This window comes from Sphaeramia orbicularis, chromosome 11 (assembly GCF_902148855.1).
Source record: "Sphaeramia orbicularis chromosome 11, fSphaOr1.1, whole genome shotgun sequence".
Classification (NCBI taxonomy): Eukaryota; Metazoa; Chordata; class Actinopteri; order Kurtiformes; family Apogonidae; genus Sphaeramia; species Sphaeramia orbicularis.
The window spans coordinates 14,502,966-14,647,144 of NC_043967.1; the positions used below are offsets into that span (position 1 = coordinate 14,502,966).

Below are 144,179 nucleotides of genomic sequence, written 5' to 3' on the forward strand. Positions count from 1 at the left end.
CCAAGGACAGAAGATAATAACATGTAGAAGAAGGATAATAACACATATGTCCTCCCTTTCTTCCATATTTCATCAAATCTATCATTCTGGAGTCTGTTGTGAAATCTGATCCGCTCCATCACAAAAACTGAGTCAACAATATGAATTCCAAGGTTGGGGTATTTACTCTTAACCATTTTTTAGTAATTAGTTTCCGAGCAGTCTGAAACATGTCCAAGTAGAAAAGCACTCAGAGAGCACAGACCTCCACCATGGCAGATCAGCCCTCCCCCCACCACCACCACCCAACACCACCAAAATTTAATCATTTCTTCCTTGTGCCAGTATCAACGTTTCCTGAAAATTTCATGAAAATTCGTCCATAAGTTTTTGAGTTTTTTTGCTAACAGACAGACAGACAGACAGACAGACAGATGAAAACATAACTGTAGTCTGTGCCTGTCAAAGGTTCATATCAAACTCTGTGAACCATGAACTCCGTAACATCAAACATGTCGTTTCATGCGTTGGACATAAAGGCTGCAGCTGTGCTCCACATATTGCTACACTTAACTGAAATCGCATCCCATAATCAGAACAGCTTTGTCCATAGTTTCAGCTAAGTCAACTTGAATGTCTCTAGCTACTCTGTAAATGTCTGTATCAGTGAGGCTCCAGATGTGCAGTCTGTCTGGGGTCGCATCGAATGAAGGCGTATAAAGTCCCACCTCCACCTCTGACAACACACTTCTGTTTGTTTAGAGACGGAAAAGGTGAACCCACACCTGGATCTGTCTGAACTGATGTATAGTTTGGACTCACTGGAACTCTGAACGTTCATGTGTGACATTTCAGAGTTCTGCGGTTTCTTACAACATTTAGTCTGGCTTCTTCTTCCCAGTTAGTGCTACTGCCAATGTAAGTAGTTAATAGTGTGACAGAAAAATTGGACCCATCACATAACGGGCTTAAAACAGCAAGAGTGTGTGTGATGAACTGTAGTGGGACAGAAGAGTGGATGGTAGGATGGGAATGAGTATTTTATATAGATGGAGTTATAGAAATGCTTTTTTTACTGTTTTTACCTCCGCCAGGAAGTATTGTGATCACTTTGCTTTGTGTGTTTGCGTGTTTGTTTGTTTGTGTGTTTGTTTGTTAGCAGGATAACTCAAAAAGTTATGGATGGATTTTCAGGAAATTCTCAGGAAATGTTGATACTGGCACAAAGAAGAAATGATTAAATTTTAGTGGTGATCGTGGGGGCGGGGGGGGGGGGGGGGGGGGCACAGATCTGTCTTGGCAGAGGTCTGTGCTGTCTGAGTGCTTTTCTTGTTTAATATTTTAGTTTTTATAAACCCTTAGGGGTCTGAGCCTATTTTGCCTGTTTTTCAGTACTTTTGATTTTGCATTTATATACTATGTATAGAAATGTTTATTATACCCATGTTTGGTATCTTTTTTTTTTTCAGCACAACTTCATCTATCTCATCTGTCTATTTTTTTTTACGCTTTAGCCTATTATATCAACACAAAAGGCCAAAAAACACACACAAAAAAATAAAACCCGATTTGAAAAATGTTTATACACTCAACAAAAATATAAACGCACCACTTTTGTTTTTGCTCCTATTTGTCATGAGCTGAACTCAAAGATCTAAAACTTTTTCTGTGTACACACAAGGTTTATTTCTCTCAAATATTGTTCACAAATCTGTCTAAATTTGTGTTAGTGAACACTTCTTCTTTGCTGAGATAATCCATCCACCTCACAGGTGTGGCATATCCAGATGCTGATTAGACAGCATGATTTTTGCACAGGTGTGCCTTAGGCTGGCCACAATAAAAAGCCACTCCAAAATGTGCAGTTTTATCACACAGCACAATACCACAGATGTCACAAGTTTTGAGGGAATATGCAACTGGCATGCTGACTTCAGGAATCTCCACCAGAGCTTTTGCCTGTGAATTGAATGTTCATTTCTCTACCATAAGCCATCTCCAAAGCTGTTTCAGAGAATTCATGAAGAAGACTGTGTGAGGAAAATGGTGGTCACACCAAATACTGACTGGTTTTTTGACCCCCCTGGACCACCCAATACAGTAAAAGTGCACATTTTAGAGTGGCCTTTTATTGTGGCCAGCCTAAGTCACGCCTGTGCAATAATCCTGCTGTCTAATCAGCATCTTGATATGCCACACCTGTGAGGTGGATGGATTATCTCAGCAAAGGACAAAGGAGAAGTGCTCACTAACACAGATTTAGACAAATTTATGAACAATATTTGAGAGAAATAGGCCTTTTGTGTACATAGAAAAAGTTTTAGATCTTTGAGTTCAGCTCATGACAAATGGGAGCAAAAACAAAAGTGGTGCGTTTATATTTTTGTTGAGTGTAATTTATTGCATAAATAACACAAAGATGCTAAACGAACCTTTTCAAAGACTTTAAAAGTGAATATTGGTTCCAAATATTAGGTATATACAATCAAAATTGTAATAAATTAAAACTATACTCAGATATTTGACATAAAAGCATATTTTAACATAGGGTTTTTTTCTGGTTTTCTCATGTCCCCCCCACCTGTAATGCTAATGCAGTCTGTGGATTAGAATCCGCAGATTCAGCCAGTCATTTTTTCAGTTTTTTTAAAGGCCAAAAAATTATGAAAATATGGTCAGAAATATAATGCCCCCCCACCTCATTTTCATACTTTTATTCACGTTTGTTTGCTCCGGTTTCAAAATGTCGTATCTCTGGTTGTATTTGCTTTATCAACATCAAATAAAAAGTAGGAGAGTGTTTCAAGTCCACACTTTCCAATTCAATTATCCCCAGTGGTCTATGTGACCGACTTCCATGACCGTGGACCCCTAAGGGTTAATGTCTATTTTTTTTATGATAACACCAGCCTGCCCAGGGGCTACAGGTGGAAATTAGCACTAGTGCTAGAACTTGGCACAATACATCTCTCCTTTTTAAGGTGAATGTATGCTGTACATTGTCCCTGTCTAAATAAATAAATAAAATGAGAAAAAACAAAAAAACAAAAAAACAAAATTGGACCCATCACTTAACAGGCTTAAAACAGCACAGGGCAAAAAGGAAACTGGTTTCACCACAGTAGTCGCTTTTCCAAACTGTGCAAATATAACTTGCGCATAAAAATTTGCCTAATGGAAAAACAACAATTTCGCCACAAGTCTGTGTCTGTGTTTGTGCTGGCAAGAAGTGGTTTTTCAGGCGTAGCGCAAATGGTATATCATGCAAAACTGCAATGGAAAGACCTTTTTTCGCAGCTAAAGTCACGTGAATTAAAAAACCGGATGTTGACGTACGTTACAACAAGCGAAGAAGAAGAAGAAACATGTCGCAGTATGTGTGGACACACCAGGAAACCCAATCATTTTTTAATTTAGTACGAGATAGAGGGGTAATATATAATAATAATGAATATATCTGTAAATCAACACCATATTTACATTCATTGCCATGTTTATGGAATGACTTCTCATGTCATCTCACGATAATAAATAAACAAATCATTGCATTTGTGATTTAATGGAAAAACTGACATTACGCACTTCTGTTTTTTCGACATTTAGTAAATATCGGTAAAGTTTTGTGCAGATGTCCAATGGAAAAGCAGCTACAGACACCTTTGGATCAGAATCATGTTTGGAGTCATGTCTTGATTTTCTTTGCCAAAAAAGTGCTATGCAGAAAAAAAGGAATCAATGAATGAGCTCTGAAGAGTCAATTATGATGACCAGATGAAGAGGGAAAGTGACATTTGGGGCAATTGCATGTACTTATGAATAAAAGATGGGGCATTGGCCTGATTAATATTGAAGAATAACAGACAGCGAGTAGTCAGCTGACCCTCTGTGACTGATGGTTCTCAGTTACATGACTGTGTGTGTGTGTGTGTGTGTGTGTGTGTGTGTGTGTGTGTGTGTGTGTGTGTGTAGGTGTGTGTACATTTATGTGAGGACTACGCTGATTTCCATTTGTACAGTGTAAATTGTAATCAGTTAAAGACATGATCCAGGTTTCAATATAATTTAAGGAGACCGTTCTTAAATTATACTGAAACCTTGACACCTCTGCCTGATTGTGATGACTGAGCCCCCCCACCCCCCTTTTTTTTGTCTCTTGGTTCTGTGTTGTTGGTTTTTCTGTCTGTTTGTTCGTTTTGTTTTATTCTATCTACTTTTTTTGTTTGTTTTGTTTTTTTCCTCTTTTTTTGCTAATCAGACAATTGTTGGATCTATTCTGTACTGATTACTTGTTAATATTGGATTTACATTAAGGAGTGTCTTCTTTTTGGGTAGGGTGGGACTGTGGGAGGGACAAAAAGAAAAATGAAAGAATGGAAGTCCTTTTTGTCACATTGCACTGTCATACCTGTGAAATGACTTCCAATAAAAAAAAGTTAATAAAAAAAAAGGCATGTTCCAGTTCAAGAACATGAAAATAACTTTATATAATTTTGCCACTTCTATTCATGAACCTCTTCCATTTAAGCATAACAGTTTCAAAGCCGTACCTCTTGCAGACCACTGAAATGTGCACGTTTTTTGACTGTTCACGAAGCCTCTGTAATCGTATTTTCCTTTTTTTTTTTTATCTTTTCACAAGGTCCTGTCTTTCTCTCTCAGACCTTTCAATCCTGTCCCTTCAAACGAGAAGCAAATTTGCTGCTTGCTCGCTCGCCCACTCGACCGTATCTGTCCAGACAAACTGACCGACAGACAGACCGACAGACAGACCGACAGACAAAGAATGGAATGGAATGGTGAATGACGAACTTACGTAAGTGTAGGACTCACAAAAAACAGAAAGACACGTTGCCAACTGCAGGATGCTGTGAACATCACCTCCACCTGTCTGTCTGCCTGCCTCTCTCTCTCTCTCCGACAGCCTGTCTGTGCGTCTGTTGCTATTCTCGTCTTCATCTGCACCGCACGTGTATTATCAGTGTCCTGTATGAGTGTGAAAGTGTCGCTCCTCGCAGTGGTATCAGTTCCCCCAGACCACTCCACTCACCGCGCCTCTAATAAAAAAACCCACATGACACAAGCCATTACTCTCAGCCAGGTTACATAAACACAAAGGAATCCCCAAAAGAAAAACCCCAATTTAGCCACAGACATCTTCAAGGCAGGCGTTTCAGCTTCTGCTGTGTTCCTGCCACTGCTGGAGACTGAAGCGAATCAGACTGCATTCAGCCAGGGGGTTCTGCTTTATTTTGTGGGTCCGTGTCTCCATGAAGGAATGCTTATTTTTCCCTTTTCGTGAATTGGCTAATATAATCAATATGAGAACAAAAACCTCCAAGTGAGAAGTCCAAACTTTGTAAAACAGAGAAGTTTGGCTGGTTTTAGCTCATAAAAACATAAAAATTCAACAGTTCTCCTGAAGAGCAAAGCAAACAGTACTTTATTATCCCCTTCAACATCAATGTGACTGTGACACTGTGACATTATGACTAATACAGCAAGTGCAGGTTGCATGCATTGACCTTTAATCAGTGTATACGTGTCTACTTTTGCACACTGTGCCGCTACATGAATGTTAATTTACAGGCATATGAGTGCGAGTGTGTGTTCCTGTGCAGGTTTATTAGCTTGTAAAATGATTTTTGTTGCTGGGAACAAAACAGATGTCTCTCCATTTTCGCCTATGTTAATTTCTCTGAAGAGAAACAGCAGCCCTTATGAATACAACGCAAGAATGTGTGTGCACTGTATGTGTATGTGTTAGGCTTAGGAGTGTATACAGTATCTAGTGCATGATTGGAAAGCATAGGAGTTCAGCTCTACACACTTATTCACATCTTCAGCTGCAAAGAGGATATGTTTAGAAGAGCTGGGATTCACTATTGGAAACCAGTTTTTTCATTCAAATGAATTCCCTGAGGATTATTCAATCTGCTGAATGGCATTTTTTCTTTCTTTCTTTTCTTTTTTTTTTTTTTTTTTTTTTAGAATTAATCTATATTAAATAGCCTTCCTGGTGGATTATTGCATTTCCCAGGATTATTTCAGCAGAAGCCTAAATCTCCAGATAAGATTTCATGCATATATGTATAATGCATACTTCATTACAGTTTTTTTTTTAAATGAGCATGTACTGTTTTGACCCTTTACTACAGTTTTCCAGGCATATAAATATCCCATCCCAGACAAATGTACAGCACAACATGAGACAGTATGAGTCACATCCTGCATTCCTTTTCCCCTTTACCTAAAACAGTCTTTGAGATTAAAGCTGGCGATGGTATTTTAAAAAATCCCCTCTGAACGTTGTGTATAATAAATAATCTATTTATTGTATAAATACAACAAAGTGTGTGTGTGGGGGGGGAATCCAGTTCATATTGCGTCAACAGTCACGGTCACATACCATGCAGAGAAAAGCGGATTCCGTGCGTAAAAGGAGCGCAAAAGCAGAATAACTGGAAATAGAATCGGCTTGTTTTGTCCATCTTTACACAGCGTTTTCTACTGACTTTAATAAACAGATGTAAACTTACCTTACTTGAGGAGATTTAAAGAAACTGCAGTCCCGAAAACCAGACGCAGAGGTTTAATGAAGCCCGGTGTTGTCCGTCCTCTGAGACTCTGTGCGACTGCGCTCTTATTTAATTCAGTGTCACAAAAAAATAAATAAATAACTGTAAAGAAAGAAACAACTTTTCTTTCATCCAGGGAGATTAAAAAAAAACAATAAAATCAATCAAATTCGCCTAGTGCTGCAGCTTTGCCCATGTTTGAGTGTCTTTTATGAGATGAATTAACGACCGGCGGGGCGCGCGCAGTGTCGGTGAGCGCCGGTGTGTGGAGCCGTTATGAGCGGTGACAGTTGACTGCCCGGTAATCCAAGTGCGTCTAACAGCCTCCCGTTTACGCGGAGGAGCGTGTGGCGGAGCTCCTCCTCTGACTTATCTCTGTGTGTCTGTGCGTTAAAGACACGCGCACACACGCACGCACACACGCACGCACACACAGCATCCGCCTCTGACGCTGATCCACGCAAAACACCACTGAAGGAAACTTACTGTCACAAAAAAATGTTATGTCATGAATTCTTTTGCCTTATACTATTACATGACTGTTGTTTTTTTTTTTCTTTTCTTACATAAATCCATATACATGCGATAAATTTCCGATTAATTGGTCTCTCTCTCTCTCTCTCTCTCTCTCTCTCTCTCTCTCTCTCTCTCTCTCTCTCTCTCTGTTCCATCTTTATCTTGTCATCACTGATTAAACTGGAAAAAGACATGTGATTCATGACAAAATAGATATCTGATAATTAGATTTATTATCACATTATCGACCCTATATTTGTGCCAATCTTTTTAAATCACTTCTTCACGCTTTAAAAGTCATGGTATCTGGTGATAAACGTTGGGCTGTGTTGCCTAAATGCAGTTAACATCCGAGCATGACCTAAAAAATGCAAAAAAAAAAAAAAAAAAAAAAAAAAAAGTGTGAAGATCTACAATCTAGCACACTCAATAGAGATATAAATAGGGGAGACCAGGGTTGTTGGTAACACCGCCTCTCACAGCTCATTTCAACACGGAAAATTATTTTTGTTAGAGTTCTCCTGTTTTCACACTCTTATTTGTTGGCTGATGAGCAAGGCACTCAACCCCACATCTGGCTTGACCACATTTGTCATTATATTGTCATTGTACGCATAACAAAATTTAGACCGGTAGTTTGGCGAAGAAGGTGCAAACTTCACCCTTTAACCCCTGACACATTATTTCTGCTGTGAATTTGTGGTTGTGGAAGTGTCATAAAAGCTGCTGTGAGTATGTGCTTGTGTTCCTTTTCTTCAGTGGTTTTGTTTTACTATGTGTTTTAAGGTCAAAACAGGTGGAATAATAGAAAAAGACAAAGAGAGGAATTGAAGTTTGACAGGTTTTGACTACATAAGGCACTAAGAGTGTACATAAATAAAAGATTTAGGATGTTGAACATGAACTGTGAACTGGAACACACTGAAGTATTTGAATTGTAGCCAGTAGTTTTTGTTTTGGGGCTTGTTTTTACTAAATAAATATCAACTATAAAAAAAATATCAAATAAGTCCAGCAGCTTTTTGAACTCTAAAAAGGACTTACATAGTCAAAATTCAGTAAAAACACAATTTAAAAAAGGAAAGAAAGAAAGAAAGAAAGAAAGAAAGAAAGAAAGAAAGAAAGAAAGAAAGAAAGAAAGAAAGAAAGAAAGAAAATCACCACAATACTGCAAACAACAGTAAGAACAACAGCAACATAGAAAACAGTGTGGAAAAAAAAGCCCAAACTCTATTTTTATAGAAAGTCGGTCTCACTCATTGCTCTTTGTTTTACCCCCCTTTACAGAGGCAGCAGGGGGTGCACTGAGCATGCTCAGACGTCTATGGAAAAAACAAGGTCTATTTTATCAGCACATTTTAAAATTTTTCCTATTGAGCAAACAAAATTTTTAGGAATATTTAAAATAAATCAGACATTGAGAAAACTCACCACAGACACGTCAGGGGTTAAATACTCAGATTAAGGCAAGGCAGGTTTATTTCTACAGCACATTTCATGTACAAGACAATTCAAAGTACTTTACATAAAACATGAAAAGCATCACAGCAGGGAAGCAATAAAAAGTATAGGAATAGGAAAAAAGCTAACAAAACAAAACAGATAAGCAAATAAAACATAAAAACTTTAAGCTTAAAAGAAACAGTGCTGATCTGAACTGATGAATAAAAACTCTGTTCAAATGCAGCTGAGAACAGGTGGGTCTGTAACCTGGATTTAAATAAACTGAGTATTTCAGCTGATCTGAGGCTTTCTGGGAGTTTGTTTCATAAAATATAAAACACATATATGTACAACATACAGTATGTGTAAAAATAAATATAAAAACAATATGTACAGGAAATGAATAGCAGCAGAGAAGTATGAAAGTGTACAATACATGACACACACATATATATATATATATATATATATATATATATATATATATATATATATATATATATGTGTGTGTGTGTATATATATATATATATACACACACACACACACACATATATATATATATATATATATATATATATATATATATATATATACACATAAAACCGTGGAAAAAAATATTACACCATCAAATTAATCCAAAACAAGAAAAGCACTCGGAGAGTGCAGACCTCCACCAAGACAGATCTGTGCCCCCCCCCCTCAATGGATCACCCCCAAAATTTGATCATTTCTTCCTTGTGCCAGTATCAACATTTCCTGAAACTTTCATGAAAATCCACCCTTAACTTTTGGAGTTATCTTGCTAACAAACAAACATGCAAACAAACACACAAACACATAAACAAACACACAAAGCAAAGCAATCACAATGCCTCCTGGCGGAGGTAACAGTGGTTATGCAATCAAGTACTAACTCCTGTGTGTATCATGTGTCTAAAACAGACAGAAAAGAAAACACTGTTTTTGTCAGTACAATGCCATAGCTGTTGATGTAAGAACTGAAGTGATTTGGGTTATTATCAAGAAAACATGGAAAATGGATAGATATCAGCTCTGACATTAAACTCTTATGAGCTATTTTGGTTGTTATCATTATATTTGTCCACACAAATGTACCTTTAGTTGTACCAGGCATTAAAATGAACAAGAAATTGAAGAAAACAAGGGAAAGTTTTTTCCGTGACTGTATACGGTAAAGTGTTATTGGTTACATTTATATGATAGATTTATAATTCTTCCACTAGAAAGAACCTGAAAAGTGAATGTGTTGTAATGTGTAGGGGATGTTTGGAACTATATCTGGTTTCTCTGAGATAAACAGTCCATTTGAGAAAAAACATTTTCTTATTAATTCTCAGAATTTCAGAAATCCAAACTTGTCAACCTGGTGAATGTTGCCATGAAAGTAACAGTCAAATAAACTTCTCCTTACAGTCCATTTATGAAAGGTTATTATCATTCACGAAAACTAATGAAATGATGAAAACTATTACTCTCACACAACTATCGGCTCTGAAATTAACCCTTTCATATATACTGGTCACTCCAGTGGACAGTTATTCCACAGCTGTTCTCTTGTATATTCATGGGTTTTGTTGTTTTAGTTCCATATCAGCCAACACAGTGGACGCTCATGCACCATCCCATAATACACTGACATTCATACCTTACTGTAACTTTATGTTCTTGATAAACCTGATCTGCACTAACACGATTGAGGGTAAATCAAATGCTTGCTGTTCTTAGACTGTAATTAAAATTTTTCTAAAAACAAAAAGTTTTTTTTAAAAATATTATTTCTATAAAGTAAGAACTAGTATTAGAATATAATAAAAGGTGAGAAAACATCAGATTACCTGCATCAGAAATGCTTTTGTTTCATAGTTTTCACACTTTCTGATATTGCATTTTAAATACATGTTTCTTTGCTTCAGAAATTAAACACATGGTGCCCAAATGAGTGGACGTTTTTGTAACTCCATGAAAAATAGGTTAATTTAAAAAAAATAAATAAATAAATAAATCAATGTCATTGTTTTTGTCTTACCTAAAGAGGAATAAAAACACTCAAGAAAATAATGTTGACAAGGGTTCTCATAATTCATGCATCAAAGGGTTAAACTCTTATGAGCTATTTTTGTTGTTATCATTATATTTGTCCAAACAAATGTACCTTTAGTTGTACCAGGCATTAAAATGAACAAGAAACTGAAGAAAACAAGGGGTGGTCTAATAATCTTTTCCGGGACCGTACATGTACAATATATTGGCAAATAAATATTTTTCTTCTTCTTGTACATGACAAAAGTTGTGCACTATAACTTCTATACTTTGCTGCAGCTCCGACTTGTGTGTGAAATGATTTGCAAAAGGTTTATTAGTCATTATGCAACTATAGTTTATGTCATAAGTGTAGGAACAGAGTATGTACTGGTCAGTTGAAAATGCTGGCTCATCACCGTCTGCACAAACATCAGGAGAACATCAAGTTATTTTAGCACAGTAGTAGCTCTTTAGATATCTTAGAAAACGCACTACGTCATTGATTCTGTGATGCTGGGTTTTTAATGGGCCGCAATTGGCAGAAGAAAATACACAGCAATAATATGATACATGAATTCATTTTCCAAAGTGAAACAGAACAAGAGTGTTCTCTGGAAGAGTTTAGAAATGCTGACCTCATCCAAGTCCAGTGAAGTACAGAAGAAAAAGCCTGAGCTGCGAAAGAAGGAACAAGATGGAAATGACATATAAGAAAACAAAACAACCTAAAAAAGGTGAAAATTATGTAAATGAATAAACTGAACAGTACAGGTCAGCAGATGCACAGGAAATGAAAGGCGATTTAAAATAACATAAGAGGCAAAAATGTCAGTTCATGACGTTTAATTGTATGTTCAGGGCCCGAGGACTTTGTTTTGGAATCACTGTGTTACTGGAACATTTTAACACTTAAAAAGCAACTGAACCCTTAAAGACCCAAACATCCACTGGTGACCAAAACCATCTACTGATCTAAAATGTTTAATACCTGCTGAGCCACTAATCCTGTCAATACATGTAAATAATTGGTGTAAAATACAGTTTGTCATCTTGTCATGGTCATCAGATATGACCCATTTGGACGTTCAGAAGCTCTGTAGTTACCATGGAAACACCATCATCTTCTATAACATTGATTCACCAGTAAAACCCACGGCGTTTAATAAATGACAATGGATGGAAACACATGGTTTATGTTCAGTTAGTGATAGATTTTGTCGAAAATTCACGTTTTCTTCATTTTTTTCTGTTTCTGATATATACTTTAATCTGAGCTTTTATGAACACCTATATGATCAGTATATTAGATATGGGAAAGTACCTGATTTTCGTTGACAAAAATGCAAAATACAGAGGATAATATTGTAATAAAAGGTGATAAATCACTTAAGACAGGTTAAATACAGAGACAAATGCATTTGGGAACTGACACAAACTGGGTCTTTATGGGTTGAATCTACTAACTATGTTCGTTATTGACATCAGTGATCTACACACACATCTCCTATCGGCCTGCCTGCGGGCCGAAAAAATTATATTAATATTCATCTACTACAAAAATATAATAAATCAGGACAATGGATGTTTTTCTCAACTTTTGTTCAAAGTTTAGACCCTAATGTTAATAAAAGTAGATCACAAGTGTATTTTAGTGCAAACTTTAATGTTCAAACATGATTTTTAATCTTTGTGGGGTGAAATATATGCTATTAAAAATCTCCGACATGAACAATTAATTTATGCATATCATCATCAATCCAGCCAAAAAAAACAGGCAAGGATAAAAAATTCTAATTTCTCTTTTAGTTATTACAGTTTACTCAGGCATAGTAATAGATACAATATTTTAGACAATGGGAATAGATTCTGTGAGGTCTAAATGTCCATAGACACCAAGAACATCCATATGAACCTTATTATTGTGAAGTAATTCTTCATTTACTTTGGGCATGTCTTTTTAGGCGTTTTTCCCCTGAAAATATGGTCAGGGTTAAACAGGTTAAGGCCTTTACACAACAATCTGGTAGAATCCAGTTGTTTGCCGATGCAGTTCCACACATTGTCCATCACTTCATTATATTTATCACTTTTGTGTTGCATAAAAGCAGCATGATTATAAATCACAGATCTGATTGTTACAGTGTTGTGATCAGAGGTGTAGTAGACCCTGGAGAAGTGGGTATACTCTCAAGTTTTGCCTTTTTTTTTTTTTTTTTTTTAATTTTTCAAAACATTTTTTTAAAGTAGTCCAGGTTTGATTCCAGCGTCACTGGGGCTTTTCTGTGTGGGCTTTGTCCCCACATGTCTGCATGGGTTCTCTTCAAGTCCACTTTCCACCATGAATTAATAAATTCAAGTCAGTGTTCATGCGTCAACAGTCAACATTCAGCCTGTGTCATTCGCTCCTGACTTTTTTTTTCTCACCATTTTTGTCTGTTTAATACTTTTAGCTGTAGCAGTGTTGTAAGAATCTGTCCTTTCAAACATGTGGGTTGACAGAGTTTTTATTCTTTTTATTGTCGCAGAATCAACAGGGCTCTCAAGTTTAGAACAGAGTTCAGAGTGAGATTTTGGTGGTGGAGGTGGAGGTGGGGACGGGGTTCTGATCTGAAATGACACACAAAAAACATACAAATAAAAATATGTAATTCAGCATTTCTTAGTGCAGGTGTGTGTGTGTGTGTGTGAGAGAGAGAGAGAGAGAGAGAGAGAGCAAGAGAGAGTGTGTATTTTATTGTATTTCGGTGAGATCAATGTAACAGCTGTCCTCCCCTGTAATGTTGTGGTAGAGGGAATATCTAAATCTTACTCAGATACAGCAATGCTGTTTTCTGATTGGCTGTTCCGTAACTGTATTCTTTTTATTTAATTCACTGGTGCGTGGCAGGCGCCTTCTGAACTCTACGGGGAACCCACTTCATTCCTGTCTGTTCCACTGTAAATAGCGGCGCAACTTGGTGGGCGTTATTCTGGTAATTACTCTGGGTGAGAAATACCAGGTGTGAGTGTGTGAAGGGGTTGAAATGCATGTGTCTCACACCCAGTGTGTGAGACTTTAGAGCCCTAGAATCAATGTATAACCACAGAACTCTAATTACACACAACAATGCTTTTGCACAGTTATTTCTTTTACTAATACTGATAATAATTGTGTAGAAAATATTGTACAATTTGTTGTTGTAATTGTGTTTTAATATGTATATTTGGGATAGATAGATAGATAGATAGATAGATAGATAGATAGATAGATAGATAGATAGATAGATAGATAGATAGATAGATAGATAGATAGATAGATAGATAGATAGATAGATAGATAGATAGATAGATAGATAGATAGATAGATAGATATTTGTGTATTTACCTTTACATACACTACTGGTCAAAAGTTTTAGAACACCCCAATTTTTTCAGTTTTGTATTGAAATTCAAGCAGTTCAAGTCCAGTGAACAGCTTGAAATGGTACAAAGGTAAGCAGTGAACTGCCAGAGGTAAAAAAAAAAAAAAAAAAAAAAGGGCAAGGTTAAACAAAACTGAAAAATAATGTACATTTCAGAATTACACAAAAAGGTGAACAAGAAATGGGTTAACAACTTAAAGCAGTTCTGCAGCAATGGAGGTTGATCAAGTCTGGAAAGTTGGTGCTACCAGTTCCTACAGGTGTCCCAACATTTGTGAATTCCCTCCAACCCCCTGTGTCTGCAGAAAAGTAGTGTTGGAACACACTTTGGTACCATACCCTTGTGAGCATTATTTGAACAGTATTGTACTGCAGAAAGTAGTGTGTTACTATAAAAATGGAAAAGAGGAAAAGGCAATTAATGATAGAAGAGAGACAGAGCATCAGAACACTGAAAAAATGTAGGTCTGTCCTACAGAGAAATGTCCAAGAAAGTCCAGGTGTCAGTAGGTCCAGTTTCCTTCACTATCAAAAGGCACTCAGAAACTGGACTGGGAAATGCTGACAGGAAGAGGTCTGGCAGAGCCAAAGACACAACAGAACCAGAAGACAAGTTTATGACAGTCAACAGCTGGAGTGAGAGGAGACTCACAGGACAACAGCTTCAAGCACAGTGAAGATAGTGGTCGTAGTGAGACAGTCTGAGTTTCACTGTGAACGGAAGACTGAACAGTTGCAGGTTTGATGGGTCCAGTTGCAGCAGAAAGCCATTGCTGAGACTTCAGAATAAGAAAAAGAGGCTTATGTAGGCCATGACACACCGCCAGTGGACTACTGAAGACTGGAAGACGGTGTTATGGACTGAGCAAACCTGCAACGAATTTCATCCTCAGGAGGAAATGGAAATAATTGAAATAATAAAATAAGATGTGAATAACAGGCAGGTTGTGACAGTTTTCTTCCACCTATATCCTACATTGCTGGCACTAACGTTCACCTGAACCGAACTGTGGGCAGTCTCAGAATACGCAAACGGCTCTATGCACTGGAGCGCCGTAAAGGGAGGGGGTAAACGTAACAAATTCATAGGGCCCAGCGTTTGTGTGTCCAGTGGATACAGGTCAGAGGTTGTGAAAATTTCATCTAAGATCTGCTGTATAATAGAGGAAGAGAGCTGGGAGATGGATGTTGAAAGTATGAAAAGTTTCACTTTCGTTACACCAGCATTAGTTATGTCAGTTATGGACTGCACCCCCGCGTATTAGGGCTGAAACATATATCGTTATCCTATCTATATCTAGATATGAACATTCAAGATATTAATATCGAAAAAGCAACAATATAAACAATACAGATTTCCCCCACGCTCGCCCTGCATGTACAGCTCTGGAAGTCACAACAAATTTCATTTTTATGATTGCCCTTGAATGCACCGCTAAGGCCACAAACCTTATTTCATGCTTGCTGTGGATTTTGTATTATGATTTTGTATCATGATGTCTGTATTTTTCTGGAAAATGCTTGGTTTTCACCAAACCCGTAGTCATATCGTATTGTATTGTATTGATATCAAGATATCTGGCATGAATATTGAGATATGAAATTTTGTCCATATCGTTCAGCCCTACCACATATATAACTGCTCCCCGAACCAAAAAAAAAAAAAAAAACTCTGTTTTTTTGACAAATCGCACCCTGTATATGTGTGTATATATTTTGTAGTATTGATCACTTCTTTCCTGCTATTTTTTCTTATACTTGCATGGAGCAACTGTAACGCACACCAATATCCCCTGGGATTAAGAAAGTATTCTGATTCTGATAGATTCTGATCAATCTAAATTGCCTGGAGGTGGGTGGTTATTGTGTATTTCAGCCCTGTGAGGAACTGCTGACACATCCAGGGTGTACCCCGCCTTCATCCATGGTACCTGGGATGAGCTCCAGCACCCGCCACCACCCTTAAAAAATAAATAATAATAAATAAATAAAGGAAAGTTCAGGAAGGAAGTGACTCCACTACATGTTTCTTAGACTTTGCCTTATTGCTGAAGGTAAAACGTTTATAGCTGTTCTTTTGTTATAAGTGACCCCAGCCTCCCCTATGTTTCTGTATTAATCAGCAGACTCAGACCTGTCCAAAAGTATCGCTTCAAATGACAAACAAGTGGAACTCCAACCCATCATGTTTTCAGCCCACTGCTCCTCTCTCCTATCTCCATCACCGACGCTGCCACATTCATTAAAATGTACTTCAACGTGGGACCAACATTGCATTTCCATCATGGCTGTCATATGTTTGACAGAGCTGTAGACCACGTTGTCTGCACAGATAAGCTGTCCCAGTTCAATATCCAGTTAGCATTCTCACAGGTTTTTCCTGACAATAGGAAACCGTCTTGTCACTTCAGATTTGAAGTGAGGATATTATTATTGATTTGTTTTCACAGAAGAAGTGATGTGTGAAGTATGATGACGGCACATGGCATATCATAATAGATGTTTTCCATTTGCAAGGTGAGGTAAACTGATGTGTGCTTTGTCCAACTCGACATTTAGAAAGTTGGCCAAGTGGAAAACCGAAAACATCTGTGGAACCGAACCTACAGGGAACAGGAAATGCTTCTTTATTGTCATCTTTTCACTTAATTACAGCATAACCAGGTGTTTGTTTGTGATACCAATCATCCCATGTTTAACACTTATTTCTCTTCATCTCATGTACATGCATATATAAACACACACACACACCTACACCTACACACACACCTACACACACACACACACACACACACACACACATAAGCAAAGGCAGTGGTGGGCATGGAGCTGCATACTTATAGCACATTATAACATTGAACATTGTGATGAGCCTGTCATCTGTAAAGAACTGCACATAAGTTAAGCTGCCTTCAAACTGGCAGAACAGACAGGACATCCATCCGGCAGAGGCAGAGGAGTGGACAAACACAATCTACCTGGGAATGTTAGTCTTCATCCAACGGTGAAGACAGCTTTGCCGCTGTCAGCTATGTTTGATGTTCATTTCTGCACAAATCAGGTAATTACATTAACCGTGGCTCACTCTACACATCTCAAAGAATGGGGCTATGGTGTCATGTCATTTAACGTCTTAAGATTAAGGAAAGGAACCCAGTGGTGATTCACAAAGTAGGTATTTGTCACATTTGTCAGATTTTTTTTTTTTTTTTTTTGGTGGAATTAAGCAGAGAAAATCCTTTTTTTTTTTGCTTGAATTAAGCCAAAAAAATGTTGAATTAAGAAAAAAAAAAAACTGCAAACGGAACAAGTGAAAATTATCTTGGTACGATTTCGTAAAATAAGATTTTCAAGATCTATTGTCTAAAAATAAGTTCTTATATCTCACCGAAAAGTTACTCTTTAGGTCAGGGGTGTCAAACTCATTTTAGTTCAGGGGCCACATTCAGCCCAATATGATCTCAAGTGGGCCGGACCAGTAAAATAATAACAGTAAAAAAAGTAAAATTAAATCATGATAATGTTAACACCTACAAAAATCAGAATAACATGAAGAACTGGAAATGACTTACAAAAAACAACTGGAATTTTAACAATATTCTGCCTCAGATTATCAATTTATCATTTACACATGTGCATTACAACTTACATTACAATTACAAATACACAAAACATTTAATGACAGGCAGAATATTGGAAAAGATTGCATTTACTTATCTTAAGACATTTCAGGTTATTCCCATTTTTTGTAAAATAGCAGTTTTTTAATATAAACAATTCCATGTAATTTTACTTTTTTTACACTAAAACAGAGAGAAAATTTGTTGTTTTCATGATTTATAGGTTTAATATGATAGTATTTTACTGGTCAGACCTACTCGATATCTAATTGGTTTGTACGTGGAATCTGAATTAAAATGATTTTGACATCCGCGGTTGTTAATATCTTCAGTGTAATTTTTGTATTTCACAAATCTATCCCACGGGCCAGATTGGATCCTTTGGCGGGCCGGATTTGGCCCCCGGGCCGCATGTTTGACACCTGTGGTTTAGGTGATTATGTCTTATTTTAAGTGTTATGAGATACTTTAACAAGAAATGAAAAAAATACACTTAGTAAGATTTAGATTTTTCCAGCGTGGTTAGCTTCAGCTAATAAAGAAATATAAAGAATAATAAGAATAAAGACAGTGGTTTGAATACACAGAATATATTAATGTGCAAAAAGTGTACACTGTAAGAACAGCTAAGGTGAGTTTACTTAAAAAAAATTGAGGGAACCGGTTGCCTTAAAAAAATTTAAGTAATGAGTAATGAAAACTTGAGTGTATTAAACATAAATGCTTGATTTGAATGGAATTGCTATTTTAAGTCCAACACACTAAATGCCAAGTTAATTTAACTTCAAATTTGTTGCAATGTCAGTTGCTTTGTATAATCATAAGCCTTAATATCATCAGTTCATTGTACTCAATTCCAAGTTGATTTAAATTAAAATCTTTTGCTATATAAGTTGCTTTGTATAATTATTAAACTTAATATGTTTATGACACTTAATTTCTTCCAAGTCCATTTAATTTAAAATCACAAGCAGTATTAATTTCAATAAACAAAAAAACAACTACCAAAATGACATTATTTTTCTTTTTAATTTTTCTATAGAAGTTTCAACTTCAAACTACAACATGAAAGTCATGGAACGTAATGTCTTTCCTATATAACCAGATGTTTCCAACCTTTCTCTCTATGAGATAGCATTTTACTGTCTAGTGAATGAATGCTTAGCCCACTGAAAACTCAGCTTTAACAAACAACCTTAAATCACTAACTCCTGAGAACATAGTTCACATAAAACATGAAAAGGTCTTGCAAATAAGTTCTTATATCTCACTGAAAAGTTACTCTTTAGGTGATTATGTCTTACTTTAAGTGTGATGAGATATTTTGGCCAGAAATTAGAAATATACACTTGGTAAGATTTAGATTTTTTCAGTGTAAAAAAGCTCAAACTGTCGGTCTCAATCACTGCTCTGTGTTTTGCCCCTTATTCCACAGGAGGCGGGGGATGCACTGAGCATGCTCAGATATCTATGGAAAGGACAAGCTCTATTCTATCAGCATGCTTTGAAATTTTTCCTGTTGAGCAAACGGTTGAATTTTTAGGAATATTTAAAATAAGTCATACATTCAGAATGCTCACCACAGACACGTCAGGGATTAAAGGGTTAAAGACACTGTGAACATCAACACGATGATGCCACTTTGATTGCTTGCATTTTCAGTTCTCCTGCAGATGGTTTTACATTTAGAGGACACTTCCATGAATGTGAAAGCCCTCTTCTCAGAATCCCCTCATTATGGTTGGTTGTGGTGATGATGGAGGTGGATGAAGGAGAAAAATGGAGCTGGAGCCATGCCCGTTTTTACAGGACATGCTGTGTTGTGAAACTAGAGGATAATGACGACCGAGGAAAAGCCACGGAAGTTTAGGAACAGCACTGACTGTGTGTGTGTGTGTGTGTGTGTGTGTGTGTGTGTGTGTGTGTGTGTGTGTGTGTGTGTGTGTGTGTGTGTGTGTGTGTGTGTGTGCAGTTTGATTTTAATGGGATATCGCTGCATCATATAGTAGCACAAAGGAATGTGATTATTTTTGTCCTATTGGTTATTGGTACAGAAGGTTAAGGAAAGTATAGAAAAAAAGGAAAGAAAAGAAAAGAAAAGAAAAGAAGAAAGGATAAGAAAAGAACGGAAAAGAAAAGAAACAAAAGTAAAAGAAAAGAAACAATCAAAAAAGAAGAAAAGAAAGAAAGAAGAAGGGAAAAGAAATGGAAAGGAAAGGAAAAGAAGACAGAAAGAAAGAAAGAAAGAAAGAAAGAAAAACAAAAAAGAAGAAAAGAAAGGAAAGGAAAAGAAAGAAAGAAAGAAAGAAAGAAGATGATAGGAAAGAAAAAGAAAAGAAAGAAAGAAAAAAGAAGAAAGGAAAGGAGAAGAAAAGCAAAAAGAAAGAAAGAAAAAGAAAAAAGATGAAAGGAAAGAAAAAGAAAGAAAGAAAGAAAGAAAGAAAGAAGATGATAGGAAAGAAAAAGAAAAGAAAGAAAGAAAAAAGAAGAAAGGAAAGGAGAAGAAAAAGAAAAAAGATTAAAGGAAAGAAAGAAAGAAAGAAAGAAAAGGAAAAGAGCGATTAAATGCAGTATTTAATCATCTATAATTGCATTGTTATTTCACTTATTGCTTCTAAAAGTCCGTTTCAGAGGTTAAAAGTGAGTTGGTAAAACAGTTTGGTGCTTTTTCTAAGACTTTCTGTCATAAATGCTTGTCTGTGTCTGTGCTCAGTGAGTGTTTGTCTGTGTTTCTTTTCTTCATAAATGTCAGACTTTACTGTGGGCCTCCAGCTGTGAACCTGGATGTGCACCCAGAACCACTGAAGTGACTGCGTCTGCTTGAAACAGTAAATATGGACCACCACCACCACCTGGTACCACAGACTGTGTCAGTTTGTGTGCAGTTGCATTTTTCTGTGGATAACTTAATCACTTTAGCCTCTTGTTGATGCTCAGTTTAACGTTTTTCATCTTCCTTCGTTGTAATCTTTAAACTTTGTTGTGCAGAGTGCTGTTTGTGCAGACTGTTTTCATATTTATCTGCTGCTCACTTCAAGTCACCTAAAGCCTCTATTTGTGAACATGGATTTGTGGATTCACAGTCATTTTGGGGCTTGTCTTGAGCAAATGGACAACTTTTAGATACAAAATGTGAAAACTTCACACCATAACTGCATTTACACTGAAAAGGAACTTTCAGAAGATGAAAAAAAAAAAAAAAAAAAACTATGACAATTGCACTTTTTGCACATTAAGATATTCGGTGTATTTAAACCACTGTCTTTATTCTCACTGTTTTTTTAGATTTTCTTTATATTTTCAAATGATTTAACCTTTCTTAAGTGATTTATCTCCGTGTATCATAATACTATCCTCTCCATTTTGCATTTTTTTCAGTGAAAATCAGGTATTTTCCATATTTAATTCACTGATTTTGTACTTTAATCATCATGCTGAGATTACATTTGAGGGTTATTATACCAAAAAACTGAGAAAACTGAAGAAAAAGTGACATTTTCAGTAAAATCTATCATTAACTGAACATAAACCAAGTGTCTCCATCCACTGTCACTGATCCAACTCTATGGGTTTTTCTGGTGAATCAATGTTGTAGAAGATGACAGTGTTTCCACGGTAACTACGGCGCCTCTGAATGTCCACATGGGTCATATCCAATGACCATGAAAAGATGACCAACTGTATTTTATACCAGTTATTTACATGTATTGATAGAATTAGTGAATCAACAGTGATTTACCTTTTCATATCAGTAGATGATTTTGACCACTAGTGGATATTTGGTTCTTTATGGGTTAAATACACAGTAAATATCAGATGTCATAGTAGTGCTCATAGTAGCATGGGATCATGGGAATTATTGTTTTCACCACTGTATCAGAGGCAGAAATCATTATTTGCAGAGTAGTTCATGAATTAAAATTGAATTGTCATCATCTTTAATGATGTATATTCACACTGTGTCATTTTAATGGAATGAAATAGTTTTAATTAATGTTAAATATTAACATTGATATTAGAGAAGATAATGTGGCTGAAATGAAGCTGAACACAATGATATGAGTGAACAGGAGATATTAATGCTGCATATTATAGCATTTAACACAATCCATAGTTCATGCACTGCAAAAATCTAAATCTTACCTTTTTCTCATATCTGGTCAAAATATCTCATCACACTTAAAATAAGACATAATCACCTAGAGTGGCTTTTCAGTGAGATAGAAGAACTTATTTTTAGACAATAGATCTTGAAAATCTTACTTCAAAAAATCTTACCAAGATAATTTTCACTTGTTCCATTGGCAGATTTTTTTGCTTAATTCAAGATTTTTTGACCTAATTCAAGCAAAACAATGATAATCTTGTAGTGTCACTGGAAAGGCCTCTGGTGAATGAATTCCTCCCCCTGGTGGGTTATCCATGTATTGCATGTATCTAATTGTTTACATCAGGTGTTTCAAGAAAAAAATATCACACTGGTTGCTTGTCCATTGGACATCTGCACAAAACTTTACCGATATTTACTATATGTTGAAAATGTTCCATTAAATCACAAAAGTGATGATTTGTTTATTTATTATCATCAGATGGCATGAGAAGTCATTCCATACATGGCGACGAATGTAAACACAGTGTTGATTTACAGATATATTCATTATCATTATATATTACCCCTGTATCTTGTACTAAATTAAAAAATGATTGGGTTTCCTGCTGTGTCCATCATGTTTGTTCTTCTTCTTCGCTTGTTGTAACGTACGTCAACCTCCTTTTTTTTTTACTCACCTGACTCTGTTTCGAAAAAAGGTCTTTCCATTGCAGTTTTGCGTGATATACTATTTGCGCTATGCCCGAAAAACCACCTCTTGCCAGCGCAAAAAATTTTAATCGAAAAAATGAGACTTTTGGCAAAATTTTTCCATCAGGTAAATTTTTATGCACAAGTTACAGGGTGGGGAAGCAAAATTTACAATGAACATTTAGTTGTTTTTTCTCAGCAGGCACTACGTCAATTGTTTTGAAACCCAACATATATTGATGTCATAATCATACCTAACACTATTATCCATACCTTTTCAGAAACTTTTGCCCATATGAGTAATCAGGAAAGCAAACGTCAAAGAGTGCGTGATTTGCTGAATGCGCTCGTCAAACCAAAGGAGATTTTGCGATAAATCTGTCATTTCTGCGGTTCAGAACAGCATCGACAGTGAAGATCTTTTCATCTGAAAAGATCGTTACAATGGAGGACTTTTTCTTGAACCATGTAATAATTTTCTTGCACCTTTCCAATCTCTTTTCCTTCATAGCTGTTGTCAACAAGTGTTTTGGTGTTCTTGTGTAAGATTTTAACTTCAAATCATATTTTACTGCATTTCCAATGGTCTTGTTGTCTACCTCAAGTTCAATTGCCATTTTTCTCATGGATTTGGTTGGATCCTTTAGGATTTTGGATTTGAGAGCTTTAATAAAAGCTTTGGTACGTTTTTTGTTGCTTCCTCCACTTCCAGACTTTCTTGTAATAGTTTTGCTCATAGTCATTCTCTTCTTTCCATTATAAACAGTCTTTATGGACACTCCAACTATTTTTGAAATCTCCTTTGGTGTGACGAGTGCATTCAGCAAATCACACACTCTTTGACGTTTGCTTTCCTGATTACTCATATGGGCAAAAGTTTCTGAAAAGGTATGGATAATAGTGTTAGGTATGATTATGACATCAATATATGTTTGGTTTCAAAACAACTGACGTAGTGCCTGCTGAGAAACAACTAAATGTTCATTGTAAATTTTGCTTCCCCACCCTGTATATTTGCGCAATTTGAGAGGCAGTGGAAAAGCAACTACGGATCATGTAGAGGGCTTCAAAACTCGTGTATCAAATATGATACGTTTGGTGTTATAGGGTTAAATAGACTCTTTGCTGTGATTGGTGCATATCTGTATAAACATTAGCATGATTAGTCGGTCATGGTAATTTACTGTGTGAGTGATTCTATAACAGTCAGGTACAAAACACATGCCAGGTTCAACATGTCAGAGTGGAAAATGCACATACACAAGGATTAAAATGAATGTCTGCTGAATCCAATTTGTATGCAATGTATGGTTTATCTTCTAAACATGAGGCTGGCTGTCAAACTGCACTGAGAGGGAAAAAGCTTTAAAACCCAACTATGATCATTATCCATCTGTATCAGCACCATGAATCTGTGCATTACTGATTACTGCTGCTGCAGCGACACACACACACCTTCATTATAATCATTAAATTTGTTTTATAAGCAGAACCGTCTTGTCATACACACACACACACACACACACACACACACACATACATTTTCAGCACAATCACAAAAGACAGATTGTTCGTCATCCCCCAGGTTACACACAATCTGCCTATTCAGGAAAAATTGCAGTTTGCCCGTTCAACTCTCTCGTGGTGAGTATGTGATGGGTCAGCTTTCTTAAATGTAATATATATTAAAAACCCAGTATTAGGCAGCAAATCCAATTGTGCCAATGAGCCTGGCTGCAGACTGCACAGATCCACTGAGCAGAGGCTGGAGGTAAAGTCTTTAACCTCAGGGAAGCTGGTAATTGAAGCATAGATGTGGAGTCGAAGAAACCCAGGCTCTGATTGAAATCTTTATTTTTTTTATTTATTGTTGTTTGTTTTGTTTTGTTTTCATTTTCAGTTGTGCTGGAAGGGGAAAAAAGTATTTGGCTCGAGGGGGAGGTAGGCATCTGTATTTGTTCGTTCTGCTCAAATCATGCTTAATCCTCCTAACCTTGATGAAAAAACACTCTGGCACATTGGCGGAGGGTGAAAGCGATAGATTTATTTGCAGCTATGAGTCATCTGCTTCAAACGGATCCTTTTCTGTACAACAAAAGCACAGTGTAATTGTTACCATGAAGACAAAGGTCTGCGCTGAGAGCATGAGATACTGTTCAAATAATCAATATTTAACACACATATATATAAAAATTAGTATTCTCTTTAAAAATCAATTATTGCACCATGACTGGAGTCAAGGTGGGATGGAATGACATTAGCAGGATGTGTGTGAAGAAGAAAAATGATCAGTAAACCTCTGGTACATATATAGATGCTTCTATGAAACAGGACATGGGGGCTAAAAATTCAAACCAGATGTAGACTGATGTTTTGATGCAAGTTTGGAAGCACTTTGGGTCTATTTTAAAAATAAATACTTACCAAGATAAAAGAGAAACTATTTTTCAGATAAAACCCATTTTTTATTATTATTTTACATTATATTAAATACAAAAACATGGTAACACGGTAAAAGGACACAAAAATTACATGCTACTATGTTTTCAAATATCTCTTTATTCTCTCACAGGTAAATTTGGGGAATTGAACTAATTATTTAAGGCAGAGTGTTTCACAAAAATGACTGCTATTGCAAAATCGTTTATGATTTATTTGTGTTTAACCCTTTCATGCATACTGGTCACTACAGTGGACAGTTATTCTACAGCTGTTCTCTTGTATATTCATAGGTTTTGTTGTTTTAGTTCCATATCTTGTAGCACTTTGAGATTCTGCTGAATGAAAAGTACTTTATAAATGCAACTTATTATTATTATTATTATTATTATTATTATTATTATTATTATTATTATTATTATTATTATTATTATTATTATTATTATTATTATATCAGCTGACACTGTGGACACTTATGCATCATCCCATCCACTGCAGTTCATACCATTACTGTAATTTTGCTGTTCTTGGTAAACCTGATCTGCAGTAACATGCTTTAAATCAATTGCTAATTGTTATTAGACTGTAATTAACAGTTTTCTTAATCAAAAAGATGTTTTATATTTGCATATTATCTCCATGAAGTGAGTAATAACTAGTGTTAGAGTATGTTAAAATGTGAGAAGACATCAGATTAGCTGCATGAAAAATGTTTTTGTTTCATAGTTTTTCTTCTTCCCACTCCTTTTCAAGTGTAGATGAATGATTTTGGAATTTGAATTTCCATGTATTCTGTAAATGCTCGAAATAAACAAAAAATGAATGAATGAATGAATAGTTTTCACACAGTATATGACTTTCTGATGATGGGTTTTAAATACATGTTTCTTTGCTTCAAAAATTAAATACATGGTGTCCAGTTGAGTGGATGTTTTTCTAACTAAATGAAAAACAGGTTCATAAAAAAAAAAAAAAAAAAAAAAATCAGTCGCATTGTTTTTTTCATGCCTAAAGAGGAATAAAAACACTCATGAAAAAAATCTCGACTCAGGTTCTCATAATTCATGCATGAAAGGGTTAAATAGGCAGGTTCTGGATGTAACACAAGTGGACACAATGGGTTACATATTCATAGTTTGAGTTATTGTTTGTTCAGTATTAATTGTCAGCCTTGTAAATCCAAGCTGGATTGACTGTACATATCCTGACCAAGGAAAATAAAATTCTCACTTTGTGCAGTAATCTACACCTGGCTTTTCTGCCTCCGTCCATAATAATACACATTATATCAGGGGTGTCATACTCATGTTAGTTCAGGGGCCACATACAGCCTAATATGATATAAAGAGGGCCAGACCAGTAAAATCATATAAATAATAGGAAAAGAACTTTTGAGTGAAAAAAGTACAATTCCGTAATGAAAATGTTTACATCTACGAATTGTACTTGAACATAACAAGAACAAATATGAACGACCTGAAAAGTTTTTAGTAAAATAAGTGCAATGTTAACAATATTACGCTTTAGTTTATCATTTATACATGTGAATCACAACTTAGAGATCACAGTGGATCTACAAATACACACAACATTGAATAACAGGCAGAATATTATTAAAATTCCACATACTTCTCTTAAGACATTTCAGATATTCACATTTTTTGTAAAAGGCTAGTCCGTAAATGTAAACATTTTTGTGTAATTTAACTTTTTTTTACACTAAAACAAAGAGACAAATTTACAGTTTTCTTTATTTATAAGTTATTATGATAGTATTTTACTGGTCTGATTCACTTTAGACTGAAATGACCTAAAATGATTTCTACATCCTTAACTGTTAACATCTTCAGTGTAATTTTTACATTTCATAAATTCATCCCAGGGGCCAGATTGAATTCTTTGGTGGGCTGGATTTGGCCCCCGGGCTGCATGTTTGACACCTGTGCACTATATAAACTAAATGTCATCTAAAATTTACGTTTATTTGCAACATAGTATAGCAAACATGAAAAAAAACAAATTAATTTTAGTAAAAAAATGTCTCAGTTTTGAATGTCTGGGGTCGCCAGAAATTTGTGAAGTTAAAATGGGGTCACAAGCACATCTTAACCCCTTTAGCCCTATCAGCCCACCTGTGGGCCGGAAAAATTATATTAATATTCATCTACTATAAAAATATAATAAATCAGGACAATGGATGTTTTTTTCAACTTTTGCTCAAAGTTTAGACGCTAATGTTAATACAAGTACATCAAAAGTGTATTTTAGTGCAAACTTTAATGTTCAAACATGATTTTTAATCTTTGTGGGGTGAAATATACGCTATTAAAAATCTCCGACACAAACAATTAATTTGTGCATATCATCGTCAATCCAGCCGGAAAAAAAAAAAACAGGCGAGGATAAAAAATTCCAATTTCTCTTTTAGTTTGTTACAGTTTACTCAGGCATAGTAGTAGATATAATATTTTAGACAATGGGAATAGATTCTGTGAGGTCTGTAAATGTCCATAGACACCAAGAACATCCATATGAACCTTATTATTGTGAAGTAATTCTTCATTTACTTTGGGCATGTCTTTTTAGGCGTTTTTCCCCTGAAAATATGGTCAGGGTTAAACAGGTTAACAGTTTCATCTCTGTCTTCTGGTGTGTTTCAGAGAAGGAAATCAGAGGTTGTAAGAGCCTCAGAGAAAACCATCCCAGAGGCTCAAGTATGGAGTCGTCTGACCTGTTGAGTGATACGGCAGCTACATGTGTTTGGCAGCCAGATGGACAGTGAAGCCCAACCCAGTTTCCCATCAACAGACACATCAGCCTTCAGTGTGTGTGTGTGTGTGTGTGTGTGTGTGTGTGTGTAGTCTGTGTGTGTGTGTGTGTGTGTGTGTGTGTGTGTGGGTCGGGTGGCAGACACGTTCCACTTTGACTAACAGAGGGTGATGGATGTTGGGGAAACTCTGATGCCATGTCGGGGCAGGGAAGCTGCCTGAGAGCCAGAATCCTCCTGACATGTTTGGTCTACAGTTTAAACACAGCAAACTGTGACAGCTGAGAAATTATGGGTTTTATAATGCAAAAAAAAAAAATAAATAAAATTATAATTTCCATGTAATGTAAGTGGCCAGAGTTCAATTTCTATGTGTGAGTAATGTTTGACAGTGTAAATAGAGTCTGAATGTGGTGTTTGCCTTTCTATAGTATTATGGCTCTATCCTAGGGGTCACATCCGCTTACATCAGCGAGGAAGTTTCATATAATAATATTAATTTATAGACAGGGCGGCTGTGTTTGTTGATAATATCACACATCTAATGGCTTTCCTGTTTGGTCTTAAGGGCAGTGGAACATTGGTCATAACTGAATTCTGTAAAAGCTATATGGAAGTAAAGTGCTGCTACTAGTCAACAAATCACGGGATGGTGATATGTTTAAGGAATAAACTTGGAAATCTATGCACTCAGATCTAGTCCAGACTAAACATGGAGCATTTACTCTGTTACGCTGCAAACAACTGGAACAAACTGACAGTAGAGCTTAGATATGCGTGGATTCATTCATTCATTCATTTTTATTCACATATACAGTATAATAAAAGATCCAAGTATAAGAACATCACATGTTGCATTTACATTATGTGAAATGGGACACCCTGGGAAGCTGAAGAGCTATTGAGAGGGGCCCAGACACAAAGAATAAATACCACATGTAACAATAACACAACACATTTTACAGTAAGACAAACCTAAAAATACACACACACCCCCTTTTCAAGCATCCACATTCTCACATGGTACAGGTTTATTTATTTTTATTTTTATTTTTATTTTTTTTATGGGCTCAGCTGGCTGACAGGCAGCTGTCTGTACCGATAAGGCAGCAGCTGACACCAACTGTACTCCCAGTCATCATTGCCCATTTTTCTGACACCTTTGCTTGTGTATCCTCTTTTATTTGGACATTTTACCAGGGAGTATCTCACACTACTTTTTTTTTTTTTTTTTCTTTTTTTTCCTACTTGTCTTGTCCAGCGTTCTAACAGCAGGATGTTAGTGTGGTTCCTTTTGGTGCTGAACAAATTTGCTTTGCCAAGGGTAACTTCATAAAGTATATGAAGCGCCCTTTGATATTCTACTGTGTTTATTATAAGTTTTGTTGAACCACATTTCGATGCCGGACCTGACATGGTACAGGTTTATTTATTTATGTATTTATTTATGTGTTTATTTATTTATTTATTTTTTAATTTAATATTTACAGGTTTATATGATAACGATAAGCGCATTGATCCACAGTCTCACTCACACACACTCACATACACAAAGTAAAATAATGTTAATATGAATAATAATGTTGACTTCCCTAACCCAGTGGTTCCCAGCCTTTTTTGCCTCATGACCCCATTTTATCACATATTTCTGACTTTCAAAACAGACATATTTTTCTTGCTAAAATTAATTTGTTTCGGATCATGTAATAGTATGTTATACTATTTTGCAAATAAACGTTAATTTTAGTCGACATTTAGTCTATGTAATGTATATTATTATGGACGGAGGCAGAAAAGCCAGGTGTAGATTACTGCACAAAGTGAGACTTTTCTTTTCCTTGGTTAGGATATGTACAATCAGTCTAGCTTGGATTTACAAGGCTGACAATTAATACTGAACAAACAAGAACTCAAACTATGAATTATGAAAGAGCTGCAGCATCTGAAACCGACCACAATGAACATTTGACAGATAAACAGTACCACAGTGCTTCAGTTTCAGCTTCACAGTTTGTCATGTCTTTTATAGATTGGGATTGTCTCTGTCAACACACCATATATTTTTCATTAGTAAGTTTTTTTCGTTTTCTTTTAATTTTTATCAATTACTGGAAATTTCAGGTGACCCCATTTGAATTCCAGGTGACCCCACGTGGGGTCCCAACCCCAACGCTGAAAAACACTGCAGTAGAGCTTAGATATGTGTGGATTTTGTTTTATTTATTGTTTCTTCAACCCCTTGCTGTTTATAATTACTTTTTTTTTTTTTTTTACTATAATCCTGCTGCACCGTGGGGCTTGGAGTTTTACAATATCAGTTTTCTGTATGTCCTTTACATATGGCAAAACTGACAATAAGGCTCTTTTTTCATCTGCCTATGAATATATAGCTTACACTTCATTCTTACCACACTTCATGTCATAATTCATTTTTATTGTTACTTAACCTCCTGAGACCTAGTAAGTAAATATTTTCTCCATTTTATGTTAAATAATTGCCTTAATTGTAAACAGCATGATGCAACAGGTTTTTTTTAGATACATTTAAAAACAAAATGTATATATTGCTCTTTTCAGTGGACATTTTATTTATTTATTTATTTTTTTAAGTAAAGCTGTGAAACTCTTGTCCACTATAGAGGGCAAAAAGCCATTGCTGGGTCTCAGGAGGTTAAGGACTCTATAATTTCCTGTTAATCTTTTAATGAAACATTTCTTAAAGTGGTTGTATTAATTTCTATGATAGTTTTATGCATCCTTTTTTTCATTCTTCTGATATTTTATTGTTTAAGCACAGTTTTTGTTTCCCCCTACATGCCTTTGTGTGTGAAATGCACTATGTAAATAAACTTGCCCTGCCTTGACGTACACACTTATATCATCAAAACTGAACTGCAAGCAAAAGAGATCATTTTCTTTTGCAAAACTGTGCACTTTATATATTCACTACCTCATCACCCACCTACCAGATGATTCATTATGTTTATTCACATCAGAAACACAACACTGTTAATTTTTCTGACAAACCCAAGAAAGGAAACAAATATATTATAAATACTTTTCTTTCTAGCCTCTGTCCTTTCCCCCATTAGCTTGTTATATAAACCTGCCACCAGGGGGCGTCTAAGATATTCTGATACTCAACTATCTGCACCTACACTGCCCCTTGTCCTGAAAGTGCTTTGTATGATTTATTTATTTGGCTTCACGTTAAATATCACACTCTATCTCCAGTGGCAATATTCGAAATATGCTACCATAACCTTTAGATTTAATAGACAGTGCATTTTCACAGCAGCAGTGAAGCCATTGTCACTGCACTTTATACTCAGTTTATAATCATAGCTTTAAAATCATGAATAACAATTAGGCAAACGCAGCATCCTATATTAAATTACTCTAATTTTCAATAAAAAATGTGTTCTGATGCAAACATCCATTAATCATCATTGAGAATAAGGGCAAGATGACGCTGCCTAATGTACTGCAGCTAATGAAATAACCACAGCAGGATCAGTTCATCTCTAGCCCCTGAACTACACTAGATCTTTCACAATAAGGATTATATCACCTCACATTAATGTACCAAAACAGAGCTCTGTTTTAATTGAAGTTAACCACTGAACCATTCAGCACCATCTAATTATTTGTCACGTCATGTAGTGATTAAAATAGTCTGTAAATAACTGATGCCATGGGACTAAACTGAGTTCACATTTGTTCTCATGATGGTGGGTAGTTTTTACAGAAAGAAAAGTTCACATGTACTGCGTTTGGTTTGCAGCAGCTCAGGTCAGTACATAAGCCTGCGAAAATTTCACTTGAGATCTTAACAGTCATTTTAGTTCAGAAGCCAAATTTAGCCCACTTTAATGTTAAATGGGTGAGATCAGTAAAATACAGTCATAATAACCTGTAAACAAATGCAGCACGACAATTTTATCTTTGTTTTAGTGTAAACAAAAAAAAAGTTAAATTCCATGAAAATGGTAATATTTACAAAGTATTCTTTCACAAAAAATGTGACTCATATGAACAAATATGAACAACCTGAAATGTCTTAAGAGAAATAAGTGTAATTTTACCAATATTCTGCCTGTTACTAAACGTTTTGTGCACTTGTAGATCCACTGTGATCTGTTGGCTGTAATGCACATGTGTAAATTATATATACAGGGTGTCCCATAAGTCTCCATACATAGGAAAAATAAACGTTTCTTGACACGAACCATTTTTATTTAAATAATATGCTCTATATGACTGCCATTTTGTCGGGAACACATTTCAATGCGTGTCCCCCACTGCTGAAGAACTATAAAGAAGAAATATAAAGAAATACATGTTAGAACCATGGAATGTATTATGTCTCCTATGTATGGAGACTTATGGGACACCATATATATACATATATATATATATATATATATATATATATATATATATATATATATATATATATATATATATATATATATATATATATATATATATATATATATATATATATATATGTATGTATGTATAAAATGGTATTATTTTACTGGTCCGGCCTGCTTCTAATCATATTGTGCTAAATGTCACCCCTGAACTGAACTGAAATGAGTCTGACACCCCGGCCTTAGCCCATAAAGACCCCAACAGTCGCTGGAGACCAAAATCATCTACTGAGCTAAAGTGTTTAATAACTTCTGAACATTCATGTCAAAAATTGGTGTAAAATACAGTCTGTCATCTTTTCATGGTCATCAGATATGACCCATTTGGACGTTCAGAGGCTCTGTAGTTACCATGGAAACACTGTCATCTTCTACAATATTGATTCACCAGTAAAACCCATTTAGTTTCATAAATGAGTTTTTCTTCAGTTTTCTCTGTTCCTGATATAATAACCCTCGACTTTAATCTCAGCTTTTATGAATATCTACATAATCAACTAGAAAAGCACTCTGAGAGCACAGACCTCCGCCAAGGCAGATCAGCCCCCCCATCACCACCAACATTCAGTCATTTGTTCCTTGTGCCAGTATCAGCATCTCCTGAAAATGTCATCCAAATCCTTTTGTAACTTTTTAAGTTATCTTGCTAACAGACAGACAAACAAAGAATCCATCACCACCAAAATGTAATCATTTGTTCCTTGTGTCAATATCAGCATTTCCTGAAAATTTCATTAAAATCCATCCATAACTTCTTGAGTTATCATGCTAACAGACAAACAAACAAACAGACAAACCCCAATGAAAACATAACCTCCTTGGTGAAGGTAATAAATGATGCATAGAAAAATACCTGATTTTCACTGAAAAAAATGCTAAATCCATCATGGCCAACACCTCTCACCCACTGCATCAGACTGTGGAGACTCTTGCAGCTCCTTCAGTGTCAGACTTCTACACCCACAGTGTAGGAAAGAGCACTACTGCAGATCATTCATCCACTGCTGTCAGTCTGGACAACACCACAGTGTCACCTGTTACCTGAGGAACCTCATCTGTACTACAGCTCATCTGCACTGTCTGACTTTCTATAGTTCCAGTCTGTTAGTATTTGTACATAGTCCAGTGGTTCCCAACCTTTTTTGGCTCCTGACCCGATTTTAACATCAGAAATTTCTGGCAATCCCAGACATTCAAAACTGAGGCTTTTTTTTTTTTTTTTTTTTGGCTAAAATTAATTTGTTTTTGATCATGTAGTAGTTTGCTATACTATGTTACAAATAACTTTAGATGACATTTAGTCTATATAATGTATATTATTATGGACGGAGGCAGAAAAGCCAGGTGTAGATTACTGCACAAAGTGAGAATTTGATTTTCCTTGGTCAGGATATGTACAGTCAGTCCAGCTTGGATTTACAAGGCTGACAATTAATACTGAACATACAATAACTCAAACTATGAATATGTGACCCATCGTGTCCACTTGTGTTACATCCAGAACCTGCCTATTTAACCCTTTCATGCATGAACTGTGAGAACCTGAGATTTTTTTCCTGAGAGTTTTTATTCCTCTTTAGGCATGAAAAAAAACAATGCGATTGATTTTATTTATTTATTTTTTCTGTTTTTTAATGAACCTGTTTTTCATTTAGTTAGAAAAACATCCACTCAACTGGACACCATGCATTTAATTTTTGAAGCAGAGAAACATGTATTTAAAACCCATCATCGTAGATTACTGCACAAAGTGAGAATGTTATTTTCCTTGGTCAGGATATGTACAGTCAGTCCAGCTTGGATTTCCAAGGCTGACAATTAATACTGAACAAACAAGAACTCAAACTATGAATTATGAAAGAGCTGCAGCATCTGAAACCGACCACAGTGAACATTTGAAAGATAAACAGTACCACAGTGCTTCAGTTTCAGTTTCAGAGTTTGTCATGTCTTTTATGGATTGGGGATTGTCTCTGTCAACTCACCATATATTTTTCATCTATGAGGTTTTTTTTTTGGTTTTTTTATCAGTCACTAGAAATTTCAGGCAACCCCATTTGAATTCCATGTAACCCCACATGAGGTCCAGACCCCAAGACTGAAGAACACTGACATAGTTTGTCTAGTTTTTATCACTATCACTATTATTTATTTTATATTGTTTGTTTTCTTGCACTATCTTTATGCATGCACACTTTTTGTTGCACTTTATTCTGCTAATGCCTTGACCACTGAATTTCCCCGTTGTGGGATCAATAAAGTCTAATCTAATCTAATACATGGTGATATATCACTTAAGAAAGGTTAAATAAAGGGAATATTTCATTTGGGAACTGACACTAAAGTAACACTGGGTCTTTTTGAGTTAAAGGGCAGAAATAAACTTAAACTCAACCCTGTCAAAAAACAAACAAACAAAAAATCTACCTGTTCTACTGAAAGCAGCCGCTGTGATTTCAAGCTTTTATGAAAAATGAGTGGTGACTGTTTAGGCCACATTCTCTTTCATATCACTATCTAATGGATGATTTAGCGTTGGTTCTTAATAGCAAAGAGCTGGATATATTACCATTTAGCACTATTTACAGCCCCGCAGAATGGATGAGCAGTGTCCTCTGATACCTTTCATAAATATTTATTGTCTAAAAAAAAAAAAAATCCACTCAACAGCACTTCAACTCGTCTATTATTGGAAATGGAACAAAGGAGAGATTTAGGACAGTCAGGATGGTCTAGAGATTCATTATATTTTGAACGAATGCCTCCTTTTTTTTATTGCACTTACAGGCCAATACTATAAAAACCAATGCTGACAAGACTAAAGCAGGTTTATTGATGAAAAACTGTGGCTGAGTTGCAAAATCCTCTTCAATAACTATAGGACTATCAGGAAAATGCAAGCATACACATGAATACATTCCAGTCTGCTTGCATGAATTTGTCTATTGCACTAGGATTACACTGTAATTGTAAAAAAAAAAAAAAAGAAAGAAACCTCAGGTCAAGATTTCTACAAAACCATTTCTTTCACATTCTGCAAACCAGCAGCTTTGTCTCTAATAAGCATGAACAAGGGTTTTAATGAACCTGCCTCTCCAGTGTTTGGCTGCTCTATGATTGCTTTTTTCCTCAGTACTTTTTCTAGCTTCAACTGGACCGGTTTTGCTCTTTTGAAAACGTTTCGTCTCTTATCCAAGACACTTCTTCAGTGATTGCTTCTTTTCCTGAATCAAAGCTATGCAGAACCCAGATAGGCTGCAGCGCCTGGTAAAATATTGTCTGATTAAAAAAAAAAAAATAGGGGGGGAGTAGACAGCAGAATTGTTAAGGGAGAGAAACCTTAAGATAAAAAAAAAAAAAAAAACTGACAAGGAGGAAAGTGAAGAAACTGGCTGAGCTTGTTTTTTTTTCTTCTTCTTCTTCTTCTTCTTCTTCTTCTTTATGGGTGCAATGTTTGTTTTGTTTTCTGAGGTTATACTCCATAAAACCACAGCACTTTCAGAAGCTGGAATTAGCACATTATGAGCTATTATTATAATACCACAAAGTGCAGCAATTTACTGAAATCTGCAACATTAAAGTACAAAAGTGGACACCAAGCTTGATAAAAGTATGTATTTGATGTGTATTATCAAAATGTTCTTATGACACAGTTATGAAAATGTACAAAATATCTTACTTATAAAAAAAAAAAAACATACATTACATACATAAAATATCAAAGTAAACAATTAAGAACATTAGTGCAGTGCAGTAGTAACAAACTTCATCAACAGTGTAGAGTAAATTCACATTAAAGACATATCAAAATGCTTGTATGTGCCAATAACATCTCCAAAGTAAGGCCATCTGGTCCTTTTGTCATGAACAAAGTCAGTTAATAATGTTATTTTTCATTACATGCTTGTCCAAGTGAGAGTCCCAGAGAACAAGACTGATGCTTACACCCGCAAGAAAGTTATGTGCTTATGTTTATTCCGCCTCATGCGACGCACTTTTCCTTGGACTGTGAGCTTTTTTGGCCCTGGAACAAAAAATTATTAGACAACTGATTAGTATGAATCATCTATAAATGGAATTCTTATTAAGTTTTCTCAGTAAATGTAACACACATGATCACTGAATGATTTGGATGAAACCCTGAGTCTATGATGATGACTCACACCATGCGTTTGCCAGGCCTGATATAATTAACTGAATCTTATTTGGGTTCCTCCCAATTCCTCTCTCCCCTTTTTTTTGAAATCTCTCCAAACCGAAAGCTATAAGTCAGCCTGAGTGGGAACCCAAACACTATAATTATTGCACTGAGGAGTCTGAAAATTGCACCTCGGTGATCATCTTTGGGATTCTCACGGACTAAAAGCTTCCCATTCATTCCCTCACTCACGCTCTCACACCTTTAACACACACGTCCATGCAGCTCTGCCTCGACACGAAGTTGTTGCTGCTCCCTCCGCAGCCTGAGTAGATGAACTCCTCACACATCTTGGTGACTTTGTTGTAGTAGTAACGAGGAATGGAAGCCGAGCACCTCCCTTTGTCCAGACGATCCAGGCAGAGCACAGGAACGGCTGGAAAAGAAAAGAAACACACTGCACAATGAGGCTGCCATTCACCCTCTGTGGACCGCACAACAATTAAAGGAATTCATGAGATTTCACATTTCTTGCTCGTTTTTCTACAAAGCAACAATGAACCATTCTCACTATTATATTCATGGATATGTAGAAGATGTACTCATTCTCTCTAACTCACTTCTTTTATTCTTTTTCTTAACCCTATATTGAACAAGTGACTATTTTTGGTAATTTCTGCACACAGCTGTTATTTACAGTGATCCAATGTGGTCTCCAGGGTCTGTAAGGTCCACCTCTGCATGAACAGTGAGTGGACCTGCTTTGTTAGGTACCATGAAGTAATGGTACTAATGTAAGGAATGATGTTCAAAGGGAGAATGTGGATGTGGACAGGGGTCTGGATCAGCACTTATGTTGGTCTAATGTTCTAAAATACATGTTCCTCTGACCTTACATGTGTTTTTTATTTATTTTTTTATATATACCAAAGGGGCGGAGAGGGGGATTGTTTTTGGTTCGTTTTTTTGTTTGTTTGTTTGTTTGTTAACACTTTGGCAGCAAAACTAGGGGTTAAATTCATACCAAATTGGGTTTATAGATTGCCAGTGACCCAGAATATAGGTGATTACAGTTTGGGAAAGTAGGTCAAAGTTCCCATTTTTTAATTAATTTTTTATTGTATCCCCCCCCCCCCCCCCCATTTACTTATAATGAGCAAAATTTCAAATCGCTATAAAAATGTCAATTTTAACTCAATTTACTTAAAATGTTGCAGAGATATAGAGATTAATTTTAGACATCACTCTGCAAAATATCTAAGTGATAGCTTGTTTTTGAATTTTTTTGCAAAATTTTTAAATCTTTTTTTTTTCCCATTAACTTATAATGGGTGAAATTTCAAATGCCTATAAAAACATAAATTTCGTTTCAATTTACTTCAAACTAGACACATATATATATTTTTTAAATGTAACAATTATTGAATATGGATGAAAGAGTTGATTGATGCCAAAATAAGCTAGAATATGTGCGAGGGGTGGGGTTTGTTGTGTCTGGAACCACCTGTTGGATTTGGGGGGGTTTTTTTTAGATTTTTTTTTTTTTTTTTTGCCAGTCATGGGTTGATGACATGTTTATCTGAAATCCTGATACATTTCAGAGCACTGATGATGACAAGATGAAATGGTTGTTTAGTTCAAATGTATATAAATGTACATAAATCAGCATTACTTGTTTGTAAAGCCTGGAATAAGCGGCAGATGTGTTTGTTTAAATAGGTCAGTAAATTGTCTTGTTAATATCTGTTGTCAGGTATTTGGTCTTTGGTTTGTATTTTTGGTGTCTTAGAAGCCCATGTAAGGGCTAGGCATATTCTTATGCGGGACACAGGAGCTGGCCCGTCTACAGTTTGTCCAGAACTCTGCTGCCAGGCTCCTGACCCGCACAAACAGGAGAACCCACATCACTCCCATCCTTAAATCTCTCCACTGGCTCCCTGTTCTATATCGTCTTCATTTCAAAATTCTTGTGCTAACTTTCCGGGCCCTACATGGCCAGGCCCCTGCATACATTGCTTCCCTGATCCAGCCCTACAGCTCGACTCGTAGCTTGAGGTCTTCAGGACAGTACCTGCTGATGGTTCCACGGACCTGTTTTAGCACACGCGGTGACAGGTCTTTTAAAGCTGTGGCACCACGTCTATGGAATGACCTGCCTCTACACCTACGGTCCATGGACTCTGTAGAGAGCTTTAAGAAACACCTCAAAACCCTCCTGTTCAAAAGGCTTTTTAGTCTCCCACCTGACCCAGGACCACCACAGACTGATTACACTCTATGTATTCATCATAACGTACTCCATGTGTCACCCCCCCCCCCAGTCTCTCTATATCTCTATCGCTCTCTCTTTTCTCCTCCTTTACTCTCTCTCTCTCTCTTTAACCCCAACTGGTCAAGGCAGACAGCCATCCTTCAGGAGTCTGGGTCTGCTCCAGGTTTCTGCTGTTAAAGGGAAGTTTTTCCTCGCCACTGTCACCAATCACAAGTGTTTGCCCCTGAAGGATTCTGTTGGGTCTCTGTAAACTTAATTTGATTCTGATTTGAATTGATAAAGCACTTTGTGACTCTGTCTGTGAAAAGTGCTCTATAAATAAAATTTACTTTACTTTACTTACTTACACAATAATAAAAATTTCATTAACCTTGATTTTCTACATAAGAATAAAAAAATTGGAAACTTTTCACATAAGTATTAAAGTCTTGTTAGGTCCTCCAATAACACACTATGGTTGGAATGTTGAATTTCTATGAGTGTCCTATAAAGGGTTAACATCATGACATGCATTGTATTTCCTGCTTACTTTTTCGTGGGCTGCAGTATTCTGTGCAGGAGGTGAGGTCCTGGAAGCGGTTGGAGTTCCCCTGACAGCCCCCATAAGTGAAGCTCTCACACTGCATGGTGGTCATGTTGAAGAAGTAACGGCGGAAGAGGGCACGACAGGGTCCTTCCTCTTTAGGAAACCTGCAGATTTGAGGAATTTCTGCCAAAAACAACAACAACATTTCAGCTTAGGAATCATATCAGCTCCAACCTTTAATTATTAAATGTCTGTTTTGTCAATTAAGAAGTGCTTTTTTTATCTTTAGGGAACATTTTACTGTACATTATCAATGCAGGAAACAAAGAAGAACCAATGACTCATCAACCTACTTGGGATTCTAAAGCATGTCTTCTGGCACTCCTGATAACTCTTGAAGTTATTGGCATTTCCTTGGCACCCTCCGTAATAGAAAATCTCGCATTTTTGGGTGATAGTGTTGTAATAATAGCGCTCAATTTCACCTCTGCAGGGTCCTTCATCCACTTGAAGGAGACACACGCCTGAAAACAGCAAAGAAAAGGAACAGTTAGTGAAATCCAAAAGCATTTACTTGCAGATAAAGCAACGGCGGTGCGTCTTTACGCGCAGAGTTTAAGTGCGCAAAAGAAAAAAAAAAAACGCACTTCATTACCTTTAGGTGACAACGCCAAAACACTGTAAAACGAGGAGACTAGTGTGATAAATGTCAGTGCGTAAAGTTCCATTATGGCTGTAAGTTTAGTCCAACTCTTCTCCTACAGTATCCGACCATCCCAGCCTGCGCCACTTTTATAGTTGAGGGTGAACACTTTCCCAAGAGAAACTAAGGGGCGGGGACATGACTCATTTCCATACGAGAGCAAAGATTACAAAGAGGTGATGAGTTCATTACTGACCTGTCGTTAGGGTGTAAAACATTGCGTATAAAACTATGACTAAAGGTATATGCAGAAATGATCTGTAACGAATGATGAAGAGCTTTGTCGTTCAGATTCAACACTGGAAATGAGAAGGAGGAAGATGAGGAAGATGAAGATAGACTCTGTTAACCCCCCCCCCCTCCCCCCCCTTAACCCATAAGGACCCAGTGTGGCTTTTGTGGCAGTTCCAAATTACTTTTTTTCTTTATATAAATTTTTTCTTAATTGATTTTACCACCATTTATTTATAATAAACTTCTCCTCTTGAAAGTATAGAGGGTTTTTTTTTTTATTGTGTTTTTTTTTTTTTTTTTAATTGTGTTTGTATTTATCTGTTTGCTTTTTAATGTGGACAAATTGTACAATATTTTCTACACCAATATTATCAGTATTAGTAAAAGAAATAACTGTGCAAAAGCATTGTTGTGTGTAATTAGAGTTCTGTGGTTATACATTGATTCTAGGGCTCTAAAGTCTCACACACTGGGTGTGAGACACAAACTTCTCCTCTTGAAAGTATAGAGGGTTTTTTTTATTGTGTTTTTGTTTTTTTTAAATTGTGTTTGTATTTATCTGTTTGCTTTTTAATGTGGACCATGAGTCTGTAATAAAGATTATCTATCTATCTATCTATCTATCTATCTATCTATCTATCTATCTATCTATCTATCTATCTATCTATCTATCTATCTATCTATCTATCTATCTATCTATCTATCTATCTATCTATCTATCTATCTATCTATCTAATATTATCCTCTGAAAATCATGTATTTTCCTAAATGTAATTCACTGATCATATTCATGTTCATAAAAGCTCAGATTAAAGTTGATGGTTATTGTATCAAAAACAGAGAAAACTGCCGAAAAAGTGACTTTTTCAGTAAAATATATCATTAACTGACATAAAACTGAACAATTTTTCCTTCACGCCATCACACTGATGAACAATTAAGCCTGTAATAGAACAATAATTCATGTACCACATGTACAACCTTAATCTGCTGACTGCTCTTCTTTCTCATTGCACATTTTTTTCCACTGCACATCTTTTAATTACACTACTTAACTTAAATGTTTATACACTTTTTTGAACAAAAGCTGTTGTTTTTTTTTAACTTTATTTAAACTGTGTTTCAGTTGTGTGTGTGTTTTTATAGTGCCTGTTTTCTATGTTGTACAGAGAGAGCATAGTTTAAAAAAATTTAAAAAAAATTCCTTGTATTCTTTGAAAATACTTAACAAATAAAGACAATTCTGATTCTGATAAACCAAGTATTTCCATCCACTGTTATCGATCCAACTCTATGGGTTTTACTGGTGAATAAATATTGTAGAAGATGATGGTATTTCCATGGTAACAACAGAACCTCTGAAAGTCCAAATGGGTCATATTTAATGACCATGAAAAGATGACAAACTGCATTTTACACCAATTATTTACATATATTGACAGGATTACTGGATCAGTAGTTTAGATCAGTAGATGGTTTTGGTTGGCAGTGAATGTTTGGGTCTTCATGGGTTAAATATCCCTGAAGAAGTTATGAAGAAATACACTTGTGAAATACTACACATCCCTTTTTCTCGTTTTAATATTGCTCATCAAGAACTAGTCTGACTGGATTGAAGACACAATTTCATTCAAAGCACTTTCCATTTCAGGCCTTGTGAACTCTTATCTTGTGAGATATTTAATGATAAGAGCTGCCGCCAACATTCTTTCAAGGAACGGCAGCACTTTACTGAGATACAAGGTCCCTGCTGAGACATAAAAGCAGCACTGTCTGATAAATACAGATGAAATGCACAGTGAATTTGAGTTTTCAAATAAATAATTCATCTCTTGATCACTGTCTTTCACCTGAAGTTAGGGTCTGGTCCAGTTCCTATGGTGCACTGCAAAAATCAAAATCTTACCAAGTGTATTTTTCTCATTTCTAGTCAAAACATCTCATCACACTTAAAATAAGACATAGTCACCGAAAGAGTAACTTGAAAGTGAGATATAAGAACTTATTTTTAGATCTATTTTTAGATTTTTAGATCTTGAAAATCTTATTTCAAGAAATCTTACCAAGATAATTTTCACTTGTTCCATTGGCAGATTTTTTTTTTTTTTTTGCTTGAATTATGCAAAAATAAAATCTTTAATTAAGCAAAAAAAAAAAAAAAAATCTTGCATAAAGCAAAAAAATCTGCCAATGGAACAAGTGAAAATTGTCGTGTTAAAATGTCTTGAAATAAGATTTTCAAGATCTATTGTCTAAAAATCAGTTCTTATATCTCACTGAAAAGTTACTCTTTAGGTGATTATGTCTTATTTTAAGTGTGATGAGATATTTTAACTAGAAATAAGAAAAATACACTCAGTAAGATTTAGATTTTTGCAGTGTGCAAGATGTTTCCATATTGCATTTATTTGTATTTGACATATAATACACATATTTTCATCTATATTTGACTTCCTCTTTGCTTCATGCATATACATTCTCTGTGTACACTGCAAAAAAAGAATATCTGACTTAAATAAACTGATTGAATTTCGAATATTTATTTTGAAAGATCATTTTTTAGATTCATTTACTTGTTGAGATTTAATCGTGTTAAGATTATTTGACACTTTCCAAGAATTTTCTCAACCAAAAAATTCTTGAATTAAGCAAAAAAAAAAAAAAAAGTTTTAAATTAAGCAAAAAAATCTGCCAGTGGAACAAGTAAAATTTATCTTGGTAAGATTTCTTGAAATAAGATTTTCAAGATCTATTGTCTAAAAATAAGTTCTTATATCTCACTTTCAAGTTACTCTTTTGGTGACTATGTCTTATTTTAAATGTGATGAGATATTTTAACTAGAAATGAGAAAAATACACTTGGTAAGATTTTGATTTTTGCAGTGTAGGAAACCTTTTCCTTTTTGCTGTTAAAAAAACTGATGTGCCTTCATATTTAAGACAATGACTCATCTTCATCTTGACAGGTGGAGGCTAAATACAGATTAGCCGTCTTATCAAAGTGACCTGACACACGAAGCACCACCCACTGACCCACATCTGAATGATTATTAAGTAAAAAGACGGTAAATATGGACGTAGTGCACAACATATGAGGAATTCTATGTGGGATTTCAAGAATCCAGATGACACCTGTGTGATTGACCCTTCTGTTTCCATAACATAGTTCAGATAATGGTGTGATACACACAGTAGGGCCTCAATTTAATCAGATTAATGGATTAGGATTGTTGATACAGATTACTTTATAACTGGGATTGAGGGAGAGGAAAGGGATTCTTCAGCTGGTTTTCAGGGGTGAAGGACCGTTCCCTGCAAGCATCAGTAAGTGCATTTCTGTCTATTTGTTAATGACTTTATGCATTTTCCATTTGAAACTGTAGACTGTCATAAGCTTTCTTATGTTGACATGTTGAGTCTTTAATTAGTTTTTGTTTTTTGTTGTTGTTTTTTTAGAGGATGCCGGTCATAAATGTAGAGGACTTGACAGACAAGGACAAAGCTGTAATGGAAGTAACCCAACTTAAAAATGAAGTGAAACTTGAGAGGTGGTTGGTAAGTTCTTGAAATTTTTGACATGATAAAAGTTTTTGTTAAAATAGTTCTTTTTTTAAAATAATTTTTTCATCTTTCAACCTTGACAAGCAATAAATAATTATTAAGATTATCTAAACCAAGCACCGAACCTAGGGGGCCAGAGCTTTTTCTATTGCTGCTCCTACCCTCTGGAACTCTCTCCCACCTACCATCCGACACTGCTCCAACCTCAACACCTTCAAATCCCTTTTAAAAACTCACTTATTTAAGATTGCTTTTAGTGTTTAACTGTTTCATATTTATATACCTGTCTTCCGCACCTGCTTTTAACTGTTTTTAATGTGTTCTGTTTTTTATCTGCTGTATGTAGAGTGGTAAAGTGTCTTTGAGTTCCATGAAAAGCGCTATACATATAAAAATTTATTATTATTATTATTATTATTATTATTATTATTATTATTATTATTATTATTATTATTATTATTATTAAATGTGATGAAATTAAAATATAAATTATGTGGTGAAGAATCTGAACAACTTGGGCTAACATTATCATTTTGCTGTTCACATCAGACATCTAAATGCTGTGAGGAGATCAAGGAATACATTCAAGCAGGCGTGGAGGAGGACACCCTTGTCAAAGGCATTTCAGAGGAGAAGAACCCCTTCAAGGAGAAAGGTGGATGTGTCATCTGCTAAACTGGACCTGAGGAGATTTTCATTTCTGAGATTAGTACCCAAGGACATTCCTCCTCCCCTCCTAAAACGGATTTGCAGACTGAGAAGACTAGACGGACATAATAAAGAATGAATTTATCAAACTTTACAAGCTCCCATGTAAATGATTCCTAACCTTTTGGCCAGATTTGTAATCCTCACCATTTTACTATTTGAAAAGATGCAGTAAATAAAGGTTGTATTTGGCTTGTCTCACATGTGGAGCAAACAGACCCATGTGTTTTTTTTTCATATACAGAAGCAACTGTCATTAACTGTGCTTATCTAACTCAGCTTCCATCATTCACCGGATGTTTCAGGGCATCTGCATAACTCACTTTGCATACATTTAGAGTTTGCTCTAACTTTTCTCATAAATTCTTATTATTTTTGCATACATAAATAACTGTATCAGTGTATTTGCAAGAGTTACGTCTGGTTTCAGTTTTAGCTCGACATAACTGTATGTTGTACTGTTTTTTATTTATTTATTTATTTATTTTTGGATCATCACTGCATGGCAACATGATGTAGTGAAGGGTATATAATTTGTGAATACAGCAATTACAACAACCTGTAGATTTCTGGAAACGTAAGTAAAGAAAGTACTAATGATTGGTGTTAACTGATCTGCTGAGGTACATATAAAGTGATTCATCAATTTGTGATGTAATTTGGACATATTGAAATCAAGAATTACACACATTGCACATATTTTACTTATACACTTATGGGTTAATCCTCACATTAAAAAAAATATTTAAATCAAAAAAGAGTTGAAATACAAACAGTATACAAGTATACAAAAAGAACATGAAATGATAGATGTGCCAGGGGTAATGTACATTACATAAAAAGGTTGTATATTTTTCTGAAATCTAATGTTTTAATAGCTTTTTCACTTGTTGAAATGGTAATGAGCTTAAAGTAAAGTTGCATTTCTTTTTGGAAAACCGCAAAGCAAGCAGTTTTCTCTATAAATCAATTTTTAATAAACATTTTTGCCAAAAACAAACAAAAAAAAAAGTAAAAACTGAAATTTTCCTTCTCTTTTAGCGTAATTATGAAAACCAAAAACAACATTTTCCCAGAGTAAAAAAAATCCTTCACATATACAAGAACTGGACTACAGATGTCTGCGTGCGCATGCGCAGAACAGATGTAAATAAAAATGGCGCTGCGCACAGGATCAGTGCTACTGAAAACCCAGAATTTTTATAAATTCACCTCAGTTGTTGGCGTCCGGTGGTTTGCAGAAAAAGCATCTAAATCTGTAGCACCCAGCGACCCTGAGACTACGGGCGACCATCTGATCTACACACAGGAGCACTTTGCATTGAGGGAGTCTCTCAGAAAGGTAGGGAGGACTGCTAACAGGTTAGCAAACATAGATGTTAGCAAGAAAAAAGAAAACATATTAATATGATGAAGTGTCAGTATATGTACATACGGCGACTGCATTGAGTGATTTTGTTCGTGTCTCTTGTCCAAATATGCTGTTACATAACATAGCCGGATGAAGTAGCACAGGGGCAGTAAACGAAGTGGGTGAGAGGTCAGTGGTGTAAGGTCCGGTTGTTGTGGAAGGGTTTCACCTTAAACTGTTTTGCTAACGGGTCTATTGAGTATTATTCTTTCCCAGTTAATTAGTTACACACAGGCCGGAGAAGTTTAACCCTTAAAGACCTGTGTCACAACTTCCAAATGATTTTTTTTTCTTTCCCAAGTGATTTATCAATATTTATTATAATATAATCCATTGCATTTTGTAGTGAAAATCATGCATTTTCCTATGTTGCATTTACTGATCATGTACATGTTCATAAAAGCTCAGAGTAATCAGAGAACAAATAACTTCTTCCACAAAATATATCACTAAGAGAACATAGCAAGCCTCTCAAACCACTGTCATTTATTCAACTCCATGGGTTGTGTTGTAGCCAGTTTAGATTTGTGCTGTGTGTGTATGGTTGTATGTGTGCATGTAGGTGTATTTTTGTGGTGAGGCACTTGGTTGCTAGGGTCACCTGCACACCTGTGAGCATAGGTAGCAAACAGACAGGCAGAGGTTATATAAGGGAGACACAAGTGATCAGACCAGGGGATTTCAGCCATGGGGAGCCACACAGTTTTTCAACTGCGCCTGTGTGTGTGTGACTGTCTGAATGGGTGTTGTATTTGTAGTTTTGTCTTAGCTCATTTTAAGTCATTCAGCACCCAGCCTTTTGTAGGTGTTTTTTAAGATTTGTGAGGAAATAAAGTATTAAATGCACATCCATGGCGGACTTCGTTTTTACACACCATCACGAGTTGGAAATGTCTTCAGAATCCCTCAAGTGGCATTTTTTGTAGCTAGATCACCACTATATGTTGCTTTCAATGGAACAGGTTGAGTTTTTTTCAGTGGGGGCTGAGTTTAAGTTTACACTGATTTTCTGCCCTTTAACCCATAAAGACCCAGTGCTACTTTTGTGGTAGTTCCCAAATTATTTTTTTTCCTTTTATTTAACCGTTCTTAAGTGATTTATCACCATTTCTTGTATTATTACCCTTTGTATTTTGTAGTTTTTCAGTGAAAATCCGGTATTTTTCTAAGTTTCATTCATTGATTATGTAGATGATCATAAAAGCTCAGATTAAAGCTGATGGTTATTTTATCAGAAACAGAAAACTGGAGAAAGTGACTTTTTCAGCAGAGATATCAATAACTGAATGTAAAAATGTGTGTGTTGTTTATCCAACTCCATGGGTTTTACTGGTGAATCAGTGTTGTAGAAGATGTTTCCACGTTCACTATGCAGCCTCTGAGCATCCAAATGGGTCATATCTGATGATGAGGAAAAGATGACAAACTGCATTTTACCTGAATTATTTGCATGTATTGATAGGATTAGTGGATTAACAGTTATTACACATTTTGGATCAGTAGATGGTTAAGGTCTGTGGTGGACGTTTGGGTCTTTATGGGTTAAGGTCAGTTGTGTTGGTTTTACACTACAGTTTTACAGCGGTCTGTTTCCTACGTATGTTTCCGTTGCTCTTATGGGAACTTGGTGGAATGGGATGACAAGGCAGAGTGCCAGGTACACTGAGTTATACTGGTCCCACACACTGGCACATGACCCATACTAAAGTCATATTCCAGCTCCTGTTGATATGTACACTGTCTGACAGAAATGTCCTAAACTAAGCCAGTACTTCAGATCTTTCCATTTGGTAGGTGAATTACTGCAGTGATTAATATGTCTCAGCTGCAACAAGTTCTTTAACCCTTTAACTGATGGGGTGAGTAGCTTCTCATTTGTTGATAGAGAGCATAAAGATTGTTTCAATGGATAAAAGTCATGTGGTCTGATGAGTCCAGATTGACCCTGTTCCGGAGTGATGGACACATCAGAGTGAGAAGAGAGGTGGATGAAGTGATTACCCATAATGCCTAGTGCCTACAGTACAAGCCTGTGGGGGCAGTGTTATGATCTGGGGTTGCTTTCAGTTGATCCCCAAAAATAACAAATAAATGTGTCATTGCATGAGTTTATGGGAACAATGCAACAGCAAAATGCATGCTGTGTTGGAAGCTCAAAGCTTCATAAGGCTAAGGCTAAATAGCCTATTAGTGTGGGACTTTTTCTTGACCTGGCAGTATGTGATGTCTGTCTTATGGGATTGTCTTTTGACTGACAGGTGTAAATGCACACAGTTATGTGTTTTTAAAATGAAAAATGTATTGTCAGTCAGGTAAATCTGTGAAGTAAATGGGAGGTAATTCTTCACATTGGTAACACAGCGCTGGAGCTGTACAGTCCACCTCACCTGTTTAAATCAGGGGATGTGATAGGACATAGCGTGAAAATAGTACAAATTTGCCAACAATTGCTGGTTTTCCCCACTGTTAAGATCATTATGTCTTGTACGGGGTTTTCCTAGGTTTATGCAGAGCTTTGATGCTGCGACGATTTTGGTTATCATGTGACTAAAAACTATGCATTTATGTATTGTTTGACTTATATTTTTTTAGAATAATGTGTAGACAGTACTTCAAAGAAACACAAATCTGTTCCTTAATGAAGTGAACGCACCAAGTCAAATTTGCAAATAATAGGCAGCCCCCAGTTTATAAAAGGTTTTGGTATTCAATTGTTTTTTGTTCAGGCCAGTTTGTTATATTTTCTCTTCCAAATATTAGAGGAATGTGAACTGAGGATGTTTCTTCAGGTCAGGTGCTGTAGGTGATTTGTTATTAGACATAAATGACACTAATGGACACTTACCATGTTAAAATTAGGAGAGGGTTTAATGATGCGTAGAGTAGTGATCAATTAAAAATATAATATCAGACTTTGTTTATATCAACCTCTCACCTGTTTTAAATTTTAAACAGTTGGCTACATGCATTTCTGACCTCAGACTCCATGTATCTGTCAGTATCATGTGATAAAGTATAATGGTGTTCTGTAACCTTGTTGCAGATATGCTTTCAAGCATTGTGGTTCATTATGTAGAGCATGTGTTTCGAACTCTCCTCTCAAAATTCACTCTTAATGTACAGCACTAAATCTTAAAAATGTCAGTATCACACTGTATATAAAGTAGGACATATATGTATCAACATATCAAATAAATTCAATTAATCAAAGTTTTGTGCCATGAAAATTGTGAGCAATGCTTAAATATCAAACTGAGGCAGGAGACTTTTCTCGTTTGCTTCTTGTAATATGTTAATTGTGAATGTGTTTCACCAGATACGGTAAAAAAAAAAAAAAAAAAAAAAAGTTTTAGTGAAGAAAGTGTATTTTGAATCATGTTTTGTCTTCAGTTCATGTACCTAGAAAGTAATTGATTAAAAATGTAAATAGTCCATAGCATTTTTTTGGCTATATTGCCCAGCTCAGACATACATTTCCACATACTGTGATGAGCCATGGATTTTTTGTATGTTAAAGTCACCTTTTATTCAGGTCAAATGCAGCAGGACCACATTTAGCAGATATATTACTGGAGCCACTCAGTCTCACGTAGCTCTGTTGTAAAGTGGTGACTAATGTGGGGAAACGCCTGATGAAACTGGCCTCTTCCGGGATGACCCCAACCAGGACATTAAAACATTGAAAGTGATGTGACTCATGCTGTGACCTTCACAGTCCTGATGTTAATTTAGTTGAACAGTTATTGGAAATTTTTAACTAAAGCAAGCAGTAGACAGAGCTCTCCTCCATTGCCATCAAAACCTCAAATGAGGGAAAATCCCTTGAAAGAATGTTGTTCAGGGACATTTATTTTGTGTTTTTCCTTTAATTTGTCATCTGCCGGTATGTATTCAGTAAGTTACAAAGCAGTGGTTAAAAAACGAAGGGAGTTAAAGTAAAAAGCTTGACTCATTTTGAACATGTATTACTAGACAGTCTCATGGTCCAAAAATAACAACAAAAGCTTAATTTAAGACAGGCAGAAAAGGTGTTGCGGTAAATAATGGGAGGTTTGTCGTGTGACTAAACTTTCAAAGGATGCTGGGAGGTTGAAAATAAACGAGCACTGGGAATTATGGGAAGGATGAAAATATGAAAAGGAAATGCAGAACAATATGCAGGCAGTTCAGGAAAGGGAACTTGAGGCGACGAGGTTTATTAAAAGAATGCACTGGAGGGTAATGTGTGTGTAAAGATGGTATACAAATGGGGTTATAGGAAATCCTTCAAGGTCAGGTGTTCATCAGGCCAGTATTTCCACAACAAATATTCTGTTAATGGGTGGGGAGGGCATAATGCATGAATAACTGTTGTTAATGTGACCCTGTCTGTGGAAAACTGGAGTGGTGCATTCACATCCTCATGTATAGACTGGAGACACAACTCGAATCCTAAGAAATTAGTCAGACTCCCACATGAACAAACCGCCAAACTCTGAAACTTCATCTGTTGTTGTTGTTCAAGGAGGATGAGGAGCCAATACGTGGACCTTCTCTTGGTCTCAGTCTGGGATTTCCCACCACAACTACAAAGCCAGAAATACCTTAGCTGCTGCAGAACAAAAGACCCTCAGATGTGCATCTGCTGGTGATAAAATAATCTGAAAATATAACATCAATGTCGGAAGCACCAAGGTCCTGTTATGATCATATACGGATCCTTCAGAATTAATTGGCTCCTGGTGGTGTTCCTAACTACTTTTGATGCATCTAAAATAGTACAGTGTTAGTGGATGTGAAAAGGATTTTAAAATGCCATTGTGAAATGTAATTATTGTATTTTTTTTACTGTTGTTTTAAGTATTAAAGTGTGAGGTTTAGGGTTGGGTATTGTTCTTTTGATACCAGTGCTGATTGTGATACTTTGGCTTCAACATCAGCTCCTAATTTTTTTTTTCTAATAGCAATTTTCCATCTTAACAAAAAGAAAATGACCATACAGATCACTGCAGGGTTTCCCCCATTGTTAGAAGGATTAGGATTTTGGGTAGCAACTAAACTGGATTAATGTGAAGTAAAGTAAAGGGTATAACAACAAAAACTAAAATTAATTAAAAGTCACTGTGGAAAAATGTGAAAAACTGAGTCAACGTTGTTGTTTTCCTCCACCTCATGCATGTGTAGATGCTGGGATGCCTTATTGTTGTCTAATATAACTGAAAACACAGATTTGTGCTTAATTTGGGATCAGTGTTATTACAGCCATTTGGGGGGGCACTTTGTAACTACGTGTGGGACACAGAACAGTTTTACAAAATATTGTTCAGTCATTTGTGCATTAACAGGTACCCCACATGTTGTGTATTTTTATATTTTTGAATGTTTGATGTTTGTTTATGGCAAACACTGTAATTTACTGAGCGTTTTTGAACGCCTCACAATATTCCCTGAGGCACTGTGAATGTGATCTCACAGTAACACTGCAGCAGAGGCACGGTGAAGGAGAAGAGGAGCAGGTTCACTGGATTTTGCCAACTTGAGTTAAAAATAAAAACCTTTTTGCTTTAAAGGAAACCGTGGACTCTTTTGTGCCACAAAGCTGCAACATATCGAAAAAGAAGGTGAAACTTAACATGCTTCAAATGTCTGACCTGGCTTCTGTGCCTCTATTATACTCTCTGTTGTCATGTTTTGGGGGTTTTTTTGCAGCGGTGCTGAGAATTCGTCGCTGTTGAATGTATATAGAGGAAACCCTGCACATGGGTTCTACTTGTATCCACCCTGCTTACAGAGTGTTTGCGTTCTTCACATACGCTACATGTATTCGTTCGGTATACCTCCGTATTGTATCGAAGGCCCTGAACTGACATGGTTTGGTACAAATGAGTACACCGTTACAACCCTAATATATATATTAGGCCTGTAACGGTACACAAAATTTTCGGTTCGGTACGTTTTCAGTTTTCAAAGCCACGGTTCGTTTTTTTTCGGTTCGGTACGGGAAGAAAGAAAACCTCTCAAAATGTCTTTAATACATTTGAATTTTTGAACATTTTTCCCCCAATTTTTGGACACAATAGAATATAGAAAAACAGGAATAATATAATTCTGCTGCTATAAATCAAATAGAGAATAAAATAAATTATTAATATTACTAAATGTATTTTAAACATTAGTATTACACTTTTCCCTGACAGGCGCTTTTGAACAAACAACAAAAATCTAATCACAGTTCTGTCAGTTCACATTCTGCATAAAAATATCAACAAAAAAATTCTGCATGTAGTGCAACATTAACAGGAGGGTAAACTGGTATTCTGTTTTAACAAACTGATGAGCAACATTGACAACAAACTTAACCAAATTATTTATTTTAGGACAGCTAACAAACTGTTTAGGCCACTTTGTGTACTCATGTGTGTGCGCATGTGCGCACACGCAAGGTGCGATTTGTCTGGGGGATGGTTTGTTTGTTTGTTTGTTTTTTTGGTCGGAGCCGGGGGGGCGCGTGAGGGGGGGGGGGGTGCGGTCCGGTCCGGTCCATAACTAACGTAACTAACGCTGGCGTGAAACGAAAGTGAAACTTTATTTCTATATACTTTCAACGTCCAACTCCAAGTTCTATTCCTCTGGTATACAGCGTGCGTGAGAGACAGACAAACAGACAGACAGAGCTAGTGTGTTTTAGAACTACCGTAGCTCCCAGGGGCCACACAGCGTTCGTCTTATCTCCGTCTCTTTCCTCGTTGTTGTCTTTCACCGGGACCTGAAGTGATCCCAAACTGGACTGGACTGATGGTGGAGGGTCTTCAATCTCTTCCTTCCAGGTTCTCATCATATTTTTTTTTTTTTTTTTTTACCTTATATCAGCTGCTATTTCATATTTCGGGTCAATGTATGCGTCCTTAAATATGTCCGTGTGAAACTTGCGCGTATTTAAAGTTCCGCATCAAACAATGTCTTTTGTTCCTTTTCCTTTTTCTCAACACTGTGCCGTTTCGGTACAGCTGTGTACCGAACCGAACAGGTGTGTACCGAAACGGTTCGGTACGTGTACCGTTACAGGCCTAATATATATACATATACATATGCAGTAAATATATTGTAGACACATATCAGAGCTTCACCAAATGAGCAGTTATTGTTGCACACATGAGAAAAACTTTCAAAAGGACACTTTGTTTATTTGTTAAAGGATATTCCATCTTTACTTCCTGGTTTCCAAGGAGACGCTTTGACACTCCATAATGGACAAGTCCTGATAATGAAATGCTCTTGACCTTGTCGGCTGCTTGACAGTTTGGTGATGTGATATGGTTCTGGTATGCAACACAAATAGTCTACAATAACCTTTGTGAAGAGTTAGAGGATTACTCCCAGATGACCCATATGTTTCCACTTCCAGCGGCGAATCAGCCCCCCATTTCCCTCCTCAGGATCTGAACTTTGTATTCAGATGATTGTAGGTTAAAGGGACCTGTACCTGCTGTTTTACTGTTTGTTATTGTCATTAACATTAGGTGGTTTTCACAGATTCAGGTCTAGGTTTGCGCTCCAAAGCTTGTTGAAAGTGGTGTCTGTTTTGTGTTCTGAGCAGTAAAATGATGATGCCCGTGTTTTCTGTCAGATGTTTCTCAGCGAGTGTGTTTTTCTTGGCTGGTTGAGTGCTTGGTTGGTGTGGATATGTGTGCTTTGGAAATAGAACATGAGAGTGCAACAGCTTTTGCAATCCTGGAAAAAAACGGAATTCTTCTTCAGTACTCCCTTTGTTTCAAAGGTAAAATACAGGCCTTGTCGCCAGGGCTTCATGTGCTCTCATTATGAAGCAGAAATGTAACCACTGCAAAATAAAAGTCAGATTAATCAAATGCAGTTTTTACATTCACATTAAGCGCATGGCTCATTGAACTCTTGTCATTGGATGTGGTTTGAGTTTGATGACTCCTATTTCCACTCAATGCCTGCTTTGTTTCATTGGCTTTACCTGCCATAAACAGAGGCCTATTTATGAACCAGGTTGTCATGGGTGGGTGTTTTAAGAGCATTTATGATTGATTATGAGTTCAGATCGATTTGTGGGAGGACACTTAAACTGCAGAGCATTCAACAATGAAATGACAAGGGACTGCAGTATTTTAACTGAGTTTGTTTGACTTGTGCCAAATTTCACTAAATATTGTAGTTTTGCCAAACCTTGTCAACAAACTGCGTACAACACACCATGTTAACTGGAACCAGTGTTGTCAGAAATATCCCCAAATGAGCGTATCAATAGAATGGTCATTCATACGTGCTTCAGCTGTCGACCACTTCCAGGTGCTCAAAGTGAGTCACAACACCAAAGGTTCAGTCATTCCATCATCTATTTTCAAAGCCAGGTTGAAAACCACACTTCACTGCCTGGGGAAATGTTGTTCATGACTCATAAAACCAGGCACTAGTAGTAACACAGACGGATGAAGCACAATGCTACTTAAATTTGGACTGGAGAGACTAAACAAAAGCCGCTTTCACAGTTGAAGGATATTATGTAAAGCATAGTCAGAGGATACTTGTTGGTCCCTTTGGAAATCATAATTTCATTTTGTTTCCATGGAAATCAATATAAATTTGGAACTTGTTCACACACTGTGTACAGTACGGTTGGATAGACATAACCAAAAATGTTGTCAGTCAATATGATAAATGTCAAATCATTATTTCTTTCAAAATTAAAGGTTGATTTTTTTTTACTCTGAGTATACATTGAAGAAACTAGAGTGTGGTTTTGTGGTTTAAAGTTATTCTTTATGGTCAAGGAACTTTTGACACGTCAGAATTTTAGAGGAAGAATGCATAAAACAGTTAAAATAATAAAGTCTTTTTTCGACATTCATAGTAAAATAAAGTAAAACAACAAAACATTGAATTATTTTGCAAGTGTTTTAGCTGCCAATGTAAACAAATTATGCTCTGAAGTCAAAATTATACCTTGATTTATTACCAAACAAACACATTTGCACAACCCTGCAGGAAGATTCTGAGTGAACACAGCCCAGTGGGCAATATGTATGGGTTGAAAGTGGAAGATAATGTGGAGTATCTTACAGTGACAGCCACTAGATACTGGCCATAGACTTGCATAACAATCTGGTCTTGTGTGATTTCTGGTCCCTCTCCTAAATGTATGGTGATTTAGTACATCTATGACATATATGACAAGTGTGCATGACAGCTTACCTCCCTGTTGGGTTGGACTTTCGAACCATCTGCTTATTGAATAAAAAATTTTTTCCGGGCAAACAACTGCCGTTGTGCTTGATAAGTTTCACTAACAAGGCCTTCAAATGACTCTGTTATGTTCCTAAAAGCTAGATGGCCAATTCCCCAACACAAATTCCTGACTTCAAAACAGAATTTAAAAACCAATTGATGTTATCACAGTGCCTCGGTCTACTACTTATATACTAGAACCTGATTAGGCAGGCCGATTTTAGCGTATCACTGATTAATCAACATCGGTCAATATGTAACCAATGTATTAACTTATTAACTTCCACATGTACAACCCATGGTTCCCTATGGGTCACATAAGATAAGATTAGATAAAGTGAGGTAAGATAAGATCAGACTTTATTGATCCCACTGTGGGGAAATTTCATAGTTGACAGCAGCAACATGCAACACACCAGTGCAAGAGGAAGGCAGGTAGAATTAAACATTCCTAAAAAATTAAAAATTTAAATGGTATTAACATATTTACATTGTTTATATTGTGGTTGCACATATACATGGCATACAACATGGCATACATACATACATACTAGTCTAATATAAGACTATTATACAGCTTTTGAAAGTTGTGTAAATTATGTTTTTGAGATAAACAAAGATGCAACTGTTAATTCACATATCCACCAGTATCTCATATAAGACTATTATATCCTGTGTATATCAATGTTCTTATTTCATATATCGGCCGATATATCGGTTACCGGCCAGTATATCGGATATCGAACGATATATCAGATATTGGCTTTTTTAGCCCCCAGTATTGGCCCCAAAAATCCCATATTGGTCGGGCTCTGTTATATACAGTCTGTGATGTCACCACTTGAGTCTGTACAAAGGTGTCTCCAGCTCTGTGGGAGTGTAACTCGGTCTTGTGTTCAGCAGAGCAGAAAAATCAGACGACAGCGTAACTTGATTCACTCTGTTCTCATAGAGTCCTGCCCACACAGCCTGCACTGCCTAAAGGTGGGTGCTTAGAAACATCCTGAACACAGCAAATCAAGAGGAAAGACAAAAAAATACAGCCAGAAGGAAATGTCTCCTAAGACAAATATTCAACTGCACACTTCTATTGGGTCACAAATGAGTATTGAGCCTAATTACTATTTGAGTCTCTACATTGTTTTTAGGAAACTGCAGTAATTGAATGCAACAAAAAGTGTATAATCACACAAAAATGAGTCATTTGTGATGTTTTTGCAGCTTTCATGGTCATCAGATATGACCCATTTGGACGTTCAGAGGCTCCGTAGTGAATGTAGAAACACTGTCATCTTCTACAACATTGATTCACCAGTAAAACCCATAGAGTTTGATTAATGACAATGGATGGGCACACTTGATTTATGTTCAGTTATTGATATCTTTACTGAAAAAGTCACTTTTCCTTCAGTTTTCTCTGTTTCTAATACAATAACCCTCAACTTTAATCTGAGCTTTAATGAACATCTATAGGATCAGTGAATTAAATATAGGGAAATACATTATTTACACTGAAAAAACACAAAATTCAGTGGGTAATACTATAATAAATGGTGCTAATTAAAATAATAAAGGTTAAATGTAGACAAAACTTTATTTGGGAATTGCCACATAAGTGGCACAAGGTCTTTATGGATTAAATGCCAACCCTGAAGCTTTAGTTCTGCCCACTGCTCTGCATATTATTTCAGAATGCTTCCACTGTTAAAGTAGTAGAATATGTTACACCGACTTCTAAAATACTGGAACAAAAATAGATGAATGCAGATATACTGAACACCAGCACAATATTGTCAACAAATGTATTAGTTAAAAATAACAGTATTCCATATGAAGCATTCAATAAGATTGAACCAGTTGGTTGTTTTATCAGCCTGCAGCTCGTCATGTATGTCAGTGCTTTAGTTATCACTAGGGGACTGATAATGTATAAATAGAAAACTGTATGCTATACATATTGTTACTGTGTCTGTCACTGTCATTGTTAGAGGTTCAGCATGTATTACATTTTTCTAGGCTGTTTTGTATTCATGGATATGTAATACCTTATCTATGTGTCTGCTAGAGATAGATTACATAGACTTAAGTAGAGATGTGCATTACACAGCAGGAGGCCTATGTGTAACAATCAATGTGCTGTGTAGGTCTTTTTCCACCCATAATGTATAGCCTTTAGGGCCTTTGGAGAAATAGAACAGCAAGGCTCTTATTCACCAGCAGAATAATTTTTAGTTAAAAAAAAAAAAAAAAAAAGCAATCAGTACATTTTTATGTATAAGCATGGTGCATGGGTATGTACATTTATGCTCAAAACTCAGTCTGTCCTGTTTTGTTTCTTTCTGTAGATCATCGACCAGGAGATCAACCCATATGTGGATCAGTGGGAAGCAGAAGGGAAGTTTCCAGCCCACAAAATCTTCAAGATCTTAGGAACCGCTGGGTTTCTAGGGGTCAACAAACCAGTGGGTAAGATGTCTGAGATGATGTGGTCCTTTAAACTCGCTTTTTAAAAGTAAAAACAAATGTAACATTGATTTTCTTTAACCAAGACTGTTTTAGGTCAGATGCCAGTGGGGTGAATTTGGTGACTTTACACTGAAGGTTTTAACAATCAAGGGTAGGGATGGGAATCGAGAACCGGTTCTTTTGAGAACCGAATCCCAGTAGCTCGATTCCTTGGAATCGTTTGCCAGCCTGGTTAATGATTCTGCTTATCAATTCCTCCTTTGTTGCGCATGTGCGATGACATCACATGTACGCTGCATTGTTTTGGTCAGAATAGAATAGAATAGAATAGAATAGAATAGAATAGCCTTTATTGTCATTGCACAAAAGTTACAACGAAATTGCTGTGGGGCTACTCTGCACCACATGATAATAATAAAAAATAGACAAGACAATAATAGTGTATATATATATATATATATATATATATATATATATATATATATATATATATATATATATATATATATATATATATTTATATATATAAATAAATAAATAACAGTGTGATTAAAAACGGTAGAGACTAAAAACGTAGCCAACATGGCGTTGAGACAGAAACGGTCTAAAGAGACGACACCAGGGCCACTTGTAAAACTTGCAAAGCATCCATTTCTTCAAAAGGATGGAATCCCTCCAATATGTTCAAACATTTGTCCACACAGCATGTGATTCATTTACAGGAATGTCATGTATTTGATACAATCCTTAACGGCACTTGTGAATCTAGCAGCAGAGTGAACACCAGGCCGTCATCCGGGCCTAGTTCCGGTTCCGGTGCGGGAAACAAATGTTGTACCTCCTCAAATACAAGTTTCCAAAGGTAGGGGAAAGGAAATGAGGTGCACAACATCGAGAGACGGGCAGAGTCGAACTGGTTCCACGTAGTGGAAATGCGGCAATAGAAGAATTAATAAAGCGTCTTCAGTTTCACTTTCACTGTGCACGCCCCCCCAAACCGGACCTGGCGTCATCTGTTATTATTGTTTGTACATACTGTATATGCTATATTTTCTCTGCAAAGATGGAAATATAAAAGACAGTTAATGCAAACACACCTGTTTATACTCTTTTATTCCCTCACCCAATGATAATCGATAAGAGAATCAATAAGGAATTGGATCGATAAGCAAAATCGATAATGGAATCGTTAAATTCTTATCAATTCCCATCCCTAATCAAAGGTTTCAAAATCATTTTAGTTCAGGTTTCACATAAAGACCTATTTAATCTCAAGTAGGACACAAAAAGAAAACAGTAACCTATAAATGATGACAACTCCAAATTTTTCTCTTTGTTTTAGTGTAAAAAAAGTTAAATTACATGAAAATGTTTACACTTACAAACTTTCACCTTTACTCTGGCCCCTTCCTGTTAAGCCCCATGAAAACTCATTAGGGAAAAAAAATGGATTGCATTCAGTGGTGTGAGAGCAGTTATTTTTTTGACACTGTTTTGTCACCAAAGTTTTTTTTTTTGTTTTTTTGTTTTTTTTTTCATGTCACAGCCAATGATGAAAAATGAAGTATCGATGTTAGTAAAGTTACGTACATATGACAATCTGGCCAAAAATATGACTGAGGCAATTATGCTGTGAGGCTAACAATATGATGTTTGTCAGTTTAAAGCATAATTTTATGATCCAAGAAAGTCACAATTTGTTATAAAACTGTTGAAGTACCAGTGTGTGAAAATACATAAATATGAAGACCACAGACCTGAAAGCTGCAGTAGTGACATCATCATAAATGTCCACCTCCACAGCTGCTGAGGATGCGTCTGTGTTTTCAACATGACCAGACTTGTATTGATTCCTCTTCTTTTAATGCTCCCTCAACTCTTCAACAATGAGGTGAATGGGCTCTATGCACAGCCCCACTACTTCCTGAACTTCAGGTGGGTCCTTTATTTCCTGTCTTTCATTAGTGGACACACTGATTAATCATGGTGTGACTATTTAATCAATAGTCACAACAAGAAGTAGGAGGCACACCTGGATTAATCAGTGTGTCCAATAATGAAAGACAGGAAATAAAGGACCGACCTGAAATTCAGGAAGTAGTGGGGCTGTGCATAGAGCCCATTAGGCCAAATTAATGGCTGTGTTGGTCTTGGTGATATGTATCATGTGTGACAAGAGATGCAGTCCATTGAGCCATTTAACATAAAACTAGATGCTACTTTAGATTAGATTAGATTAGACTTTATTGATCCCACAACAGGGAAATTCATTGGTCAAGGCAACAGCATTGAAGTGCAAAAAACATGTGCATGCATAAAGATAAAAAAAAAATGCATAACTGACTTTCTTCACTCATATTTGTTATATTGTTTATTTAAATAAACAAATATCACCTGTGTAAAAATTATTTGTCTTTAGCCATTGACCACCACAGGGCTTCACTTCTCTATCACAGTTTATTTACATTTTTGTACCGTGGTTGAATATTTTAGTAATGAGATTTATATATTTTAGCAATAATAATAATAATAATAATAATAATAATAATAATAATAATAATAATAATAAAACAAATAATGGATTGGATTTCTTTAGCATGTTTCAAGGCACTCAAAGTATTTTTAATTTTTATGTCATATCTGCCATGTTTAGTTTTTATTAGCAAAAGGTAAATAAAGTATTATTTATTTTGCAAGTTCTAAATTACACAAATAAAACCTTTTTCTCCTTCTTAAGATGTATGGGTAACAGTGATGGCATAAAGTGCATTTGTTCATGTCATTATTCAAAGTTTGTGTGACAACTAATGGCCACCTCATATTTCAGTATTGTGACAAATGTAGCAATGCATTCTGGGATCAGTTTCAGCCCTTCTGAGATGGTCAGTGTGTTTGCTCGGTTTTAAACAGACAGCTGCTTCTTAGAACTGATGAAGATTGAATTAATCCAGTGGGATTTGTGTAATATCAGGACTAATTAGAAGGTCTGTTTGATTTAAAGAGCCGTCTTTTTTTAATATCGAAAGGGACACGTTTTATACGAGAGGATCTAAGGAGATAACAATCCTGCTGGGAAGTCACATCCAAGTGCCAAACAGTGCACCTTTCTTGCTTTGTCTCAGTGACAAGTTTAATTTAAAGTAGTTAAAATTAATGTTTTTTTCAGTCTATTTGTGTCTGTGAACTTTTACAAATGTGGGTCTAGTTCACAGGATTCTCTCTCTGTATTTCTGGTCATTTCAGTTGCTACGTACGACATCTGATTAATCATCTGCGCTTGAGTCAATGGGATATTTGTTGAAACATGCTGTTTTCGTTGCATTCGCAGAAACTACTTTAATAAATCTTTAACATCTGAACAAAATTAAAAGAAAACGCCATGGCACATCATAAATATTACGCAGCTTAAACCAAGAAAAACCACTCAGCGTTTAAGGACAGCATTTTTATCTATAAAGCAAGCCATGAAAAATAAAAGAGTCATGAACTAGAATCATCAATTACAGTTGTGGTTTACATTAGTCTCAACATTGGGATCTTTTTTGGAGCATTTCTTTTTCCTAGCTTAAATGACATTCAATTCATTTTCTCCCTCTCTGACAGGCATTCATTACAGTCAGGTCTGGTTTAGAAATACTCCCACTGTGATGATGGGTGTTGGTGTCACAGCAACATCCCACACCAGCTGTCTGCCACGCTGTAGCCCATATCCAGATGTGTATCCAGCTGTGTCACTGCTGGTGGTGGAGGAGGGTGTGGGATAAGTTCAGTACAGGCCCGTCAAGCATATGGTGGTGGTGTTGATGCGTCGGTCATTCTGAACACAGGGAGGAGGTTTTGCGGGAAGTGTATGACAGCAGATCTCTAATCAAATTACAGTTATCGTTGTCTTTTCTCAATAGCAGCTAGGGCTGGGTATCATGGCCAATTTCCTTAATCAATTTGATTTCGATTTGTAAGGTTTCATAATCGACTGATGACGATTCAATCCGATTTCAATTCAGTATTAATAGATTAGTTCGGGGGGGCGGGGGGGGGCAGTGCAAGTGAAAGTAGTCGCTTTTCCATGGACATCTGCACAAAACTTTACCGATATTTACTAAATGTCAGAAAAACAGAAGTGCGTAATGTTGGTTTTTCCATTAAATCACAAATGCGATGATTTGTTTATTTATGATCGCGAGATGATATGAGAAGTGCTTCCATAAACATGGCGATGAACATAAATATGGTGTTGATTTACAGATATATTCATTATTATTATATATTACCCATCTGTCTCCTACTAAAAAAATGATTGGGTTTCCTGGTGTGTCCACACATACCGCAACATGTTTCTTCTTCTTCTTCACTTGTAGTAACATACATCAACATCCGCTTTTGTTTTGTTTTTTTTATTCACATGACTGTAGTTGTGAAAAAGGTCTTTCCATTGCAGTTTTGCGTGATATACCATTTGTGCTATGCCCAAAAAACCACCTCTTGCCAGCGCAAAAACTTTTAATCAAAAAATGAGACTTTTGGCGAAATTGTCATTTTTCCATTAGGTAAATTTTTATGCGCAAGCTATATTTGCGCAATTTGAGGGTCAATGGAAAAGCGACTAGTGAAACTGAAGACGCTTTACTATTCCTCTAACTCCACACTCCCCTATGGCTGAATATGGATCCAAGGTAATATTCCCAGAACGGCCGCTTCCAAAACCCGCCTTGGAGAGCCTCCGCTCACCAGACGGTCTGGGTGGCGAATTCCTCCACACTGTAGGTTCAAGTTTTAGGCCGGAAGGACCTCCTGTGGACGTGTTTTCCCCACCCTTCATCCACCCCCCTCCCATGCCAGAACTGTTGCGAGTGAGATCGAAGCACCCCGTCTCCCCCGGGGGCCCACAAGATGGAGCCAGCCATGCCTCGGTGATACCGGGGTCAGGTACTCGCGGTCCTGCTCTGAAAAATCGATCTCATCCACTATTAATCAATAACGTAAAATTAAAATAAAGTCAATCCAAAATCAATCAAATCTATTTTTTTTACCCAGCCCTAATAGCCGCTGATGGGCATCTGTTGTCTTGTTGCGGCTGTGGTTGATAGCCTGGTCAACCATCGTCTTTCTCAATGAGAAATCTGTCTGGAATCGTGGGGCTTGAATCCAAATATGAAGGCGGGACTATCAGGCGCCAAGTAAACCAACCACAGATAAGACGCATGTGACGCAGTGATTCGATGAGCAGATCCCTAATGTCAGCAAACCTCAGCATGTTTCCAGCATGGCGTGTGGTGGTGGTGGTCGAGTAGAAACTTACACTTACAGGGTGCAATCTGTAATTCAGTCCTTATTTTTGAATCGAGTAAACAACCAACAACAGCTGTAAAGAGGTTTGCAGACTTGGAACTGACTTTGACTCACGACAAAAAGAAGCTGGTGCATGTGACGCATTGGGAAACCCCCCCCCCCAGACTTGTGATTGGTCGTATAGAATAGATTGTGCATATTTCACCGCAATTGGCCTAGTTCCAGACTGTTTTCGCAGTTTTGAATACACTGAGAAAACCAGATGGCTGCCGAGGCTATGTGTTTGAAGCTGTGACATGTAATTCTGAAAGTGCGAACAGCCATAGCAGCCAGTGGGCCTCGGGATGAAGACTGCAAGTCTGTAGGTCAGACATGAGGGAGGGCAAAGCAATTACAATGTGCTGAGTACACAAGGCACGAGCATTAGTTGACAGGATTAGAGGAGAGACAGACTGAGTGAAGACACACTGTATGAGCAGGTGTTAGATTACCTCATGTGATGCACCGCAAAAGAAAAGAAATCTGAAAGAGACGCTCAAAAACATGTCCTTCCTAATCAGTGTTCTGGTGTAACGATGGCTACATGTTGCATATGTGGGTTTTTGACATTAAAGACATCCTCTGATAATTATCACTGCGTTTGGTTTGACATTTGCTCTGATAATAGGAAGAAATGTTCTCAATAAGACTCATTAGTTTGGTGCACTTGGTAATGAAGCAGACTGTCAAAGAATGTAGCATTTGGTTAATTGATTCTGACAGGATTACACAATAGAGGGTATGCACGTGACGTCACCGCGGTTCCGCCCACTGAGTGGCAGAAAGAGGGAGATGAGTAGCAGCGTTGGCTTGAATACTGTCTAAACTGAAGAACAACATTTAATAAAAAAATGGGGAAGAGCTGTTGTGAGATTGATTGTATGAACAGGTTTGAAAAACAGGTGGAGCTATTGTTTTACAGGCACCGAAAGACAAAGAAAACAGAAGTAGATGGAGCCACAAATCCAGGAAACCAAACCTAGATCTGTGGATCCTGTTTTGTGTCAGGTAACATTAATTTATGCTGTATTTTTGGGTCAAATCATACCTTAAATTACGTATTGTTTTGGCTAACGTTACTTCTTAGTAAAGCCCTTGGTTTCATGATCAGATCTTTCATGGTTTTTGTCTTCATTTTGAGATTATGAACCTTGTGCTCCTACATGATTTGTAAACTAACTTAAACTGAGGCTAACCCAGTTTTTCAAATACGGGGGAACTGGAGAATAAAGCAATGACAGCGTATTAGGGCCACATGAGAAAATAAAAACGCTTGTCACTATAAGTATAAAGTCATAAAATATCGATATAAAACCCGTAATTTTATGAGAATAAATTAGAATACAAAAGAATCACAGTGTTATGAGAATAAAGTCATAGTTATAAAAAAACTCAGAATTTAACAAAAATGTCATTTGTTTATGAGATTAAAATCATCATATTCCGACAATAAAGAAATAAATATACAAGACAATAAATATTACAAGAATAATGTCGTAATTTAAAAACAGGTGGGAAAAATATCATAATTTACAAGAATCCAGTCGTACCCTGCTGGTCCACAGCAGTAGTATCTGTGTTGTATAAAGTACTTGATCTGAACTAGACTCAGTAAATCTCCTCAGTGCCAGTAGATCACGCATATATTCACTGGGGTCAGTACACGATCAACTGTAAATGCACTTTGGATCAGCTGGTTCTGGGCCCTAGTTTTGGACCCTGGTTGTCAGTAATGATGAAACCATGTATATTTGTTTCAGGTAAAAATAGCGATGATCCCCTCCACCCTGGATGTCAGAATACACGATTTCTGTCCACATGTCAGTGTTTGTCGACCACTTGTTCTTTGGTAGTTCATACGGATCCGTGTCCAGTCCAGTTGTCCTTCATTTAATTTCATATTTCACATTTTCCTGGTCTTGCTGTGTTTGCTGCTATACTCCGTCATGTTGAGCAGGTTGGGTTTTGACACTCAGTCTGACGTAAAGGGGCATGGCCTGGGGGGGAAGTGACGTATGTGCATACCCTCTATTGGGAATCAGGATTTAAGAGTCTGTTCCACAGAATAATGATTCATCTGGTGGAATAATAAAAAACATTTGCCCCTGGTTAGAAAATAAGTCAAGACAAGTCCATTGCAAAAGTTTGCAAGAGGAAAAATCTATTATTACATGATGAAGTCCCCAAAGTTCATTTTTGTACTAGAGGCAAAACATACTACAAAGAAACTTCATGTTTGAAGAATTATCAGAATGAAATTGTATCGGCTTGATAAATGAGTATTATCTGCCTTGCTTTAAGATAAAGACACTCTGTTTTAGAAAGAAATCCTATTAACTACTTAGAGCTCCTCTCGGTGGGATTTATTGACTTTAAATCTAGGGAAAATCTGACTGAGAGTTGAATTAAATAAATTAAAGTCAAAGTTAGAACTTGGAGGAGTTTGAAAATGCTAGCGAATTTAAAGTAGGCATTTACAACATCATCAGTTTCCACTTCTTATCCACGCACAAGGAAGGGAATTATTACCAAAACATAGCAGCGGGGACATTTTCCTGAGGAATCCACAGCAAGGGAGAAGATACAGTTGACCCTTGGCTGTGGGCCTGTTTTCCCTTGGTCGGACAGGGAGGGAACCACAGATGACACCGTGGCACTGACCCTGCCTCCTCCTGACAGATAGATCCTGGCAGCCTGCACTGTTTTCCCTTTACCTCACTGTACTGGATACTAATGTTTAGACAAGAGTACAAACAGTACTTTTTAGAGATGATGAGGAAATTAGGCCCATGAATACATCGTAAAAGTTAGATGGTTCGGAAACTTTCACTTTTTAAATGTGTGTGTGTGTGTCACAGCTATTTGTAGTTACAGATCCATCATACTGTATGTAGGTCCTATGACAGTGATTCTATGGCCTATTTTCCTGCAGAGATCTGTTATCAGTTACACTCATACGACTTACTTACTTACGTAGTACATACTCATAGGGTGCTTTACACCTATACTGACCAACCGGACAATGTTTGTCTGTCGTGCTGTTGTGATATCATTTGTGGTATTTCAAAGACAGTGGGATGAGGGGCTGAAAAACTGAAGGGTGCAAAGGCCGAACATGTTGTTATTCTTCCAGGACAAAAGATGATATAAATGACAATCTATCTGGGTTAAAATGATTTGAACCCAAAAAGACCCTGCGCTACTTTTATGACAGTTCCCAAAGTAAATTTGTCTCTCTATTTAACCTTTCTTAAATGATTTATCACCAATTATTATAACATTATCTGCTGTATTTTGCATTTTTTCAGTGTCAGTCATGTATTTTCCTATATTTAATTTACTGATCATGTAGACGTTCATAAAAACTCACATTTAAGTTTAGGGTTATTATATCAAAAACAGAAAAAACTGAGGAAAAGGGACTTTTTCAGCAAATATATCAATAACTGACCATAAACCCAGTGTCTCCATCCACTGTCGTTGATCCAACTCTATGGGTTTTACTGGTGAATCAATGTTGAAGAAAATGATGGCGTTTCCACGTTCACTACGGAGCCTGTGAACGTCCAAATGGGTCATATCTGATGACCATGAAAAGATGACAAACTGTTTTACACCAGTTATTTACATGTATTGATAGGATTAGTGAATCAGTGGGTATTAAAGCTATACCTACCGATGTGGCATTTCTCACAGCACTTAAGGCGGCCATACACTGTGCGATTATTTCAATCGTTGCACGCAGCTCCATCTCAAACTGTGCGAATCAGTCGTACAGTCAGACTCACGATTCCTGTTCTCACACTGCACGGACCGACGCTCGTATGTGACCTGACTGCTCACACTGTAGGACCATACACCACAGGACTCACGACACGTTTGAGTGTTGTATCCGGAAATATAACGTTAAAATACCAAGGAATCCGTAAAAGTGCATAGACGATTGTGTATTGGCGTGAGCCACGAAATGGTAGTGCTAAACAAAAACCAATGAGCTGCTTTGGTAATAGGTGCCATTATCTGTGAGGAATCAAAAAAGAAGAAAAGACAACGATGTGTTCGGTGCAGGCATTGGTTGGCCAGACGTGGACAGTATAGGCTGTCATCCTACAGCAGGAACTAGAGGTAAACTGCAACAGCCAAACTGCACTAGGACAACAGACAGCTACTGTTAGCTTGTACACTACTGTACGCGTCTGTGTTCACGCATGCACAGTGTGAGAATTTGAGGCACATCGGTTCGTGGCACTGCTTTGACAGTACGATACACTCACGAGGAGCGAGCAGGATTTCAAACAGCTCCGTTTTCCTTGCGAACACACGATTGCTGGTCGTGAGGTGCTAATCGCTTCTCTTTACCCCATGTACACTGCACGAAGCACGACACACGATTAGAGGCACATCGGGCCCGATCCCAGAAATAGTCGCACGAGTGAGAAATTGTCTCTAAACTCGCACAGTGTAAGGCCGCCTTTAGTAAAAGTTTGAACATGAACAACCCGCCTCCCTCCAAAGCCCCGCCCCCTTCCCTCTGCCTGAGCTCTGAGGCTCCTCCTCCTCTCTCCTCATGCGCAATGGAAACGGAGGAGGAAGCAGAGGCGGAGGTCCGGTCCGTTTTGGCATGTCCGCGGACCCCTCCCTCAGTAATCAGATACATCATCCACCTGCCGCGGGCCCGCGGCCCCTGTTCCATCAGTAGACCTGGTCTGTGCAGTACTGGGTCAGGGTCTTCACTGCAGTGCCCAGGGGATGGGCGCACACACTGTGGACGCGCGGCCTCCGCGAATTTTCCCGTGGACATTTGAGGTTTCATAGTCCATACAATTATCATCCTACATCATCTTACATTGTGTGACACCATGTACATGTACCTGTATGAGTCCCACCGTCATAAAAGCTGAGCTTTATGCAGACCTGTTCAGTCCAGTACAGCTGACTTCCGGACTTTTATCTCCATCCTTCATTCATCAGACTCCCGTTTGTCCCCCTCAGTTGTTGTTTCTGTTAAATCAGTTTTTTCCCTTCCACATGTGCATGTCAGTTCTATCCAAACACATCTTAGACAGTAGACTGTGGTCAGTAACAGGAGAAGCAGCGCCAGTGAAGCGTCAGATTCAGAGGGACACATATCGGATGTGAGGCGGCGATAATGGATCGGATGCTGGACGGCCGTAATGGATGATTGACAGGAGGTTCAGTCAGGTTCGGCCAATTATTTTATTCGGACCGATTAAAATGATCGGTCAGACTTTTATTAGAAATATATGATAATTAAACATTTTTGAGTTTCAATACCTGGTGGATTTCTTTTACATTTTAGTTTGACACACACTTATTAGGAGCATTTTAAGATGACAAAAGAAAAGTGTAAAAATGCCACATCATACGGTATAGCTTTAAACGGTTTACATCAGTAGACATTCTTGTTCGATGGTGGAGGTTTGGGTCTTTATGAGTTAAACCAGGGGTCACCAATGGGCACCAGGTCGCCCGCAAGGACCACGTGAGTCGCCCACAGGCCTGTTCTAAAACTAGAACTAGTCCAGATGTCTCCAACACGTTGCTCGCGCTCTACCGGTAGCTGCCAAGGGTCAATAATATAAGAACACAAAGTTGACTTGTCATTTGGTTGAACAGGTCTAAATTTCCACCCAGTCAAAATTACAAGAGTCCTGCCCCCCTCCCGAGATGAACCGTCAACTAGCTGTCAATCAAACTTTAGCACTGGTTTGCTGTCTGTCATTGGAGAGGGGCGGGGCCCAGGAGGAGCAGGATGAGCCAGATGTCAGGGAGGAAGTGGGTTTAGCCCCGCAACGATGTGGGCTGAGTATACTCACGGAGTTATTTTCACCAACAATAAAACACAGACTTCTGTTTGACAAATGTGAAAGACAAGTGTGTGAGTGTGTGTCTGATCTGTGGTGTGAGCCTGGTAGTTGGTAAAAGATGCAACGTGGAGTGGAATTTCACCAAAGTTCACAGCAACTTTTCTGGAGATTCTCCAGTGGGAATCAGCCTCTGTAAAGAGAAGGAAAAAGAGCTGAAAACTAAAGTCCAAAAACAAGTCCATGTTCACTAAACTGACCAAGGCCAGCGTTTCAACTGAGGCATCAGTAAAGTGATTCACATCCTGGACAAGCGCAAACATATGTGTGCTATGTGCGCATGCGCTCAGACAGCTGGAGTCGGAGCTGGACAGGTGCCTCTGCGTTTTACTCCAGTGTGATGACTCTGTAGAAGTGACAGGGGGATGGTGGATTTATGTGCACAAAGTTGTTCTGTTTTTAGTTGATATGTTTTGACAGCATATGTGAATTTAGAAAAGGTCAAATCCTTCAGAAATACAGTGACAACATTCCTTTTCAGAATTTCAAAGTATTAAAAATGCACATACAGGTGTGTATTATTTGTTTTTAATAATGCTATAAAAATATGCAGGATTGTTCCATTTCATATTTGACATAGTATTAAAATATTTAGGAATACAGCATGCAAATGCTTGTATCTGTTTTTTTCTACTTTTGATTTTCTTAATAAAAGTAAAATAATAGTTTCATTTTAACACTATTTAAGTATTGTAAATGTTAAAACAAATAAATATAAATAAATAAAATAATAAATGAAGAGCACAATGTTAGAAACGTATTATACAAAATACGCGTGTGTATGCAAATTAGGTATGTAAATAAATGTTGCTAAATTAGCGTAGCCCTCCGACAACTTCATTATGTAAAAGTTGCTCACAGAAGAGAAAAGGTTGGTGACCCCTGAGTTAAACATTGGCATCAGCCCAGAATTTCACAATTGGCACATTCCTAGTAGCAAGGATTTCCCTTAGTTTTCCAGTAATGAGGGGTTTATATTATCCCATTGAAACTGTAATGACCTCAGATGTGTCCGTGCATTTCTTTCAGGCTGTCCCTCCGTCCATCTCTTCACATTTACAACACAAAGAACAACTTGACAAAGTGTCTTAAAATTTAGCACAAATGTTCCCTTGTACTCCAGGATGAACTCACATGATTTTGCTGGCCGAATGTGAAGGGCATTGTGATCTCATGCCTCTAATAAATGTGACACCTCAGGAAACACCTTGAGGGATGCCATTTATGTACAAATGATATAAATAGTACGTTGTCCTTTATATGTCATGTTTCGTTTTGAATGTTTCTGCCTGACTTTGTACACTTTGTTTCTTGTGTTTTTGCTGCTGTAAACACTGCAGTTTCCTGACAGTGGGATCAATAAAATTATATCTTATCATAGTTCCATGCAACAAACAATTTAGTATGCATGTTCGTGTTTTGGTGGCTAAAAAGGTATGGCATTAATTCTAGGTTGTTTGGAATTGAGAGAAATTCACTGAACTTGAGGCTCAGTCCATATTGTTTTTAACCATTATGCTTACCATATTTATGAAAGTCAAGTCTTGAGTCTGAATTTTGTTTGTGGAAGGCTAATTTCTCCAGGTGTGGGGTCCACTGGTCCCTCCATTCAAAATCCTATTATAAAAGAGAAGTGAACTCTGTGTGTCTCGGGCATCACACAAAATCTGGAAAGAGCTGACTACTGCAGTTTGGCATACTTAGGTATTTTTGGTCAAGGAACCGAGTAGCAAAAATGGCAAGTTGATAGAGCCAGTATTTTGGGAGATATTAGTAATTTTGGAATACAATAGCCTCCCAATGGCCAATCACATTGCTATGCCCAGAATTATAGAATTATCATTCTTCGCAACATTGCCCCCCCCCCCCCCCCACCAGCTGCCGAAACACTCATCCACGCTTTCATCACTTCCATACTAGATTATTGCAACAGCATTCTTTATGACCTTCCTTCCACTGCCCTCCAAAAATTGCAGTATGTTCAGAACTCAGCCACCCAGTTACTCACCCACTCCTGCTCCAGAGATGACAACACACCCATCCTCTGTCAATTTCACTGGCTTCCCATTCAACAGTGCATTAACTTCAAGATCCTCCTCATCACCTACAAAACCCTACGCAACCTTGTCCCCTCTTACCTGACTGATTTACTGCACCGCCACTCACCAAATCGCCACCTCCACTCTGCTGATGCTAACCTTCTCACCCCCATTACAAAGACTAAGTTCCGTACCCTGGGTGACAGAGCTTTTGCTGTCGCCGCCCCAACCTTCTGGAACTCCCTACCCCTTCACATCTGGAACTCCGACACACTCACCTCATTCAAAAGCCAACTCAAATCCCACCTCTTCAGATCATCATTCGAAAAGTGACTGTTCCACCTCATCCACCCTCATCTACCTTCTCTCGTGTTTTCTTTTTCCGTATCTGTCTCTACATTTTTGCATGAGTATTTGTTCTTTGTTTGCCGTTTAGCCGTATCTGTTTACCTGTTTGGTGTGTGTTAGTCCCTTGGCTGTTTATTGTAAAGCGTCTTTGAGTACTTAGAAAAGCGCTATATAAAACTGATGTATTATTATCATTGATGGGGATTATCTAGCAACAGATAAACAATAGGGCCATGTTGCCATGGTGTCAAATTTCATGTGCAGAGACAGACATGCCAGCTGAGAGGTTATTCACCTGAAAATGATTCAACAATTACATTCAACTAGTTGAATTTACCAATAAAGTAAAGGAATGAACTGGATCAGAGGAACTTCAGCCTGTGGCTCCCTATGGGTCAACGTGGTTATATATTTATTTATTTATTTACTCATCATTATGGAACATTATTACAATAAGTGTGCCAAAATGCTTACCACAAATATGAGGAATAATTTTGGGGCACCACTGAGGAACAACTGCAACCATTGGATGTGACAAACGGTAGTTAGTTTTGACTCTCTTCTCATTGATGGTAGATTAATTTGGCTTAGGTGGTCTCCAAATTGCATGGATGCTCCATCTGGAATCTAGATAGGGAAAACCCTGCCCTAATAAATTTTGCAAGAGAAGACATCTTCACATCAACCATGCTGTCATCTGTTGTTGTCTTGGATTGCCATTTTATAGCCTTCAGCCATTGGCCGGTTGAGGAGGGTAGGACGGTAACCAGAGTAAAGTAAATAGGTATATAGTCTGTATAGTTTTTTTGTTTTTATTACTATTATTATTATTATTTTTTTAATTTTATATTGTTTGCTTTTACAGTACCTTGTTTTTTTTACACTATCCTTATACACGTATACCTTTTTTTTCTTGCACTTTATTACGTTGCTGCCTTGATTGGTAAATTTCCCCGTTGTGGGATCAATCTAATCTAATCTAATCTAACCTAATCTAATCTAATCTAATCACAAGAACGAATGGGTGAAACTCCCACTTGAGCTAATACTACTCCTGACTTACACTATAAAGTGATAAACTTATTAAACATACAAACACTGACAAATTAATTTATTCAATTAATAGAAGCTCCAAAAGTCAATGAATGTTGACTGTGCAGATATTAAACCCTTTTATTAGCTCCAAAATCTGATTAACAGTGGAATATTTTGCAGAAGGATCACCAGAACACTTAGTAGAGTCATTATTTCAAGAGAGAACTTAATTGGAGCCAACATCTAGTGGGTGTCAGGGGTATTTACACTTAAATGTCTGCATTTGCTTGAATTCCAAGCCACGTTCTTGCCCCTTTGATTACAACACAGCAACAGGTCTATTGTATTTTAGATGTAATATTCAACACAGAGAAAGAGAACAAAACAAGATGAAGCACACTCTTTACATTGCTGTTGTCTGCTTAGCCTGTTCCCTATATTCTCCTGTTTTCATGCTCTACTTCTTGTGGAGCTCCAGCCGATGAGCTCCTATGCTGAGGAACATCTGGTCTTCAGAAGGAACATGTGTATAGGATGGACATTAGTGACAGAATCATGTTAGTTTTTCTTTTGCTTGCTTGTTCAATCAGACAGCCTGCTGTTTTGTTAAAAGTGGAGTAAATCTCAGTGCTTCCCTTGGTCCACATTATCCACAGCAGGGTTTCCAGTGCTCTCAGAGAGTTATCGCTGCACAGCTGCACCTGTTTCCTCTTATTTTTGGCCGTCCCAATCCCCTGTTTGCACGGCCAGCTATATCCCCCACTTTCTCTGTCCTCGTTTATTCGCTCTCTTTCATTTATCCCGTCTGTTTTTGACAGTCTGCTCGGCTGTGCTTTCCATTATTTGATAACTAGCCTGACAGGTGATATTACACCACTTTGCAAGAGTTGCAAGCCTCCATGTGGTAAAGTCACTTATAATTATTCATTGTCAGTCAGCGGCAGTATCCATCACCCAGTGGCTGGCACACTGTGGTTAGTCATGGGGAAAGCAAGCACAGACTGACACAAATACTCTGCTTTTTTGTCTTTGTCTTACGGGGCACTATCAACACAAGATTTATCTGAAACGAATTTATGTCAGGTTACATTTACTGAGCAGTATGAAATGATAATGGCCATTTTCCAGACTGTAAAAACTTTTTTTTCAAGGTTCATATTTGTTTCAATTTTTTGTTCATGGGTAATTTTTGACAAGAATGAGACGTTGTGTGGCTTCGTTAACTGGGTTATTCCACAGAAAATTGGTCTTTTAGTATATTCCTATGAACCACCAGCTATTCAATTCACAGAGGAGGCTGCAACTTTTGATGAAAGGCAAAACAAAGGCTCTTTATAAAGATAACTGATGCAAAGTGGTTCCATTAAGGACCTAAGGTCTTTGTAAATGTCTCCATTGAAAGAATGACAGAAACAGACATCCATTTTCGACTGTCTCAGTAATTATGCTGTTTAGAGATCAAATCAAGTCGATGTACTAAGTAGAGCAGGGGAGATGACATGGAAATGACAATGACTCTTTTAGCAGTGGTTTTTATGCATAATTACAAGTAGCTAATTATAACATCCTGTAATTGATTTGAGTACATTTCTCAGTGTCAGTGGATAACTGCGTATTGTTGTATTGTCGTTAATGTATGTACATGTATGTCTACACAAAAACACTACCCTTTGTTTTATTGTGGAAGTAACTGAAAAGAGCAAAAGTAACCGTAGGCCTAATGTAACTAATTTAATGCATTTTTTCTGCATGGCATTGGCTAGGAGTTTGAAGAGCATGTTTTCTTTCTGTCCTGTGCAGAGTATGGAGGCTTGGGCCTTGACTACACTTACAATGTGGCAGTGGCAGAGGAGCTGGGCAACATCCGATGTGGAGGCATCCCCATGGCTATCGGTGTACAGTCTGACATGGCAACTCCTGCACTGGCCAGGTATTTCCACAAACACTAAGATCTTTAATAAACTGGGACAGATTTGTCTTAGCTAAAATGTGTACTACACAATATTGATCATTCCATTTAAAATATGATTAAAGTTGCAGTGATATCAAAAAACTTGATAGTTTTTTGATATCATTAGGCATAATTCTATAATTACCTCTCAGGTTGACATTAAAGTTAACTCACTTTCGTTTGTTAACTCACTCTGCATTTTACCCATCAGAATACACACACATTAGCTAGCATCAGCAGTTAGCATCAGCACATAGCACACATTAGGAACAGTGGGCTCCCATTGAAAGCACGGGGGGGCGCAACTCCAGATTTTCATCAGTACTGTGGTCAGGGTCAGTAGATATTGTATTTCAAGTCATCTGAAAGGAAACGAGTCGTCACCATTTTTGTGGACTGTTTTAGGCTAAACCACAGGTGTTTTCAGACAGGTAGTGGGGCTGATGAAATGGTTTTAGGTCATCTTCTGTAGATTTATATTTAGTTTTGCTTTGGACAGAGAGGAGAAAGCTGTAGAGGAAAGGGAGTATTTTAAAAATCGTGGCATTTTTCTCTGATTTGAGCTCCTACAGTTTTAATTAAATCTATTTTATATTGCCCCAGATACTTGTATGAGTACTTTAGTCTTCATTTAAGTCCTGTCAAAACTGTTGGTAGTCTCGTCCTGTTAATAAAGGATCTGACTGTGACGTTTGTCTCGGTGCAATCTAAGGTGACTTTTGTATCAAGTCCTGTTATGTTTAGTACCAGAGAGTTTCTCTGTCATATTTACTGTGACATATAGTGGTGAAGTCACAGAATATTTCCCAACCTAACCTTGGTGGCCCCAAAAAGTCCCTTGTTAAACTCAAAGTGGTATGTGCTTTCTGGGCTTTGTAGATGAGGGGATATTTACTCTGGACTATACCCAAACAAGTGGGTGAAAAAGTCCACAGCTCGTTCAGAGGTAACAAAAGCACAACAATTCTCCTTTTCATGTGATGATAAACTAAATAAAATGTTATTATAAATTTTATATTCCATTTCTGCTGTTAGCTCCCCCTAAATCTTCTGAATTTTACACAATGGACCTTCAAAACCTTTTCTCTCATGACCTTGCGTGAACTCTAAAGTTTATATCAGTGCACAGTATTTGTTTTCCATGGACTGGAATGTGAATGAATTAAATCTGTCAGTCAGAATGAAAGTAAAGCTCAGCGCTCTTAGTCATAAAGCAAAGTCTCCAGTTTTTTTTTTACTTTACAGATGTGGCTTTTTGACTGAAGGATAGCTGTCCTCTCTCAAGGGCTGTACAGTATCTCGATGGTTTTATGAACGTTAGGTGTGAAAGAACAGTCTGTTACACAGTCGCACTTTATCCAAACTTCACTCTCGAGGGGTTCATATGTATTAATATATTTGGTCTTTTTTGTTTCTGTCATACTGAAGGCCTTCAGTTGTGATATTGTCGTGCTGTGAAACAGCTGCTGGTGACACAAGATGGAATTCATTGAAATAGATTCAGTCTCAGGAGCTTAATTAGGGGATCTACACTTGCCTGCAACGAGGTTTAAGTGCTGTGAGAGAAGCAAAGAAATGAACATCAAGGGAGATTCCTGACAAGACCCCCTCCCCTGTCCCACTGGAACTGTAATTGCCTCAAACATCCCGATGTCCTCTTAAAGCACTCAATCCACTGCTCTGTCTTGCCAAAGCCAGACACATACAGAACTTTTCAGAAGTTTAGTACAAAATGGTCTACTATATAGGTTTTTGCTAATCATGATCACATTGAGTAGATAGAAAAACATCTACTTAATGTTAATGTCTTTTACAGGTAGTCCAAAGGCAATTCTCCTGGATTTACATAGTCTCAGAGTAATTGCATGTTTGTTTGTGTGTGTTGCTACAGGTTTGGTTCACATGAGCTAAAGGAAGAATTCCTCCTTCCCTCCATCATGGGGGACAAAGTGGCCTGCCTCGGCGTCAGTGAAGTCGGTGCTGGTTCTGATGTGTCGAGTACGTCTCTTCATAATTCATCCTCATCCTCATATGATTTCCTTTAGTCTCTGACAGATCATCGTACATCAGACTGTTACTAACACGGTTGATACACAAGTATTAAAGGGAGGAACACACCATGTCTACAATCAGTGGATGCCAATGGTTGTCTCCCTCAGACTTTCCACGGGGTTTCAGTGGAATTTTGACACATCTTATAATTGATTTTAGTTCAGTGCTTGGTTGAAGCCTGGGGAAACTAAGAATATGAAGGCTAGTGCAGCTTGTGCAAGAAAAGCCACTTGGAAAATTGTAGTAAACTGCCGTGGAAAATTCACCTTAAACTTCTGTATTCTAAATGGGAGCATCACCAAAGTAAAGTCAAGGGCAGCAGGAAATGAAATAGTTATTTACGTCTCTCATGGTCTTAAAAAGTCTTAAACTTAACTTGAAATCTCTAGGAACCCCCGTCCCAACTGATATAGACAGCATGGACAAATCTGTATGTGTACTTATATATTTGACCATGTTAAGGTCAACATCATTGCATTTTATACCACTTTTTGTCCTGATTTAGTATCATATTTTATACGTTAAGTAATGTATAAGTGTAAGTGACACAGCGCAAATATTTTTTGTTCTTAAACTTTGAGGATTGATGGCAACAACGTCTGTGGTGTAACTTTAGAGACTGTTACACTAATAATTCAACTTCCCTAAAAGCTTAGCATTGGTGTAATTGTTACATTACAGCTCTTTAGTAAATAAAACTAATGGATTTCCCTTATTCTAACTGCTGTAACTAATTAGGTGGTGAAGGGGGTGTAATATTTTTTGTTCTTTTGTGGTTAGAGCTTTTGACATTTTTAGATGCATTAAGTCTTCAGGTTACTTGAACCCAACATAAATACAGAGTGGACATTTCAACAAATGCACGCTTTTAAAACAAGTAAAAAAAAAAAAAATCATGAATTTCTCATCCTGCCAACTTGTGTGTGTGTGTGTGTGTGTATATATGTATAATCGACCCACAAAGTCTAGACACAGATGAATGTCTGCGGTAAAATCTTGCCAGAAATGTATTTCTTTGCCCGTTTGCCCACTGGGATATTAAATTTTAACACTGTGTCATTGCTGTCACTTTTCTAATCACCTCTCCATTCATTCCTGCACCACATCATAATTCAGGTATTAAGACCAAGGCAGTGAGGAAGGGGGATGAATATGTGATCAATGGTGGAAAGATGTGGACCACCACCGGCACACAGGCCGACTGGATGTGTCTCCTGGCAAACACCAGCGATGGGCCACCACACAGGAACAAATCTCTCATCTGTTTGCCCATGAACCTGCCAGGTAGGATCAGCTGCTTATTTATGCTCTTGTTTTTCCTCCTAAAGCAGACGGCCTTCTATTGGAGACAAATATTATAAGCATTAAGTTACTCTATTCATATACACCAGCAAATATCTGTCAAATTTACGGCTCTGTATGCTTTTCTTCTCTGTTGTTTTTAGAGGGTATCACCATAAAAGGCCCGTTCTACCGTTACTGTATCTATTCTATAAATAGCGTTTGTTGTTTGGCGCTCGTGTGCTTTTATCGATGCTGCATCATGACGTCGGCTTTGTTTCCCGTTGTTTCAACCGTAGGAGTACACATCGCCCGCAAGATTGATAAACTGGGTATGCGGTCATCAGATACAGCAGAAGTGTTCTTCGACGATGTCCGAGTTCCCTGCAAAAACGTGATTGGCCAAGAGGGCATGGGCTTCACCTATCAGATGATTCAGTTCCAGGAAGAGAGGCTCTGGGCAGCGGCCAGTGGTGAGTGAGCTTGTCTTTAAACTTTGACATCTGTTTTCTCATTAAAACACTCACTCTTTTTACTCTGACATCTCCCCTGCCTCCTGCAGATTTTACGGGAAATGTTAAATTTCGTGGGATTTGTGTTTCATTTGCAAAAACTGGGGAGTTCAGGTCATGTAGTTCAAAATATTAACAGACTTTGCTGGGGCTGTTTACTTTGGGTTTGAGAAAGCGAGAGTCATTGTTTTTTTCTCAGAACTTGTGATGTATAAAAATGAAACTGCTCTGGTATTTCTACTGTATCTGACTAATAAGTTAATCTGTCTGGTCTGGTATGTTAATGCGTCATCATATAAACACAGAGATAACTTGGATTCCCACATGGAGCTTGTGATACTCCACTACGAGCCCTGTTGGTTTTCAATTTGAGTGTTTGTACACAACCCGACGTCACTTTTTCTTTCATTTTGCTGGTTTGCATCCCTCTGAAACAAAAAACTCATTAACCAGGATAATTAAAGTCAGCAGTAAAATCATTGGTACTACAAAAATACCTTTCAGATCTGTACAATAACCAGGCGTCAAAGAAGGCAAAATCAATCATGTCCGACAGCATTCTGAAGTTAAGTTCCTGCCCTCAGCCATCTATAGTAGGGGTCTCAAACATGCGGACCAGGGGATGAATTTGTGAAGAGCAAAAATTCCACAGTCAAGGCTGTGACATCATTTTAGTTCAGGTTCAATATGATCTCAAGTAAAATAATAATAACCTGCAAGAAATAATGACTCCATATTTTCTTCTTGGTTTGATGTGAAAAAAATAATATTACACTACACCTATAAATAATGACAACTTCAAATTTTTGTCTTACTTTTCGTGCAAAAAATAACATTAAATTATGAAAATATTTAAGTTTACAAACTATCCTGTAACAGTAAAATGTGAATAACCTGAACAAATACAAAGAACCTGAAATATCTAAAGAAAATTAGGCACAATTTTAACAATATTCTGCCTGTTACTAAGTGTTTAGTGTCTTTGTAGATCTGATCCATAATGCGCATGTTTAAATGATAAGTTGAGGCATAATATTGTTAAAATTGCACTTATTTTTCTTAAGAAATTTCAGTTTTTTCAGGTTATTCACATCTTTTTTGTTTGCATGGTTTATAAAAGTAAGTATTTTCATAATTTAATTGTTTTTTTTTTTGCACTAAAACACAGACAAAGATCTGGAGTTGTCATTATTTATAGGTTATTATGCTATTATTTTACTGGTCCGGTCCACTGGAAATAAAATTGGACTGAATGTGGCACCTGAAAAAAAATGAGTTTGAGACCCCTGATCTATAGAATAGAATAGAATAGAATAGAATAGAATAGAATAGAATAGAATAGAGGGTTATTCAAAAAGGATCAACCGATTTCATTACGCAGTATTTTAAAAAGGAAAAGTAATAGAAAACCCCAGCCAAGTCACAAGTATTCAACTCACAATCAACTTTTATTTCCTGTCTTACAAGTGTTCAATGTAGCCACCACCTGCAGCACGGACAACATCAATGCGATAAGAGAATTCCTCCCTGTTGTTATTCGATGTTTAAGGTCATTGAGGTTAGTGGTGGAACATAACCGCGATCTGTTACATATCCCCACAACAAAAAAAAATCACACACGGTGAGGTCTGGGGATCTCGCAGGCCAAAAAGCAAGGTCTTGGGCCCCCTTCCGACCAATCCATCACCCCTGGCGCCCCTGTGGCAGCCATTCAAGACTTAGAAAACTCCTCTTTCAAATGGTCACTGACTCATCGTGGGGAAATTTCACAGTTAGCACCAGCAACATATAACAAACAAATGCAGGGAAAAAGACAGGTAGAAAAAAAAAAACACATACGAGTGAGAAATGAAGATATAAAGAGAAAAAAAAAGAAATTTGGTATTTATATAAATATTTATGTAAATAAAGAATTAGAATTAAAAATTAAACTGTAAGGTGCTCAAGAAAGATACACACATCAATTATACATTCAAGAAAAAATTTGAAGTATTAAACAATTAAGTAAAAAAGACTGTAAGCGGGTGTAAGAAAATGGTTTTTGCATATCCAGTGTAAACACACACACACACAAACAAAAGTGAGTCCAATTGCGTGTCAAATATGCAGAATATACGGTAATGACTGTAGTGTTAAGTCTTTTAAGTTAAAGTGTGTAGTGTATTGTCCTGGGTTATAGCAGCAGAGTGCAGTTACATGGTAAAGTGTCCAAGTGATTATTTTTTGTGGTTCAGAGCAGCCACGGCTCTGGGATAGAAACTGTTCGCATTATCATTGGATTACATTTTATTTAAGTATGTGTTTTTATTGTACCACCAGTTTTTATGTGACTGTGGTCTTGTGTCTCGCTGTGTCATTACCTCACAAGATAACTCAAAAAGTTATGGACGGATTTTCATGAAATTTTCAGGAAATGTTGATACTGGCACAAGGAAGAAATGATAAAATTTCGGTGGTGGGGGGGGGGGGGGGCAGATCTGTCTTGGTGGAGGTCTGTGCTCTCCAAGTGCTTTTCTTGTTGTCACTGTTTTTTGTTGTTTTTAACCTGTAAAGACCCAAACAGCCACCGGCAACCAAAATCATCTACTGATCTAAACTGTTTAATAGTTGTTGATCCACTAATTCTATCAATCCATGTAAATAATTGGTGTTAAATACAGTTTGTCATCTTTTCATGGTCATCACATATGACCCGTTTGGATGTTCGGAGGCTCCGTAGTTACCATGGAAACACTGTCATCTTCTACAACATTGATTCACCTGTAAAACCCATGGAATTTGACAAATGACAGTGGATGGAGACAGTTGCTTATACATTCAGTTATTGATATCTTTGCTGAAAAAGTCACTTTTTCTTCAGTTTTCTCCGTTTCTGATTTAATAACCTTTGAACTTACTCTGAGCTTTAATGAACATCTACATGATCAGCAAATTAAATATAGGAAAATACCTGATTTTCACTGAAAAGAATGAAGATACAGAGGATAATATTATAATAAATGGTGATAAATCACTTAAAGGTTCAATCTACCGAAAAATTCATTTGTGGCACTGGGTCTTTATGGGTTAAATTGCTACTGCGGCAGAAACAATTGCCCCCCAGGGATAAATAAAGTTCTTGAATCTTGAATCTCTGTCTCTGCCTTTACACTACAGTCCTGACAACGATGGACAACATCATTCAGGAGACCGTCCAGTACACGCGACAGAGGAAGATCTTCAAGCTGCCGGTCCTCTACCATCAGGCAGTTCACTTCAGGCTGGCGGAGCTGCAGACGGAGGTGGAGCTGCTCCGTTCCCTCATATACCGTGCTACAGGTGGGATTACTGAATGGATATGTATGTCCAGCACTGAGACCACTTTAAATATATGGGTCAATATCACTATAAGGTGCCTTTCAGACTTCAAAATGTCCAGAAAGAACCAAAAACTTGAGATTTTCCACTTAACTCTATGTTTGATGTGTCGACTGCCGGCTGTTGGAATGTATGTTGGTCAAGCTCTCACTTTTTAAACAGATTTTTTGCAAGTAAACAAAGTACAAGTAGAACACAAAATATGAAACAAATATGTCCACCCTGTCAAATATCTGTAAAAATAAGTGACAGTGTGGACAGTTGTGGTTAAATTTAACATTTCATGACCACTTGTTTTATATTAAATGACATTTTTGGTGATGGGGTGGACATGCTAAGCTTGACCACATCTAAGTACAGACACAAAATGATGACTGTTTAGAAATGTAAATACTAAATGCTCTCGTAGACTATGGTTCCGCCTCCATTGAAAACACTCAAAATGATGATGATGTCATCAGTGATTATTAAAGTGGCGATTCCCCTAAAGCAGGGATGTCACACTCATTTTAGTTCAGGGGCCACATTCAGTCCAATAGGATCTAAAGTGGGCCGGACCACTACAATAATAACAGTGAAAAAAAGTAAAATTACATTATGAAAACGTTTACATCTACAAAGTTTCCTTAAAATTTAAATAACTGAAAAAAGAAGAATATTATTTTATATGTATTTTTAATAGTATTATTCCTCAGTCTATCATTTACACATGTATATTACCAGCTGGTGCGCTGACCTGTGGGAACCATGGGTTCTAGATCCTGGACTTCATCATTGTCAATACTGAGGGTGGGATGTGAAAAGGGGGGGGGGGGGGGGGGGTTTAAAATCCACATCCCGACCCTGAGGGGCAGCATCCCTGTCCCCCAGCATGGATATTTGTTGTGTATTCACGCATGCTGTACCACATTTGTCCAAACTGCAGCAGTCAGCTCTTTCTGAATTTTGTGTGATGCCTGAAACACACAAACACACACACAGAGTCCACTTCCCTTTTATAATACAGATATTATGTTGCAGCTCATTACTAACACAATTTACAGATCACAGTGGATCTACAAATACACAAAACATTTTTAGTAACAGGCAGAATATTGGTAAAATTACACTAACTTCTCTTAAGATATTTCATTTTGTTCATATTTGGTCAGGTTTTTCACATTTTTTGGGAAACAATAGTTTGTAAACGTAAACATTTTCATGTAATTTTACTTTTTTTGCACTAAAACAAACCATACATTTCGAGTAGTCATTATTTATAGGTTATTATGATAGTATTTTACTGGTCTGACCCATTTGAGATCGAATTGGTCTGAATATGACCCCTGAACTAAAACGCTTTTGACATCCTTGACTGTCAGTATCGTCAGTGTAATTTTTCCATTTCACAAATTCATCCCAGGGGCCGAATTGGACCCTTTGGCGGGCTGGTTTTGGCCCGCAGGCCGTATGTTTGACACCTGTGCTCTAAAGTGACAGGGTGGACAGCAATTTAAAGGGCACATGTAGAATGTTAAATACTATTATGAAAATAAAATATAAATTATCAAAATGGCTTGTTTTATGGAAAAAACTGTGAAGTATAATGACAACATCTAAAAAGTATAAATTTTTTTTTTTTTTTTTTTTTTTAATTTAAACACTTATCAGTGTCACTAAAGTTGGAAGGGCAGTGTAATGGACATGCACTAAACATATTGCATTCCCTCAAAGAAAATTGTATAAAATAATAAAATGGCATTTCAAAAGGTTTAAAATAGTACTGATATATGTGTAAGTGTTTCGCATTCATAATAAAACCCTAGAATTTCATTATTTTGCAATGTGTTCATGGTGACAGTTGGATTCTGCTGGGGGACACCAAAGGTACCTCATAGTCTTATTGACCCATGACACACTACAGTTACTCCTTTTACTTCACATTTGTTTCTCAGCACTGCAACTCAGTAAACAAATCTTTTATGCTGTTTCTGCTTGACTTCTAAAAAACACTTTGGCCGTTCATGAACAGACCTTTTCAGTACTTTGTGGTGCAAAAAACAAACATTTAAAAAGGTCTGGGGCAGTCTTTTTTGTCCATTTCCACTTTCCTAAAACTCCCCAGCCTCCTTCACTGCCTAAAGCTTTGTATAGACTCGCAAGAGATTAGAACCAATTGACCATACCAGTGAATTAATGTTAGGTAAAGAGTTTAGAGAGGAGGAAGCCATCTACTGGTGATTTTTACCTCCGCCAAGGAGGTTATGTTTTCGCCAGCGTTGGTTTGTCTGTCTGTCTATCGGTCTGTCTGTCCATGTGCAAGATAACTCAAAGAGTTATGGACGAATTTGGATGAAAATTTCAGGAAATGTTGATACTGGCACAAGGAGCAAATGATTAAATTTTGGTGGTGATCGGGGGTGGGGGGGCCACTGATCTGCCTTGGCAGAGGTCTGCGCTCTCCGAGTGTTTTTCTAATGTATTTATTTATTTTTTTTATTTGCACATACAGATATAAACTAAAACAAATACATGTACATATTTCTCTTGGTAGAGAGGAGGGTACAAAAATGTGCAGGTGAGGTCGGAAACCTGAAAGGCTTATATGACGTCGCCTTGACCTAGTTGTATTTTAAACAAAATAAAAGAATATCATTTGCATACCTTCTGTGAAGTAGAGGGATAAATAAAAGGACATAAAAGTAAAAGAAATGATGGTTATATATAGATAAACATCATTTCTTTCAGTAACATAAAGAGTAAAAAGAAATGAATAATATTGGTAATACAATAATAGTAGTTGTAATAGAAACACTAAACAGACAGATAAATAAATAGATTTAATTTCATTTATTTCATTCATGGTTGTGCATTTCATCAGCAGACATTCAATAATCATCAGGGGAACAACATGTACACACCCATGACTGAAAAGGAACATGACGAAAATCTTATTTCCTGCCCCCTTCTAAGTAATGATAGCCTTAACGGTTGGCCATACACAACCAGCTATAAAGTCATACTGCATAAAGTCAGACAAACCAAACTAAATACATCCAAAGATAATACAAAATGAATACAAAACCAAGTGCAAAACTACATATCTAGGAAGTACAAAACAAACAAAACATAGGTAAATATATACCTGACGAAATGATGCAAAACAATTACGATTCCAGTCCAAAATAAGTAAATAAATATGTCACAAGAAGCAAAAACAAATACAAAGCAAAATGTAAAAACTTATAACTGTTCATATAATCTCATTGTTCTGTCTTTGTATACTTTTGAGATAGATAGATGGGAAAAAGTGAGATTATGATGATTATTATTATGATTATAAAATGAATGTACACACAAGGACAGTACAGGCAAAAATAGGCTTTACTAATGCAAAGATATTAGAAATAATCCATTCTGACTTCTTTTTTTTTCCTTCAGTTTTTATCCCTTCTTTGAGGAAATGTTACGGGCAGCATTTCTGTCCATTAGTCATCATTTTATTTAAGATAAGATAAGAGATAAGATATTCCTTTATTGATCCCACAATGGGGAAATTCACAGTGTTGTCAGCAGCATAAAAACATACATAGACATACACATAAAAACAAACAGTCATATAAATTTGAATAAAAAAGTGTTTAAAAGGAGAGTGCAAATATTGTTCGATATGATGTAGTGCAAATGGTTATAAATATAAAAATATATATATATATATATATATATATATATATATAAATACGGATTGAATATATACAACATAAGTGGAATGGAGGAAGGGTTGTTATTACACATTGTGCATTGATCTAATGGGAGCAGGACTGGTTGTGAAGTCTGACAGCAGAGGGAAGGAAGGACCTGTGGTATCTCTCCTTTGTACAGCGTGGGTGAAGAAGCCGGTCACTGATGGTGCTTTCCAGGGCTCTTACAGTCTCATGTAGGGGGTGGGAGACATTGTCCATGATTGATGACAGCTTTGCTGTCATTCTTCTGTCCCCCACCACCTCGACTGGATCGAGACTGCAGCCTAGGACCGAACCGGCTTTCTTCACCAGTTTGTTCAGTCTTTTCCTCTCTGCTGCCGTGATGCTGCTGCTCCAGCAGACCACACTGTAGAGGATGGCAGATGCAACCACAGAGTCATAAAAGGTCTTATGGAGAACTTTCTGCACTCCGAAGGACCTCAGTCTCTGCAGTAGGTGGAGTCTGCTTTGGCCCTTCTTGAAAAGGGCCTGGGTGTTGGCAGCCCAGTCCAGGTTCTGGTTCAGGTGAACACCCAGGTACTTGTAAGAGTCCACTATCTCAATGTCTGTTCCCTGGATGTTCACGGGAGAGGGAGGGGAGGCCTTGTGCCGGCGAAAGTCCACTACCAGCTCCTTTGTTTTTCCAGCATTAATCTGGAGGCAGTTCCGCTGGCACCAGGCCACAAAGTTCTGGTTCAGTTCTCGGTACTCATTTTCATCTCTGTTGTTAATGAGACCGACAATAGCTGAGTCATCCGAGAACTTTTGTAGGTGGCAGCTTGTTGTGTGGTGTCGGAAGTCGGCTGTGTAAATGGTGAACAGGAGAGGGGCCAGGACCGTCCCCTGTGGAGCCCCTGTGCTGCAGACCACAGTGTCAGACTCACAGTGTCATTTCCGGAGCTGAACAGGAAAACTATTAAATATTTTCCACCAAACTTACTACACTTCATCAGTTAGTTCTTAGAGAGTGGCGCCTTTTTCCTTTGTGTCTGTCATCTGTCTGTGTCATCCCTCTAAACCAGGGGTCACCAACCCTGGCCCTTGAGACCCACTATCCTGCATGTTTTAGATGTTTCCCTCTTTCTGCACATCTGAAGGTCATTATCAGGCTTCTGCAGAGCTTGATGATAGGCTTATCATTTGAATCAGGTGTGTTGGAAGAGGGATACAGCTAACACATGCAGGATAGTGGCTGACCCCTACTCTAAACTGTGGAAAAGAATGTCATAGTAACTCGACTATACATGATTGAATATGTGCTAAACTTCACATGCTTGATAAGAATCCTGCCCTGAATACACATAACATTACTGAGGTATATTCAGCTCTGGAAAAAATTAAGAGACCACTGCACTTTTCTGTAAAATCAGCATATATATACATATATGACAGCCATTCCATTCCTGTGTCTGTTGAATTCCAACACAAACACACCTTATTCTACTGAATAAACACCTGATCCATGTCTTATTTAAGAAAGAGAAGTATAAACACCACTATGGTGTTCATCACTATTTCATTTCATTTATTTTATTTCGTTCATGGTTGTGCATTTCATCAGCAGACATTCAGTAATCATCAGGTGAACAACATAAACACGCCCATGCTCGAAAAGGAACAGGATGAAGAAAAATTAATATTTCCTGCCCCCTTCTAAATAATAATAGCCTTAATGGTTAACTATACACAACAAGCTAAAAATAGAATACAACACAATACAATAGCCTTTATTGTCATTGTGTGTACAATGACATTAGGAGTGCTACTCCAGTCAGTGCAACAATATTAATTAAACACCAGTATTACAGAAATAAGAATAGAGTGAATATAAATTACAAAAACTAAAAATAAGATTAGAAAACAGAACATAAATTTTGCAGTTTTACAAAGTCATATAAGAATAGCGCTAAGTAGAATAAAAAATAAAAATGGACAAAATATGAATAGATGCGAGTTCACAGTATTAACAGTGTGTGACAAGTATGTATTAATGAAAGCAGTATTTACATGTATGAACCAAGTCTATATAAAAATAGTCCAATTATATTTAGATAAATACTGAATAAATATTGCATTGTAATTGCAGAACTTGCATCTTGAACTTAATGCCAGTACTCTGATGTTTATCTATGAATTTGAACCTTAAGTCTGTCGCTAATAGAGGTGATATATTAAAGTAACATAAAAACTAGTGTTAGCTGGGTAATATTGGCTCCGTCTCAATTATTCCAGCCTTTCAACACTTCTTCATTCATAAGACAGATGTGTATGGCCGCTTCATTTCTTTGGACTGGATTTTTTGTTTCAAATATCCATCACTAATTGAATATAATGGAGCGGACACAGTTGTACGGCTGCTGCTGAAACTGCTCCTACTGGCTCTGGTTGTGGACTGACCACACACTTGGCAGTCTTCACTCCTCCTGCCCATTACTTAGTTTCGTGCAGTGGCAGGCTGTCACTTTACATCATTCAGTGTGTGTGAAGTGGTGAATGAAAGGCAAATTGTATAAAAGCACAACACAAATACACACCATTTACCACTTCTAGAAAATGGAAATGGGTGCTTCTACGAAACTGGTCCCTAAAAGCAGGACAGAGGAGCTAAAAATTCAAACCAGATGGAGACTTATGTTTTAAAGCAAGTTTAGAAGCACTTTGGGTCTATTTTAAAAAGAAATATTTACTGAGATAAAGGAGAAACTATTTTTCAGATAAAACACATTTTTATTTGATGTGTTCATACAAACATCAACATGTAACAGGGTAAAAAGGACACGAAAATTACGTGCTACTATTTTTCCAGATATCTTTTTATTCTCTCATAGGTATGTTTTGGGAACCGAACTGCATTTGCAAGAAAGAGTGTTTCACAAAAATGACCACTGTTGCAAAATCACTCACGATTTATTTGTGTTTAAATGGGCAGGTTCTGTATGTAACGCCAGTTGACACGGTGGGTTACATGCGAAACCTGGAATGAGACTGAGATTCATGAAAAACCCACATGTCTGGATTAGAAAAACCACTAGGATCATCGCATTTAACATAGTGTCTTTATTTATAGTGGTATATAAGACCATTTACAGCCATGTTTTCAGATCAAATGCACTGACACCAAGGTAGCTTTTCCTGTCCCAATTTTGGTCCTATTTTTAGCCCCAATATTTTTTTCATTAATTTTAGGATGGCTCACAGCAAGAGTATAATTTTTTCACATTTATCTGAGGTCATCATTAAGTACATCATGGGGGGAAATATATTTAAATTTCTCTTGTATTATTGGGTCTAAAAAAGCTGGAAAAGTGCCAGGTACCAAAATAAACCCAGTTTCATAGAAGCACCCATATCCAAAACAGGCTTAAAACTCAAATGTTGGAGTTTTAACCCTACATGCCTGGGATTTGTGTGTTTGGGAAAATGAAGCCCAGTGTGTGCAGCTGCCTAAAAGGCACTTAATACCAAAGATAAGATTCACATATCAGTATCAAAAACCACCGCTGACTCAGCTCTGGAAGAATGATATGAATCCCACAGCGGCCCCGAGCGTCTGTTTTGTCAAGGTGGATCAGTCACCAAAACACAGCGAACGTTGTTCATTATTGAAGTGACTAAACTGTATACACCTGTTAACTTAATACAATGGGAGTGAGATCATATGAAGTGGAGGCAGCGATGGCATCGTTTCAGAAATCCACAGTCTTGGCCAGCTGCAAACTGAAACAGTCCCAGGTTCTTCTAAAATGGGTGACAGACAACCCAAGCGGGTGTCACTGTAGTGTTTACACAGGGTACATACACATTTTTCAAGGTCAAATTCAAGGACTTTTCAAGCACTTTTAAGGGTAATTTTCAAATAAAAAAAAAAATACACATCCACAGGAATACATATACTGAGGATTCTTTTTTTCCCGCTTTTTATCAAAATGACGTAAATTCTATTTTGCTAGAAACGTCTGAAATTCCAGTTTCGGTTTCATAATAGTAAGAAGTTTAGAAATGAAATGAAAACACAAAGTTTTATCCAGAAAAAGGGAAGCCACTTGGTGTTCTTCAGGCACACTCGTATTGAGCCAAAGATTAAGATAAAAATGTACCTGGAGTCGACCTGAGAACACCCGCTGATTATCTTTTTTGACATAAAGTTTTATTTTTCTAAATGTATCGCCTCTCTGTATGTAGCTTTGGCTGGCCATGTAAGCTGGTAGTTAACATGAAAATAAATACATAAAATCACATCACAGAGTTATAATTGCAAGCACTTCCAAGCACTTAAACTGAAATTCAAGCACTTTTCAGACCTTGAAACATAACATTGAAATTCAAGCATTTTCAAGAGTTTCGAACACCCGTACGAACCCTGTTAGAGTATGAAAATGTGGTATGTGTGTTTTCTTTGGTGGAACCTCTCCAGTATTTTTTCTTGGTAGTTCTTCTCGGTTCAACTGGACTAGTTTAGCTCTTATGAAAATGTTTCATCTCTCATCCAAGACACTTCTTCAGTTCTTCACTTGGATGAGAGATGAAATATTTTCAAAAGAGCTGAGCCAGTCCAGTTGAACCCAGAAGAACTACCAAGAAGAACGATGACTTGGGTAAATGAGAACTTGCACAGACCTCTCCAGTATTTGCTACCTGTGAATGAGCTCTTTACATGTTTACAGAAATGTTTACTTCCTCAGGTTTTGATCAAAACCAGTGGGGAAAAAAAGGTCTAAATAAGAAAAGAAGCTGCAGAAACAGAACCACTTTTGTTAGTCACAAGTCTGTTTTCTAATTCACATTCTTTCTAGGTCATCGTTATCCTTTTGGACAGATCTTTATCTTCTACGCTTCTTTTTTTCTCCTGCAGCACTTTATATCAAAGGGAACGACGTCACCAAGCTGGCATCCATGGCTAAGTTAAAAGCGGGCCGTCTGGCCAGGGAGTTGTCCGACAGCTGCCTCCAGTACTGGGGAGGGATGGGCTTCACCAGTGACGTCCTGGTCAGCAGAGTTTACAGGTGGGACTGAAACAATAGGCCTGAACAATCCCCACTGGCTCCACTTATTCCTCAGTAGCACATCGATAACACCTTTGCATGCAGGTTATCTCATTTCAAACAAGTGGTCACAGGCACAACAAACCCCACCCCTCGCATGTATTGTAGCTTATTTTGGCAGCGATCCAGCTGATGTCATCATGTCTATGGATGTGCGGATGTCAGCGTATGAATTGCCTCTATATATCAGGGCTATCCTCTTACTTTTTTAGGTGGTAACGCTGGTGCTAGCAAGTTAAAAAAATTTAGTAGCACAGAAAAATAAACAGTTGGACAGTTAGTTAACGTGTTTTTTTGGCTAAATTAATTTGATACTGATTAGAAATTCTAACAATGTTGAACAACAATTAAACTGATTCTTTAACCTTTATTTTTCCTCCTCCTGAACACAACAGGATGAATTTAAACATTTTTAAATATGAAAAATCAACAGTAATGTATTTTCAATGTGCATCAGTGAACAGTCTGTGCTGGTCTGAATTAGATAGGGCTTCTTGACAAGAAACCATTCTAATCAGTCCCATAATTCAAAAGAGATTTTACTCAACAAAAATGTATAAAGTTCCGTTGTTTTCCCGGCACACATCAGCGAAAGCAGGAACGTTTACCCGGAAATGTAGTTATTTTGTATTCGGATTGAGAAGGACAGTTCACACTTACAACTACAGTTCTCATGAAGCATTGTTCCAATAACTGACGAACAGGATAAGACACAGTAATATAGGCTAGTTTTTCCACTATTTTAGACAGGATACCAGCGCAACTCCTTCGCACTTGTGCTAGTGGATGCATGTTTCTCTTTGCACAGAATGATTTTTAGTAGCAAATGCGACAGAAATTGTCGCACTGTATAGCCTTATATATGTGCCGAGTTTGAAGTAAATTGAAACAAAATTTAGGTTTTTATAGACGTGAAATTTCGCCCATTATAAGTAAATGGGAGAAGAAAGAAGATGTTAAAAATTCTTAAAAAGTTTTAACTTTGACCTACTTTTCCCAAAATGTAATGACATCTATTCTGGGTCACTGGCAATCTATAAACCCAATTTGGTATGAATTCACCGAGTAGGTTTGCTGCTACAGATATGTGAAATTTTCGCCCATTATAGGTAAATGGGGAAAAAAGATTTTAAAAATTCATAAAAAATTGAAACTTTGACCTAGTTTTCCCAAAATGTAGTCAGATCTATTCTGGGGTCACTGGTAATCTATAAACCCAATTTGGTATGAATTCAACCAGTAGTTTTGCTGCTAAAGTGTTAACAAACAAACAAACCAGAAACAATCCCCCTTGCCTTCCCTTCGGGGGTGGGGTGGGGTGGGGGAGGGTAACAAACAAATGTATGCGTTACCACAAACTGTGGCAGAGCGCTAACCATCACAGACACAAGCTCTTACAAACTAATATTCTACCTGGCCCCCAATTTGTATGTAGAGGCAGCGTTACCATGGTTACACAAACCTCTCCAGTGGCCAGGGTATATATAAAGTATGTGTTCAGTGTATTTTACAAGGAAGTTAAATATAATTTGGAATCAGACTGATTAGATAAACAACACATGATGAAGTGAGGAGTATGTGCATTCTTCTGTTGTTCCTCCTCTTGTATTTTACGCTCTGCTGACATCTAGTGATGGGGCAAATAATGCCACCCCACCAGCTGTTCAGCATGCACAGATTGTTTTCATAAAAGAAACACAAAAACTCCAATATTTCATTGTTTTAGGTAATTCTGTACATTATGAAAAACAGACCGTGCTTTTACTGATGGTGTCTTTTCCACAGGGATTTCAGGTTATTGTCTATCGGAGGAGGGGCTGATGAGGTCATGCTGTCAATCATCTGCAAGTACATGGACACACTCCCCAAGAACTGATGTAATGGGTGCCCCCTACCCTGAGACTGATGCCACAACACTTAACTCTAACACCGAAGTGCAGTTCAGCCGTCCTATTGAAGCAGTAAAAAGACAAAAACAATTAAGCTATTTAATCATTTTGTCTTTGTTTTGACAATGCTGTATGTGATCATAAAGAAATCCTTTGCTAATTGCTATTTGCTAAAATATATAGCAGACATCTGATTTTTTTCTGACCTCAAAAATTTGAGATCTAGTCACGGAAAAAATTATTAGACCATCAAAAGTCATCAAAAACAGTGGTTATGCAATCAAGTACTAACTCTTGTGTGTATCATGTGACTAAAACAGACAGAAAAGAAAACGTGGAATGCCTAAAAGCACTGTTTTTGTCAGTACGCTGTCATAGATATTGATGGAAGAACTTGAGTGATTTTGCTTATTATCAAGAAAACATGGAAAATGGATAAATATCAGCACTGAAATTAAACTCTTATGAGCTATTATTGTTGTTGTTATATTTGTCCAAACAAATGTACCTTTAGTTGTACCAGGCATTAAAATGAACAAGAAATTGAAGAAAACAAGGGGTGGTCTAATAATTTTTTTCATCACTGTAATCTAATGTTGTGTACTTTTATAGTAAATTTGTTTAGAAATACATTTTTAAATGACTGGGTGAAACAATGTGTATCATAATTAAAGTTGTGTAACATAACATGAGATTGTTGTAACAAAAATTAAGTTTGACCTTAATGCTTGTACTCCATTCTTTGTGTAAAATCTATAGCATGAAAAACTACATGATGAACGGTCAGGTAAATCAGCATAAAATTTGTTTATTTACATTAAAAACATTTTTACAACAAAGTTTAAACAATAATGAATTCAATTGAGGTTATTATGTACTGTTGACTTAATGCTGAAATGGATCCTTTCATTCATAAACGCAGATTCACCTGATTCTGAATTTGCAGACTCACTGTTTCCTATAGACCTAATCTGCATATTGTGTTATGAATGTTGACACAAGTAAACTACAGTTATTACACATATCATGCCTTCTGTCTCAATCCAGTCAGTTTGGCTGATATCACATGTTCAGTAAACTGTCTATGTCTACTCCAGCTGTAGATATATACAGAATACATATACTTGACATTGTCATCGACCAACTGAAATCCTTGGTACTTTTCTGTGTCTATGCCCATTAGCATGGACTTCATGACTCAACTTTGTACACAAAGAATGCTGCACATGGAAAGTTGGGACACTTTTATCCAATTATTAATCATAATGACCCTGCCCAGTTGTCACCATCCACCTGCACAGCCATCATCATCATCATCAATACTGCATTGGTCTGATTTTGAGAAACGTCAGCATGGCACAGAGTGGGCAGGAAGATATAGTGGTAAAGGGCAAAGTCCTGCAGGGTTCCTCCTCTCTCCCATCACCTCAGCTTGATGAACCAGTACAAGACAAAAAAGACAAAAAAACAGAAAAGCAGCATGTAGCACAGGAGTTTGGTTTGGCTTCCTCTGGACAACTGCTTCACTCTTCCAATAGTAGCACCAAGCAGGCCACCTGTCGAGTCAAAGTCTGTGTCCTAGTGTGGGAAAGAGGGATAAAAAAAGTCCAAAGTCTGGCAACAAGGCTTTAAACAGAACAATCAGGCCTAATACTCAGTACTACTCCCATTACATTCAATTCACAGCTTTAGTAATGAGTTAATCCTTAACATTAAGGTTGTTTAATCATTCATATACCTTCACTTGATCCTTAAAAAGGTTTTGTCACATTTGCAGTTGGGGATGGCCAAGTGGATGGACAGTTTTACTACATATTTGTTTGCCTTTTCACAACTATTTATGGTAAAAAGATGAACGATACCTCATTTTGCAGGGAATAATCAGCACTTTTAGATGTGTGATAGAAAAAAAATGTTTTAACCTAATTTTCTGGCTTAAAAACAGTAAAAACCCTTCAGTAACGGATGGACAGAAAATTAACAAGTGTTTTTGACCACTTTATAAAACCTGCCTTAAAGTGTGGTTCCCATTTTCATAAAACTGTAACGTCTTTACTGTCAGTCCTCTAGGGTGTCTATTTTGCAGTAAACAGTACAACAGTTTGTATTTTTTCAATATATAAGGGCATGAAGTGTTTTGGTAACGGATGGACAAGGGAGAATAATTACAAGTTTCAGTTGTTTATCCAGCATATTTATTAGTTTAAACATTGCATATATAATATCTACAAAGTCAAATGCCTTAAACTAATTTAATACATTTTAACATATTTATCTCAGTTTATTAGATATTTGTAACCACTGTAAAAAGAGTGGACCTTACACTTATCAAAAGTATAATAAAGGTCCAATAGAAGAGGATCAAAGTTATGCTTTGAATTGCACTGACGGACAAAGAATGCCAACATACATTTATGCTGAATATAATGCCATCTAAGTATTTTTCAAACACTTTTCTAAAAAGTACAATTTGTGCTGGACACTAGAAGTAATGTACTTTCAAAACATATAAATCTCTGGAATGTATTTCCTGTGAAATCATCATGTCTGCATGTATGACAGCCATTCCATTCCTGTGTCTGTTGAATTCCAACACAAGCACACCTTGTTCTGCTGAATAAACACTTGATCCATGTCTTATTTAAGAAGGAGAAGTATAAACACCACTTCTGTGTTCATCACTATCTTCTTACAATAGGCAACAGCAGTGCTATTACTACTGTAAAAGTAATTGGAATCCAAAAATAACTCTTGAAAACTACTGGACTTCTGTTCTGACAATGCTCCCAAACTCTGAGGACTAGTTTTTCTATCAGGACAATGCTCCTGGACTCAGCTAGGTCAATAAAGGTGTGGATGACGGACCACCAGATGAAGATCCTGTCATGGCCAGCCCAATCTCCAGACCTGAACCCACTTTGAAAACTTCTGGAGGAAGATGAATGGTCACAAGCCATCAAACATTACTGAGCTTCTTGAATTTCTATACCAGGAGCTGCATAAAGTCATCCAACAGCAATGGAGGAGAGACAAGACACGTGAAAGCTGTCATTGAAAATCAGGGTTATTCCACCAAATATTGATGTCTGAACTTTTCTCAAGTTACATTATTATTGTGTTGTTTAGAAATTAATATGAACTGGTTTTCTTTGCATTATTTGAGGTCTGAAAACACCTGCATCTTTTTGTTATTTTGACCATGTGTTGTGTTCCGCAAATACATGCTCTAAATAATATTTTTATTTGGAATTTGGGAGAAATGTTGTCGGTAGTTCAGAGAATGAAACAAAAATGTTCATTTTACTCACACATACAGGGGTTGGACAAAATAATGGAAACACCTTAAAAAATCAACAAAATATAATTTAATATGGTGTAGGTCCGCCTTTTGCGGCAATTACAGCCTCAATTCTCCGAGGTATTGATTCATACAACTTGTGAATTGTTTCCAAAGGAATTTTCAGCCATTCTTCAGTTAGAATACCCTCCAACTCTTTTAGAGACGATGGCGGTGGAAATCGACGTCTTACTTGAATGTCTAAAACTGACCATAAATGCTCAATAATGTTGAGGTCTGGGGACTGTGCCGGCCATACGAGATGCTCAACTTCATTAGAATGTTCCTCATGCCATTCTTTAACAATTCTAGCTGTATGGATTGGGGCATTATCATCTTGAGGTGAAGGTGTTTCCATTATTTTGTCCAACCCCTGTACCTATACATGGTCAAATCAGAGAAAGTGATTATTTTGCAGTGGTCTCTTATTATTATTATTATTATTATTATTATTATTATTATTGTTATTATTATTATTCCAGAGCTGTACAATACACCACTGACTGGCAAAGGAATGAGGCTTAGACTGACAAGCATTGTCTTGTTGACTTGAAATTTGCAAGATATGTACTCCACGTCATACAAGTGAGATGATGTCTAACTGGAGTCAGCATGTCTGCATATGTTTTGCTTTGTCCATCCATCTCATCTGTTTGCCATCATTTGGTTTCATCCATTAGAATCTTCTATACGTTGTGATTGGTTTAAGCACTATTTTCTGAAACGACACGACTCCTCTGCTATCAATAGGCTAAAAAAACTGGATGAAGCCAACACCAGTAATAAACAGCACTTTATGATTTTGTTTAGAATAGAATAGAATAGAATAGAATAGAATAGAATAGAATAGAATAGAATAGAATAGCAAAATCAGAGAAAGTGATAATTTTGCAGTGGTCTCTTATTTTTTTCCAGAGCTGTAAGTGTTCAAGTGGTGATTTTAAATTCATTCTTTGATCTAGATGTTAACCTTCTCTTGGCCAACCCCAGTTATGAGTCTACATACTTATTTATTACACTTGATTGTTAAACTTCCAACTCACCATCTCATTCAGCATTTTATTTTGGTACTTTACTTCCGTTCCGATGTCGATAGACAGCTGTAAACATCAAAAATAAAATGACAGATTAGGTGCCATTACCTTAAACCTGAGGACTATATACAACACGTTTACTAGCTAGAATATACAGCAGTCAAACACTGAACAGAGCATGTACTGACAGGATAACTTACACTTTTTAAAGCGGTGACTTTGGCTCTCAGCCCCTCCTGAAGATGCTCATTTTCTTCCTCATACACACTGTAACCACTAGCAACGTAGTTTCCAGAGCTCCCTTCACCTTTATACAACATCAGTGACAAATAACACAACATTAGGGAACTATTCTGTCAGCATAAACATTATGTACAATAACCCTAAGGTCTGAAGGATGAGTAGATTTAAGGCAAATAGCACACACTTATTACAAAACCAGTAGCATAGCACAAGCTAACGTTAGCTAATTAGCAAGCAAGCTAATATGATGTTAAAAATCATAATTTACGTTCGTTTCTTACCCAAACCGGCGCGCCTCATCTTGAGATATAAAAGAAGTTTCTATCCAGTAATGTGTCTCACTTGTCAGAAAAAGAAACGCAGACGAACGTAGCTGTAAATTGGTATCGGTTAGCCGGTTAACTGTGTCAACCAGTGACTGTGAACGTCAGCAAACGCCACGACACCATACGGAAGCCGGCGAGGACAATCCAAAGTCCAGAATTGCGCAAAACGGAAATTGAATTATTTATAGAAAAAAGCAGAACTAATATTGTGTAGTAAAGTCTACAATAAAAGAAAGACAAGAAATACAGGAAATAAAAACATGGTGTTGAATTACACTGGTCTACAAGTTAGTTTTTCTCAGTTGTTTACACACATTTTCTGAGAGCATGCCTCATATTCAGAACTCTACACACAAATTAAAAAAACACACAATGAGCAACACCCTCAATTCTTCTGCAAAATGAAACTTTACATTCAAAACAATGTTATGTATTCTCAAATGATATTTAGTTTTCAAATGACACACACAAACCATCATATAACCATCAAGGTTATAATAGTGTTGGATTTTTCATTATAGTTTAGTTTTGTTTACTTTTTACTTTTTTTCTCTAATTAGTTTTTAGAGCAGGTTTGCTAGATTTGATTAGTTTGTATTTTCTTTCTAAATGCTTAGTTTTATTTTATTTTATTTTTTTATGTTTTATCTTCCTTGTTGTCATATTCACATAAATCCCATACAGGACTCCGCTGCTTTCTCCCAACTTTAGTTTCCATGTTGTTGGACGAGAGGCCAACTCTAAATGACAAGTGACCAGAAGTGCCGTACGGTGCCTCCAGCTAAAATCGCTTGAGCGAAATAAATCAATCTCATATCAATCCAACATTGACAAAAAGGAAAACAAAGGGAATTTAATCCTTAATTTTTATACATTTTAGTTACTTTTATAAGCACACAATACAGTTCCAGTTAGTTATCATTTCTTCTTTTAATTATAGTTTTTATTTATTTCAGTTAACGAAAACGTTTTATCAATTCTAGTTTGCGTCATTTCGTTAGCTTTCGTTAACAATAATAACCTTGATATGAATAGACATGTATAAGAACCAGTTGAACTTGTGTATGTGTGCATGATTACACTAATGGGTTTACATTTGTGTGCAGTTTGCTGTAGCTTATGTCTGCAGGGTAAGTGGTTCCAGCAGACATTAACTCTATGAGGTGACAGGACCACTAACAAAGACAGACTACATTCATCAAAAAGCCCATCTGCACTCAAATGTGTCCACTGAGCGGCTTCACACACAACCTGAATCTGCAATATTTATTATCGCTTAGAGTTCAAGTTATCATCTTCAGGCTATAGTAAACGCCATGTTATCTTTTTCAATCATTGTGATAATAATATGCTCTACTCAGCTTTGCATCTTATGCCTAAATAACACATCAGTGGGTTAATCTCCCTTTGGTGGAGGAAAAACATATTATTATAAGGAGAAAATTGCTACGATGTTCCCTTTAGACACAGACAGATCGATTCTTTTCAGAGTTTTGAAATGTGACCAGCATAAATGGAGATAAATATCCATGGTGGGTTTAATAACCGGCTTACTGACACATCCATCTGCGCTCCATCGGATTGAAAAGAGTTTCTCAATATATCCAAAATCCTAGAGGTGCTGTTTAGCAATGATTAGCTTTTCTTATCCCCTTATATATCATCCCTCACCCTTGTGCCAATAATACAGGCGACAGCTGATATGATAGAAGAGATTAAAATGACTTTTGTGACGTTAATTTATTCCAATCCAGTGTCTTATAAATAAATACAACTTTAAACTTCTATCTACTATAATGCATTTCGATGCCCGACCTCTCATCCTTTTATTTCTCACCCAAAGGCTTTGCAGTATGCATGACCTTGACACAAGTGTCAAAAAATAGAGAATATTGAATGAACTATCTGTGTGCATCTCAGCTGCATTTGTGAAACTGTCAGGATTGAATTTATCAAATAGGTCTTTGGAGAGAAGGGAAATGTTTGGACATTTAAGAGTTGGCTTTAATCTTAAGACCCCCAGTGCAAAGATCAACACACAGGCTTTGGAATATTCTGTCTGAGGCTACGTTTAGATGGTAACGATCTGAACCAAAAACGCAAACGTGGTGTTGCGTTCTCACTTTTAATTCCGCGTTTAGATGGGCATTTTGGGGGAACAGTGTGCATGCAGACGGACACGCAAAAGTGTGTGAAAAGTCCTATTTATCGATTTAGTATGCACACCAGGTGGCTAGGAGGCACCACCACCACCAAGACCAAGCACCTGTGTAGAACCTTTCTACTTGTCTTCCTGTTCTCTGCTAGCATGAAATACAATCACAATCTCCTAGACGTAAATTAGAGTGACTAGGGCAACTTGAAGGCCCATTGCAGGGAAAACTGCAGTGGACCAGAGGTGCAACAGCCCCAAAAAATTATCTATATAAGAAAAAAAAAAGAGAACAGCCCAAAAAATTATCCATGTAAGAAAAAAAGAGAACAGCCCAAAAAATTATCTATATAAGAAAAAAAAGAGAACAGCCCAAAAAATTATCTATATAAGAAAAAAAAGAGAACAGCCCAAAAAATTATCCATGTAAGAAAAAAAAGAGAACAACCCAACAAATTACCTATATAAGAAAAAAAGAGAACAGCCCAAAAAATTATCTATATAAGAAAAAAAAAGAGAACAGCCCAAAAAATTATCCATGTAAGAAAAAAAGAGAACAACCCAAAAAATTATCTATATAAGAAAAAAAAAAGAGAACAGCCCAAAAAATTATCCATGTAAGAAAAAAAGAGAACAGCCCAAAAAATTATCTATATAAGAAAAAAAAGAGAACAGCCCAAAAAATTATCTATATAAGAAAAAAAGAGAACAGCCCAAAAATTATCCATGTAAAAAAAAAAAGAGAACAACCCAACAAATTACCTAAATAAGAAAAAAAGAGAACAGCCCAAAAAATTATCTATATAAGAAAAAAAAAGAGAACAGCCCAAAAAATTATCCATGTAAGAAAAAAAGAGAACAACCCAAAAAATTATCTATATAAGAAAAAAAGAGAACAGCCCAAAAAATTAGCTATATAAGAAAAAAAAAGAGAACAGCCCAAAAAATTATCCATGTAAGAAAAAAAAGAGAACAACCCAAAAAATTATCTATATAAGAAAAAAAGAGAACAGCCCAAAAAATTATCTATATAAGAAAAAAAAGAGAACAGCCCAAAAAATTATCTATATAAGAAAAAAAAGAGAACAGCCCAAAAAATTATCCATGTAAGAAAAAAAAGAGAACAACCCAAAAAATTATCTATATAAGAAAAAAAGAGAACAGCCCAAAAAATTATCTATATAAGAAAAAAAAGAGAACAGCCCAAAAAATTATCTATATAAGAAAAAAAAGAGAACAGCCCAAAAAATTATCCATGTAAGAAAAAAAAGAGAACAACCCAAAAAATTATCTATATAAGAAAAAAAGAGAACAGCCCAAAAAATTATCCATGTAAGAAAAAAAAGAGAACAACCCAAAAAATTATCTATATAAGAAAAAAAGAGAACAGCCCAAAAAATTATCCATGTAAGAAAAAAAAGAGAACAACCCAAAAAATTATCTATATAAGAAAAAAAGAGAACAGCCCAAAAAATTATCCATGTAAGAAAAAAAAGAGAACAACCCAAAAAATTATCTATATAAGAAAAAAAGAGAACAGCCCAAAAAATTATCCACTGTTAGAAAAAAAGGAGAACAGTCCAAAAAATTATTCACTAGCCCAAAAAATTATCCACTATAAGAAATAAAAGAGAACAGCCCCAAAAAATATCCATACAAGAAAAAAAGGAGAACAGCTTAAAAAATTATCCACTAGCCCAAAAAATTATCTACTATAAGAAAAAAAGGAGAACAGCCCAAAAAAATATCCACTATAAGAAAAAAAAACATCATTCACCTTTTCAATTAAGGGGGTGCTGTTTACCCAAGAGGTCTCTTGCTTTAAAATTAAGGCCACCACAAAAATTAAAACCAAAGGGTGAAAATTTTTAAGGCCTTCAGCTAATGTGGCTAATGCTAAGGAAGTAACCTACCGGAAGTGGAGGTCAGTGGCTAAAAATAAAGTTATTTTAAAAATATTGACAGTAATATAGTTTGCAAAGCGGTTAAATGATTAATTAAGGTTCTCATGTCTTAAGGTTAGGCCTGGGTGTTAAATGGTTAAGGTTAGGGTTAGGGTATGGTTGGGGTTAGTTTTCATTGGTAAATGGCCCTTGTGTGCACTGTGTGAAGGTTTGCTGCTAAGCTAATGCTAACGTGAAAAGTTGACTGGAACTTGATGAACTACCAGTGCTTTGTTTTAATTAAACAGTCAGATTTCTTAAAGTGGATCATTTTTTGGGCTGTTCTCTTTTTTTTTTTTTTTTTTTTTTGTAGTGGATAATTTTTTGGGCTGTTGTACCTCTGGGCCACCGTAGAACACTTAATGTGCTGTACACTTTTAATCTTCCTTGGCCAAATATAGTGTAAGATTCTGTTTGAAGTTACTGCTCTATAATTTAGATTAGTTTGACTTTGTGTAAAACTTATTACATACATATTTATATTTGAAAATACTCAGATATTACAAGTACACAAGACCATTTGACCTTGAAAAAGTAGGTCAAGGTCACCTGTTTTCAATAGACTTCTGCTCTATGCCAGGATGCATCCACAGCATAAATTTAGTGCAGATATCTCAATGCATTCTTCAGATAATGCGATTATGTCGTTGAATGGACAGACAGACAACAAAATGATTACAATGTCCCTTGGCTGGGGGCTAAATATCCAACATGTTGTTGTTTTCCTGTGCTGGTGCATGCCTGTGATGTAAACTATACGCGACGAGAAAACACAGTTTTGTGTTTTCAACCCTTTAGACGGTGATGTGAGAGCAGACTGTTTTAAAGTTTTCCACTCTGGAAGGTGGTTTCACTTTTTTACATTTTCAACCCCCATACAACACAGTTACCTACGAAACGAAAGGCACATCTGATAAAATATTGTGATGTAAACTGGGCCTGAGAATAAACAGGGCTGAAGCAGACACGTACGCATGGAAAGTATTTGGATGCTTCTATGAAACTGGGTACATTTTGGTACCTGGCACTTTACCAGCTTTTTAGACCAAATAATAAAAGAGAAATTTAGACATATTTCCCCCTAGGATGTACCTAATGATGACCTCAGATAAATGTAAAAAAAAAAAAAAAAAAATTATACTCTTGCTGTGAGCCATCCCAAAATTAATGAATTTTTTAGCAAATATTGGGGCCAAAAATGGGAGGAAAATTGGAACAGGAAAAGCTACATAAGTGTCAGTGCATTTGATCTGGACCACATGTCTGTAAATGGTCTGATATAGTACTATAAATAAAGACACTGTGTTAAATTTGATGATCCTAGTGGTTTTTCTAATCCAGACATGCAGGTTTTTCATGAATTGGCAGTCTCATTCCAGGTTTTGCATGTAACCCATCGTGTCCACTTACATGCAGAACCTGCACAGTTAAACACATATAAATCGCAAATGATTTTGCAACAGTGGTCATTTTTGTGAAACATTCTGCCTTGCGTAATTAGTTCAATTCCCAAAATGTACCTGTGAGAGAATAAAGAGATATTCAAAAAAATAGTAGCACGTAATTTTCGTGTCCTTTTGGAAGTGTTACATACAGATTTTTGTATTAAATACAATGTAAAATAAAAAAAAAAAAAAAATGTTTTATCTGAAAAATAGTTTCTCTTTTATCTCAGTAAATATTTCTTTTTAAAATAGACCCAAAGTGCTTCCAAACTTGCTTCATAACATTAGTCTGCATCTGGTTTGAATTTTAGCCCCCATGTCCTGTTTTTAGGACCAGTTTCATAGAAGCACCCAACTGCAAAGGCATGAAAAGTAAAACCAAGAAACATTCATGTATATTATTAACTATTAAGAAATGAAAAAAGAGAATGCTGGAATTACACATTAGTTCCTGATGCAAACCAAGAAAAAACATAATAATAATGTCACAGTAAATTACAAATATGATAGATCAGAATGAAAGAAAGTACAGCATGATCACGATTTGTCAAAACAGTTCCATAATTTGCGGGAAATGAGAGTTGCTCACCTATCGGCGCTCAGCGTTAGACTAGTGATGCCTAACAGTATCTGGTTCATCCTGATTAGCATAATTTCTCCAGAGAATGGAACGATGAATGAGTCAGATGACGGAGGAGATGTGAAAGAGGAACATGCAAGAGGAAAGATCAAAAGGACACTATTGTGCTTCCCAGCATTAGTCTCAAGAGGCAGGATTGTGATTCCACACTTAACATTGCTTTGAAACACAGTTAAAAGCCTTCTGTTTGCCTTCAGCAGAACGGAAAACATCTCTGCAAATTGTAATCTGATGAGAATCTGGGCCCTGTTTAAATACTGTTCAATACGGACCGGACTCCTTCCATTCATGGTTAAATGGGTTTTAATGAGGGTGTGGAGCAGAATAAAACTGTGATATTTAGGAAATATGGTGTTTCTTCAAAGCTGGAAGAGGTTGTCTCATATCTGATCAGTGTGGTAGTGAGACTGAGATTTCCTGACTTTTCCAGAGACCTGAAGTTAACGTTGGCGACCACAGGGACTGCAGATGTTCTGGAGGAAAAGCACATTAGACAAACTGCTTTATCATAAACGCCAGACTGCAGAAGTGTTCAAATCCAAAACAAAAGCTTAGGAAGCTGTCCCAAAACACATGACAGCTGCTGCTGCATCAGTCATCCTGCTGTTTCCACCCATAAACAGAAAATATATAATTCACAAATCTAAACCTGGCACCGTGTCTTTGTTCATGTGTGTGTTTTCCATTATAGACATTTACATTTAGGTTGGTCTGTCTGTATCTGTTGGAAGAAAAAAAAGGCATATCCTGTTTTTATCCTTCTGTCAGAAAAGTGACATGTTTTACTTCAAAAGCTCTGTGACACATTAATTTAATTTAATTTTGTATTTGTTTAGTTTATTTGGTAGGGACAGTGCACACTGCAAAAATCTAAATCTTACCAAGTGTATTTTTGTCATTTCTAGTCAAAATATCTCATCACACTTAAAATAAGACACAATCACCTAAAGAGTAACTTTTCAGTGAGATATAAGAACTTATTTTTAGACAATAGATCTTGAAAATGTTATTTCAAGAAATCTTACCAAGATAAATTTCCTTGTTCCATTGGCAGATTTTTTTGCTTGAATGAAGCAAAAAAATTCTGCCAATGGAACAAGTGAAATTTATCTTGGTAAGATTTCTTGAAATAATATTTTCAAGATCTATTGTCTAAAAATCAGTTTTTGCTTAATTCAAGATTTTTTTTCTTAATTCAAGATTTTTTTTTTTTTGCCTAATCCAATATTTTTTATTTATTTATTTATTTTTTTTGCTTTATGTCAGTTTTTTTTTTCTGAATTCAAGATTTGTCTTTTGCTTCATTCAAGATTTTTTTTTTTTGCTTAATTTAAGATTTTTTTTTTTTTTTTGCTTAATTCAAGATTTTTTTTTTTTTTACTTAATTCAAGATTTTTTTTTTTGCTTAATTCAAGATTTTTTTTTTTTTTTTGCTTAATTCAAGATTTTTTTGCTTAATCCAATTTTTTTTTTTTTTTTTGCTTTATTCAAGATTTTTTGCTGAATTCAGGATTTTTATTTATTTTTTTTTTTTTGCTTAATTCAAGATTTTTTGCTGAATTCAGGATTTTTATATTTTTTGCCTAATTCAAGATTTGTTTTTGCTTAATTCAAGATTTTTTTTTTTTTTTGCTTAATTCAAGATTTTTTTTTGTTGCTTAATTCAAGATTTTTTTTTTTTTTCTGAATTCAAGCAAAAAAAAAATCTGCCAATGGAACAAGTGAATATTGTCTTGGTAAGAGTTCTTGAAATAACATTTTCAAGATCTGTTGTCTAAAAATAAGTTCTTATATCTCACTGAAAAGTTACTTTTTAGGTGTTTTTGTCTTATTTTAAGTGTGATGAGATATTTTGACTAGAAATGAGAAGAATACACTTGGTAAGACTTGGATTTTTGCAGTGCATATTGATGAACACCTGCACTGAGACAACATCAGGTGTAAATATACTGGATTAAGACGAAAATGCTAATTTGCATCTGTAATCCCTCAGCAGGTCACAAAAAGAAAACATCACAATTAAAGCAAACAATAAAATATCAGCACAGTGAAAGTACTACACAATAAATAAATATATAATAATAAATGAATATGTGTGTGTGCGTGCGTGCACGTGTGTGTGTGTGTGTATGTGTGTATGTGAATGAGATGGACAGATGAAAAAAAGAACATTTGAACATTAAATTCTACTTCAGCTGCCACTCTGTCAGGTGAATTAGTCATAGATCTCTGTGAGTAAACCTTCAACAGTTACAAATAAAAAAAAGCCAAACACTGTGGATAAAATCACCTAGCAACGTCAAACTGTGACAATGTGGAGGACTTTCAGAAAGGTAGGACCAACATTTGACACTTACTTCAGCTTGCACAGCTCAATTTCTGCAGGAAAAAAGCTCCCATATGACTTTGTCACAGTGGTCTCCATGGATTCACGTTTTTTGGAAGTGAATGCAGCACAGGAGGGAAGATGACTTCAGGGACACACAGTAATCAAATAAAATGCTAAAAAAAAAAAAAATACCTGTAGCCTAAAATGATTTATATGTATGATTAGAAGCAGTTTAGCCTCATCTATAACATAACCGAACAATGATTCATTTCCTGCACTGAGAATATGATCAAATTAGTGCTGTCAAATGATTAAAATTGTTAATCAGATTAATCACAGGGTTACTGTGGATTAATTTCAATTAATCACAATTAAATGTCATTCATTTTTTATCTATATTAATCATGTTTCATTTTGCATGAGAAAACAGACTCAAGAAAGAAGGGGATATATATCCACTTAATGTGGTTATTAAACACCTTCAACAGTTTCAACAAAACAACTGGAAACAACTGTTCCGTCTTGTTTTTTCATCCTCGTATTTCCATCCAGAGGGACAACATGTTGTTTAGTGTCTTCCATCTGTATGGGTTGGTTCTGCTGCCTGTCACTACCAGATCAGCTGCCCATTTGCACATGTGTGACGCTAACTCTACGTGGACAAATTGCCCTAAATGTGTTACCAGAGATGTTCAGAGTTATTCTGTGCTGTAGATGGGTTAATTGCATTAAAATTTATAATCAGATTAATCATGATGATGGATTAATCCACGTTAAAGTGTTGATTTTAACAGCCCTAGATAAAGTATGAGATAAAAAGTGTAAAATAATTTAGTATTTTCATCGACTGTGGTCAAGAAGACCTAAAATATAGAAGCTAAATATAGAATTAAAGCTATTTATTATAAATCTGTGGCTAATTTGAGAAAATATGAGACATAATAATAATAATAATAATAATAATAATAATAATAATAATAATAATAATAAACTTTATTTGGAACATAAATAGGAATACAAAATAAAGGTGAACAAAAGTCAAAGCGAAACCACAGATCTAAACAAAACACTCCAAAGAACGGAAGGCAACAAGCCAACCAAAAAAAGAAAAAAAAAAACTCACACAGTGTACACCTACCTCATTGTTGCTCCTCAACAACATAAAACATAAAAGTGACTATAACAGGAACTTATGTTGCATTATTTTATTCCATTATTTGCCATTGCAGTGTTTTGTCAGAAATGGAAGACTCAGTCCTGCACATAAACCGAAGCCGGTGTTGAAAATGGACCTTTATCAGAGTGTAAGAGGTGAGGGGCCGAGTGTGGGCACTTTCTTTTGTCTAATTCATCTGCTTAATAGCTCACATTTTAGCTTCATGGCTGTTCCATGAAACCCAATTCCTCCAGGGGTTCTCCCGTCGCTCCTGATGTACAAGGCTATTACTCAAGCTAGAATAAGTTGTCAACCAGTGGGATCCATGTTTTTTTAGTCAAACCACTGACACACATCTGTGCATCAGTGCGTTAGTGGATGATGGTGTGTGTCAGCCTGGAGCTTTTCCTGCTCTTTTTCTTTCTTTTCACTTTGAGCCTCGATTCTGGAGTTGACACCACCACACATTCCCCTGACAAAGGAGATGCAACATCATTTACAATTGAATTGCAGTATTGATTCGCTACCGCGTCGCTAAGCCCGCTGGGAACCGGACTGGATTGGCTGTGGTTTTTAGTCTGATTATGATTTACACATGACGAATTAGTCCGTACCCACAGAAGACTTTTCAATCAGTGGATGTCACTCAAACAGGGATGACATTACTGTCTTATCCAACCCTCGGATGGAATGTTACGTAACACATTTTCCATATCATCATTCTGTTTATCGCTCTGCCTTACACACATCTTATCTGTCAGGAAGAAAAATACCATCTATTCACCTCATTCCTTCTCAAGTTACATTTAATGTGCAATAAATCTGTTATCAGTAAGCCCAGTGGACGGGGGAACATGTTTACACCGATGACGGCTATTGATTGTGATCACTGATAAATAACATCACATTAAAGTGGATGCAATTTTTACTATCATCATTATAGTGATTAATGATTGATTTGGCAACAATTCTGACAAATAAATGATGTTTCTTTTTTTTCACAGTTATTACCTCCGCCAAGGAGGTTAGGTTTTTGCCAGGGTTTGTTTGTCTGTCTGTTTGTTTGTCTGTCCGTTAGTGTGCAACATAACTCAAAAAGTTATGGACAGATTTTGATGAAATTTTCAGGGTTTGCTGGAAATGGGATAAGGAAGAAATGATTAACTTTTGGGGGTGATCGGGGGTGGGGGGGCCCACGGGGGGGCCCACTGATCAGCCTTGGCGGAGGTCTGCGCTCTCCGAGTGCTTCTAGTTTTTTATTGAGTATTTTACAGCAGTAGTGCAAAAAGAATATCTAAACAAGTGTTCAGAGAACGCAAACCTCGGCCAAGCACCCCGAATGGTGTGCATGTGTGGATCGACTATTTCTTTTTAAATTAAACAGTTTCAAGGTTGTTCCATACAGCAGAAAAAGTTGAAGCTTGGTACCAGTCATGTGTATGTCAAATTATATTAAATTCCAGTCAATATTTGTTGAGTTATGATGAAAAATGTGTCGTAAATGGGATTTTCAATGTTAAATGTAAATGTCCACAGAGTCCACATTCCACAGTGGATGTGGACAATTTTGCGCCAGATACAAGATATTGTTATAAGCTACAGGCGGATCAATTTGGAGGCTAATCGGAGTCATTTTGAATTTTTTTATGAATTTTCGAAAATTGCTCAATGATGAGAGGTAGGAAAATTGGAGAATTTGTGACCTTGCTGTGACCTTGAACTTTGGCCTACTTGGACCAAAATTTAATGGGTTGGTCCCAGGGCCTAGGCCTATCTGTGGGGAAAATTTGGTAAAGATGGTTGGAATAGCTTTCCTGTAAAGTTGCTAACAAACAAACAAACAAACAAACAAACAAACAAACAAACAAAGCAAAGTGATCACAATACTTCCTGGCGGAGGTAATAATAGGAATTGTTGTTTTTACACAGAACAGAACAAATAGAAAACACACATACAAAAAAACAAAAAAACATCACAAAGCAAGCCACCTATCGTCCTGAACAAATGTAACAGAGTTTGTGAGACACAAAGTTACATTTAAACATAGGTATAAACAAGAAAAGCACTTGGAGAGTGCAGACCTCCGCCAAGACAGATCTGCCCCCTCCCTCCAATCACCACCAAAATGTAATCATTTCTTCCTTGTGCCAGTATCAACATTTCCGGAAAATTTCATGAAAATTGGTCCATAACTTTTTGAGTTATCTTGCTAACAAACATGCAAACACACAAACACACAAAGCAAAGTGATCACAATACCTCCTGGCGGAGGTAAATATCACAGAGAGAAGAGGGGAAAAAAGGGAGATATATACATATATACATACATACATACTAGGGATGGGAAGATTATCCGATACGCATTGATACGCTGCCATGCGCCTGCACGATCTGAGTGCACCCGTAGAGAAACTGCAAGTGAATGAAAAGTTTGGAATGATATTGCGATGCATCGGTTATTGTATGTTTGCAAAGATAAGATTCAATCCGTTTAATAGAATATATTTTTACTTGCATTTAAAAGTGTTACTATTTATTTGGGTAAAGTTTTTCTTTCCAGACCAGCGTTAACGTGTGCCACGGATTTGCGGATGTGTACACTGTACACTAACAGTGGATGGACTGTGGCACAAGCGCTGCAGATGAATGCTGTAATGTCTGTATGTGAATCTGACAGACTTAGAAGGGAGGAGACAACATGTGGTTTCTGAACGTGTTCTTCTTACCATATGAACTGCATTAAATACTGCTGTACATACCGGAGATATTTTCTTAAACAGTGTCATACATATCCAACAGCGCATCCCAGAATACCTTGTGCAGGTGTCTCTTAAAGTGACAAAACCTTTTTCTGTTTTACCTTCATCACAAATACATTACATTACAAACTGATTCAGCGAGGGAGCAAGAAGTTGAGTGTGAGAAACATACAAAGAAACGACTTTGGAAACAAAGTCCTAACTTTTTCACCTGACTGAATGTGAGGCACGTGTTCTAAAATTGAACTAAAGACACTTCGTAAAAAGTCATGGTCTTAATTGATAAATAAATAATGAAGCTCATTGAATTGCACTGCATTTTTTTTTTTTTTTTACCAGATTAAATGTGTTCAATCAGAATGTGCTTAATTGCTCTGTATCGTGATTTGGGTGTGAACCGTATGGCATCGCATCGTGAGATGCCATACATGTATCTTTAATATATCAGATCGGAGATGCTGTATCGAGATGCTTATCATATCAGCCTTACAACTAAGATTCCCAACCCTAATACATACATGCATCTAAACGTGCATATGTAACTGTAAATGGCCTTGCTAGTCGCTGAACTAGCTATCCAAACAGTTAAACATGAGAACACTCAGAAACGTCACAGACTCCGGAGGATGATCAGTGTAGTTTACTGAGAAATTCTTATTTCATTGTGAAACTGTAATACAGAAAAAACAGGAATATGTATATCAGTAATCGTGTCAGACAATAATCAGAGAACACAACCAGCACATCCACACATGCATAACAATGACCTGAGACCACTAGCATTGCTATTAGCATCGTGGTTAGCACGACGATTCCACACATTTTATAGATTGTTAAGAACACTCTAACACACAAATGCACAACCAAACAGCAATGTACAAAGTATAGAATCACCTCTAACACATAATACTTACGGACGATGCATGAACAAACATCAAATTAAAAGAAACCAAGGTCAGTAGCACTGTCACGTACTAGTGAGAACTTCTTTAACCACTTCCTGTTCAGTTCTTCTTCTACTATTTTTTAATAACATAGACTAACAATGGCCACTAGATGGCGTATTTTGACAAGGTATCAAGAACATCATCTACAGCGAACATAACACTCCCCGCCTGGGATCATAATGATCCCACATTCAGGTCCATTCAATCAGTTTACTCTGGGGATAAGAGTAAAACCACTTCCGTTACAGGGCGGCAGAAAGTCCTTTTACTGCCCGCATGAGAAGTTGTTACTTCAACTTTCCGAACTAATCCATCTTGGCTTGGAAAAGTTTTAGTGATAATAGACATGGGCCACTCGTTCCTTTTCACTTGAGAGTCCTTGAGCAAGACAATGTCTCCTTCTTTAAGATTCGGTTTCTTGTCCTGCCATTTGTGGCGTACCTGAAGTGTGTGGAGGTACTCTCGTCTCCATTTTGACCAGAACGTGTCGGCGAGACTTTGTACCCTTTTCCACTGTTCTTTCAGAAGCATTCCCTTTTCAAAGTTGCCCGGAGGTGGTGGTGGTGATCTTGTTTTCATAGTGAGCAACATTGATGGTGTGAGGATTAGTGGCGACTCAGGGTCAGTTGACACAGGAACAAGAGGGCGAGCGTTTATGATAGCAGATACTTCAGCCATAAATGTTGACAACAGTTCGTGAGTTATCTGTACTTTTTTACAGTCTTGGAGCATAGAGTTGAGGATGCGTCTGGCTATTCCAATCATTCGCTCCCAGGCACCGCCCATATGTGATGCATGAGGCGGGTTGAAGATCCATGTACAGTTCTGTTCATTCAGGTAGTTTTCAACATCCTTTTTGTTGAAGTCTGTCCTATCCATTTTCAGTTTTCGGGAAGCACCAATAAAGTTTGTGCCACAGTCGGACCTTATTTGTTTCACAGGGCCTCTGATTGCGAAAAGGCGTCTCAAGGCGTTGATAAAACTGTCAGTACTCATTGTTTCAATTAACTCTATGTGGACTGCTCTTGTTGACATACATGAAAACATTACCGCCCACCTTTTAGAGTTTGCCTGCCCTCCTCTTGTGCGGCGTGTTACCACATCCCATGGCCCGAACACATCAACACCCACATATGTGAAGGGGGGTGCTACTTGCATTCGCTCGGATGGTAAATTTCCCATTTGTTGACATTCCGTCTTTCCTCGTAGTTTCCTGCAAGTGACGCACTTGTAAAGGACTGAGCTGATGCTTCGCTTGGCTCCTACTAGCCAGAATCCTGCTGCTCTAATAGCACCTTCTGTGAAATGTCTCCCTTGATGTTTCACAGTTTCATGGTAGTGGCGGATTAGGAGTGTTGCGAGGTGGTGTCGAGCAGGAATGATGAGGGGATTGGTGATGTCAATGCCTAGTTCAGACTGTGTGATGCGGCCCCCAACTCTTAACAGTCCATCATTGTCGAGAATAGGGTGCAGCTTCCAGAGCCTGCTTGAGGGGGCTATCTTGGTCTTTTCTTGTATATGTTTCAATTCCTCTTTAAAGTATTCACTTTGAACACTTTTTACAACACAAACTTTAGCCTTTATCAGCTCCTCTTCTGTAGGTCGACGTAGGTGCTAGCCATGACAACTAGAAGCTTGGTTGAAGTGGGTAAAGGAATAGGCAACGTGAACCAAACAGGCTATTGCTCTGATGAGAGTACTGTAGTTGGAAAATCTTTCGAAACGTGCAGGACTTATTGTGGGTTTTGTCACATGAGTGAGGCTTGTTGTCACCAAGGGACGTATTTCTGTGTCAAGGGCAGGATTGACAAGATCATATGTATTTGGAGATGAAAACTGCTCAGATGTTTTGACAAGAAAGGCTGGTCCTTCTAACCATGTTGTGTTTCTCAGCTGTGCTGCTGTGACAGATCGGGACCCATAGTCCGCTGGGTTGAGGTCAGATGGAATGTATTTCCACTGACTGGGACATGCCGACTGTAGGATGCGTTGGACTCTGTTGTGCACATACACGTAGAACCTTCGGGACTGGTTGTATATGTACCCTAATACAACTTTACTGTCCGTGTAATACTCAATGTTGTCAAATGTGATGTCTATTTCTGCTACAACCAACTCTGCAACTTCAACTGCGAGTACTGCAGCGCATAGCTCTAATCTGGGGATAGTAAGACCAGCCTGAGGAGCTAACTTTGTTTTTCCAAATACAAAGCCCACTTCTGTTTTGTCTGGAGTGGATAGCTTTATGTAGGCAACGGCGGCGATGGCTTTTACTGATGCATCAGCAAATACACAAAGTTCTTTCTTTTGAGCGCATGTTGTAGAGAGGGATGTATATGGACGTGGTATTTGGAGACTTTGTAAATCTTGGAGTGAGTCTTTCCACTTACTCCACTCTGCTTTCATGCTGTCTGGAAGAGGTGCGTCCCAGTTGGTTGTAACGGTATTGAGTTCTCTCAGAATGAATCTTCCTTGGATCGTGATAGGAGCAAGAAACCCAAGTGGGTCGTAGAGGCTATTAACTGTAGAGAGGACATCTCTACGTGTGAAAGGTTTTTGATCATCATTGACTTTAAATGTGAATAAGTCTGTACCAATATTCCACAACAACCCTAGACTGCGTTGTACTGGTAAATTTTGAGTACACAAGTCTAAGTTCTCAATGTCTTTTGCACGGTCCTCTGGGGGAAAGGCCTCTAGGACAGCAGGACGATTGGAGGTGACTTTGTGTAACCTAAGGTTTGAAGATGCGAGAACATGTTGTGCTTGTTTGAGAATGTGAACTGCTTCTTTCTCAGTAGCAAGTGACTTCAGGGCATCATCAACGTAGAAGTTTCGCTCGATAAACTGGCGCACATCACTTCCACAGTACACTTCGCCACTAGCTGCGGCTCTTTTCAGGCCATACATGGCGACGGAGGGTGAGGGACTATTCCCAAAGATGTGCACACACATACGATACTCAACAACTTCAGAGGACATGTCATTATCTTTGTACCATAAGAAGCGGAGAAAGTCTCTGTGGCTTGGTTTGACGACAAAACAATGGAACATGTGCTCGATATCTGCAGTTATTGCGACTTGCTCCTTTCTAAACCTCATTAGCACACCTACTAGACTATTGTTTAGGTCGGGGCCTGACAGTAGCACATCATTGAGTGACACTCCCTCGTATGGGGCACTTGAGTCAAACACAACCCTGACTCTATCAGGTTTCTTTGGATGATAAACCCCGAACAGAGGCAGGTACCAGCATTCCTGGTTCTGACCAAGTGGTGGCGCAACTTCTGCATGTCCTCTGCTGAGCATGTTCTCCATGGATTCCAGAAAATGCACTTTCTTTTCAGGGTGCTTTTCCAGGGTGCGCCTGAGCGACATGAGGCGGTCATAAGCCAGTTGTCTGTTGTTTGGAAGCCGTTGCCGTGGCGACTTAAAGGGTAGGGGGCCTACCCAGCTATTGTCACTGTCTTGATGGAATTCAGAGTCCATTATTTGAAGAAACTGCGTGTCCTTGACTGAAGGAGCAAGTTTGTGGTCGTCTGCTGAGCGTGCAAAAATCTGTTGGCCAATGTTGTCTACATTACATCTTGACTCACGAATGTTTGTGGAGATTTGTTCTGCGTTGTGACAATGTCCAGGAACCTTTATGAATGTCTCTTTGACTTTGATTTTACTGTTGCATGGCTGAAAATAGCTTGTGCGGCCATTCTCCAGAATAAAGGTTTTGTAGGTGTTCACTTGTGGGGGTCTGTGTACTCCATCCAGACAGACATCACCTACAACCACCCATCCTAAATCGAGTCTCTGAGCAAATGGGGAGTTTCCTGGGCCGTTTATTTGTTCCCTGACCTTATGAACCCTCAATACGTCTCTGCCGAGCAGAAGCAGTATGTCAGCTGTGGGATCCAGTGGCGGGATCATGTCAGCTATCCGTTGCAGATGGGCGTGGTGACTGGCAGCTTCTGGAGTAGGGATTTCTGACCGGTTATTGGGAATGTCATTGCATTCAAGGAGTGTTGGCAGAGGAAAGCTCAGCTTTTCGTTCACTGGCTCCACCATGAAGCCATATGCTCTCCTTCCGGTTACTCCTATGAGTCCAGCACATGTCTTCAGTGTGTAGGGGTGACTTGTTCCTTGGATCTGAAACAGGTCAAAGAACTGAGAGCGAACAAGTGAGCGGTTGCTTTGTTCATCTAAGATTGCGTACATTTTCTTTGTTTGCTCTTTGTGACCAGCAGGGTACACGTTCACCAGCGTTATCTTCGAACATTCCCTGGTACTCACTCCTTCTCCACAAACTTCAGTGCAGCTAGATGTAACTTCATGGGTGTCTGCTTTGTCTTTCTCCCCGCCTTGCTGTTCGAGGGGAGGGGACGCTTTGGACTCCCAGGGGGCTGCACCTGGGTGGAGAGCTGAAATGTGAGTATTGCTGTCACACTCCATACATACAATTTCTGCGATACAGTTCTTTGCAAGGTGATTGGTGGATGAGCAGCAACGAAAACAGATGTTATACTTTTTGAGAATCTGTTTGCGTTCTTCAAGAGCTTTCTCTCTGAAACCTCTGCATCGTTTTAGAGGGTGGGGTTTATTGTGAATTGGACATTGTTTGTTCGGGTTAGCTGAGGTTTTCATATTTTCTCTCTCTGATTTGTCCGCTGTAGATACTTGAGTTTTGTGAACAGATATGGGCATCTTAAGAAATCTTTCGGGGACATGTTTTCTCTCTGGTGTAGGCTGGTTGGAGCTGTGCAGGTTGAAGCTGGGGTCAGTTCGTGTTTTGGCTTCGGTACGTATGAAGTTGGTGAAAACAGTAAAGGGGGGAAAGCTGGCACCATGCTCACGTTTGTACTTTGAGCCGAAAGTCATCCATTTCTCCTGTATGTTGTAAGGTAATTTGTCAACGATTGGTTGGATTCCTCTAGATGTGTCTAAATAAGACAAGCCAGGTAAATAGCCATCAAGCTTGGCAGCCTCTAGCTCTAACAGTAGATCAGCTAGATCACGAAGTTTAAGAGGTTCTCTTGTTGTAATTTTGGGGAAGTTTTCTATTTTGTGAAACAGGGCATGTTCTATGGCCTCTGTAGAGCCATATGTTTCCTCAAGTCTCTCCCAAGCCATCATTAAACCAGCTTCAGGGCACCTAATGTTGACTGCTTTCATTTGTTTGGCTTGTTTGGCTGAGGTTTTACCAAGGTAGCGCACTAGCAAATCAAGCTCCTCTCCTGCAGATAGGTCTAAACCTGCTATGGCACTTTTGAATGATGATTTCCATGCCCAGTAGTTCATAGGCTGGTCATCGAAGGTAGAAAGGCCTGTAGTTATGAGTTGACTGCGTGCAAGGTATTTGGCTAGATCGTAAGTTGGCTGGGTTACCACATTATCACTGTGAGTATTGTATGCTTTGGGGATAGATTGGTTCGCAGGTGCGAGTGATTTAAAGCTGATAGACAGGGCTTTCTCGTGGTCGTTATCAGAAGCAGCATAGATTGATGTATGGTTTGGTTTGCTTACTTGCTTTGCAACTTCAGGTTGAGGAGGAAGTGCTGGAGTAATATTTTCTGTCTTTGATGTAATTGGCTGCTTTGTTTCAGTGACGGCTGCTTGTTCTAATACATATTGAGCAGTGCGTTGTTTTTGGTCTTCTGTAAGAGATGACTCATAAGTTTCACTGCGTGTTTCGAGGCTCAATTCAAGTAGTCCAGCCTCTAAAGTATTAGCTTCTGCTATAGCAGCTTCCTTTTCTTGCTCTGCCCTAAGAGCATCAAGAGTGGCTTGTAGACGTGCTTGTTCAACTTTGATTTCAATTTCCTTTTGAGCATAGGAGGCTCTAGTTTGAGCAGCTTCTGCTTTTGCTTTTGCTCTTAGTAGTTCAAGACTAGCTGTTGAGCTTGCATGTGATGATGGTTTTCGTGAGAGGACTGATCGAGTGTCACTTTTTTGGGATTTGCTTTCAGCCATTTTAAGCTTTTTTATTTCATATGTAGAGAAATTAAGTTGATGCGTGAGCTTCTGATGCCTGTTTGCACTTTACTTAGCTCTTTGAGATGGCAGTGGCTCCACCTGGTGGCTTCTGTAGCTTTGTTGCTTGCTGTGGTGCCGTCCTTTCACTGTAAATGGCCTTGCTAGTCGCTGAACTAGCTATCCAAACAGTTAAACATGAGAACACTCAGAAACGTCACAGACTCCGGAGGATGATCAGTGTAGTTTACTGAGAAATTCTTATTTCATTGTGAAACTGTAATACAGAAAAAACAGGAATATGTATATCAGTAATCGTGTCAGACAATAATCAGAGAACACAACCAGCACATCCACACATGCATAACAATGACCTGAGACCACTAGCATTGCTATTAGCATCGCGGTTAGCACGACGATTCCACACATTTTATAGATTGTTAAGAACACTCTAACACACAAATGCACAACCAAACAGCAATGTACAAAGTATAGAATCACCTCTAACACATAATACTTACGGACGATGCATGAACAAACATCAAATTAAAAGAAACCAAGGTCAGTAGCACTGTCACGTACTAGTGAGAACTTCTTTAACCACTTCCTGTTCAGTTCTTCTTCTACTATTTTTTAATAACATAGACTAACAATGGCCACTAGATGGCGTATTTTGACAAGGTATCAAGAACATCATCTACAGCGAACATAACAGTAACAGAGTTAATGTATGTAGTGTGTGATTCCACTTGCCATCTCTCACACTGCTATTGTATTAATTACAATTTTATTTTATGGGCATTGAACGCCACACCCCTGCGGACTGGGGTGGTGCACCCCAGGGGGACAGCAGCAGTGTGGCTGTGCTGTCTACCGGGGAGATACACAGATTGTCAGAACCGACATTATTTTACATTTTTAATTTTAATTTCATATCTAAGTGGTTGTATTACACCATTATATTGTGTAATGCTTAACTCTATTGGTTGAGCATATTCTTGAGTGAAAATGACGATATCTTTGATTATTTGTTCATAGCATGATTAACGTGGTGTGTTAGCTAACTTTGATTTTTTTATTTTTTTATTTTAATTTTAGCTTTACAGTGTGAGAGCAGGGTTTGGGCATTACTATTGAGACCGACTGTATATTTTTCTGCCAGGAATAAACGGCAAGTGTCCAAAGAAGTTTGGTTTTGTCATACCTAACACAATGCACGAATATAACCGTTACACACACATACACACATATACATACACCCAAATACAAATGCATACACACATACATATGGAATGTGTCATGTTGTATATATATCCCCCATGAACATATATGTAAGCACACATACATATATACATACGTACATAGGCCTACTAGCTACTCCTAGAACTAGTTAAATAAATAAGAAAAAACAATAAAATAAAAACTGAAATTTCCAGGTATATTTTGAGCACTAATGCATTCAGAGCAAACAATGGATCCGTGAATAAATTTGACAAATGATCCTGACGGTAATGAATGATTAGCTGCAGCTCTAATCGTTACATTCTGTAAATTACCAGCTCTGGAAAATCTTCATGACCATGAGTTTAAATACATTACAGAGCATATTGACACAGGGACAAGTGCTTCCTATCGCCTCACTACCCAGCATTTGTCATTTTTTACTGAACATAGATTCTGAATTTCAGCGCATGGTCACCAACACTTATCTGACTGAGCAGATGTCACGAGCACATTTCCATGCCGATGAGTCACACAGATCCATTGCGATTTAATCAAGCTCGCTGCTCACAGCTGTTTATCTCATCGCATGATGTAACAGAACGCAAGTGAATCGCCACCTTTTAGAGATGATCTGTCTGCATTATGGCACTGATTTTCACTCTGCACCATTCAGTATGAAGCTGAATACCTCTGAGTAGAAGTGACAAAAAGGAAAAAAAAAAAAAAAAAAAACTAAGTGCACCACTTAACTGAGTTGCAGAAGCTTTTGAAAAGTATTGCACACATATACAGTAACCCTTGGTTTATTTGTTTGTATGTTAGAAAGTATGTTAACCCTTTCATGCATACTGGTCACTATAGTGGATGAGACTAATGACGTTCCCTTTTGTCTTCTGTTAATGTAATTATACTTTTTCTTTTGTTCAGACAAGGTAAAGTTTTTAGATGTTACCTGCTTGACAGTTTTGACTGTGACCAGCTGATAAATGACACGTCGGATGACCCTTCCAAGGAAGACTGGAGTCACAGTCGAAACTGTCGAGCAGGTAACATCTAAAACTATACCTTGTCTGAACAAAAGAAAAAAGAAAAGTATAATTACTACAGTGGACGGTTATTCTCCAGCTGTTCTCTTGTATATTCATGGGTTTTGTTGTTTTCGTTCCCTATCAGCCAGTGCAGTGGGCGCTTATGCATCATCACATACACTGCAATTCATACAGTTACTGTAACCTTGCTGTTCTTGATAAACCTAATCTGCAGTAATATGTTTTAGGATAAATCAATTGCTAATTGTTATTAGACTGTAATTAATAGGGTTTTTTTTTTTAAACAAAAAGTTTTTTGTTTTTTTTTGCTTATTATCTCCATGAAGTGAATAATAACTAGTATTAGAGTATGATAAAATGTGAGAAAACATCTAATTAGCTGCATTAAAAATGTTTGTATTGCATAGTTTTCCATATCACTTTCTGATATTAGTTTTTAATACATGTTTCTTTGCTTCAAAAATTTAATGCATGGTGTCCAGCTGAGTGGACATTTTTGTAGCTCCTTAAAAACAAAACAAAAACACTCGATCGCATTGTTTTTTTCATGCCTATAGAGGAATAAAAACACACAGGAAAAATATCTTGGCTGAGGTTCTCATAATTCTTGCATAAAAGGGTTAATTTATATTTATTTGATCTTTATGTAGTATAAGACAGTGGGGCATACCCAAGTCATCAATCAATCAATCAATCAACACATCCACCCACCCACCCATCCATCCATGTTAATGTAACTTTAATCTTTTTCTAGTACTATCATAGAGTGGGGCATGCCCAAGTAATCAATCAATCAATCATCCATGCATCTGTCCATGTTAAAAGTAATTTGATACTATTATTTTCATTTCAACATGAAAGAGGTGATATATAGGACTATTTATGTCATTATTTGTAGGTTATTATGATGGTATTTTACTTGTCCAAACCACTTCAGATTGAATTGTCTGTATGTGACCCCTGAACTAAAATTATTTTAACACTCTTGCTTGTTCATATCTTCAGCGTAATTTTTGGTTGTCACAAATTCATCCCACAGGCTGGATTGGACCCTTTGGCAGGTCGGTTTGACACCCTTCTGTAAACTGTCCATAGGTTGGGAGGGGGTTGTGGTCTCCATTACTGTGCTGGTAAGTTCATTTACCCTCTGGAGCTCCACTTGAACATATTTTGTGCACCAGGTATGTCTCTTAGCCTCTGTTTAACTGGACACACATCATCCTAAACACGCCCTCTGGTGGTCTTTGAGTCCGTTGCTGCACCATATTCAGTGCTTGAGTTCACCTTCTGTGAACCCGTCATGTTGGTGGACTTTAGCCGTCTGCCTACATGTTGCTCTTTTCCAATAACATGCTCTGTTATTTCCTTGATTCCAGGAAACACATGCCTCAGGATGTTTGCATATCACAGCCTGTTTGGGGAAACTCTTCAGTGTGTATAAAACCTTCTACAGACAAAACAGATTTCTACCCAGGAATGACTGCGGTTCAGGGGAAGACATACTGAAACAGTGTTAGAAAGACAACGGATACTATTAAACTGTACTTACTTAAAGAGGTGATATTTTGCTTTTGTTTTTTTTTTTTGTTTTTTTTTTTTACAGTGGTATGCAAAAATATTACAACAGTTGCCAAATCTTAAGAAATTGGTGGTTTATTTTTTTTCCCAGAGCCTGAATTTCACTTTTTTGTCTTTGCAAAAGGTAAAGACAAAGGTACTGAGAATATTTCACCAACAAATTTATTAGTCCAGTCCTTTGTTTTTTACATTTAGTGTGGCACCCCTTGACAACAATCTAAGGAAATTCTAAGGAAACTCTCTGGAATGAGCTTCTGAGAGTGTGGAACGACATTGGGGTTGAAACTCTCAGAAAATACATCGACACAATGCCAGAAAGATATGCTGCTGTAATTGTTGCCGGGGGGGCACTAAATATTGGAGTAAAATGTAAAAAAAAAAAAAAAAAAAAAAAAAGGACTGGACTGATAAATTTGTAAGTGAAATATCCTCAGTACCTTTGTCTTTACCTTTTGCAATGGTCAAAAAAAGTGAAATTCAGGCTCTGGGAAAAAAATAAACCACCAGTTTCTGAAGATTTGACAAGTGTTCTAATATTTTTGCACACCACTGTAAATGGAATTATACATTTTCAAACATTTCCCTGTGGTCTACATAAACTGTAAATGCTATGTTTGGGTCTGAATTCTTCATTAATTCAACTCCACAGGTCCATCTTCAACCCTATTTCTGAGTAATGACACCAGAAAGGTGGTTTTGAGCGCTGGCCCTTTAAATGCAAATGAGCCACTTCATGCCCCACCCCCTTCAGGTTGTTGGCTGTGCTGCTCAGTCCCATTCAACCAACAACTGAACATTTTAGGTAATCGGATTGAAGTCTGGACATATTTTCCGTATGGACTACAACCGCTGCTGCTGACAAACCATTATGTCGTACTTGAAGAAATGTTCATCGAAAGTCTTGACCTTATATGTGCAAATGTTGTGAGGTAACTAGTTATAGATGTAACAAATTAAGCAGGAATTAAAATGGGTTGTAGAAATCCACTTGATTTTCCCTGGGGTGAATATAAAGATAGCTTTGCAGCACCTGGAGGGTTCAAATTCAAACTTTATGAACTATTAGGGTCCAAATACACAAATAAATGAACCAAAGACTAATAAAAGTGGGTTTAGCAAACTATGACCCCTTTAAATATTTTAGTTTATATTTCAGTAGCTAGACTTAAAAAAAAAAAAAAAAAAAAAAAACTAGCTGAGCCACAGTTGTTAACACCAGTGGCAGACTGTTGAGTTTAATACAAGACAAACTGTTTATATGAAAGTAATACTTAACATTCTTTAATGGTTTTACTCCTGCAATAAGGAAATCATGTTCTACTGTTGGGATATTAGACAAGTTTAGCCTGTTACTGGTTAAATCTACCTCAGTTTCAGCTGAAGCGTCTCAATAAAAAAAAAAAAGAAGATTAATCTTTGCTTGATAAGATTATTTTTGTAGAAAGACAGCAGCTTTTTCACTCGAAAGCCCTATTTTCGCAAAGCACTGCATGTACTTTCAACCGATCTTTACAGCTACAGTGTAGAGCTTCATCAATAAAAGTGATTTGTCAGCGGTGGGACCACAAACGGTGTTTAAAGTCGCCCACACATAGTTCCACATCTGAGTTTGCTTCACTTGTTTTAGAAAGTAAGAAAAAAAAAAAAGTGAAGGCAAAATGACTCACTTGTGACTGCACTTGGTTCTTTCTTGAGTTAAGATTCTTGTCCTGTCCTTCACTTTCCTCATCAAAGATTGGAAAGTATCACCAGAGATTGTAATAATAATAATACGAAGAATGCATGCATAATAATACTGTGTTGCTCTAATTAGTGTTTCCTGTGTGTCCACTTGAAGCAGAGTGTAAACACTGAGACCCAGTTGAGCAGAGTGAGTCATAAACCAGCCATGAGCACATTCAGCTAGTTGTCTTTGATCATATTGGGAAAACATCGCTGTCGTTCCTGCAGCCAAGTGAGTGTATGTAATGCCGCTTTTCCACTTCGTGGTACCGCCTCGGCTCGGCTCGGCTCGGCTCGACTCGACTCAGCCTTTTTGCGTTTCCATTATGAAAAAGGGCCTGGAATCTGTACCTGGTACTCACACTCATCACCTGGAATCATCGATGGTACGTCACTTATAGCTGGCAATGGCTGCTGCCTGTAGGTTCTGCCCCCTCCCATAATATACATAATAAAAAGGTTCAGTGTGGTGCATTTATGGTAATTTTTTTTTACTGAATTTACACCTTTCTTGCTTATAATTAATACACAAAGAACAATTAACCCATTAAGACGCAGAGCTAATTTTGTGGCAGTACCCAAATGATTTTTCTCTCTTTTTAACCTTCCTTAAATGATTTAGCAACATTTATTCTAATATTATTACCTCCGCCAAGGAGGTTATGTTTTTGCCAGGGTTTGTTTGTTTGTTTGTTTGTTTGTTTGTTTGTTTGTCTGTCCGTTAGTGTGCAACATAACTCAAAAAGTTATGGACATATTTTGATGAAATTTTCAGGGTTTGTTGGAAATGGGATAAGGAAGAAATGATTAAATTTTGGTGGTGATCGGGGTTGGGGGGGCCCACGGGGGGGCCCATTTCCAACAAACCCTGAAAATTTCATCAAAATCTGTCCATAACTTTTTGAGTTATGTTGCACACTAACGGACAGACAAACAGACAGACAAACAAACAAAAAAACCCTGGCAAAAACATAACCTCCTTGGCGTGGGGGGGGGCCCACGGGGGGGGTGGGGGGTGGGGGGTGGGGGGGGCACTGATCATTCTTGGCGGAGGTCTGCGCTCTCCGAGTGCTTCTAGTTGTAGAGGCAGTTTCTTCAAATTCCCTTTTGTGTCCAGTTCTTGAGCTAAAGTCATTGACACGAGCCTTCTATTACTAAAGAAAATGATTGGCTTTACAAGAATAACATTACACAAAATAAAGAATCTTCCATCCATTACAGGAGATCAGTGAGGGCCATGTAGTCCTGTTGCGATCTGACCCCCTACTGGCTGATGCAGCTTACTGTTTTAACAGAGTAATGACACATGTTCATAATGAAGCACATTAAACAAAATTAACACTACAAATTAAATAACAGTTATTTCTTTCTAACATTCAATTTAAACATTGTATTTTACAAATTTAAGTTATTTTCCACTTATTTGCCTCATAGCTCTAACAATTACCATACTTTCCAGTCTATAAGCTGCTACTTTTTTCCACACACTGTGAACCCGCAGCTCTAAAATGATGCGGCTAATTTACGTTTTCTGGGCTAACGATCGATCCTGCTGATGAAGAAGGAAATAGACCTGCTGCACGTAAGCTTGGCATCAATGAAGCGATGGTGAGATGTCGGAGATGGGGTGAGTGCAGCTTATGGTCAGGTGCGGCTTACAGTCCGGAAAGTACAGTATCCTCTGTATTTTTCATTTTCCAGTAAAAATCAGGTATTTTCAGGTTATTATATAAAAAACAAGAGAAAACTGAAGGAAAAAAGTGACTTTTTTTGCAAAGAACACAAAAACAAGTGTGCCCATCCACTGTCATTGATCCAAATCCATGGGTTTTACTGGTGAATCAATGTTGTAGAAGATGACAGTGTTTCCACGTTCACTTCGGAGCCTCTGAACGTCCAAATGGGTCATATCTGCTGACCATGAAACTACATTTTACACCAGTTATTTACATGTATTGATAGGATTAATAGATCAACAGGTATTAAACAGTTTAGATCAGTAGATTCTTTTGGTCAGAGGTGGACATTTGGGTCTGTATGGGTTAATGTTGTTAGCATGACCAGTGCAGTACAGGCTTCAATATTCCTGCAACTGGATCACACTTTCAATCAAAATGCTGGTGAAAAGTTGTGGATGTGACCACATAGACGTACCGACACGGGTTCTCTGTAAACTGACATGAGCAGAGCTGAGGCGTGAACCACACAAAGCCCATCCTGAGGTGAATTACATTTTCAGAGGCTTATGAAAACAGAAGTAGAACTGTGGTTTCATGCACTGCTGTGTCCGTCATGTCACCACAGCTTCGGTCCGCTGCTCCTCTCCTCCCTGTAATGTGTCACCATACTGCGTGCCTTTGTCCTGCTATAATTGAGAATCACCAGGGCTCAGTTCCAACACCCTCCCATAGCTCTGCTGCTCTGCATGACAAGCCCTGACAAGTAATCTATAGTTTGCTGAGTACGGCTATGAATTATTTTAGGGTAATCCGTCCCTGGGGATGCGGCATAATGTCAAACCTTTGTGTGTTTGTTTTTTTTTTTTTTTTTGTATGGCTATGGAATCTTTAGTGACCAAAGCTGCCCTGGCCCAGGTACAGTTTATGCATTTATGTCCTGGCCACAGTGGTATTAATTCCAGGCGGATTACTGCGGTGGCAGATGTACACGGCGCTGAAGCAACCATATGGTGGACATAATGAGGCCTGTTTACAAATTTCACAGAGGGAAAAGCATAGCAGCCAGCTAAATTTGTCAGTGTTTGTAATTGCATGGGTTGAACTGTTTATTGCAATAGATTCCTCTTGCAGCGCGGGTGCTATTTGTGTCCCACCGCTCCGTGGCCTGCATAAATGCTCGGAGATCACTGCACAGATCTTCTTGATATTAACATTCAAAAGAGACATCACAAAGAAGAAACTCGTTGTAAAAATAAAACAAAGCCAGGATGGATTTGAGATAATGTCTGCCAACTTTGGGTGTAGGATGATTACAAGTTTGTTTTCTAGTCCCATACTGTTCCAAATGGGACTTGGTTTAATTAGATTCTTTCTATTTCATGCCAGGAAAATGTATTTTTTAGACATCTCTGCATTAAGATTTTTAAAGATTAATTCATTAAAATATTTCCTGTTGTAGATTTATTTATCCATTAACCGCTCAAGACCTAGAATTATTTTAGTAGTGACTTCCAAAATATTTTTTCTTTACTTTTAACCTATCTTAAGTGAAGTATCCCATTTTGTTTTAATATTATTTTCTTTCATTTTGCAGAAATTGAAATTATGAGTCCTTCTCTCACTGTGGCCCAAGACCAAGTCCTTGAAGGGTCAGGTCTGAGACCAGACTGAGAAAGCAAGAAAAGGTCTTTAGACTCAAGTGTGCTACAACACTACACACACACACACACACACACACACAAAAATATATTTATACTGTATATATATATATGCTAATTACAGTTCTTACTGAATGATACCAGACTCTTTTTTGTATGTTTTTTGCTGGACTGATTTTATATTTTTATCCTTAATTGTTCTTAGAATCGTATTGTGTATTTATTCTGCACACTTCTACAAACATAAAAACAAAAATGTCATTGCACTGTACAGTAGTATTTTGGCAATGACAGTAAAGCTTATTCTATTCTATTGTAGCTCAGAACTGAATGTCTTTATATATCTACACTGCACCTGTGCTTCAGGAGGACAATAAATGCATTAACTTACAGTGGAGAAGTTTTAAAGTTTGACAGAAATTACACAGTGGCATTGAGTTCATGAAACAAGCCTCTGAAGAAACCTGCCATCTTAGAAAAATAAAAGAGAGAGAATAGTAAGGAAAAGAAAAGAGTGTGGGAGGAGCAGTCAGATCCCTGGTTCTTATCATTCTATAACATCCTGACCCACTTTCTGCCTTGGAAAGTACAATTTGCATATATGAACTATAATCTGATTAGAAAATCCAGCACAGGTATTAGTACTGCAGTATATCCTCCCAAAAAAGAACTACAAAAAAGAAAAAAAAAATCTTTGAAATTTGTCATACCTCATTTAATGGAAATCTGAAGCTGGAGGCAATGAAAGAAAACTGGATTTAATTGGACTTAAGTATTAACTAATACAGTACGTGCATCACAACACTTCCAAACTCTTGTCTTTTACTAATATCATAAAAGAAAACCAGCACAGTTTCATTGACTTTCTTCTGCAGTAGCTGCCAAAGAGGTGTCGTTGCACCTATCACAATGCTGTTGCTGTTATTGTGGAGCAGCTCCTCTTCCTCAGTGTATCTGAAGAGCAACAGTGCCACCTGCTTTAATGTACAACATTACCATCTGTGCATCTGTATTGGAAAAAATACTCAAGTGCAGAGGAAAAATTCACTCCTAATGGCAGAGTGTTCATTTAGATCACCTGGATATGAAGATTGATGGACATAATGAGTGATTGGTGTCGTCCGCCGTCAGAACAGATCACATCATCATAATAATGCAGTCAGGAACACATTACCTGTGACCTTCCTAGATACATATTTGCTGACAAATATTTGTGGAAAGCATCGCACATGCTTAAAAATGTTGGCTTTTGGCAGATGCATCCTAATTAGCTGTAGGTCAGTGGTTCAGTGTTGTTAATTCTTCACCTGAAACTGTGCAAATGATGCCTTCACAGTGAGGCGACAATGAGTCATCTCAACAACACAGTCAGAGGAGAGGATAAACAAACCAAAATAAGTTCTGTCCTTGGTGATTTAAGACAAACACAGCCTGTTTGAACGATGTGTTTTTTGTTTTTCTGTGTAGAGCGGTGCACAATTATAACACAGACTTTACTCAGAAGTGGAATGTGATTATTTATGAAGGCAGGACTTAAAGGGGTCATATTTTGTTAAACCTACTTTTATTAGTCTTTGTGTATTTGGGGACCCTAATAGTTTATAAAGTTTGAATTTGAACCCTCCAGGTGCTGCAAAGCTATCTTTGTATTCATTTTTGTCAAGAATCAAGTGGATTTCTACAACTCGTTTTAATTCCTGCTTGATTTGTTACGTTCTATAAGTAGTTACGTCGCGACATTTGCACATATGAGGTCAAAACTTCCGACGAACATTTCTCAGAGTACGAAATAATTGTTTGTCAGCAGCAGCGGTTGTAGTCTATTACGCCCCGGCTAGGAGACCCTAGGGCATAGCATGAATAAGCTGACACCTTTCCTCATTCCCAAGCCACAGAGAAACCCCAGAGGACGCGGGTTGTACACTTTAACAGACAAATGATTTATTTACAAAACTAGAAAAGCACTCGGAGAGCGCAGACCTCCGCCAAGGCAGATCAGTTCCCCCCCGATCACTGCCAAAACTTAATCATTTGTTCCTTATGCCAGTATCAACATTTCCTGAATTTTCATCAACCCCCCCTCCCACACACCGCCATCACCACCGAAATTTTAAAATTTTATCATTTGTTCCTTGTGTCAGTATCAACATTTCCTGAAAATTTCATGAAAATCTATACATTTTTGAGTTATCTTGCTAACAGACAAACAAACAGACAGACAGACAAACCCCAATGAAAACATAACCTCCTCCGTTATACTTGGCGGAGGTAAAAATTCGTAGTGCAGTAGTGCAAAAAGCATATCTAAACAATCGGAATTGTTGTTTTTATACAGAACAGAACATATACAAAACACACATACAACAAAACAAAACAAAAAAACAAAACTAGAAAAAAGCACTCAGACAGCGAAGACCACCGCCTTTGTTTTAACTGCAGAAAAATGACATTAAATCATGAAAATATTTACATTTCCGAACTTTCCAAACAAAAAGATGTGAATAACCTGAAAAAACTGAAATTTCTTAAGGAAAAATAAATGCAATTTTAATAATATTATACCTCAACTTGTCATCTATACATGTACATTACACATCGGATCTACAAAGGCATAAAACATTTAGTATGAGGCAGAATATTGTTAAAATTGCAAATAATTTTATTTAGATATTTCAGGTTGTTCATATTTGTTCAGGAAATTCACATGTAATTGTTAAATGATAGTTTGTAAGTGTAAATATTTTCAAAATATAATATTTTTTTCACATTAAACCAAGAAGAAAATTTGGAGTTGTCATTATTTATAGGTTATTATGCTTTTATTTTCCCTTAGATTACAATTTGTCTGTAGGTGGAACCTGAACAAAAATGAGTACCTGTACATATAGTGTAATTCTTGCACTTTCATCCCACGAGCTGGATTGTAACCTTTGGCGGGCTGGTTTTGGTCCACGGGCCGCATGTTTAACACCCGTGCCTTAATGTTTTGACAGTTGTGGTGTTGAATGTTTGGAGACAGGCATGACCATATATGGACCGTCTTGTCAGGGTAGCTTATTGACCACAGTAGCAGGTACAGGTTATATTCACTCTAAACTTATCTCATCTTATCTTATCATTTACTCTAAACTCTTAAATAAGAGATGAGAAAAGATCAGATCAGATAAGATTGATCGCCTAAGGGGGGAATTCAACGTCCAACAAAGAACTCCTTTACTTTTGTCAAGGCCAGATAGAAATTACAACAGCACATGAACCCATCGAGGGAGGGTGGGGGGTGGGGGGGCAGTGACTGGCATCTGAAGGTTGACCTGGGCAGACGTCATAACTGTGCCCAGTCTTTGGCCTGACGTGGCTCTCATGTCAGAATCATTAAGGCACGTGGTCACAATGGGGCCAACTATGCCCAGAGAAGACCAGACGAAGGAGGCGTTTAAGGACCAAATATGAGAAAATCCCTCAAGCTGCTGGGCATCCTGGGACTGCATAGTAGGAATGCCATCAGGAACATCAGCCACGCCTTGGAGCTGTGTTTATTTACCACTGTTATGCATTTCCTACACTTTACAATAAGGGTCAAAAAGCCTTCACTAATGGTTACCTATGGTTAAATAATGCCTATGAGCCATGCATTTATTAAGGGTTAGGTCAGGTTACTAATGTTAAAGTCTGCTGAGCTTCAGAGCCCGAGCTCAGGCCCAGTCTCCCTGTTCCTCTCACCCAAACATGAGCTCCATGTGCTGGGCTGTACAACCGACCAGCCCAGCACCAGTACCAGCAACGACAACTGCAACGGCACCGGTACTAGTGACAGCAACTGGTACCACCAATGGCACTGGGAACAAAGTAGCAGACAGCTGGCCTTCTGAACCCCATTAGTAAATTATTACTACAGACATTATTAACGGCTTACTAATATATAAACAATGTGTTAATTAATGCTGAGTAGTGCATCTATAATGATAACTAATTACATTATTCAACTTTTATTAATGCTTAATAATTTATGAACTAACTTTAAGTAGTAAACATTAATTAACGGCTTATTAATACATTAACTAATATGTTACCTAATGCTAAGTAATACGTAGTAATGATTGATAATATATCATTAAACCGTTAATTAATGCTTAATAATGCACTAACTAATGTTAATTAAGGGACCCTTATTGTAAAGTGTTACCGGGGAATTTTATTACTCATTACTTTTAATGTTACTCTCCTTTAAGGTGACCATATGTTGGTTTCCAAAAAAGAGGACACTCAGCTTCACCTCCAGATACTTAAACAATCACATGCTATGTAAATATTATTTATCATCACAAACCACTTTTCCGATGTGTCGGAGCAGGTGAAAAAGGGTTTGAAGGCTTTGAGTTGAACCGTGGTGGTTCTGTAGTCGTCAACAGAATAATCAACAGCTGCGTCCAGGCTGCTAGGCACCGCTGTATATGCTGTGGATGGGTTTATTAAAGGAACCTACTGTGGCTTTAACTCACCGATAGGCCAGGAGTTATTGTGAAGGGCCTGTGTCTGTGCCATCGTCTTTCATTGCCATCATCTTCATTAGCAGTTTCTTCAAACATCTTCTCCCACAAAACTACTGGTCAGATTCATTTAAAAACAATTTATGTAGTTTCCTTGGGACAATGTCTACAAAATTTGTTCTGAGAAATTTGTTCTGAGAAAGTTCTGAGAAATTTTGATTTTGATTTTGGAATTTTTGATGAGTTATTGAAATATTGAAAATGTACCTTTACTTATAATGGACCATATTTGGATGGTTTAGAACATGGAAATGGTTCCAGATATCAACATAATTACTATTGAGCACTGATAGGAAGTCATATATAGACTTTGTTGAATTATCCTCTAGTAAAAGTACCGCCCACTTCTATTGGAGAGATTGACCCCTAACCCAAACCTGACCTGATGGTCTTGATTCAGGTCTGGTTAATGGGCCTCAAACAGAAACTCTATAAAGTGGCCTATTAGAGATTTTAACACCATCTTACTAGCATATTGAGTACTACCAAGAGTTTGTTTGTTTTTTTTTCCTTTTTATCATCATTCTAGCTGCAGAACTGCGTTAGTGAGCCTTTAGAAAGTGGATATTAAATCCATTCACTAACCAAAATAAATCATGTTAATGCATTTAATTTTGTTTGTCAGTCATAACCATTACCATGTGAATTTTCACACTAATATTAAATAATCAGCCTGGTTTATCAGGTCATCACAGTCTGACCTGTTTCTTACCAAGGTGAATAATACAGACACTGACAGCTAGCGGCTGATTTACTGAGTTAATGTTAAAGTTATGTTAATGTTCTGAGCCAGCCCTTAGCCAGATATCCTAGTCTGCCTCAGCAGCTATAGCTGTCAGTGTCAGTGTCAGCAGGACAGTCACTGAAGTTACCATTCAGTGGTAAACTGACGTTAGTCCTGCACACAGCACATTCAGTAACAGCCTCCCTGGCTTTACCTCACACTGGCAAACCAACAACCACCCAAATTCAGTCAACAAATCATCAGCTGACTTAAAAATACAACTATTTACCTCCTTTTGGGTTGTATTTTCTTTTCTTTTCAATAGGGGGTGGTGTCAACCAACACTGTAAAATTGTTGGCTGGCCCTTTGGTGCTCTTTTCATTATTACACAGGTCAGTTAGTATCTATCACCACTATAACACCACCAGTGACTGAGCTAAACAAACAGCAAACAGCCAATGTACAGGAGAGACAGTGGGGGGGGGGGGGGGCATACCAAGTATTCTGCATGGAGGTGGGGGGTGGGGGGCACTTTACCAGATGATCAAACATGCTCCTATTTTGCTTGCAAACAATGAATTAAGAAAATCAACAAGTTATTAATGTAAGTGAATTCATATTTTTTTTTCATCGCAATGATATGATTATTGGGGGGGGGGTTATATTGGCTAGACCTGCTTTTTGTGGGGGTCATGACTCCTTAAACCCCCGGGGTAATTACTCACCTGGTACAAATGAAAAGATCATTAAAACTATACATCATTAACATTCTCTCTCGCTAAGATGACCCATGCTGGCTACAGTGGAAAAAAACATGGTTATTCTCTTTGCCACAAGTTTTGATAATGAAGGATGTGAAATATGTTTTTGCAGCATGATCTGCAACTGTCTGCACAGCTGCTTGTTGAAGAATATCACTTATTACACATCAGGGGTAATAACTGGTCGCACATAATGAACAGACACAGAAGGAGACACTCCTTTTGTTCTCATGAACTTCAGAAAAGCAAACACAAGCTTTGGGTGCAGTGTTTTATCACTTCGATTTGTCCCCTTTTCTATTATTTGTTCTTATTTTGGAGGCACTGTCAGCCATGTGTCTCTTCTTAAATGCCACCCTGATGTTATCTCTTATGCAGAAAACAAGGCAGGCTTGAGGACACACACAAGCAGAACCCTGGAGATCTGCATGTCTAAATATAGAAGGACTGCACAGAGGTAAAGCTGTGGTCACAAGTATCATACTGAGGTTGATGGTAACATTAGAAAACAAGGCGCTGGCAGATTATGCTTAGATCATAACATCAGCAACAGTTGAACAGTTCAGTCCGAGGCCTTTCTCCTCTGTATCTGCCAAAGTCCTGGATCTGGTATTAGACTCTTGTCTTGAGGAATATGTCTGTACATTTCCACTCCACTGCGCATAAAATCCCCTCTTTGAAGTCACATGTTCGACAAAGCAGTGCAAAAGACAAACAGAATGAAGGTGCAAAAACACGAAACGCTCATCTGCAACATCCAGACCATTCAGTAAAAGTGAAATCGGGCATCTGTGGTGAATAGAGAAAGAAAATCAACATGGCTTGTTTTGTGAGACATAGATTTTAATCTTATTGTATTGGATTTAAATGGGTGTTTTTCCATTAATAGTTTATGATACACTTATTAGCAGAGTGGTCTCAATGACTCTGTTTACATGTACTGGAATATACACTGAACAAAAATATAAATGCAACTTTTGTTTTTGCTCCCATTTTTCATGAGCTGAACTCAAAGATCTAAAACTTTTTCTGTGTAAATACAAGGTTTATTTCTCAAATATTTTTCTCAAATCTGTCTAAATCTGTGTTAGTGAACACTTTTTCTTTGCTGAGATAATCCATCCACCTCACAGGTGTGGCATATCAAGATGCTGATTAGACAGCATGATTATTGCACAGGTTGCACACACATTTTAGAGTGGCCTTTTATTGTGGCCAGCCTAAGGCACACCTGTGCAATAATCCTGCTGTCTAATCAGCATCTTGATATGCCACACCTGTGAGGTGGATGGATTATCTCAGCAAAGGACAAAGGAGAAGTGCTCACTAACACAGATTTAGACAAATTTATGAACAATATTTGAGAGAAATAGGCCTTTTGTGTACATAGAAAAAGTTTTAGATTGTTGAGTTCAGCTCATGAAAAATGGGAGCAAAACCAAAAGTGTTGCATTTATATTTTTGTTCAGTGTACCTTCTTTACATAGTTTCCAAAGATGATATCTACATAACCAGTAAAAATGAATAAAGTTTACATGTAGCCGTGCACACGTACCCCACTAAAAATGATGTTTTTTCTAAGTTTTCCCCTCATGCAGATATTCCACAATGTGAACTGAGGCTCGTATTTTTGTTCCTTCAAACACCTTCAGGAAAAAGGTCAACTTTTAGGTATTTGCTCATATCTATAAATCTTTTGATATCCTCTGTCATCTCCTTCTGAGGGTAAATGTGAACTTTTTATTGGAGCATCAACCTCTGCCTGAGATGATGTTTGTCATTGCAATCTACTTCCACAAAATAATGTATAATAATTATCACAAACCAAAACTGAAGACTTTCATCTGCATGTCATGTATAATATGAACATGGTACATTCTTATGTCATTGTACTCAGGTAAATAAATGTCTAAATCAAAAAGTGCCATAAATATTACATTTTCTTACACTTTCAATCTTTTAAACCAATGTCAGTTTTTTTTTTCCTGAATGCCACTTGATAATAATAATTTCCTGCAGACTAAAATACTACTTTTTAACCCATAAAAACCCAAACATCCATCACCGACCAAAACCATCTACTGATCTAAAATATTAAATACCTGATGATCTATTAATCCTATCAATACATGTAAATAATTGGCGTAAAATGCAGTTTATCATCTCTTCATGGTCATCAGATATGACCCATTTGGACGTTCAGAGGCTCCGTAGTTACCGTGGAAACACCATCATCTTCTACAACATTGACCCACCAGTGTGGTTGCTTGGTTTATGTTCAGTTAATGTTAATGAATGTTACTGAAAATATCCCTTTTTCTGCAGTTTTCTCTGTTTTTGATATAATAACCCTCAACTTTAATCTGAACTTTTTTAAACATCTTCATGATCAGTAAATTAAATATAGGAAAATACATGATTTAACAGAAAATACATGATAAAACAGAAAATACAGAGGATAATATTATAATTAAATGGTGATAAGTCACTTAAGAAAAGTTAAATGTAGAGAAAATGTTATTTGGGAACTGACTTTATGGGTTAAAACTATTACCAAAGCATCTGCGTGGTTATATAAATGCATTCTTGTCAATCAACAAAAAATTAGAAATGTCCTGATAACAAAGAGTCCCATTCCAACCGTAAGAGAACAGTTTCATTTTTATTCTAAGCTTTGTTTAATGGACTGTACCTGATTAATTCTCTTCCTCTGAAGGCCACGTACACACTATTTATGCATCGTCCCCATGAATCAGCATCTGTTGTGCTATTCCGAGAAGGTAATTTACGTCGTCCTTATCTATCCACTGCAGGTTGCATTCAGGTCAGCACCAAATGTCAAACCAGGCTCTGATGGTTCACTACACAGCTGGAAAAGCACATTCACTCAAATAATGATTGTTTTTAGTGTGTGAGGAATTTTGAAACGACAACATGTGAGATCAGCGGGATAAAGGGACATTTAATACTGAATATCTTAGGACACAAACAGACGTATGGCAGGGAGAGAAGACAGAAAAGTAATGAGTTGTGTACACTGTGAAATAGAATTGTTGTGCTAACATAGTATTCTGTGTCAGAACAACTGATTACTTGACTTGTGATAACACAAAAATACAAGTTAAAAGTCTGTCAAATCTTAACTTGAAAATCCTTGTCTAACTAACTTTGTAAGTTTTGTCGACTTAACTTCAGTGACAGTTTAGGAGAGTGGGCGGAGTTAAGCTCTGCGTCATCACGTTTTGATGATGTAACGTCCAAATGCATCATGAACTATTGGCAGAATCCTTTTCCAACAGTAAACTTTTTGTCGATATTTTGCGCCTTGTTTTGAAGCTGGGAATACATGTTATAACGCACATCACACATTTATTTTTTAAGAAAGTGCCTCAACCGTATGAACTTCCATTGTTTGAAATTATGGAGAAAAAAAAAAAAGATTTGGAACTTTGTATTTTTTGAACTGAAATTGCTGCAGTAAAATAATAATAATAATAATAATAATAATAATAATAATAATAATAATAATAATTATTATTATTATTATTATTATTATTATTATTATTATTATTATTATTATTATTATTATTATTATTATTGTCGAAGTGTCCTTGGGCAAGACACTGTACCCTAAATGTCTCCCAGTAGGGCCTGGCAGTGTCCTGCATGGCATCAGCCTCCTACTGGTGTATGAGAGTGTGTGTGTATGTGTGTGTGTGTGTGTGTGTGTGTGTGTGAATGGGTGAACGTGAGGCTTTGTAAAGCACTTTGGGCACCATGAAGGTGTAGAAAATGCTCTATATCAGTTCAGTCCATTTACCATATTTTCCTGTATTAATTTACTGATCGCGTAGATAATGGATGTCAAACTGCATGGCTATTAGATATAGAAAATAGAGTTATTTTATTACTTATTCATTTATTTATTTATTTATTTATTTACACACAACATTGGAGATGTGGAAGACACCTGATACGTTTCTCCTGGACTCATATGATGAGGTGTGACAGACAGATTTGCCCATGTTCCCATGTTTTAAGCCTCTTTTAGTCTCCTACAGTGTTTCTACAGCACAGATGTCAAACATACGGCCCGTGGGCCAAAACCGGTCCACCAAAGGGGCCAATGCAGCCCGTGGGATGAATTAGTAAAATGCTAAAATTACACTGAAGATATTAACAATCTTTTAGCTCAGGTTCCACATTCAGTCCAGATCCACCTCCAGTGGGTCAGACCAGTCAAATACTATCACAGTAACCCATAAATAACCACAGTTCCAACTGCTTCTCTTTGTTTTAGTGGGAAAAAAAGCAAAATTACATGAAAATTTTTACATTTACAAACTATCTTTTCACAAAAAAATGCAAAGAACCTGAAATGTATTAATAGAAGTGTAATTTTAATGTGTATTTGTGGATCCACTGTGATCTGTAGGTTATAATAAACATGTGTAAATGATAGACTGAGGCAGAATATTGGTAAAGGCTCAGGCACGAGGCTTCTTATGAACGATGGGTTTGTACGAGATCTGGAGTTCATAGACGTTCATGGAAATAAACTGAACTGAACAGTTAGTGTAGGCCTGGGTGAAAACTACACTTTTTTTTTTTTTTTCTTCCCATGCTTTGTTTATTCGGACAAACAAATCACACAGAACTTCCTTTTTCGGGTACAATTCAATGTCCACACCTCAAATGTGAATGAAAGAGTGAGTTGCTAATCCAAGTTTGTTAGTAGAATACAGAACAAATCTAACAAGTGGGCAGGAGGAGAGGGCTTCTTCCACTTCTTCATCAACAAGATAAGACACATTAAGGTGTGTATGTGTACACTAACCAAAACAGAATTTGATATCATGTAAATGTTTTCACAGAACCGATATATTCAACTCACAGCAATTACAGGTTTTACATCGTTTGTCCATCGAAACCAAACTTTGAATCTAAGGCTACTTTCAGACAGCAGGTCTTAACGCACAATTTGGATTTTTTTGTGAAATCCGATTTTTTGTGTGCTCATTCATATTACAAATTAAATGTGACTTCTATCAGTTCTCAGTATGAACTGAATGCGACCCTGAAGTGACCTGCATGCGCAAAAGAGGTCTTGACGTAATACATGACACACTGTGTTTACGGAAGTAAATATGGAGGCATCCCGTATCAGTGTGTGTGACACTGATAAAGTTCCTCTACAACCAAACTCAGCACCATTACAGTCAAATAATTTTAAGTAGAAGATAAAAAAGAGCAGAGCCAGGTTTTTCGCTGTGGCCTTTTGTGGTGCAGTGGCTGCTACGTCTGTACAACGGAGTATTTGGATGTGGAGTTGGAGTCAGGAGTGGTGTTATAGTGATGGCAGCTTCACTGACACAGACTTCATTCATAATTTGTGCAGGCTACGAGGACATGGGGCCTTTGCTGCTGCTGGTCCCAGACTGGAACAGCCTGCCTCTGCATATCAGACAGGCTTCCTCTTTGCCTGATTTTAAATCTCTTCTTAAAACCCACCTGTTCTCCTTGGCCTTTCAACACTTGTGCAATGCTGACATTTTGTTTCTGTTTTTATATTTTAACTTGTTTTATTTGATTTGATTTTAATGTTTTTTAATGCTTTGATTAATTTGTATTGTGCTTTTATTCTTCTGTAAAGCACTTTGGTCCACTGTGGTTGTTTTAAAGTGCTTTATAAATAAAGTTGGATTGGATTGGATTGGATAATTTTCAAATGACAAGAAGAACGTTTAAATATATCTGTGACCGCCCCTCTGTAACACTCTCACGACAAGACACTCATCTCCGGTGACCTGTATCTGTTCGCAAGCGTGTCGCAGTCAGGCTGTAATGGCATTTCAATGACATAAAGGTCGGATAAATGCGACCTGGGCGTTCAGACTGACATCGCATTGCAAAATATCCGATATGTATCGGATTTAGGACCACATATGAAAGTGGCCTGGGTCAGATTTGAAAAAATTGGATTTGTGCTGTTCAAACTGTCTTTAACAGGTCAGATACAGGTCAAATAGTGGCAAAAAATCAGATTTGGGCCACAGTTGGCTGCAGTCTGAATGAAGCCTAATTCACATTTCTTAGAAAACAGGCCCACATCTTAATCTAAACGACCAATGAGCGAACAAACATGTCTGACTAAACCAAAGCAGACTTTTTGTGCTCAGTCCATATGAACCACCTGTGTGTGTCTACATGTCAGGATGTGGGTGAATGTCAGACATTCTCTGAAACACAGATGTGGAGGTCCTGGTGTTAGTTTTCTCTGTATGACAACATTCACATCACTCTGTTGTCCCTGGTCGGCCGGTGCATTCACATCCTTAATCGCTTTGTATTTTAATCTTCCAGTCAACGTCGGAGAGGACTGTCCTGTGTGTGACGGAGTTCTGCCAGCTCTGCTGGAGGCTGAGTACCAACAGCAGAACAGCTCAAGATGTTTGATCAGTGATGTTTGCTGTCAGATCAGTGTCCAGGGAAGCTCCTTTCAAACTAATCTGAAAGCGTGACAGTAAAGGTAAAGTGTGTGGAGGAGCTGGGCGGCTGTATCTGAAATCATACAGGATGGCACTGTTCATGTCATGTTGATCAGCTGTGATGCCTTTAGGGTGAGGTCAAAGGCATCACAGATGGACCGCCCACTACTTTTTGATTCATAACTTTTGAATCAGACAAGTTTAAGACAAATATTACACATAACTGGAAAGGTCTAAATGTCATCTTAAACATACTCAAAGGGCAAAATTTAGTTTCTAATATTTTTAAATGAAAAATATCAAAAACTACTGTGTCACAGATGGACAAAAAATTAACATCTATTTTTTGCAAGAATTCCAAAGTTCTCAAAAGTGAATTTCCTGGGACATTTTCATCCTAAAATGTATTCAGTGTAAACCTTAAATGTTCTATTTTACAACCTAATAATTGGTTAGAAGAAAAAAATATTTGATCATACCTAAATAGTAAGAGATTTGACAAATGGCAGCATCACGGATGGACAACAAAAGTAAATATCACATTTTTTATTTCAATTATCATGTATCATATCATATACTTTTTTTTTTTTTTTTTTTTTTTTACAATATTCACAACATACAAATAATATTGATATTATATTCAAATGTATTTTGCATAGATATATGCATATATTAAGCATAAAAAAGTCTTTGATGCAGTTGTTCAGTCTTCATTGCTTTGTGAAACGGACCCTTGGTCTTCCAGTCCCTTCAATGGTAGCTGACTGCTCCTAATGTGATCTAACTGGTCTCCACAGATACTTTAAATGAATATGTTTAATGGATAGTTTATAACATCCATTCCCAAAGACTGTTGGGTCACTAGAGAGCTTATTTTGGTTGTCAAATAAATTTGTATATCAAGCATTTCAAAAAACTTTCAACTAGAATGATTTGTTGATTTTATTGTGGTTGCAACATGAAACACTAATGGATTTCTTGTACTATTGAAGGAGAAAAGAAGAGAGACTGTTAACTGTCCTCATCTAAGTGTTACGGGTCCCAGTATGGTAACACTAACAAAGTACAAATCTGTAAGATACAGATAAAGTTCAGCAGCAATGAAAACACGGAGCTTTCATTTCTTCATCCAGATTGCGTCTGATACGGGGGCAGAAGTTCCCACCTGAAACAACCTGGAGTGCAACCGCTCCCGTAACAAAGGTTCCACCTGGATGCTGCTTACATTTATCATGTTTATTTTTTCATAATATAAATGAAATATAAAATGACGTGGCTGTCAATTAATGTTTCAGAGCAATATTAAACCCTGTCAAACAAAGGAAATTATTTTCCGGTTGCCTAAATTAGATACAATACAAAAATGGTCGCACTATTTTTAGCATGTTACATAGCAATGATTCAAGTACTCAGTATGTTTTTAATAATACAACAGTGGCAGAGTCAGAAAAAATAAATGTATTTATACATTTGTAGGTAATATTTGTTCTATTAGAAGGTCCAATATGCAGATTTTTTAAAAACATTTTTCTCTTTTTTTTTCCAGTGTAAATTTCAAGTGTTTTATACTTTTGCTAATTTTCCATTCAGATTTTTTATATGCACATGAAACTGTAAATAAAACCGTCTGGTTAGAAACACTCCATCACTTTAAGTCAATCTGTTTAACTTCATTGTTGCACCTTTATTGTCTGTTTATTGTCTCCTCAACCCCCTGCAATTTATAGTTATAGTCTATGTTTATAGTTATATTCTATTCTTTTTTTCCTATGTTCATTTTGCACTGCAGGGCCTTATAGTTTTGTAATTTCAGTTTCCTGTGTGCAATGTACATACAGCAAAACTGACAATAAAGCTGATTTTGACTAAACCAAAGAAGAACCTAACTATGAATAGTATGCTCCATTTCTGTAATTAGATCCTCTTAAATCCCCGCAAATTACACATGCTGGGCCTTTCATAGAATTACAAGTAATTAATTAATAATGTGTTGATGGGAGTGTAAATCATGTGGGAAGATATTTATACTCTGAACAACTTCTGTTAGTAATTTAATGGTTAGAATAAAAAATGAAGAGCTCTCTGTTCAGTCCATCCATTTTACATGCTGTTAAGAAATTAGTGAGTTTGCTAGAAAGAACACACTTACGTGGGTGTTTTCTAACCTCATACTGTGTAAAGAACATGGAGCCAGTTTAGTCAAATCAACACAAACAAAGCAGACTGTAGACGTGTCATGAACTCCCAGCAAACTAATCAATAGTTTGGACAGTTCATTCAGATTGACAAAGGGGGAAGGTGTAACCAGACGGCCTCCTGGTGCTCTGCACATACAACACATGATTAAGTGTATTATCTACACAGGCCAGAAGGCACCGGTGACATGAGAGAATACAACGCTATTTGTTTGCCTTGGATGGAAGTAAAGACAGAAATGTTCACTCATGTCTGTGTCCTTCCTAAATCCACCACGCAGGGTTCAAAGGTTAAGTCTAATAGGTGAAGCTAAAACAGCGCTGTTGACAACCGCCTATATGTTATCAGGCAAAAAAAAAAAAAAAAATCTGTCAGTGGGTGCACAATATGAAAAGCTTGTGCTGACAGCCGGATAATACAACCTGCCAAAAAACCAGGTCTGGTCTGGAGGTCTGCAGTCTGCTACTGACAACATGGTGTACCCTGCATGCTGATGTGTTTCTACAGTGTAACACAACATGCAGGAGACAGCACACCTGAAATGTATAAGCAAGGAAATGCCAACTTTATCAGCCTCCATTATTACCATCAAAACTCTATTATTAATGCTGCGTTCCAGGCCGGTTTTTGAGCCTGTAAGTCATGACTTCAAACCACGACTCACGACTTTGTGGCGTTCCAGGCAAGTCACGCCAAACTGCCTAAGCGCAAGGAATTGTGGTAGCTAGATGTAAGCAAACCAGCATGTCGGACCAAACGTTATGCTCATTTACAATCATTTCTATCGCCAAAGGTGTTTGTTCTTTGCTTATTTGAGGGAAACAGAGGAGTAAAAATGGCGCATAAGGCAAGAGAAGCTGTTCTACCTTTTATGTTATTTTATTTGTATATTTGGATACGTATTTGGTATTAATTTATTCTTGCACTCATTGGACTGAAAACTAGGTAACGCTAGAGCAGCTGCTGATTATGCAGAACATTTGCAGAGAAATAATGTCAGAGCAATACCTTGTTTTAATAAACAATTTGCATAAACACCGCATCCATGGGGGCCGCCATTGTTACGTGACATCAGAGCTCAGAACTGGGAGTACATCGATCTAGTATGAGTTCACGGGTGGGAAGTCACTGGTTTGACTGATATTCCAGTGCATTTTCCGGTGTATTAGAAGATTGGAAAAACACAAGTTACAGGTTGCCTGGAACGCAGCATTATTTTTATTTCTAGTCTAGAGACCAAGGCATAAAATTAACACCCGCCAAGTGCCAATGGCAGGTGAAAAAATAGTTTGGTGTGTAAAACAAAAACACTTACCCGCCAGTGGCCGATGGAAAATTTTGAATTGCATGTGAGTTTTTGTTTTCATACATTCGACCATTTGTGCCGGATCGTTCTAAGCAGGTTGATGGCACAGACTCACACATGTCTGACTCAGGCTGATCATGTGGTCATTACCTGAGCCAGAGTCAGGTTGGGTGCGGATCCAAGTTAATATAGAGCGGCTTCGACTGCCTCGAAGAGCCTCCACCAATCAGACGGTCCTGGGCCAGTTCCTGCGCAATGCATGTTCGACTTTGAGGCCAGGAGGACTTCCCACAGAGGGCTTTTCTCCACCCTTCTTGCGCCAGAGTGAGACTGATGAGATGCTCCGTCTCCCATAGGGGCCCGCGAGATGGACCTCAGCGGTACCTGGTTCTGGTACTGGCAGTCCCGTTCTGAAAAATCCAATCTATCCAATCTCATCCATTATTACTTGATAACGCAAAATTAAAATAAAGTTGATCAAACTGATTTTTTTTTACCCAGCCCTAGTATTCATATGGCATTCTAGGAACATGTCTCTGGTCTGTGGAGTTCATTTCATTTAGACTCAATCCCAGTTGATGTTTTTTTTATTCTTTTCTTTTTCCTGTGGGTTAAACAGAACGTTCCTGTTAAAGCTGTGACAGACATTTGTCTCACTCAGTCAATGTCAACGGTTGCACTTTTGAATATTTTTATTACGTGATGATGCAGCAGTCACCTTGAAATTAAATATAACCTCATAAAATAGCAAAAATTTTATCTTATTTAAAAAGTGAAGGGGTTTTCTTTTTTAGGCATATGAAGTTTTATATTTTCAAACACTTTTTTTTGATAAATGTATAATTTTTGATGTTGCTCAATTTTTATTTTGAGACACTTTTTTGCATAGGTCTATTTTTTAGGAGATTATTTTATTTAAAAAAAAAATCATAAACGTTTATTTTATTTCTTTGTACAAACTTGTTTTTTATTAAAAGTTTTTTTCAGGAGTTTTTTTTTTCATGCAAGTGTATTTTTATTTAAGGGGTACATTTATTTTTCAGGTACTTCTTTTCAAATAAATCACAATGTGGGTTTTTTTTTTTTTCTTATAGTGGAGAATTTTTGGGGGCATTGCCCCTCTGGGCCACCGTAATGAACACATACATGATCAGTGAATTAAATATAGGAAAATACATTATTTTTGTTGAAAAAATGCAAAGTACAGAGGATAATATTATGATAAATGGTGATAAATAACTTAAAAAAAAGCAGCACTGGTTCTTTATGGGTTAAAGACAGTCGACTCAACTGAGTTCAATATGTACTAAGTGCAGTGTGTTTTTAACACTAATCATATATATTTATTCCTGTATATTCTTATTTTATCTTACATGTTAAAAAAAATAAATAAATAAATAATTCACTGATGCGTCATAAAAAGACTGAGAAATAAATATCTACACATTTATCATAATAAGACATACTAACCTACATGTTTTACTGCACATTTCTATACAACTCTACAGAAAATAGATGTCATACTAGCCTAATATTTTGCAAAAAAATCAAAGTTTTTTTAATAACGACAAAAGCTGTGAGAATACCTAATCCCTCCATGAACCAACGGAAATCCCCAAATGTATGCTCATTACAACCCTGCAAATATAACAAAGCTGAAGGGTTAGGGTTAGGTTAAATCCTTCAAACTCGCAAATTACACCATTAACATATTGTCAGTTTTGGGGTAAGACACTGTAATTTAGTTGTGTGTTTATGAACTCTAGAAGCCACAGCTATGAATGCTTTGGTTTGGGGTACTAACCTATGCTACATATTTGTCCAAATAAACACTAAAATAAAAAACATATGACCCTCGGTGCCAAAATATCAAATCTGATGCCAACTGACCACATTGGTAACACTTCTGCAACAATGTTTTATATAATATTCATAATAATCATTTACATCTGTTTTAAATCCCTATTTTTAGACCATAATAACACATATTCTTGATTATTATTGATTAACTAATTCGATTTTTTTTTTTTCGTAGGATCTCTGTATGGGTAATATTGAAGAACAAAAGAGAATCAGAAGAACCTGCTGTAAAATATGATTGTGCTGAAAATGATTTAACAGCCATAATTAGTGCGTTTTACCACCAGCTTGGTGGAAATGACATCTTCAGAGTCCTAAGAATACTTTATTTCCTCTCGAGGACACATTCCAGTGAACTGAGCCTGTTATCATATGCGTGACTATCAGTGAGTCTTGGTGGCCCATCTGTCTGTGGCCCACTGATCTATGCATCTCCCTTCCCTTCAGCTTGTCTATAAAGTGCAGATTTCTTTTTAAAGCTAATCTTTATGTATGGCTGCTGTCACAAGCATCTGACTGCATTTACAGTTCTAATGTATGCAGATCAAACTTTCATTTCCGAAGCGAGTCTCCTGGTGGTTCTTGAACGACTGAACTGGGACCTGTGGTAAATAAAGCTAAACAGGGATAGAAGGAGCAAACAGGGCCAGCACTGATAAGATTTAGTCTGACACAAGCTAGCAAAACGAGAGATGACAAAGGACTTTAAAGTGGACCTGTACTGGTCATGCTTACAACATTGAGATCCTGGTGAACTTCAACTGTTGCACCATCGAGAGCATCCTAACCAGCTGTATTGTAGTGTCAGTGGTGTAGTGGGTTGTTATGGAAATGTTCAACTGATAACCCACACACAAAGAGGAGGAGAGAAAGTTAGAGTTAAAATAAATAAATGCATTTATTGAGAAGTCAATCACAGAGAAACTCTGTAAGTGAAGTCTGATTAAACAAGAGAAAACTAAAGATTATATAGAACCAAATCCAACCCCCTCAAACTATGATGTCATTCCTTACGTACATCATACCACTCCCTACTACTCCTTCTCTGCTCCGTGAAGAGGTCATGATGACCTCTTCACTCTAACCTTGCTTGGATCCCATCTGGAGTGCAGGCGCCATCCTCTATCTACACATTCAGACATTTAGGTGTTTGGGTTTTAACTCAAGGCAAGAACTCCGTTCCTGGGTTGGGGGTGTTACAGAGTGGTAAACATCACACATAATGAATAATGACTCAGCATTAAAAGAAGATGTACTAACAGTATAAAATATAAAGAGTATAAAATATAAAAAGTAAATTTTTCCACCACAGGGTATACTCTCAATTTTTGCCTCTTTTTTTTTTTTTTTTTTTTTTTTCAAGTAGTCCAGAAAAACACCCTGTTCTAGAAACAGTGACAT

At 37.2% G+C, this 144,179-nt stretch overlaps 5 protein-coding genes across 5 annotated transcripts in view; 2 read left to right on the top strand and 3 right to left on the bottom strand.

Annotated features, from left to right (window-relative positions):
- Positions 1-6,920, bottom strand: part of calcr (calcitonin receptor) — a 180,135-nt gene extending 173,215 nt beyond the window's left edge. The window contains exon 1 of the mRNA XM_030148203.1: positions 6,516-6,920. The gene's annotated coding sequence lies outside the window, so the exon portion shown is untranslated. The remainder of the gene's footprint in view (positions 1-6,515) is intronic.
- Positions 6,921-35,621: 28,701 nt separating this feature from the next.
- LOC115428391 (carboxypeptidase inhibitor SmCI-like) lies at positions 35,622-39,769 on the bottom strand. The gene is made up of 5 exons (XM_030147419.1): positions 39,613-39,769; positions 39,311-39,481; positions 38,961-39,140; positions 36,422-36,595; positions 35,622-36,045 (listed from the first exon to the last, which is right to left on the bottom strand). The coding sequence occupies exons 1-5, from the start codon at positions 39,683-39,685 to the stop codon at positions 35,963-35,965; spliced, it is 681 nt and encodes a 226-aa protein (XP_030003279.1). The 5' UTR covers positions 39,686-39,769; the 3' UTR covers positions 35,622-35,962.
- A 3,313-nt stretch (positions 39,770-43,082) lies between these two features.
- Positions 43,083-44,377, top strand: gngt1 (guanine nucleotide binding protein (G protein), gamma transducing activity polypeptide 1). The gene is made up of 3 exons (XM_030147421.1): positions 43,083-43,218; positions 43,351-43,449; positions 44,005-44,377. The coding sequence occupies exons 2-3, from the start codon at positions 43,354-43,356 to the stop codon at positions 44,128-44,130; spliced, it is 222 nt and encodes a 73-aa protein (XP_030003281.1). The 5' UTR covers positions 43,083-43,218; positions 43,351-43,353; the 3' UTR covers positions 44,131-44,377.
- Positions 44,378-45,180: 803 nt separating this feature from the next.
- On the top strand, positions 45,181-91,863 carry LOC115428390 (probable acyl-CoA dehydrogenase 6). Its single transcript, XM_030147418.1, has 9 exons — positions 45,181-45,505; positions 57,151-57,271; positions 73,707-73,836; positions 75,749-75,855; positions 77,026-77,193; positions 77,490-77,663; positions 80,859-81,020; positions 89,634-89,784; positions 91,609-91,863. The coding sequence occupies exons 1-9, from the start codon at positions 45,320-45,322 to the stop codon at positions 91,697-91,699; spliced, it is 1,290 nt and encodes a 429-aa protein (XP_030003278.1). The 5' UTR covers positions 45,181-45,319; the 3' UTR covers positions 91,700-91,863.
- A 637-nt stretch (positions 91,864-92,500) lies between these two features.
- LOC115428867 (BET1 homolog) lies at positions 92,501-96,776 on the bottom strand. Its single transcript, XM_030148092.1, has 4 exons — positions 96,608-96,776; positions 96,284-96,390; positions 96,093-96,149; positions 92,501-93,290 (listed from the first exon to the last, which is right to left on the bottom strand). The coding sequence occupies exons 1-4, from the start codon at positions 96,624-96,626 to the stop codon at positions 93,135-93,137; spliced, it is 339 nt and encodes a 112-aa protein (XP_030003952.1). The 5' UTR covers positions 96,627-96,776; the 3' UTR covers positions 92,501-93,134.
- Between the last annotated feature and the right edge of the window lie 47,403 nt (positions 96,777-144,179).

Bases quoted from the DNA above. Each gene is read 5' to 3' on its own strand.
- LOC115428391 (XM_030147419.1), bottom strand. From the start codon at position 39,685: ATGGAACTTTACGCACTGACATTTATCACACTAGTCTCCTCGTTTTAC. The intron at 39,141-39,310 runs GTAGGTTGATGA...TGTTTTTGGCAG, and splicing joins GACATGCTTTAGAATCCCAA to AAATTCCTCAAATCTGCAGG. The intron at 36,046-36,421 runs GTGTGAGAGCGT...TTTTTGTTCCAG, and splicing joins CATGGACGTGTGTGTTAAAG to GGCCAAAAAAGCTCACAGTC.
- gngt1 (XM_030147421.1), top strand. From the start codon at position 43,354: ATGCCGGTCATAAATGTAGAGGACTTGACAGACAAGGACAAAGCTGTA. The intron at 43,450-44,004 runs GTAAGTTCTTGA...TGTTCACATCAG, and splicing joins TGAAACTTGAGAGGTGGTTG to ACATCTAAATGCTGTGAGGA.
- LOC115428390 (XM_030147418.1), top strand. From the start codon at position 45,320: ATGGCGCTGCGCACAGGATCAGTGCTACTGAAAACCCAGAATTTTTAT. The intron at 77,664-80,858 runs GTGAGTGAGCTT...TTTACACTACAG, and splicing joins GCTCTGGGCAGCGGCCAGTG to TCCTGACAACGATGGACAAC. The intron at 81,021-89,633 runs GTGGGATTACTG...TTTCTCCTGCAG, and splicing joins CCTCATATACCGTGCTACAG to CACTTTATATCAAAGGGAAC.
- LOC115428867 (XM_030148092.1), bottom strand. The intron at 96,150-96,283 runs GTAAGTTATCCT...TGATGTTTACAG, and splicing joins AAGTCACCGCTTTAAAAAGT to CTGTCTATCGACATCGGAAC. The intron at 93,291-96,092 runs GTGAGTTGGAAG...TTCCCACACTAG, and splicing joins ATAAAATGCTGAATGAGATG to GACACAGACTTTGACTCGAC.